Source organism: Oryctolagus cuniculus, chromosome 3 (genome assembly GCF_964237555.1).
Source record: "Oryctolagus cuniculus chromosome 3, mOryCun1.1, whole genome shotgun sequence".
Classification (NCBI taxonomy): domain Eukaryota; kingdom Metazoa; phylum Chordata; class Mammalia; order Lagomorpha; family Leporidae; genus Oryctolagus; species Oryctolagus cuniculus.
Genome location: NC_091434.1, coordinates 12,166,048 through 12,310,226, shown reverse-complemented (window position 1 = coordinate 12,310,226; position 144,179 = coordinate 12,166,048). Strand labels below are relative to the sequence as shown.

Genomic DNA, 144,179 nt, shown 5'->3' with positions numbered 1-144,179 from the left:
TATTAAATATCACTGTAAGAAGAATCAGCTGGACATTTAACCCACATTTTTATCTCAAACCACAGTGCTTAGGTTCAATTCATAGCTCTTGCTCCTGACTCATTTCCCTCCAGTGCAGACCTTGGCTGGCAGCAGTGGTACCTCAAGCAGGTAGGTTACTGCCACCCACATGGGAGAACTAGATTGAATTCCTGGCTTCCAACTTTGGCCCTCACTGTTGCATGCATTTTGGGAGTGAATGAGTGGATGGGAATTCTATTTATGTGTCTTTCCTTTTCTGTCTCTCTGCCTCTCAAATAACTAAAAAATAAAAAGATATTGAGTAGATATTCAAGTATTATATTTTTTAAATCATAATTTTAAAATTACAAATGAGAATTCTGTTCATTTATTTACCTCTGCTTTAACATGCAAAATTTTTTTAAAAATCAAAGTGTACATGTCCATTCTACACAAAGGCATGTGTAGAATGCCTACTCCTTCCTGATACCCAAAGTGCCATTTTCCCATTGTCATTTTGCACTGAATGACAGTAAAATGCTTAATAAAAAGAAGAGAGAGAGGAGAATTACAGAAGAGAAAAACTTTAGAGGAAGGAAGTGGGAAGTGACTTAGGTTTCAACTTAAGTGTCCCTGGAGGAAAGAACTCAACAAGAGGTAAGTAAATCCCCCCGCACCCCTTTCAAGAACCTTAGGGAAAGCTCAGAGATCAGAGCCCTTGTGCTTCTGAGTCTGCACTACAATATTCCTTCTCCACACTCATCTTTCAGCCATAAGGCCTCATAGCTACATCTCACGCATCACAGGAGAGGGGTTGTAGGAAGGATGGCTATGCAGCCTGCTGTGCCCAAGGAGGGATTCCTATTGCTTGAGAGTCTGTTCAGTTTAGCATCTGTTAATTCCCTAAAGCACTTTCTCCTTAAAGCTGAAAAAAAATACAGCTATTGTATTGGGATGCAATGAGTCCCCTGCAAGACACCCAGCTGGAATCTCAGGATGTGTAAGGGTTTTTGCAGAAGATAAGGATTTCAATGAGATCAACCTGCATTAGGAGGAATCCTAACTCCAATAAGGAGAGCCCTTATCAAAGACAAAGAAGACAGAGACTATGGATAAAGCCATGGAAAGACAAAGGCAGAGACTGGTGATTATGCTGCCACTAACCTAGGAATGCCACCTGAAGCTAGGAGAGAGACACGGGATGAGTTTTCCCTCAGATCTTCCAGAAGGAAACAACCTGGCCAACATCCTGATTAGAATGAACTCTGGGAGCATCAATTTCTAATGCTTTAGGTCCACCACATTGTGATACTTTACCCTAGGCAGCTAGCAGGGTGCAGTCACCTGATTTGGAGAGACTATTCCAGGAGCTTGTGTGAATGAGGCAATTTCCTGAATACAGGAGGATTGAACGACAGAGCACACAGTGTCATCAGCCTCCTCCTCCCCTGAGCTTCCTACTTCAGTCTCCATGTTTATGCATCCAGCCCTCCCCAACTCAAGCCCGAGATTGGAAAACACTGCTCAAGAGACGCTCTAGCCAGGGTCTCTATTCAACACTCTCCTGAGAGATCAACAAACTCTGCCTATGCTCACCCATCTTCCCTTCACCTTTCTGCGAAGCACTCTTAACAGACAGACTCCAGGTAATTGCAAAACAAAACAAATTGGGAGAATCAAGAGAAAGGTGTGCACAGCAATTGACAAACCACTGGAGCACCACCTTCTCCAGGAATCTGTCCCTCCTCACACCACAAACCTGTTTTCCTCTGAATCCTAAGGATGATTGAGCTGCCTTGGTCCTATGGCATTTATTTAAAAAAATGTGTACTTATTGCACCCTCTCTTTCAAATGAGAATTATTTTCCCCTTATACATAAAAATGTACAGAGAAAGCATCCTTTTAAATTCTAAATACAAATCACTCTTTTTGAAGGGAGTAAAGACAGCAACCAAAACAATGTCAGCTGATATTGTAACTATCATATTTGTGACAAACCTTAAGATATTTAATCAAATATTTAATTATCACATTTATTTCCAAGTTTCTTATTTTACTCTAAGTATAAACACGTGTCTGCACTGTTGGATTCTTTGCTGAACATTAACGAATGGAATAAACTTTTTAGAGCTATCACAACATATATTTTGTCTTTACACACCTCCAGAAATAAACTTATGAAGTCTCTAAGATCAAGACAGGTTGCAGAAAGTGCTGATCACTACCTGTTAAAGAAATTAATTTATGCAGCACCGTAGGTGTCATAGGTGAGATACTGCTTATCAGTGAATAGTTTCTACAATCAAACTTGCTAAGAAAATGCACTTACAGCCCAATAAGCTGTAAGTGTTATTTGCTTTGTAAGGACTTCTTTGTCTCTCGTGTTTGTAGAGGGAGGCAGAGCTGGCAGGCTGTAAGACCCTCCACAGGAGTGAACATTTCCCAGAAAGAGGGATTCTGTAGGTCTGCATGAGGCTGGGATCTTTCTGCTCACTTAACACAATTGCTCTCTTTCTGTATTGTATCACTAGCCTGCCTTTTGACTGCTCTATATTAACTGTTAGGGCTCAAAACTGTCAATGTCTGCGAAAGAGATGGTCTTCTCTTCTCTCTCGGGACAGCAGCATGGACCAGTGCTCTGAAAGGGGAGCCCAGCTCTACCAGCTACCCGTTGTGTGATATAGTGCAAGCCATTTAATCTCCTTAACCTTGGCGGGGACCACTTGAAACTGGGAATCTTGTGTCCCTCATGCGATCTTCTCTGTGATTGCCTGTCTGACTCCCCAAATGATGTGTCTGACCTCACTAAAATCTGACCAGGCAGAACATCCTGTTCAGACATGCTCAGTTCTGTTGTAAAGTGGACCCATGCCCTCTGAGACTAAGCGATGTTTCAATCTGAAACTTCCTCTGCTGGGTGCTTTGTAGGCTGTTTGGGGTTCTGCTCCTAGGATATCCTGAATATAACTGTCAGGAATGGGCCTCCTGCACCTGTTGGCTTCTGTTCCCAGAAGATTCCTCCACAGCTGGGACACCCTGATTTGCTTAGTTGTGCGTCAGGCACCTGACCACTGTAACCTATAACTGCTGGGGGCACAAATCTCCCTGACATTAGACCTAACTCAGAGAGTATCCCAAATCCCAACCCTTGGAGAAGGTTGAAGCTTCCATCAAAGTTCCCCCTCCCTAAAATTCCCCTCACAAATCATATTCTAATTTCTACATTCTTGACCCTTTCATAGCCATCATTTGGTGAGAGTCATTGGAGTAAGATATCTAAGAGATATAAAATTGGTTCTAGAATATATCTTTTGAACATGTGCCTATAGCATCTTTTTCAAAACTTAAATTCATAAGCCACAAAATTAGCCTGCCTCAAATCTACAATTCAATGGATTCTAGTCTATTCATGAGATTGTAAAGCTATTAGTTCTCCCTAACTCCAGAACATTACCTCACCCTCAAAAGAAACTCCAAACCGGCTGGCATTGTGGTATACCAGGTAAAGCCTCCACCTGCAATGCCAACAGGACCGCACTGCCTTGTAAATAAAATAAATAAATCTTTTTAATAAAAGAAGTCACAAGAGCCGGCATTGTTGTTTAGTAAGTAAAGCTGTCAGCTGCAGATGCCAGCATCCCATATGGGCACCAATTCGTGTCCTGGCTACTCCACTTCCAGACTAGCTCCCTGCTAATGGCCTGGAAAAAGCAGCGGAAGATGGCACAAGTGCTTGAGCCCTGTCACCATGTGGGAAACCCAGAAGAAGTTCCTGGCTCCTGGCTTCAGCCTCGCCCAGCCTGGTTGTTGTGGCCATCAGGAGAGTGAACCAGAAGATGGAAGATCTCTCTCTTTTTCTGTGTGTCTCTCTCTCTGTAACTCTTGACTTCCAAATAGATAAATAAATCTTTTAAAAAAAGAAATCAAGGGGCCATCGCTGTGGCGCAGTGGGTTAATGCCCTGGCCTGAAGCACTGGCATCCCATATGGGTGCCGGTTCGAGACCCGGCTGCTCCACTTCCTGTCCAGCTCTCTGCTATGGCCCGGGAAAGCAGTGGAGGATGGCCCAAATCCTTGGGCCCCTGCACCCACGTGGGAGACCCGGAAGAAGCTCCTGGCTCCTGGCTTCGAATCGGCACAGCTCCAGCTGTTGCGGCCATCTGGGGAGCGAACCATCGGATGGAAGACCTTTCTCTCTTTCTCTCTCTCTCTCCTCTCTCTGTGTAACTCTTTCAAATAAATAAATAAATCTTTTAAAAAAAGAAATCAAAATGCATAACTTTTAATACATTTGAGTTATTCTAATACTAATTTCTCTCTTTAAAGCAATCTTTACTGGGATGAATGCTCAGCTTAGTGATTAACTTGCTACTTGCCCATATTCCCTACCTTGGGTTTGAGTCCCGGTCCCACTCCCAATTCCAGCTTCCTGCTAATGCACATTCGGGGAAGTAGCAGACAATAGATCAAGTAGTTGGATCTCTGCCACCCACAGGAGAAACCCAGACTGAATTCCAAACTCCCAGCTTCAGCTTGCCTGGCCCTAGTTGTCACAGGCATTTGGGGAATGAATCAGCAGAGGAGAAATATCTGTCTTTCTTTCTGCCTGTTTGTCTCGGTCTTTCTGTCTCTCTGCTTCTCAAAAACAATTAAATAAGTAAATAAAAACTGTAAAAATAAAAGAAAATTGTAAGAAATGTTTACAATTGAAGGTGCTAGTGAGCCGCGGCACCGGCGGAAGGTGCTATTCTTTTTTTTTTTTTTTTTTTTTTTTTTTTTTTTGACAGGCAGCGTGGACAGTGAGAGAGAGAGACAGAGAGAAAGGTCTTCCTTTGCCGTTGGTTCACCCTCCAATGGCCGCCACAGCTGGCACGCTGCGGCCGGCGCACCGCGCTGATCCAATGGCAGGAGCCAGGTACTCCTCCTGGTCTCCCATGGGGTGCAGGGCCCAAGCACTTGGGCCATCCTCCACTGCACTCCCTGACCACAGCAGAGAGCTGGACTGGAAGAGAGGCAACCAGGACAGAATCCGGCACCCCGACCGGGACTAGAACCTGGTGTGCCAGCGCCGCAAGGCGGAGGATTAGCCTAGTGAGCCACGGCGCCGGCCCGGAAGGTGCTATTCTTATAGCCATAACCTACATTAGTCACATGTCAGCAAAATTATTTTTACTTAAAACTGTTTTTGCTGAAGTTTAGGCGTCTGACAAACAGGAACAAATTGGCAGTGTTCTGATCTCTTCTTAAGTGAGGTCTTAATGAAATGGAGTGTCAGAGAGTAGAGTAGGTGGTAGATTGCCAGCAAAATGCATTGCATTTGGGAACTCATGCAAGCACCAAAAACAAAAAAAGAAAAAAGAAAAGAAGTTTCTAACTCAGAGAGTGGAAGAAGGGAAGGAAAGTACCAGTGATGAAAACAACAAAAACAAACAATGCTTATGACAGCACCAGCTGAGACACGATGAAGGATGTGGTTTTGGAGTTAGACCTACATCTGCAGCTCAGTTCTACTACTAGCCAGTTCCATGAATTTCAGCAAGTTAACATCTGTAAGCCTGTTTCTTCCACTGTAAATTAGGTTTCCTGTTAGTGTCTGTCTTGTAGGATTGTTGTGAAAATCATGTGAGCTGATGCAGGTACAGCATCTAGCTCATCTCCCTGCTTATAGAGTGACCATTAAATGTTAGCTTCATTATTTATTATTATTCCAAAAATAAGAGAAACAGAAAGCTCTCACAGAGATCCCAAATTACTGACAGTTCTTGGCTTCAGGCCTTACATTCCCCTTCCTTGGAGTTAACATATGATGCATAACTTTAGGATAAGAACCCAAGCAAAACATTTCTGCATCCAGGTAAATTTGTGTTCTTTCAGTCTTCAGTTATGAATTGCTGGAATCTACTTCTACACTGGGAGAGAAAGAGCTTAGAAGGCCCATGGAGAAGTATTGCACAAGGAACACTGAAGGGGAACTGCCTAAGAAAAATGAGTGAGCCAAAATAGCTGGAAACAAATGATACAAGTGACAAATGAAGCTGTCAAGGAACCTATAGGAAAATGCAAGATGCCTGAGTTTCAACCCAACTCCTATAGCAGGCGAGTTAGACCAAAGAACTCTGGGATTCACTTGTCCCACTTGGCAAAGGGAAATTTGGATTTCATCAGATGAAAAGTCCTATGGTCACCACTCCAAAATGATTGGGACTTTTTATATATTTTCAATTTAATGCAACGCTGTGCGAGAAGCAACTTTGAAAGGATTATTGTTCACAGTGAGAGCATATCTAACCATATTAGCACAGGAATTTTTCATTTCTTTTTCAAGTTATCTATTTAATTGCCTAATAGGTAATTCATTTATAGAATTCAAATAAGAAAAATTACAAAAAGATTTACCATAAAAGCCTTCCTTCATTCTTCCACTTCCAACTCCTCCCTCGCCTCTAAAAAACTCATTCATGTTCAACAATCATTCTTTCATTTCCTTATGCCTCCAGATATTGTTTAGAAATTTATGTATGCAAGGCTACTTCCTATTTTTATATTATTCTTTTTTAGAGAATTATTTTTATTTATTTGAAAGGCAGAGTTACAGAGAGAGGTAGGGCCAGAGAGAGAGAGTGGTCTTCCATTCCACTGGTTCACTCCCCAAATGACCACAACGACCAGAGCTGAGCTGATCCGAAGCCAGGAGCCAGGAGGTTCTTCCAGGTCTCCCACGTGGGTGCAGGGGCCCAAGAACTTGGGCCATCTTGTACTGTTTTCCCAGGCGTTAGCAGAGAGCTGGGTTGGAAGAGGAGCAACTGGGATTCAAACTGGCGCCAATATGGGATGTTGGCACCACAGGCTGGGGCTTTAAGCAGCTGCTCCACAGCACCCGCCCTATATTATTCCTATGTTCCTGAAATAAACTCCAATCGGGCATGGTGAATTATCCTGTTAATGTGTTCTTGGAATATGTTACTATTTTATTTAGAATTTTTGCTTTGATACCCATATAATCCCATTCATGGCTTTCTCTTTGTGCTCCCTTTATTGGATTGTGATGTCAGTATTATCCTGCTCCTGAAAAAAAATTGTTGAGAAACTTCCCCCTTTTTCTGCTCTGACACAGTCTGAATAACATCAGCATTATCTGTTCTATAAAGGCTTGTGAGAATTTTGTAAAGCCATCTGAACTTGGGACTTTCCAAAGTTTCACTCTCACAAACTTTTGTATTTTGTTTAGAGCATTTGACCTGTTTTATTTTATTTTATTTTTGTTTTGTTTTTCAAACCTTGGAGACAGAAGGCTGGGTTTGGCATATGTGTTCCTCAGTTCATGGCAGAGTCTTCGTCATTTGTTTCACAAGACCTGCCCTTGGTTATCTTTGAGAAGTCTTTATTCCTTTTAACCCTCTCACTCTTTAAATATGTTTGGGGTGTGTGTGTGTGTATATACATATATATACATATATATTTATGTCTGTATATATATATATGTACATATATATATAAATGTATCCAGGCAAGCTGTATTGTGCATGCCTTCTTTTATTTCCAGAATTGGTATTGTGCTGTTTGTTTCATTTCATTTCTTACTTTTCCTCTGACCACTGTATTTTAACACTCATCCAGCTGCTCCTCTTTCGATCCAGCTCTCTACTATGGCCTGGGAAAGCAGTGGAAGATGGCCCAAATCCTTGGGCCCCTGCACCCGTGTGGGAGACCTGGAGGAAGCTCCTGGCTCCTGACTTCAGATCGGCACAGCCCCGGCCATTGTTGCCATCTGGGGAGTGAACCAGTGGATAGAAGACCTCTCTCTCCGTCTCTACCTCTCTCTGTAACTCTGTCTTTCAAATAAATAAAATAAATCTTTAAAAAAATAGGTCACTCCTTTTTTTATGACTAAATATTATTCCATTGTATGGATGTAACACAATTTGTTCATATATTCACCTGTTAATATTCCTAACAAAAGTCCTTTCAATTCTGGTTGCCAGCCCTCCCCCATAAGTCTTAGTGCTCAGAAGGAGGAGACATATGTCCTTGTCCTGTAAGCACTACTGTGTACAACTCCAGTGCCACAAGGACTATAAGGAATGCAGCGAATTTGGAAACTTGGGACTGTTTAGCTTTGAAGCCATAGATAGGAAGCTTGGAGCAAAGCCCAGAGTCCCAGAGCAACAGAGACAGTAACAGAGAGGGGATGCCAAGCAAGGAGCAGCAGAGCCCAGCGGGAAGAACTTGCTCGTGAGCAAATAGCTGATGTGTCCCTGCAGACTCGAGGGAGACCTGGGCAGAACCTTTGCAGGAAGCATAAGTCCTATGTGACTCAGTGGAGACACCGAGTCATAAACACTTGGATTAGTGTCACATGGCCCAGCTGACTCCCAGGCAAGAGCGGCCTGTGAACATATAGACTACATATATGAGATTAAAATATGACCCAAAGAGAAAGCATATATATATAAACATACATATGATTCATTTATTTATTCATCCATTCAAAAGGTAGAGTTACAGAGAGAGAAGGAGAGACAGAGAGAGAGAGAGAATCTTCCACCAGCTGGTTCACTCTCCAAATGGTTTCAATGTCCAGGGCTGGGCCGGGCCAAAGCTGGGAGCCAGGATCTTCATCTCACATGGGTGCAGGAGCCCAAGCACTCGGGCCATCCTCCCAAGTTGTGCGAGCAGGGAGCTGGATGTGAAGTGGAGCAGCTAGGACGCAAAGCCACACCCAAATGGGATGCTGGCGTCATAGGCAGCAGCTTAAACCGCTGCCCCACAGTGCTGGCCCCAGAAAGCATATATTTTAAGAAAAATAAGGAAATGTATATGAAGCACTTCCTGTAATAGACACAGATCTGTGCTTCTGTCTTTCAATAAGCAGCGGAAGAAAGCACCTCCTATTATAACCTTGCTCTGAATAGAACTTAAACTCGTCTTTGTTGTCTTTTTACCCTATGCTGAGCACACACACACTAACATGTACACACACATACACATGCTCACACATACACACACATACTCACGCACACACACACATGCACATGCCCACTCCCAAACACATAGACACATGCACATACCCACGTGCACACACACATGCACACAACCACCATCCCACCTTCCCGTGGTAGCCTCCAGTGTTCTGGGATTTCACACTTCACCTCCAACTGTCTAAACACCCTGAGCAAGGCCCAGGACAACAGTATCAACTTGTCACCAACTCTTCTGCTGCCTCGCCAGAGGCCAGTTCTTCCTCTTCAGGATTTTTGTTTCTAGCTCTCACGGAGCTAATCTCTTTCTGTCTCATATTATAGTTGTTTACGTGAACGGGACACCATGCCGAAGAGGAAAAAAGACTGCTGGCTTCAGAGTCAGATCCATCTGAGGCCGCATCCCAGGTCCATCCCTCACTAGGTGGGTGGCCTTGGGAAAATAACAACTCTTGGGAGCCTCCACTTTTTGTTTTGGCAAAATACAAAATTATACTCTCTCTCTCTTAATTGTTTAGAGGGTTGGAGATACTCTGCAAAAATACAGTGCTTGCTAAAGCATATTCAGGGGAAAAAAGTCAATCATTATTATCGCTATCTTCATTGCTATTTGTTATTTCTTATGTCTCCTACTAAAGTATTGCTCCTTTCAGTCAAAAGATACTTACTGAGGATAAGTTATGCCTGAAACCGCATGGAGAAAAAGACAAGAGAGTTTTAGGGCTAAAGGACGAAAATCAACAAATAAATGCCGAGGTGATCAGAGATGAAGATAGTGCAGTGAAGGAGCTAAAATAAGATTTGCAATCAAAAGTGATAGAGAAAGGGAGGTAATGAAGGCCTCTCCCGGAGAAGAGCATTCGGGTTGAGAGCAGGCTACGAGGGAAGCACCTGTGGGAAGTTCTATCATCAGAGCACTCAGTACAGGCAGGGCCTAGCTGTTCCTAATAAAAGTCCAGGGCGTGGCCGGCGCCGGGGCTCACTAGGCTAATCCTCCACCTGTGGCGCCAGCACCCTGGGTTCTAGTCCCGGTTGGTGCTCCGGATTCTGTCCCGGTTGCTCCTCTTCCAGTCCAGCTCTCTGCTGTCGCCCGGGAAGGCAGTGGAGGATGGCCCAAGTGCTTGGGCCCTGCACCTGCATGGGAGACCAGGAGGAAGCACCTGGCTCCTGGCTTCAAATCGGCGCAGCGTGCTGGCCGTAGTGGCCACTTGGGGGTGAACCAACGGAAAAGGAAGACCTTTCTCTGTCTGTCTCTCTCTCACTGTCTAACTCTGCCTGTCAAAAAAAAAAAAAAAAAGTCCAGGGGATTATTTCCAGCATGACTGGACACTTCCTTGAAGGCATGGTTTGCTGGGCTGTACTCAGTGATCCGTCTGTCTCCTGGAGAGATGTGCCCCACCAGTCAGCCCACACAGTAGAAAGGATGGACCAGAACGTAAGAGGAGAGGAGGGAGGGAGGGGATGCCACAGTAGACATCCAGACAGACGAATCAGATGGCTCTCCCCTTGTCAGCAACTCAAGTTCAGACTGAGGCTGGCCTTGGTGGGTGGGTAGAATTTCCATGCTCCTGTGAACATTTGGTGTCACACTGGTCTCTTTCCTCGGGTGGTCCCAGATGGTGGTGGGGGCTGGGGAGCTGGGAGGTCTTGCAGGAGAACAAGTCATCGCCGGCAGTTCTGTCTCTCAGGTCGCAGATAACAACTGTCAGATGGTCGTACTGTGAAGCAATAAGCTTCTCCCAATCAGGAGGTGGGCCAAGCTCCAGAGCAGCTGCAGTGTGGACAAAAGTCACGAGCCTGGAAGGAATTAAACGTCCATGTGCAACTGAACAAAGTGCCTCGGGGAAACGCAAGGGGTTAAACATAAGTGCACAGTGTCCCTGACACCTTTGAACACACAAGCAGAGGAACAATTACATAGCCTTGGTAAAGGGGAGAAAAAAAAAAGGAGCAAGAGAGAAGAAAGTTGGAGCTCCCATACGAGCAGCAAAAACAATGCTGTGAAAGCTCAGAAATGGAATGCAGGACAAATGAGAGGCAATTGGAGACGGTAAGAAATCAGATAGGAGGGAGGCATGGCAGGGCCTCGTCCAGCTGGCTCCACACACCTGGCTCCCGTGTCTGCAGGACAGCACTCCCTTCATGCGGGTAGCAGAACTTGGCTGGGCAGGGTCCCCAGCTCCTTCTATAAAGAAGCTTCCCATGGTGAAGGGAACCTAGACCAAAAATGAACGTGAGACAACAGCCTGCTTGGTAATACTTTTTCTATTAAAATGTTTGTCTTGGATATAAAAAGAATAGAACTCAAATCGGAACAGCCCCAGTGGTCCAATGGCACTGGGGTGTTTCTCAGGGACTAGCTTCTCAAAAAGAATGCTAGTGGTTCAGGGCAAAACAGCAGCAGTTGGAGGCGGCAGAATGTGAGTGTGAGACTTGAGGACCACGTACGAATCCAGCTTAAGGGGTACAAGCCTGCATGGGATGGCGGTTGCTAGTCATAGCTCATATCTTGGGGAAGCAATACAGTAGCTGGAGTTAAAGGTAGAAACTGCTGGCTTGTTCATTTTTCTCAACATCCAGTTTCCTTTTGGGGGCCAGTTTTGCACTCAGGAAGCTGTGGGAGTACATCTCTGAGAAGCCTGCCTTCCTTGATGCCAAAATCCCATCTACAGCTTTTCCTGACATTTCCTTCATCTTAGGCCCTTTTGACCACAAAGAAAGGAGGAGGACTTCCAGCAAGGAATTATTGCTTCTAAGTCATTTTAAATTTCACAGTTAGAAAAAGGTAGAGCAAATTGCTTTGGCATAAAGGAAGAGATTTTATCCAAAAGTTATAAAGATGTTTAGAATTAAAAATAGTATACAATGTCTACAATGTAGTGGGTGCCAAAAATGGATGAAGAAGTAGCCCCAAATGCTTTGTGTACATCAGGAGCACCGCTTCTGCTTACAAGATATCTGCAAAGTCTCATCATCCTCACATTACAGATTGGACAATTCCCGCTCTGAGAAGTTAAGCCATTATCCCATGGTCCCTCAGCTAGTTAACTGAGCTTCTAGGTCGGCCGGCAAGTGTCTAATTCCATGGCCAAAAAGCCCTTTTCTTGAATGAAAACTCATCTATTCGTGACCAATATAAAAATTAAATGGTAGAGTTCAATTTCATGGTCATCTTCGGTGAAAATCTCTGATAGTGAATGTGTTTTCATTGGCAGCTCAACATTTTTATGGGACATGCACACCATAGACAGTCCTTTTACTACAGTGTCTTGGAGAAGATGTTTTGAGTTTATAACCTCTGAAAAGTAACTCACTTTTTACATTTTTGGCTGAAGGTTTCTTTGTGTCACAAAAATCAACTCCATGGCTGGGGATACAGAAAAGTAAAAATAGATTTCCCATTAGTAGCAACAAGTAGGAGTTGTTAGCCAGCCAGAAGAAATTCTTTAGTTCTTTTCCTGCTTTTCCTGATTTAGTTATTTCTGCCAATATAATTAAGCAAGGTTCATCTTGGAGTAGATTAGAGCCAACTTTGTATACTAGTGGAGTAGTCCGTTATTTTCAAAGGATGGCTTCAGAGATATGAGAAAATGTGAGGGCACTCTCACCCCCAAAAATAACAAAGGACAGAAAAATTTATTTTTTATGAATCTACCCAGAACCAAGACTATTCAGAAAATCTAGAAAGAAGCAGTTTTCATTCTTAAAACATGCAAGGATTATGAACCATTTTCAAATTTCAAATTTTATGTTTAATTATATAGGACAATACAAATTCAAAAAGTTTGTGGAAAGTAGCATTAAAAGGTAAGTTTATTTAGATGCAAAAAATTTTGAAATCCAAGCATAATTTTTCTGTTATATTCATTTTTATGAACTTTCTGAAGCCTTCCTCATACAGGCAAAACGGAGTACCTGCTCACAGCCATTCTCAAGGCTCACTGCATATAAAGTGCTAAAGTGCCCACATTCATACCTGAGACAACTGGGCCATTTGTTAATGTGTTCTCTTTCCTCAGGGTAGGTTTTCCTTTTTAGGCAAATATCCTGGGAGCCACTGCATTATAATTATATCATTTCAAATACCTGTGGGAGAGGCAGTTTATTAGGTGTGTCATCTCCATTCTAGAAAGGCCCTGGGTCCCATGGAACTTTGGCAGGTAGGATATGGTCACCCTCAACCAACTCGTAGCATGAAGCAAGAAGGAAGCAGAGACAAACTTGGCTGACCCAATAGTTTTGCGCAAGGCCTATCGCTAATTCTATAAACAGTGCCAAGGCATCATAAAAGTCTAAGCGTTAAGATCTTAAGAAACCACTTCTCTGCAATCCCACAACCTTTAGTGAATCCACTGGAAGTTAGAGTCCTTTTTTCCCAGGAAGAAAAACTGCACACAGCCACACCCATGAAAATCATTGCATTCAGTTTAAGAGCATTGAAAAATTTCTGAAGTCCAGGTTAAGATCCAATAAACCTCCTATTTTATAAATCAGCAGGCAGAGGGCCAGAGAGAGAAGTGCTTTGCCTAAAGTCACATAGTCAGTTGGTGGCAAGAAAAAGATGAGAACTAAAGTTTTCACACGGTCATTAAAAGAGAGAGCCTCCCATCGGATCCCCATCTGTCAAACAGTTCAGCAAACAGAAATGAGAGTAGTACTCTATTCAGGAAGAAGTTTGTTTAGCTCAGCCAAATTTACTTTATTTTCCAGCAGATGAAGTAAACCAGATTCAAAACATTTTTTTCACATGCAGGGCATGGGACCCTGCTAAATAGAATAGTTAGTGTGTGGTAAGGATGAGAGGAGTAGGCAAAAATAAATGAAAAATGTGGATTTAAACCAGAAATACACTGCAGATGCAAAAAAAAAAAGGCCAATTTTAGATGTATCACTAACATTTCTTCCTTACATTGTATGTGTGCATGCATGGGTGGGTGTGTATGTATGTGCATTGGGGGAGGTATGTGTGGGAGGTGGTACGTGTATGGGAGGGATGGAGACTGGGGTGGGATGAGGCAGGGGTATGTGTGTGCGTTTTTCTTTTTTCCTCTAAGGAAAGCAAGTGGAAAGCTACATTTAACTTGGGTGGTGGTGGTGGGGCAACAGTATCTCATTAGGAATGGAGTGCCATGGCCAGTGTTGGGATGTGACAGATAAAGCAACTGTCTGCAATGCTGGCATCCATATGAATGTTGGTTCCTGTCCTGGCTGCTCCACTTCTGAACCAGCTCCCTGCTAATGGCCTGGGAAAGCAGTGGAAGACAGCCCAAGTTCTTGGGCTCCTGCACCCACGTGGGAGACCAAGATGTAGCTCCTGTCTCCTGGTTTTAGCCTAGTCCAGCCCTGGCCATTACAGCCATTTTGGGGAGTAAACTAGCAGATGAAACTTGTCTCGCTCTCTGTCTCTCCCTCTTTTTCTGTAACTCTGCTTTTCAAATAAGTACATAAATAAATAAATAAACTTAAACTTAAGAAAAAGGAACAGAATATCAAGAAGTTAGTAAACTTCCATTCTGACTTAACCAGAGTCTTAAAACACTAAAGGGGTGAGTGTTTAGCCTAGAGTTAAGACACTTGCATTCTATATCAAAGGGCCTGAGTTTAATTCTGGGCTCCTGCTTCCAATCCCAGTTTCCTGTAATGCAGACTCTAGTAGAGAGCAGTGATGGTTTCTGCCACCCACATAGAAGACCCGGATTGAGTTCCCACTTCTAGCTTCAGCCTGACCTCGTCCCAGCTGTTGCAGGCATTTGGATGGGTGAATCAGCAGATGGGAGTTCTCTCTGGCTCTCAAATAAGTAAATAAATTGTGTGTGTGTGTGTGTGTGTGTTTAAAAAATTGCACTAGACAAAGTAGTTGAACTTGAGTAGAGAAAGACCTGGTAGGGCATCCAAGTTGTGTCTAGACTACTGAAACTGCAAGTCAGTACATGCCAATGGCACTTCCTGACTATCTAGTATCATAAATGTATACTGGGGGGCTGGTGCTGTGGCATAACCTGTTAAGTTGCTGCCTACAGTACCGGCATCCCATGCGAGCACCGGTTCTAGTCCCGGCTGCTCCACTTCTGATGCAGCTCTTTGCTGTAGCCTGGGAAAGCAGTGGAAGAATGCCCAAGAGCTTGGGCCCCAAACCATGTGGGAGACCCAGAGAAAGCTCCTGGCTCCTGGCTTCAGACGGCTGCAGCTCTGGCCATTGTGGCCATCTGGGAGTGAACCAACAGATGGAAGACCTTTCTCTCTCTCTCTGCCTCTCTGTAACTCTACCTTTCAAATAAATAAATAAATAATCTTTAAAGGAAATGTATATCCATGTTTCAAAGAATATGGGTTTTTGAAATTTTAGTTTCCACATCTTTTGATTAGTAATGGAACTGAGTTGGAATCCCACTTACCAACTGGGTGACCATGGACAAGTTTCCTTCTAGACCGTAGCTTTTCACTAAGTAAAATGGTATTGTACTGTCTACAAACCTTTGGAATGTAGGGTTACATGGATACCACATGAGCTGATCCAAGGCCAGAGATGAGAATGTAGTGAATACTCCATAAATGTGACCCATGGGTGTTACTAGAGCTTCCACTATATCCAATCTAGGGGGACCAATGAACTCAAGGCTGAGAGTGTGGAGTCCCCAGTTTCTTGACCATACGTAAAAATAGGGAGTTGCATCAGAAGACCAAGGAAGAATTCCATTCAACAATTAGATTGTGATTGATGGTTCTGCCCTCTCGGCAAGTCCATTACAGGAGCCTCTTCCCACCTACCTGTGCTACTTCTCCTTGTTCTACATTTTTGTCCTTTTTGCTGTCTCCTTTGGTGTTATACCTGTCCTCTCTCTCTCTCTACCTGACTATGCAGGTGGACTTCAGCATCCTGCCAGGACATGATTTCTGAACTGTTGTGCGGTAGCTTCACACACACGACAAACTGGGCTCATGAGAATGCCCCAAAATTGACTGGGAGGGGGATATTAACACACTTTTGGAATATATTTTGATTAACCTGGTATAAATATGATTTTAAAATAAAGTCACGGGGCTGGCATTGTGGCTTAGTGGGTTAAGCTTATGCCTGCAACACTGGCATCCCACATCGGAGTGCTGGTTCTAGTTCTTGCTGTTTAACTCCAATTCAGCTCCATGCCAATATGCTGGGAAAGCAGTGGATAATGGCCTGAGTACTTGGATATCTGCCATCCATGGGGGAGACCAAGACGGAGTTCCAGGCTGCTGGCTTTGACCCAGTCCTGGCAATTGCAGCCATTTGGGAAGTGAATCAGCAGATGGAAGATTCTCTCTCTCTCTCTGCCTTTTAAATAAATATTTAAAAACAATACAGTAAATAAAATAAAGTCTTGCTCTCTATAGAACAAGTAGTCTAGACAACTTGAAATCTGAGATCATTTTCTGAACTAATATGGGAATTTCAAAGCAGCAGGGACTTTGTCTTATGCTATATCTCCCACCTAGTACATAGCAGTTTCTTGAGGATACTGAGAGAGAGATAAGTGAGTACTGAGATTTATGATTAAAAACACACTGAGGAATTACATTCCTAATTTATTTAACGAGTTAATTTAGAACAATGAGCCATTTTTTTCAATGCGATAATGCTCAAATATCTTATCAGCTTCATAGATCACAGGTAGTGCCTATTTGGTGCACACCTTCATTTTCGGCACTGTAGCTAATCATAAGTGAAGAGAATGGAGAAGAAAGGCCTGTTTATTGTCCATACTGTTCACTGAGATCCTGCTGTTATCAATACCACAACCTACTATGAAGTTTTTTGGATTTTCTTGAGGAGATGCAACACAACCTCTATTTGAAAAAGGCAACCCTTCACTGATTTCTACTTTTATTTTTTGTTTGGTTTTTAATCTAGAAAAACTGAGGTGCCAAGAAAATATCATCCTTGCTAAACTGTAAATCAGCTCACTTGCCTAACGGTGAACCAGTAATTTTGTGTTTGTGGATAAAATCATGTTAAAGAAGTCCTTTTAGTACTTCAGCAATAAGCTACACAGGCACTGAGAGATGTTCACAAGCTCTATCAACAGCACCCTCACCATGGAGCAGAGCTCCAGTACCCTGCAAGACAGCTTTGTCAGCAAGTCCTGGAAAATTTCAGAACCCAGGTACTTGGCCTTGGACACTACTAATCCAACCCCCTTAAAACATCTGGGGCAGTGGCCAGAAAACACGGAGTGTTTGTTGCAACCACTCAGCTGTGCTGGTGCAGGGCCGTCGGTAATGTGTGAACGAGCATGCACATTTATTTAGAAAAACAGGCAGCAGGTGACCAGCCTCTGATTAATTGCAAGATCCACTAAGATTCTCCCCTAACTCCCTTTTTTGTATATTTTGTTGTTTTCTTTCTCATTATAAAAATATATAATCATTGTGAGTACTTACAGAAAAATGGGGAAAAAATGTTCCCTACAATACTATCAGACACACCGCTTCTTCATATTTTTTGCAGTCTTCCATTTACACACATGCTCATATATAACAGAATCGGGATAACATTGTATTAATGCTCTGTATGCAAATTTACTAATATTCTTATCTTCAGACATGGCTAAATTTTACTAGTTTCTACTTTATAATCTGGTTTGTCTTTTCAGGAGCAGTGAGGAACTGCAGCTATAAAATTTCTTCTCTTACATGTACAATTCGGGGTTTTTGAAATTTGTAGCTTTGAAGCAACTACAGAGAGAGGAAAGCAGATAGGATATTGCCTAATGAAATCCAATACCATGTTTCTGCAAGATCAGAAGAGGAGTGTGTGTGTGTGTGTGTGTGTACGCGTGCTGGGGTACCAATCTGTTCTTAATAGAGTTTTCTGGGGGGTCAACTTTGTGTGGCAGCAGGTTTGCAATGTCAGCATTCCATATTAGAGCATCAGTTTGAGCTCGAGCTGCTCTGCTTCGGATCCAGCCCCCTGTTAATATATATGCCTGGGATGGCAGAACAAGCATGACTGAAATGCCTGGGCCCCTGCCATCCATGTGGGAGACCTGGGTGGAGCTCCAGGCTCCTGGCCTCAGTCTGGTCCAGCCCTGGCCAGGCAAGCCTTTTGCGAAGTTACTACAGAATGGAAGATTTCTTTCTCTGTCTCTCCTTGTCTGTCACGCTGCCTCTCAAATAAAGTCAGTCTTTTAAAAATTATAGTTTTCTGTAGTTCTTTGATAGCTCTCCATTGTTACAAGCCTTTCAGGAAATTTGTGAGCTTGGAGAAGCACTGTGTGTTGGACAGGGGATTCCTATGCTCTGGAGCACTTCCACTATGCACTCACTCCAGTGAGGACCGTTCTCCAATTCAAATCATACTCAGACATCTGCCTCCCACCTCTCCTACTGCCAATCTGGTAATTTCTCTAATTATCGGTAGTCCTAACAGGGACTATTAGAAGTCCAGATTTAAAAGGACTTCTAGGAAGAAATAGTAAAGCCCAATACTTGAAAAGTGCAGCTATTTGGATTTCATGGCTTTCACATTGACCCCACTATCCTTATGTGTTCTGAAGGTAAAGCCAGGTATTTCTATCTTGCTACTGCAAAGAGGTATACTTACTGAGAAAAACAACAGGGAACCAGAAAATGACCCTTGACACAAAGATACAGAACTACAATGAGTGCAATAAGGCCCTGTTACCTTGTGGAGTGTATGCTTAAGTTGGCCAGAGCCTTACTTCTAGATTCTGAAGACATCGTGTTTGTTCAGCAAATCCATAACACCCGGGAGTTGCAGTGATAATGTTTGTAATGTACACAACATAATTTGTTTTAAGTTCTTTGAAACCAGAGACTCAGTGTGAGCAGCTGAACCCATTTCTTAGCCTGTGAACACGGACGCATCCTTCCCCTACCTCTGAGTTGCTATAAATACTGGGGGCTAACTTAAAATGCATGCAGAATAAATGTTGCCATTGTTTATAATAGAATCGGTAATTACAAATTCTCCTCAGCTATTGATCCCCAAAGATCTTTTATTGTCAACATTTTATGTTATAATTCGTTTCTGCATATGTGTAAAGGTAACAAGATAATTATGCTTTGAATGACACCATTAATTCATTCCAACTAGTCTTCCCTCAAATTAATACTAAATAGTGATGGATATGTGTAATTTCAGTCAAGGCTACAGTCATGTTTGCTTTGCCATACCAATGGGAAGGGGAAAATCGGTGTCTTTTTTGAAAGTATAGGTGAAGCAAGCTAAAATAAAGTGAAGCTCAAATAATGACTTCAAGCATTATTGATGTCGTATTGTGAATGTCACTTACACTGCCGTGCAGAAGGAAGCTCCCTCTGGCCAGTGCACCAGAAAGGTAGGACAGTCTACCTTCATGCTCTCAGTGGGGCATCATGCTCATATAAATCAAATATAAAAACATTATTCTTGAGTCTGTTTCCCAAATGTTCAATTGCTGGAGTTTGCCCTGACAAGCATAGGGATACATCAGTCACCTTTTTAGAGTTGTAAAGCAAGAAAGTGCAAAGGCATAGGGGAAAGAGCTTGGCTGCTTCTCTTTTTAGCAACGTAGTTCACTCTTTTCAAAAACTGTAGGTGTTACTATCCGTTCTAGTGATGAACCCATCCTGAAAGCTCTGCTTGCACAGAAATCAGGGTTTCTCAAACATGCCAACCGGAGGAGTAGCCGGTTTTAGAATGCACATTTCCAGACCACTCCAGGGGACCAGAATTTCCAATAAGCAGTTACAGTCATCAGACAAGTTAGGGCAACCCATCCCAGCAGTGCTTCTCAACCCTGGCCACTTGTTAGCATCTCCTGGGGAGCATGAAAAGCAGCAACATCAACAACAACTGTTGTCTAAGCCTCACCCCGCACCAATTAAATCAGCATCTCTGGAGTTGGCCTGGCCATGGGTGTTGTTTTAAACGCTATCTAGACAATGCTAGTGTGCAGCCAGGGCTGAGAAACACCACTCCTTGGCATGGCTACATCAGTCACCGGGGACCAGCAGCGCTGGCCCCCCACTGTGAGCTGGTTAGAAATGCAGGACCCCAGGTCTAGCCCCCAGACCCCAGGAATGGCAGTCTGCCCTTCAATGAGCTCTTCAGGGGATCTGTGTGTGCATTTTAGTTGACAAGGCTGTTTGAGTGCACGTCAACGAAATGCAAATCTTTCCAGCCAGAAGTTGGATTTTTACCTCCACTGCTGCCCCAACCTTTGTGCCAGCAACAGCAAAAGCAGCTTAACATCTTTTTAGAGATCTCTCTTTATGCATTGGACTATTGAAAGCCAAAGGAAGAGGACAGGGTGAGGCACACTTGATTCCAAAGTCATTTACAAAAGTATGGTAACCCGTGTGTACTGCCTTCAATCAAACGCCCCAGAGAAATTTAATTGGCAGTTTCTGTTTCACGCCCTGCAATCAAAGACATTAAGCATCACTAACATTCATATCCGTGAATTCATTAGCTTTTTTTTTTTTTTTAATTAACGACGAAGACACTACAGTTCTAAGTACCAGACAGAATCAGGCGGAGAAAAAACTGAAAATAAGCATCACACTATAAAGAAAACTTGGAAAAGTGAAACATTTCTAAATAAAAATATAGACTTGGCCTGGTACCCATTACATATATACATAATACATATGTTATACACATATATACAATACATGTTTTGGTAGCAATACAGACCATGCATTGGTCTTTGTGTACACAGATGAAGTAGCACCATGAGCAGCACCACCATCTTCAAAGGAAAAATCAAACTGCACAGATACTAAATGAAAAGATCCATGGTTTTTATTTGGCCCACCCTGTAGCCAAGAAGGGTAAGGAAAGTACTTCGTGAGAAAAGTTGTTCTGGAACTACATTCTGAAGCCAATGGCAAAGACCTAAAAAAAATATGCTAAAGATGTCTACACAAACACTGACGAGTTTTCCTGCTTAGTGAATTTGTCCTATTATATCGCATGTTGGCTAACACTGAGGAAAGCAACAGCAGAAGCAAAGAGAGAAATTTAAGTGCCAGGTGAATGGCAAAATCCTAAAACACCAGATCTCTTGGTGTAAACATCACAAAAGCCAAGTCATCGACAAACTAGGAAAGGAAGATAACTCTCCATCTAAGTCCTATGTTTTCTAACCATATTAGCTAAAGGTAAGCTCTTTATTAATGATAAAATCCTTAAGAGTAGGTCCAAACACTTCTGATTATTCTACTTCCTCCCAGCACCTAATCTGACACTTTAGTAACAGACAGTGAGACACCCAACACACCACCTGACCCGCCCATTTCCTATCCACACCTTGAGACTGATTCCCAGAGCCATGGAAGAACCTCAGGCTTGGTTTAGAAATGACCAAAGGCACCAGTGGTTAAGCCTTGATGATCTACTGGTTATGAAAAGGCTGTTTTTGCTCTCCTTAACTAAGCTCACAGCCTGGATGGAGGTCCTTGTCTTAGTATTGGCAAGGCTGTAATTCCTCTCATCCCTGGGAAGAGCATGCTTCATCCTCTCAATAGCCTATACATGTACAGATAGAGCATCACCTAGTGCTAACACTCACTGCGTCCTCAGAACACAAACTGCCCCGTCACTCACTGCAAAGAAACAAATTCATTAGTGAGCTTCCACTCATTCTCCTTTGCAAGCCTTCCAAAGGGATCTCATCTATCCTTAATCAAGATCTGAATTCCCAGTGTCTGGTTTCAGGGCCTCCTCGTGTGATGGACCAACAGAGCTACCAAAGCAGCACGAGATCAAACATGGGATCGCTGTCACAGCAGTTAGGGGTGCTCCGCGTCCGCGCTACTTTTGAAAGGCTCTTGGTAACAGTGAGTGGCCCTTTCTCCCATCTTTAAACTGCTTGCAGCAGACATATTTACGAATCTGTGTGGCATATTGGATTCACAATGCAAGATGGAATAAAACGGGGCTGTGATATTGTAAAATCTCATTTCTCACAGTATGGTAACATTGTTTAACACTTTAAACAGGTCAGATTTAAATGACAGCTAGAAGACAAAAGCCAGTGGGGGAAAGGTTAGGTATTTCTACTTCTGGCTAAAAGATTTTAAGTAGATCCATTTTTTCAGCCACTAAATTAGTCAAGAGAATCCCTGACCTTTAAAAGTTGGCAAGAAATAGCCACTGCTGTAACATCGGTAGTGACTTGTCACTATCGACTCGGGTAGTTGTTCGTTAACAGAGTCTCTTCACTTCTAGCTGGGTCTAGGGCCATTCTTTGGCCCACAATGAAGACATCATCAAAGTCAGAAAACACGCTTGTTCTTTTCTCAAAGGAGAATTTTTAAACTCTGCCTATGTCTCTAAGAAAGAGCACTCTGAAAGGTTGGTCTCAGGAAGAAAAGGCCACGAACGTCTAGGTTAACCAGAGGCTATGAGAAGCCCCATTACTGTAAACCATTGGCTGCCCTACAAATACTTTGAAATGGATAAAAGCCAACTCTCTTCAATAAGAACTGCACACAGGAACATAGCAGCTGATGTTGCTCAAAGTAAACCTTTCGTGTAGCCAGGGCACGAGTTTTTGGCTTGAGTACCAGCAACTTCCAGTTTTAAGTCGATAAGGCTCGGTACCACCATCAAACCCAACTACGTGCCACCAGAAGCAGCTTAAAGAATTTCTACCTTTGTGCTATCCAGCTCCACAAAACGTCAGAGAAATAGAAATTAAGAGATGGATTTTTTCCAGTCTGTTTCTTTCTGTTCTCACCCAAAAATATGTCCATAATTCTACATGCAGAGGTATCTTGGTTAACACATATTCAAAGAATAGTTTCTTTGAGAAATACTAACCAGCTCTCTAGGAAAATGGTTGGGACTGACTGTGCTCACTGATTTCTCTTTAGTTAAGTACATAGTAGAAGACAGCAGGGTAGCTTGCTTCCTTCTTATACTGTAAGAAACGGTATGAATCAGAATACTTGAAAAATGATAAGCTAGTCTTTTTTTCTTTTTTTTACAAAGGTAAAAAAAAAAAACTTTCACATCAGATTTTCAAAACTGGTAGTGTTCCCTAGAATAGGAAATGATGTCATTCAGCAACTTTCTTGAAAACAATGTATTCTTATGACTATCGACCTATTTATCTCAGAAATTGATGAGCATGCAAATGATTAAAATCTGCAACAAGGAACATTGTACAACAATCTTTGAGGTACATGCCATCTCTTTGAATCAACAGTGACATGGGCCTCGGCAGTGTGTGGCTTCCATTATCTCTTCTCTTTCGAGGACAGCAAGGGACTGTAACCAGCTGATCAGGGCTCCAACCAAGGCCCCTTCCTTGTAGCCCCACCCAGGGAGCTCAACCCTTCAGAGAAATAAAACACTGCTCCTCCCAACTGCAGGGCTAGCAATTCCTAATATAGACTTCATATTGACTCAGAGGGAGCCTGATATTTGCACTAATTCACTTAGCCTTTAGGAAGTTTCCTGGCAAAAGATTAAAAATTCCATAGGTAACATCTTTGAAATGTGTTCACTGCCACATCTAATCTCACATGGAAAACTTCCAAGATGCATATATTTTGCAAACAAGAAGAGGATTAAGATTTTCACTGCTAGCTAGATGTTCCCATATCAGGTCTTCATGTTTGGATATGCTCTCTGTATACTGAGTGTTAATAACCAAACACTAATAGGCCAGTACTCATCAGGGCAAACAGGAGAATTACATTCAATTTCTACGAGAACACTGGGAGTTCTCAGAAAACACGAGATAAGGGTCTTAAGGAAAGTGAGATATAGCCCTGGTCATGATAAAAAACACTTTCTGGAATTTTAATTTCTGGTTAGCAAGCACTCACTTGTCTTTCCACTTTTCTCGAGATAATGCAGGAAATGAAATATTATAACTTGTGCAACAGAAAAAACACCCGATGGGAATAGAGAGGGAAGCTTATAGAAGTAGGGGGAGGGGGAGGGAGAGAAGAAAAGATCAACAGTATCTAGTTTATTATGAATAGAAAGACATTTCCAGAATTTACAAACACCCACATTGTTCATTCCAAAGAGAGCTTTTGATTTGAAGGGATCACTCTCGCCTCCTTCTCTTTACAATATATACAATGGAAGACTTGGATTTCCTTTTCTTGTAATTTTGCTTCCATTCAGTTGCCAATTTTAAGCCCACATTTGAAAACACCCAGTAGAATAAATCCTTCTTCAGTTTAATTAACATGGCCTATTGTCTTTCAGGAAAAATACAAAATTAATATTACTTCTTGTAAGGAACTCAGCTCAACATCAGGTCTATATTACAAGAGATAGTATCAGCAAATATAACTATACAATTGAGAACCATCTATGGCACTAGTATTCTTATTATATTATTTTTCTGAATTACAATCTTAAAACAAGGATCATACCCTATTCTACTCTTTTTAGCCTTGTTTTAAGCATTTGCTCCACTCTTTACAACAGAACATTGTATACCTCAGTTCCACATTCCAAAAAAAAAAAGATGTGCTGTAAGAAAAGTTACTTTTTCCTTTTAAAAATTACACATATAAATCAAAACCTATGTTAAATATTTAATACTCTCTCCACCCAACGTGAACAATTTCGTATGAAATAATTTACAACAATGCTTTGTCGCACACAGTTTCAGCAGCAGATGAAATGAATCTTGTCAATGCGATGAGAGGAAACCCATTCTCCGTGACGGCGTGTGGTGGGCATGTCAACTCATCACGGCCAGCTAAGTCCTTAAGGTTGAAGATGAAGTTTATGTAGAGTCATTGTCCTGGTGTCACAGTGCTTTTCTGCTTGGCACAATATAGAACGTGCAGTTCAGTCAACGAACTCCTGAGGATTGTATAAAGTAAACAAACTGAAATGGATGCATCGTACCATCTACTGAGGAGGAAGATGTGAGGTCCTAGTTGTGAATCATGAAATATTTAGAGTCTGGGTACCCATGAGTTAAAGGAGGATTTGCTGAGGTTGTTTAGGTCTTCATTCTGAAAAGGAAAATGAAAGAGTTCATCACCACAGGCATCTCAAAACACACATTCAATCACTATTTGAGCGTTCTGCTTTTAAAAGGGGCAGTATCAGATAAACTACAGTTATGGGCACAGAAAGTACTATGTACCTAAATTAAAACCAACAAACTGTATTTAACTTTTTTTTTTCCTCTCAAAACATGAGAGTCTAAAGCAATCACAAACTAAAAGTAGCCAATACTAAATCAGCAAACAAATCAATGGGATCTGGACATTTCAGAGGTTTAGCAACACAAAAATGCAAAATTATCTGGTGTGATAACCGAAGCAAACATGTACATCATAGCGTGTGCAACCACTACAAAATATAGTGAGCAGGTTATAGTGAGTCTGCACTACGTTCTGGGGCTAAATTGTACTGTGGATTTTAGACATGACATTTGACATCAAAGTTTTAAATGCAAAGGGAGAACCCAATAAAACAGACCTAATCATTAAATCAGGAAAGAAGTGTGTTCTGATTTAGGTGTAATAAAAATAAGTTACCAAGACAGAAATACTTCTTGTATCCTATTCAAGAAGGTAGATGTCAAGAGGGAACCTCACAAAGCATCTTTTGCTCCCAAATTACATTCGATAGTCTTGAAGAAGTTCAGGTTTTTCACGGATTGAATATGCACACACACACATATAAATAAAGAGAGATAACAGAGAAGAGAGAGAGAGAGAAAGCCTTGAATACTATGTGGCACACAGTAGATAGCTGCAAATTTTGCTTGAATGAGTAAACAGCTGCATTAAGTGCTACGGAAGATTCAAATTTGAATTCTGGTACAAGCCCTGCTTTCCAGAAATTCTAGAAAAGCAAGCTCCACTCATAAGAATGCAAAGTAGACAAGAGGGAACTTCATCCCAGATGCACAGATGGGGAAAGCTCTAGGCCACAGAAGAGGAAAACTCTTCCACTAGGAATAGAGGGAGGTGCCGCACGCACACGCGTGGCTTAGTTCAGAAGCACAGGAATAATCTGGGGAGGTAGAAATCGGGATTTTCACCTCTGTGCCTCAGTGTTACATACCCGGAGTTGTGCACAAGGCCTGACACACAGCATGCACTCAATAAATGTGAGCTAATGAGTGAGTGAGACAAAGCACACTTCACTTTGAAAACACAGGGAGGCAAGAGGGGAACCATGAAGGAGCCATGGGAGGACTGTGGCTTACAGGGACTGCAAGGTGTGTGAAGAGGAGGGAGGGAGTTAAGTGTAGAGACAGACGTTGGGCCACATGACGAAGAACACTGAGTGACAAGCCAAGATGTCTTTAATTATAGGGACAACAAGGACCTATTTTGTGATAGGATCAAGATGTAGCCATAATAATCCACGTCAGCTATGGGAAATCAATGTTTTCAGAAACTCACAAACATAAATGCTGACTAATAGAACTCTCTCCCTTCCCTCTCCTTTTGAAGGGGAGGGCTAAGGTACAGATGCCTCAGCATTCACTATTTGCACACTGGCTTTTTAGGTAAGTCTAGTTTTATGAGGAGGTTTCTGTTTATTTAAAAATACTAACTCTGCCTCTAAAAGGTAGGCAGAATATTTCTTTTGGTTTGGTTTGCTTTTACTTACTAATAAAGACTTGGTGTGGAGATGCCAATGGAGAAACATTCCAGGCTTATCCCTGTAATTGCCAAAGAAGGATTCCTTCCTAGAGTCTCTGCCAGCCCAAGGAAAGCCCATTGTCCTTTCTTCGAAACGCCCCACGCTGTGCGGTGCAACTCCCCAGACAATGAGCTCCAGACCTCTTATTTACTTTCCCGTTTCTTCTGAACTCCTATCTACCCCAATTTCTAGACACAGCTGAGCGGCTCACGCCTCTGAGCCCAACATTAGGCAGGAAGGCCACACTTTATTAAAGGACAAACAAAGAAACTGCTGCACATAAAATGGGTGAAAAACAAAGAGCAGGCGGTATGTTTTTCATTTCATAGCTGGCTGTCATCCAAGAGGGCTGGATGAACAGCTTAGTACAGGAACAAACTGTACCCGGTTTTATCATCACACGTGCCAACCTGCAAGGCTCCACAAGGGCACAGACTGGGGGCCCAGTGAGGAGAGAAAAAAATATGGCTTCACTGAGTACTGAAATCTATTGCTTTGGGCAACTCCCAAACCATCCCTGTAATTTTCCACAAAGAGCTGGAAATAAAAGGACGTATCTACTCCATCATAAACCTTCCTTTCAAACTTCTTACCTGCCTTTCAAAGTCTCAGCATATCATAAGTCCCTATCAACACAAGCCTGAGCCATAAATGCTACCTCTTGGGGCTATCAACTTAGGAGGTAAAGAAAAAATGAAAGCAAGAGGTAAAGAGAGAGGAACGGGACATGGGGTTTGGGAGGGGGATGGCAACAAAGGCCTGGCCAGATTCAAAGGGAAGTCTGGGGTTCACACTTGTCTGATTTCGCACAAGGGTATGTGCATGTGTGTATGTCATCAAGTGAAGCTACTGAGTAATGAAATGGATTTTTCACAGACATCTTCCAGTGAAAACTGTCCTGCACAATGACCACCTTGGTGGTGGTTGGGGGTAGGGGAGTTGCTGCATACTTATTCCAATCATGCAGCCATTGTTTGGAACATTTTTGGAATGCCTTCTCAAGTCCCCCCCCCCCCCTTTTTTTTTTTGCAACTGCCTTCTCAGCCTTGGGCATATTCTTTTGAATGGTCTCTATAGCAGCCAATCTTAGCCCTTTGAGGGCATATTTGATCTTTGGAGACAGCCAAAAAGCTTTGAGAGCCAAATATGGCAAATAAAAGACCTGATTAAGTAGGGTAATGGTTCCCAGTGAGGTATTATCTGAAGCCAAAGAGCCCTGAAGCTTAAGTTCCAGAGACACAGTTGTTCACAAGAGCTACGCAGATGAGCTCACTGGAAAGAAGTCTCAGAACTTTATAGACAGACCTCAACGCACGGGACTTGAGTTCATCTGCTCACAGCCCTGCCTCTCACACTTGCGAACAAAACAGGGTAAGCATGAATAAAGCAACTCATGTGAAGAAGGTAAATATGTATACAGATATACTTTTGCAACATAGGAATTTTTCTTTTAAAGAGCAATACCCATACTATGTTCCTGTAATCATTCAATTCAATAAATATCTGTTGAGTGACAAATACAAATATGATTGCAATGATAAATACCAAAGGAGATGACACAAGCATATTATGCATAATGTACTTATTTATGTATGAGAGTACCTCAAAAAGTTTGTGGAAAGTGAAATTAAAAAAAGGCTACTTGTTGCAAAAAAAAAAAACTTTTTGAAATTCATGTTTTCATAATGTGCATTTTCCATAAACTCTCTGAAGATCTCCCCTACATATACAACCTCAATTGGCTGACACCAACCATATGTAGCAAATATTACCAAAATGCTTCACAAATACAAAAACTCATTTGTAAAATTTATACACTGGAAACAAAAAAGCGAAACATTTCCCTAAGACACTGCAAATATCAAGTGGTGATCTTCCTGAGATACAATTTCTCGAGTTACATCATTGGGGAATAACTTCTGAACCCAGAAATACAATGCACCTGTCATGAGATTTAGTGGCAGGAAATTACATTTTGACAAAATTTCATCACCACATCAGTATCTACCATACCCTTCTGTGTGTATCTTCTTGTAAGATAAAACCCATCTAATCCTGTTGCCAGTAATGAAAAATGCAATTTTTAAAGCATTATCAAATAAGTGAACACTTGAGCAATGCTACTTGAGACCTATGGATTATTGCTTTATTGCATCCAGTAGGAATTTACATCTTCTGGACTCAACCCATTTAAACTATGCCTACTAGAGCTGAAAAACAAATAGGGTTTTGGCTCCCATTCACATTGTCGCAGCCCACTGATCAGTTTCCACTGTGAAAACAGCACACAAGGTCACGATATAAGTACAATGGAAGGATCTGCACCCTTTCAGCTATGCGTGTTTAATAAAAACCACTGACAAGTGCTGTTACTTCTCACCAACTTGTTGAGTCAAATGAAATACGGTAATAAGTATCTGGTCAGGCCATTACTAGCAGTCTCTACTTTTACTAAGGCTATAAAAGTAAAAGCAACTCTGAGTTTCTTGGCTATTATCATATACACTAAAAGAGGACCAGAAAGGAATTCTTCTTCATTGAATTTTGCTTTAAAAAACAAACCACAGTCAAAATTTTTCTTCAAGTGAGCTTGTTTTTTTAAATCTTATATTGCAGATTCAACTTAAAAATTCATAAAATCAAATCGCTGCATTTCAATAAATGCGTCAATTACAGTTTCCTGCTAATGTGCACCCTGGGAGGAAATGGTGATGGCTCAAGTATTTAAGTTCAATCTAAGGACTGAATCCCAACAACGGGCTGTGGCCTGGCTTAGCCTCAGCAATCGAGGACATGTGAAGGGTGAACCAACAGTGGGAGCTCTGTTTCTCTTTCGATGTCTCTGCTTCTCAAATAATTTTCTAAAAATAAATACATGAGGGGGGCGGCGCTGTGGTATAGTGGGTTAAGCCACCTCCTGCAGTGTCAGCATCCCACGTGGGTGCCAGTAGAGAGTCCCGGCTGCTCCACTTCTGACCCAGCTCCCTGCTAATGTGTCTGGGAAAACCCGTGGAAGAGGGTCCAAGGGCTTGGGCCCCTGCACCCATGTGGGAGACCCAGATGAAGCTTCTGGCTCCTTGCTTCAGTCTGGCCCAACCCTGGCCGTGTGGCCACTGGGGAGTGAACCAGCAGATGGAAGACTTCTCTCTCTCTCTCTCTGCCTCTCCTTCTCTGTAACTCTGCCTTTCAAATAAATAAATCTTAAAAAAAATAGGGAAAAGTATCTAAAGAGCATACTTTTATTTTAGTTAATATGAACAGCTTTTAAAAGAAAATGAAGCTGATTATCTTGATTATAATGCAAAAAATGTACAAAATATAAGAAAATGTAAAGCAGCAATAATTACTACTAGTAATCTCCACCATCCAGGGAAAACTACTCTTCAGCTCTCACTTTTAATTTCTGTATTTATCTAAAGGATATGAACTTTTAAAATTCTGCATTTAATGTCAAAAGGGGAAACAGTAAATGATTATAATCATATAATCATACATAAATCTTCCCCATTCTTAAAAGTCTGTAGTGAGAGAAAGTATCTGAAAGGTTACCCAATTTTTTAAATTTTCCCAGTGTTCTATCCTTTTCCAGTTCATTATATATGGGGACAGTAGAATAGTTTGGAAGTAGAAGCATTTCTAGTTTCTTGGTTTCAGCTTTCTGAGGTCTAAGTCTTTAAGGGGCTTTGCCCAGTATTTGGGAAACTCAGGAAGGGAGAAAGACTTCTTCCTTGACCGGGCTAGTGAGAGAAAAGATAGAAGAAATGTGAGCACATAGGAGTTGGTGGGTCACTCTATGCCTTGCAAGATGCCAACAATGATGCCCTGATCTCTTTCTCTCTATTCTGCCTTCCCAGGTTTGCTAATTTATCATCTCACACAATGACATTCAGTTGCATACCACTACTACAATTCATTTCATCAGCTACCTCGCTGAGGCTGACTCAATTAATTCTTGGCACACTTCATTTAAGTCACAGAGATCACATATTAAAACAGCACTGTGTGAAGCACTGAGAAAGTCCTCTGATTTTAACCATTCCTAAACCTGGCTAATGAGCCCAGTAAGTGTTTTGTCCATTTATTTGTTTCTATCATCAGTCTCCAGTCTCATCACAGTTCTGTGAGTAGTCCTGATTTTAACTTTCACATTGTAAAATCTAAGATGAATCAAAGAGACTTCTGATATATTTGATAGATTGTAGAACCCTCATTAAAGAAGCTTCCTAGTTTACAGCCTGGGATCTCCCATTTGAGTTAGATGGTAGCATGGAGGGATGAAGCAACATTACCACAGTCCAGAGCCTTATCTGCCAAAGCAATCATCCACATAAACAAGAAAGAAAGGCAAATCCAGAAAGTTTCAAAAGTTCAGGACAGGGGCCGGCACTGTGGTATAGAGGGTAAAGCTGCCGCCTGCGGTGCCGGCATCACATATGGGGCCGGGTTGAGTCTCACCAATTCCACTTCCGATCTAGCTCCCTGCTAATATGCCTGGGAAGGCAGAGGAAGATGGTCCAAGTTCTTGGGCCCCTTCACACAGGTGGCAGACCCGGAACAAGCTCCTGGCTCCTGGTTTTGGACCGGCTCAGCTCCGGCCGCTGTGGCCATTTGGGGAGTGAACCAGAGGATGGAAGATGTCTCTCTCTCTCTCTCTCTCTCTCTCTCTCTGTCTCTGTCTCTCTATAATGCTGCCTTTCAAATAATTAAACAAATCCTAAAAAAAAAAGTTGGGGACAAAGGAGACTCTGTCCTTTATGATGGACAACTGGGAAGTGCAGGAGCAAACTGAAGTTCTGGGAAGAGACAAAACTGAAAAGTCAAAAAGCTTTCTCGTTTTTAAAGCCTTCAGACCATAATCACCAGAAAGGAAAAAAAAAATCAAGTTAGAATTGAACTAAAGTTAGAATTAAGATCAAGATGACCCAGAAGTTTGCTACTTGACATTGAGAGATGAAAGCTGTTTTAGCTAAAGAAAAGAAACCAAATTCTTTTAAAACAGGCCAGGATTGAGCTGGAAAGACTTGGTTTCATGTTCTTCAATGGTGAAGGGTGACCGGCCAGCCAAACCAGGGCTTTAATGGAGCTGCTTAAATAGCACTTTTGCCTGGCGCAAGTCACATGGGACAGGGCTGGTGAAAATAACAAGGTTGCTGGCCAGCCCTTCCCCATGCATAGGGTTGCCAAGGAAAAACATTCAGGGAGAGTGGCCAACATGTGAGAGGCCATCTCGCTCCAGTTCCCCTTTTGTACCCGTGAAAACCTTCTGGCAGGGCGGGTGACTTCAGGCGGCCACCAAGGCAGAAAGGCACACGCAATATACGAAAGGGAGGGAGAACAGGAGTGGCCACGAATCCCGTCAGCTTCCGCTGTGTCTCCAAGGCAGGAGTAGGTTCTGGAAACTTTTCAGGATGGTTAGGGATGTATGGAGAAGATAGATTAAAATGACAACAACATATCGATCTCAAACATTAAAAGTGCAGTATTCTGTCAACAGTACATTAAGAAAATCTGAATAAATATGAGGAATTTTAAGCCAAAGAATACCCACTTCAGTTGTTTTCTATTCTTTTGTTAACAGGGAACAGACAGATTTGCAGATTCAGTAAATGGGGTCTATACCACAACAGAATGGGGGCTACACCATAACAGTCCCCTCATCTACCCAAAGCAAATTAAAATGTCTCCAGTCTCTCTCCTACTAATATTATAGTATGTCCCATTTACATGACAAAATCAAGATAGGATAATTCAGAAACAAACAAAAATCCCTCCATGTTCCAAGTCAGGCCACACATACAGCAGGGTAGGAAGCATTCATTTTAGCAGGGTTCAACCCGAATGAACCTGTTACACCAAGACATGAAACTAATAAAAAAATCTTTGCTACCTGAGTAAGAAAGCCATAAAAATCCATCTTTCTTCTGCTTTCACAGGAGCTATTTCTGTAGCACATTCTCCCTCCCAGGAATTACAGTCCAGTTCTTAGGTTTATTACTGTAATATCACATCAGTTTTGGGGTTTGGGTTTTGTTTTGTTTGTAACGGTCCCAATACAGGATGCAGGTTTTATAGGTCTGGCTTTACTACAAACCAAAAGGTTACAATTACAATCACAGCTTCCTTTACACTGCGGTATAGAGATAGTAACTTGTGTTTGCAATACTGTTTCTTTAATTAGACAAAAGGGAATCAGACAGATAATCTCAATGCCTTTACTGTTTTCTGTCAAACACTAAATAGATTTCTCAGTCTTTGCCCTCTCCCTGGAGTCAAGCTGCATCAAGAAAACAAGTGCTTGGTTTTGCATCTGAGTAACTGTCCAGCTACCCAATTGTTTCTCAATCATCATCACTTTTTCCATAACAGCACACGAACTGGGCACAGCACAAGTGTTCGCATGGACAGCCCTGGATCTGCAGAGAACTGAGGCAAGGATCATTAACACCACTGACATCACTCTTGGCAGCTGAAGACATGGGGAAACCTGTGTTTAATCTATTTCCTACTCACCACAAGTTTTAGCTGGAGTTCCTGATAATATGCGTTGTGGTTGACTTTATGGAAGAACTTGGTAATGCAAGAAAAATCCACTAAACTGAACAAGCAACTTTAATTGAAGGGACCACAAGGTATGTCAGCTGTGTGGACCCAACCCCCTATCCAGAGGTTCACTTGATCATTAGACAGGCCTTGCAGAGGAGAGTGTCACTACCAACAGTTCCTAATAAGGTCAAGCTCAGCAGAAAACTTTCCTTGGGACACACACAGAACTAACATCCCCAGGAAACCACCATCTTAAATAACAAGCAAAAAAAAGTTGGAGCCTTTGTCTTCATTTTTGCTTTGAGGAGAATACCAAGGGGGAAAATGCAGGGAGGAATTTGGTCTAGCATTCTTTGAAGTTAAGTGAACTATTCTTAAAAAAAAAAAAAAAAAAAAAGGCAATCCAATGAAAGAACACTCCCTCTCTGAAACCAATTGCAACTGGTCATAAATATATAAGTACATGGCAGCATATTTCAGATGCATTCAATCTACAGTCCTCATTTGTTTTAACTTAAGAAGTCTTGTTAAGGAAATACCAGTCATAAGGTTTCTGGGTTATGAGAGTGATTCTTAAACAAAAGCCAATGTTAAGGAGTGTAGAAAATGGTACCATCCATCTTAGACTACAGAAGGCAACAGGCAGGACTGGTATTAATTGGGTCACGTTAAGGATAACGTGCTTGCAATAAAGCAACAATGCAATAAATGTGTGTTTCCCTTGCAATGGCACTACCTGAGTGAGAAGGGAGTAAGCTGTTTGCAATTTTGAATTGTAGGATGTCATTTTGAAAGTCCACTCCCCCACCACCCAGAAACCTGATTTGGAAAGTGTCAATGGAGCTCACTACATGGCTGTCAGGCTTTTTTGAACACTGATGATTTTGTCCACCCAATGATGAACAAAGAAAATGTTGCAAATATACACGATGGAACATTATGAAGCCATAAAAAGGATAGAATCTTGTCACTTGCAACATGCCACGATGGTGGTCATTATGTTAAAAGAAATAAACCAGAACAGGAAAATGAGTAACAGGAAAATGAGTAACACAATCTCACTCATATGTGAGGCCTAGAAAACAGCTGACTGCAAAGAAGTCAAAAGTAGACTGGTGGTTGGTTATCAAAGGTTGGGGAGGAGAGAGGGGAGGCAGGGCTGGGGAGAGGTTGAAATTCTAGGGTTCTATCGTACAGAAGAATAACTAGATAATGTCAATGCACTGTATGTTTCTGTATTTAAAGAAAAACCTAGAAGATAGGATTTTAGATGTTTTCACCATCATATTAAGTGTTTGAGGAGACTGATATATTTACCATAATTGAACATTACTCAAAGCATGCATATATCAAAACATCATATGGTACCCATAAATATGGGTAGAAATATAGAATATAAAAATATATAAAAACCATTTTTCTACATATGTTGAAACTATTTTCAACTAAAAAAATTAGCAAAAAGACGGGTAATATTGCTTACCTCAAGATTTATTATTTTCAAGTTAGAGCTTAAAACGGAGACACTTTTTATTATCTCTTCTCACATGTTCTTTTCTCTGTGATTTCTGGCAAGTTACTTACCCTCCTAAAGCTCAAAGTTTTCATCCATAATGCAGGATGGCAATAATTCTACCAAAGGCTAGCATTAGAGTTATATGAGATAAAACACAGAAGTTCTTATCCATGTGCATGGTATATAATAAGTCCTTAATCATTAGCCCTTACTGTAACTACTTTCATTATAAAGTAGACACCTCTGTCTCTCACCTCTTTCTCCCGATACCCAAAAACACAAGCCATAAAGGCCCTGGTGAAACCAGAAAGCAAGAATATATCCACAGACCAAATGCCACAGACAAAGATGGAAGTTGAAGCCAAAATTAGGATGCATCTTGGGGAGAGAGACAGTTATTTCAGAGAGGGCATGGGAGAGGGGAATGCCAGAAACAAAACAAAGGGGAAAAGTAGCAGTAGCAAAGCTAGAAATATACCCTGTGATACGATTTTATACAAAGATGTGCCTCCTTGTACCAGGAACAGCACAAGTCAGGCATTAAGACAGTAGCACCACATATCTCTGAAAGGATCTTAAGGTCATGCTATCCACAGAAATACCACAGAGCAGCCAGTGCTATAGCTGGAAGCTAGTAGATGCCTGAAGCCCCACCACCCAACCCCCTCTTCTAAGTCTGCAAACGAAAAATCTTGAAATAAATACATGAAAGCATTTACAAGGAGATCACACGAATTGGCTTAAATGGTTATGTGCAGTGAGATTTTTTCATCACTATTTCCAGGTTCCAAAGCTTGTTTATAATTGGTAGGGGAAGCATTAGATGGCTTTTATTTCCAAAGCCTTTTCCCCCAATCTCATCTGAAGGAACTGAACAGGAGTGTGATCAGTCAATCAGCGCTGCCTGGGTAACCTGAAAAACTGAAAGTGCTGCCAGATGCATGTCTAATCATTGGCAGCTGGAAAAGGAGAAGGGGGCCGGCAGAACAAGGGGCATCGGAAATGTTCCTGAAATAACAGAATGCACACATTGATAATGCATGCGTTGCAGCTTGCAATTCTAAGGTCTTAAGGCAGACAATGATGCAGATTTCTTTCTCACTGAAAACACCTCTTGATTTTCTCAGAGAAAGAGGCAACATTCTCTCAGTGCACAGAGGGGTTGACCTTTCCCCCACTGACCCCAAAACTCTGTTTCTTTGCTTTCATCTTTCAAGTCTTACTTCCACTTTGCTCCTGTACCTCTCTCTATTCTCCACTATCTGACCTTCGGCCTTTTTTTTTTTTTCCTTTTTACTTACTTATTTGAAAGACAAAGCTAAAAGGAGAGGGAGAGACGCACTGGTTTACTTCTCAAATACTCAGGTCTAAGCCAGACCAAAGCTAGAAGCCTGGAACTCCCTCTGGGTCTCCCACACAGAGAACCAAGGGAACCAAGCACTTGGGCCCTCCTCTGCTGCTTTCCCAGGTGCTTTAGCAGGAAGCTGGATCAAAACAGAACAGCTGGGACTCAAATCAACTCTCCAGTATGGGATGCTGATATTACAAGTGGTGGCTTAACCAACTGCGCTGCAAGGTGGGCTGGGCCTGTTTCCTTTTTAATTTACAGTGTCATTTGCTTAAAAGCTCCTTAGCAGGGTGCTGAATGAAACTGCCCCATGTTACTGTGGTGCTGAGCTGGCTGCCTGGCTGAACTGGAAGAGCCCTGAGGACAGTGAAAAAGTGGGGACGATTCTTAAAGAAAGAACCATTGATCAGAAATATTTTTCAGTGACTGTTATGGACTGAACTTAATTGAGTTTCAAATGTTTTAATATCAAATCTTAAGAAGAATTTGAGATCTACAAATACTTCCTACAAAGATGTCTATGTGTTGATAACAGCTAAGCCATTATTTTGATATCATGTCTAGATATCCCCCCTCCACTGTTAAGCTATACAGAGAAAATAACTAAATTATGAAGACAGAGTAAAGCAGAGATTCTCAAACTTTAATATTTTTAGGATATCTTGGAGAAACTGTTACAATGCAGGCTCTGATTCATTAGGTTTGAGGTGGGGCCTGAAATCCTGCATTTCTAAACAGCTTCCAAGTGCCCCAGTGCTGCTGGTCTTAGGACCACACGGATAGCAAAGGAGTAAAGAACTAAAATGAAAGAGGAAACACGTCAGTCATTTAAATCATAGCCAACTGTAACCAGAAGGCTTAGCTGGAGGGCTAATAAGATGGGGTACACTGAAAGCCATCTGTCCTCCATCCTCAAAGGGTAAATGGGCTTAAACTGCAGAATTAAAATATGAAGAAACATTTCCAGGTGAAGAAGGTTCTAGAAGAGTTAACAAGAGAAGAATGAAAAACTTCTCTTCTCCCCTCCTCCATTCCTACCCCCACCCCCGCTGCCCCAGGCTCTTGAACAACACAGATCTGGATGACTGCAAAGGATAGGAAGGAAGACAACAATAGTTAGAATTCTTTAAAAGCCTCCATACTTGGTAATTTTTTTTGGTACCCTGTTTAGTGTCCCTGGTGAGGAGCCAGATCCAGAGACTGCAGCAGCTGCACTGGGGAAAGTGGGGAGGAGGGATGGTGAGAAGCGCTTCAGTGCTTTTCCCCATCGCTCTACAAAATGAATGCAGATTACTGTGACATCCCAGGGTCTCAGACAGGAGCTGAGATAGGACCATGTGCATTAGCTCCTAAGTGACAAGACCAAAAATAAACAGGCATTCCCCACAACTCAATGAAACACATAGGCCACATCCCACAGCCATCTTTCACCAAATAAAGCACAGGGCACAAGTCAAAGTGTAGTTCCCAACATCAAGTTTTTACTATTTAAGGAGATTGGCAGGTGGTAAAAGACACCAAACCGCTAGCTGAGATCTCCTCCTAAATAAATAAGTAAAATTGAGATAATTAAGTGACTATAGCAATCTACAACACCCTTATTCTTTTTTAAAGATTTTATTTATTTATTTGACAGGTAGAGTTACAGACCGAGAGGGAGAGACAGAGAAAAAGGTCTTCCTTCTGTTGGTTCACTTCCCAGATGGTTGCAATGGCCAGTCCGGTGCTGATCCGAAGCCAGGACCCAGGAGCTTCTCCCCGGTCTCCCATGTGGGTACAGGGGCCCAAGCACTTGGGCCATTTCTACTGCTTTCCCAGGCCACAGCAGAGAGCTTGGTTGGAAGAGGGGCAGCTGGGACTAGAACCGGTGCCCATATGGGATGCCAGCACTGCAGGTGGAGGATCAACCTACTGTGCCATGGAGCTGGAAGTACTTTAATTTTAAAGTACTGTTATCAAAATATGCTGCCATCTTCCACTGAGTAATTCATCCTCTACCATATTTATTTAAGAAGATGGATGACTCCTCCCACAAATCGCTCATCCCTCAGACTACTGATACTTGCAGACAGAAATCCAGAAGTAGCACACGTTCTAACATTAGGGGAAGCAGTAAAGCCATAATGACTCAAAGATACCAAAATTTGTAAAAGGGGATGGTATTGTGGCCCAGCTTACAACACTGGCATGCCATATGGGAGTGCCAGTTCCAATACTGGCTGCTCAGCTTCCAGTCCCTTGTTACCATGCCTAGAAGAGCAGCAGGTGGCCCAAGTGCTTGGAGACCGAGGTGGAGTTCCAGGCTCCTGGCTGTGGACTGGCCCAGCCGGGGCCATTGCAGCCAATGGGGGAGTAAACCTGAGGATGGAAGGTCTCTCTTTCTCCCGCACTGTCTCTCTCTCTCTAACTCTGCCTTTCAAATAAATAAATGAATCTTTTACAAATGAAATAAAATTTAGGAAAAGACTAAAAAATAAGCAAGAAAGGACTGTCTGTGTGTGCTAGTAACTTCCCCATTCAGAGAGCACACAGTGGCAAACTGGTCCCAACTTCCACAGGAAGGCAACAGGCACACCCTTTGATCTTATACATTAGAAAGTCAATCACAAAGCTTCTGCCTCCTAGCCAGGGATGTTTTACAGCAGTGACAGGCCTTAATGATCTGATGGCAGTTTCATTCCTTTGGCCGGATTCTGTGCTCAGATGCAAGATGCAGCTTTTCTGGTCTGGAAGAAAGCTGAGCAAGACAAGCATAAACTTCTAATGGCTTTAGGAAATGGGAGGAAAATGATGAGGTGGCCAGAGATACTCCACAAGAGCTCATTCCAAAGCCATTGCTGGACAGTGCAGTTGACATGCCATGTGATTCCCACGAGATGTTTTCCTGGCCAGTTGGGCCAGAGTGAGAACACATTTCACCAAGGGCTATAGGACACTCCAGGAATGTAAGCTGCCTGCCAAGCACTGAGTATCAGACCTATACGGCCGCAGCACAGTGCGGAGACCCCAGCTCCACTTACTGGTGTGGAACTTCAGGCACTTGATCATCCTCATTGAGGTTTGGTTTCCTGCTAATATCATGCTAAAAGTAAGAAGGTCTTTGGGCTGTTGTGAGAATTAAATGAATGGTGACCATAAGGTTTATGGTATAGACCCTGACAATTTAGCAGTGTTTAGAATGCTGTTTAGAATGGCAGCAAAAAGCTACCAGAAACCAGAATGGGGGCGGGGGGGGGGGGGGAGGGCATGGCAGAAAGAAGAACAGAAAGAGGGAAGACAAGTATTGGACACTGACATTCTGCCTCAGTAATTTCACATGTTCACAGAAAGGAGAACCTCAGAAAACCGTGTCATTGAAACCCAGACAATGACATTCATCACATGATGCCACAGGCCTTAAATAAGAATTCTGGCAAATCACCACTGTCTTATAGCTGGGATTGAAGGTACTTCCTATTTTGCTTTGAACGTATCACTGAAATCACTGACTCATTATTTGAAATGGATTATCCTTCCCTAAAAGGCCAGTTCTAAAACACCCTAACCTTCTGTAACCTGCACGTTTATACTTCATTAGCTAAAAGGTAAAATTATGTCTATACATGGTAGATTCATACTAGACTCCAAATATGCCATAAAATCTAATATTCTGACTCTGGGAATTAACTTACATTTGGTTAATACCCTCTACTAAATTATCCTTGAAGTTTATTATCTCCAACTCCCTACATGATTTATCATGATGCTTTTTCACCCATAATTGGCACTCAGTAATAAATGTTTACAGTGTCTATCGATGGCATCTATCAAAAAATTGTAGATACTCATAGACATATTCTAAGGTCCTCATGACTTAAGAGCAAGTGATTTCATTCAAAGCAAAGATTTTGGAAGTTTTGGTTGATGAGATCTTCACATTTGGCAGTGATTAAAGTAGGGACTTTGTTAGCCTCTTATTTTTTTATTTTTTTACAGGCAGAGTGGACAGTGAGAGAGAGAGAGAGAGAGAGAGAGAGAGAAAGGTCTTCCTTTTGCTGTTGGTTCACCCTCCAATGGCCGCCGCGGCCGGCACACTGTGGCCGGTGCACCGCGCTGATACGAAGGCAGGAGCCAGGTGCTTCTCCTGGTCTCCCATGGGGTGCAGGGCCCAAGGACTTGGGCCATCCTCCACTGCACTCCCTGGCCACAGCAGAGAGCTGGCCTGGAAGAGGGGCAACCGGGACAGAATCCGGCGCCCCGACCGGGACTAGAACCCGGTGTGCTGGCGCTGCAAGGCGGAGGATTAGCCTACTGAGCCGCAGCGCCAGCCCGTAGCCTCTTAAAAGTGTTATCTCCTTTAGATAATATAAAATATTTCAGCCCAATGTTATAAATTAATGCTGCAAATTAAATATGATGACTAAGAAAACAAAGCAATGTTAATACTGATGATAATTGCTTTCAAACTACAGTTCAATACTCCTCCCTCTCCAGGGAGTCAGGTGTGGAAACCAACCCAACTCAAGAACCCATACAGGGCCATGTAGAGTCTCTATCAGTGGCATAGCCCACATTTGCTATGTCAGGCATTATTATCTTAATATGCATTATTTCATTTAATCCTCATCACAATACTGAGATTATATAAAGGGGCTTCAAAAAGTTAATGGAAAATGAAATAAAAAACTAAGTCTATTTTGATGCAGAAAATTCTGAAATTTCATGTAGTTTTTTTTTTCATAATACACGTTGTCATGAACTTTTTGCAGACCCCTCATATTACTATGCCTGTTTTAAAAGACAAGGAAAATGAGGTTTAGAAAGGATGAGTAAATTCCTCAAAATCTCATCACCCAACTGGAATTCAAAATTCATGCTTTTACCCACAAATTTATAGACAATGCTATAAAAAGCATGGTGGAAGTACTGTCAAACCTTTCATCTAAATAGAGTTCACTGGAATATACAAAGTTATTTTTATAAAAGGAAACAGAGGGTAAGCTTTGTGTTTACAAAGGGTAATGAGAAATTACATACTGAAATGCCATTCTGATAATTCTAAACCAAATCAGCTAAAACAACATTTCACAGAAAAGGCACCTGGATATCAGTCTGTAAAAGAGATTGCCATCGTAGAAGCACACTTTTATCCCTTACTGTGTGTCCTGTAAAAATACTAACTATGAAATCTCTCATTTCTGCAAGAGTCTAGACAGTGGCAGACACAAGCAACTGAGTGTGACTAATAGATTCTGACAAACAAACACAAACAGGGCCAAAAGGTAAATCGCAAGGCCTGACATTTACTCACCCCCCCAAAAGAAAACCTTCTCACTCCCGGGACTCCAGAGCTAGCTCCCGTGCCCAGCTGCTTCCAGCAAGACCTGGTAGACACGAGGATATTTTTATCCAACTACTTTCCTACAGTCCTTTCGGCCTTTATTTAGAAAGGCAAAATAAAATCCAGAAGTATACTTATAAAGTCATAAGCCATGCACTATAATAGGTAAATAAAAGTCCTTCGAATGAGAAGCCACAAAAGAACAGAAGATTAAAAAGCAAATCATAAACAGCTGCATCTCCCCTCCCGATTGTTTACATTCTTAGACATCCACTTTTTAAAAATATTCCCTATGTAGATCAAAACATGCTGTACTTTGAGAAGGGGAAAACAATGACGCCAGCTTTAAAATATTATACAGTTTACATATAAACAGAGCTAAGTTGGTGCACACTATTCTAGCTGGCAGCAAGCGATCTGAGTGGCTCAACAGAGAGCTATAATTGTGTGTGTTAATTATCACCATCCCCAGAAAAATCTAAAACATATATATAACCTTTCAAATGGTCTCTTTTTTGAGTATATGCTTCCTACTATATATAGTCTAGGATATCAGTGGTTTAACAAATCAAAATAATCCAAAAATCTTTTTAAGCTGAACTTGGGCACTGAAGGCCTGGAGGACACTAGAAGAAATTCCTGGGGGCATTCTGCCGCTGCATCCCCTACTTCTCACATTCTTCTCCCCACAAGTGTTTTCTCTGTCCCTTACAACTTTCTCACATTTCACTAGCACTGTCCATAAACACTGCTCAGCTCATTCTTGATACTCAGGTTTAGGAAACTGAGGGGGCCCACTCCAACAACCATTTTTGTAAAAATTCCTTTATCAAAATACTGTTCCAACAAAAAACTACCCCTAAGAACATGGATCTCCCCCTCCCTGTATCTTGCATGTATGAGAGAAAGGAACAACGTGCTGGTTTGTTGCATATTCAAGCATCAGTAGTTGACAAAAAGGCTTCAAAACACAATGTCCATTCACAAACTTCATGTACTTACTTTCAGTTGTTCCCATGAAAGTGATTACTTCATCCTAAGAATGGTCTGTTTTAATATAAGACAAGCCAGCTTCCACCAGGAGCAGCCAATTAACAGCAATGGTAAGAGAGTCAATAAGTTCAGGCAGATAAAAATTTGGCAGACCTGAATTATCATTAAGAAACCATTTATCTTCTACCCACGTGTCTAAGGTACAAGGCAAGGTGAATCACCAGCTCATCTTAGTGAGAACGTTCTGATGTTAAAATCTGGTATCGCTGACCTCACTGAATCAAAACACATGCTCTATTGTAGGAGCGAAACATCCCTTTGTGGTGAATCACTGTCTCTCAAAACCTCCTGAAGATTATGTACACATAGGAGTCCTGCAACCACAAGGCAAAGTATTGACATGCAAAGAAGTGGCTCCAGTGTTAATGCATGCCCAAGATTTAATGAGGATGAATAAAAGGAAACAATCTAGTTTTTCCTGTAGAATACAAGTAGGGATAGGGTAGGCACTTGGCCTAGTAGTTGATGTCACCTGGGATGCCTGCACCACATATCACAGAGCCTGGGTTCAAATTCCAGCTCTGCTTCCAGCCCAGGTTCCTGCTATTGCGTACTCTGGGAAGCAGCAGGTGATGGCTCAAGTAGTTGGATTCCTGCCATCCATGTAAAGGACATGAATTGAGTTCCAGGCTTCTGGCTTTGGCCTCACTCAGTTACAGCTATTAAGGTCATTTGGGGAGTGCTCTGTCTCTTTCTGTTTCTCTCTGTTTCCATTTCAAATTTTAAAAATTTTAAAAGAATGCAAATAGGGAAGTTTTTTTTTAATCAAGTCATTTATAAATCAACTGTAGTATGTTTTCTCTTTTTTTTTTCCTTTTTTTAGATTGATTTATTTATTTGAAATAGTTATACAGAGAAAGAAGGAGGGGGAGAGAGAGAGTGAGAGAGAGAGGTCTTCCATCCACTGGTTCATTCCCCAAATGGCCACAACAGCCAGAGCTGTGCTTATCTGAAGCCAGGAGCCAGGAACTTTTTCCAGGTCTCCCACGTGGGTGCAGGGGCCCAAAGGCTTGGGCCATCTTTTACTGCTTTCTCAGGCCATAGCAGAGAGCTGGGTCAGAAGTGGAGCAGCCGGGACGCGAACCAGCACCCATATGGGATGCCGGTACTGCAGACAGCGGCTTTACCCACTACGCCACAGCGCCGGCCCCAAGTATGTTTTCTGATGTATTACAATAGCATATGAAGTCATACTCAGTGATGCAATCCACAACTGGAATAGAGTTATAAGGAAAAACAGATTTTTTTCTTTTATAATAGAATGAGAGCTTTGCTTAACATTACACAGATGGCCAAAGAGTTCTATATGTTTCTTTCAACAATGAAGTACAAGTGTACAAAACACAACATATTTGACTGCTTCTAAAGCACTGCAGTTAATGGGTTATGATACGACCCCACAGCACATAACATTTAGCAACACCTGCTCTGCTATAATACGGAGCAGAAAGCTTGAACTGCTAGAGGATTCTTGGTGGCACTGAGTTTGGGTCTTCTTACAGACCCAGTCCTGGGCATGCAGCACACTAGAAGCTCCAAAATGTCTTCTGTAGAACATGAGCTCCATGAGAAATAAGGTTTTGTGGCCAAACACATTTTAAAAATATCGCCCTTTTGACCTCTCCCATCTCATATTAGAGCCTTGGCTATTCGTCTCTTAAACTTATGGTCGGAAATAAGTACTTTTTATGTCATCCTAAGTACTCTAACATCCTTTGAAACACACTTTAGGAAATGCTTCATTAAAATTTGCCCTAAGGAAACATTTCCCCATGAACTTTGTGGTTCAAAACCAGGCTGGTAAAATATTAGACAAAATATATGTAGGCGTAAGTAAAAGAAATGTGTTTTAGGACAGAAATTGATAAAAGTTAACTGGACACAAAAATGCTTCATTTGAAAATGCCGTATTTAGTTTTTAAGATCTACTATAATTGTAGTCAATAAAAGATGCTAATGCATCAAGCATTTATGATTGGGCCTGATACTTATTTGTAAGAAGGATTCTCTGCTTCTCCAATTTTAAGTGAAATGAAAAGGGAGACAGGCAGAGGGAGCAGAGATCATTAAAAAGTAGACAGAGATCTTCCTTCCTAATAAACACAATTTGAACTCAGAAAAATCATACCTCACCTTTCAGGATTCATGTCTGAAAGCTGTTTCATTTCTACTTTCATAGCATTGGTAGATGAATGCCACATAAATGAAATGGCTTGTTACTATTCAAATATTTTAAAAAATACTTGAAGAACTAGAGACAGAAGAATAAATATTACAGTGCTAGAAAACTAACTCTACCATTAGTCTACCATCATGACCAAATACATATGGTGAGTGCTTATAAAAATTTTTAAAAAACACCATAAATGAAAACCCAATGCCATTTTTTCAAAATATAAAGCATAATGTTATATTACTTTTAAGCTTATCTACATTGGGAAAGTGTGAAGTTTGAACATCTAAATGTGAATATTTAGAGTTGGGTTGAAATTTCATCCTTGTTAAGGGGTTAAAATTTGATATGATACAGAAATAATTATAGTGAATCATATTGTTACTTTGATCCCTTCCTTGGTTTCCAAGAGGCTGTGATGATATATAATATTTTCAGAGACATCTTTATGTGCCTAAATTATATGCTGTCAGAATGTGAGAACGAAACATATAGGGCATCATGTTAATAAGAAGAAAGAAAAGGTGGCAATAGAAGGGTAAGGTTAAATGATCTTTTGTAAAATGTAACAATATCACAATTAGCCAGTTAAGACACAGCTCAATCTAAATTCCTAAAATGTCCAAGGAAGTGGAACCTGGGGACTCTACAGACAGATACAGCAATTGCCTTTGAAGATATTTTTGTGAATTCTTTAGCAAAGATGCTTATCAAACAAGGGAGGCTGTAGAATTCTATATTCGCTTCTGTTGGTGCTCAGAATACAGCTCAGTATGGCCAATGGAGGATAATGGAAAATAAAAGTCCCCATTTCTGGAGAGTTGGGGGGATTATACATGGCTCAAACACAAACAAAAGTTACAACTAGCATATAATATTCATTAGGTACCCATGTGGTTTTGAAAGACAATTCCAAAAGCTTATTTATGTAAATATGAGATATGGTTGCTAGATTTTTATAATGCCATGTTGCTATGTGGAAAAGTTCTTTCCACAAAGCAAAACATTTTGTCCAGAGAAAAATTTTATGGAGTTTTGTAGCAAACAAACTTCTAAACATAGTTCTTGCATTTAACAAAGGGCAAATAAGTGCTAAATCCCAGAGCCTGAAGTTTCAAGGGTTTTGACATAGCCCCAATGAACCATGGCAGCTGGCAAATGTCCTGAGCCATCAACCACCAAACAGCTGCTGAGGCAGTCACATTCCCAAACTCTGCAGAGCGTCCTATAATATAGCAAATACTAGTATGTAATGAACCTCACATCTTCACAAAAGCTACGTGAAGATCACGTCAGCAAAGAAGAGTTCTAACTAGCAACGTAGACAAATGTTTTGAAACATATTTTTACATAAATGAAAAACAACAAGAAACTTATTTTTTCAAAATCCATGCAAAGACAATAAACAACATTTTTTTTTTTAGAATTTTTTAAATGGCATTTCCCTTACAGTAGAGAAAACTCACGGGAATCACAAGTCACAATAAAATGCAAGTATGCCATGAACAAAGAAGTCATGAAACTACTTTGAAATGTTGTCTGCTAGCATTATCTTAGAAGAAGCATATACAGTTAAATGAGAAAGAAAAGTCATGTATAGAATAAGCCCACCCTCCAAATAGATCTTTTAATGTATGTGCATAAATTCATTTTTTGATCCCCTAAGATTACAAAATCAATTTTAAAATTAACAATCAATGACTTTACTAAAAGGCTACCTGAAATATTATTCCCATAAAGTCAGCATTAAGAATCTCCTTTCTACTTTTAGGAGAGGGTTGAAAACACCAAATTACTTTATAAAATGTCAACAGAAGGAGATCTCATGGATAGCAAATCTAAATGTGTCCTGTCCACACTTCCCTACAAATACTTGCAGCCGTACTTTTCTTTCCCTCTTAATCTGCTGTGGCTCCATTAGTAAGCCCCTAAAAATGTAACCTGGCATTTACACTCTTGTCCATCTGGAATGTCTCTACGTCAGAGGAAAGCCCTCGCCCCCGCAGAAGATGAACAAGTACACAGCTGATGGAAATCCAAGCACGTATGAGGGCAGCCACTTACATACACACACAGCTAAATGTTTAATCGCTGCACGACCCTCTTCTACTTATTTTCAGATGCTATTAGTGAGAATAAGTTTAAAAAAAACCTGAACTATGTACTATTATCAGACATCAAACAATTCACTGTTGAAAAAATACTGGAAGAACAAAACTTGACAACTTGCCATGGAAACTGTCTGAAGTCCAAGGTACTGTCACTAGAAGCCTTGGAACCATACACGCGTAATGCTAAGGCCCATCTTGTGAAAGTACCATTGTGAAACCTAATCTTACAACTCCGTCCTCGTTGGAGCAGCAGACTCACATATGTGCATTTCAGCAGGGATTGAGGAGTTGCTGAGGTTTTCCACGCTGCTTCCATGAAAACCAATACTTCTAGGTTTCACTGCTGGCTCATGATGCGAAGCTAAACTTAGAAATTGAGCTGGGTTCTGCATCAAGCTGCACCACCCAACTAGTTACGGACAGGAATGTGATTATATAGACAATTTCAACTCCTAACGATTGTTGAAACGATCAAAGCAGACCAATGAAAGTCAGCTCTCCAAATAATTTAACAACAACGTAATGGCTTTGGAATGCATTTTGGTATTAAATTGGGCTATTGGTGTGACTGAGGTTTTGATGGTACATTGACATGGGTACTATTTACACCAGTATGTATGAAAACAGTACCACCGAGTTGTGCCATGCACATCCCAGGTGACTGCAGGTTTAAGTCATTCATAGCAAATTTTCAAGAGTCCCATCTCAGGAGAAGCTGGAAAAGTATCCACTGTATTCCTTATACTTTTCCATGTAATTCTTGCAGCCACCTTCTCCACTCTGGCCAACTCTCACTCACTGTGAAGAAAGACCAGCCAAGGTTTCAAAAGGCTTTCAAAGAGCTTTCCTGTCCCCATAAAAAAATCCTCAATTGTAGATGATTCGGGTTCTTAAATTTGAACAGAACTAGGATTTTATAGGTATTTAATGATCTCAGAATTTCCCAAACCCCAAATCTGCCTAAGGAAGAGTTGTCTTAGTTATCTACAAACCATGAATTCTGAAATACTCATGACTGTTCTGTGAATGTAATTTGGAAATTTCAGCAGAGACTTAAGTATGGTCATGAATAGTGGGTATGAACAAATCAACACAGCCCTTGCACACCACTGAAGCACTCCAAAAACAAATGAGAAGGCACCCTAAGGTTCAGTTTTCCCCCCAACAAATGACTATCGTTATTTTCCAGAAAAATATACATATGAATTTGCTTTGATGTATGTTATTTAAAGCTTTGCTGTTAGTGAATATAAACACATTCTTTGACCAGTCAAATGTGGTACCTGACTTGGAATCATTGTCTAGAATTCTTTGGGAAGTCATTATATATACTTTATTGTACTGAAAATTCAAGGGATATAGCATATACTTTCTGAGAAATTACTATCTAAATGCATAAAAACATAAAAATGCAAAAAAAAGAAAGGCAAATAGAGCAAATCACTATATACTATAAACTTTACCTATCATGGCAATGTTACTGAAGCATCTATAGACATTACATTAAGAGTTTTAACTAGTGAAGAAGTCAGCAAATTTTTCCTATACAGGGCCACATAGTAAATATTTTTGGCTTTGTGGGCTACATATGCTCTCTGTTGCAACAACTCAACTCTGACATGATAGCTCAAAAGCAGCCATAGACAATACATAAAGAAATGATTCTCCAACAGACCTTGACAGAAACAAGTGGCAACTAGATGTAGCCCACAGACTCTGGGTTGCCAGTCCCTGATGTGTCGTGTAACATGAGCAAAACTACACATTACATACTAAATCAGGAAAACAGATCCACAAGGGGCTGCATATAAACATAAAATCAACACAAAGTAACAACCTACAGATACAAAATAACTTTCCCTTGAAAGGAATTAGGTAAATCAAACAACTGACAAATGATCTGCCAAAGTATAAGTAGGTGTGCATTTGTTTTTTTTTCCAAAATATTTTGACCACCCAGAAGAGAAGGAAAAAACTAACTTCAGAGCAGTTTGGGTCATAATCCTCTTTTAAATTATTTTATAAGAAACACTGCACAATACTCTTCTGAATGGAAACACAAAAGAGGGAAATAGACAAGACTATGCCTCCAAAACAAAGAGGGGAAGATGGCTGGAAGAACTGCAGGGAATGCATTGTGGAGAGCCTAATACACTGGAGGTCTTGTGAGTTTGAATTCATGGATCTCTCAACATTTCCCATACCGTCCTATTTTTGGATCCTTTTTATTCAAATTACTACATTTTTGGGGTTTTTCTTTTTATACCAAGTTGTGGTTTCTACAGTCCTAAAATTATGCAAGATTCTGAGAGTACTGTATTAAGGCTCTCTGGAAAGGCTCCTTTCCACATTTATGACAAGAATATTACAAACAAAAGCCACAAAAAGTGCCATAGATGCCACATCTCCAATCCCGGTGGTTATCCCCTTTGAATGCCAACAAGAAAATGAAATGGGTAACCCAGAGGGCTTGAATTTCAAGGGTATTTTTAAAAAGATACCATCTGCTTTTGTAAAGCAAAACAGAAGCAGAAATAGTTTTCTCCTTTGCTGGTACCAGCAACCCAAAATATTAGATCATCCAATGGCCAAGGTATCAGAATTTTTGTGGTCTTTCTTTTTGGTTTCTTTGCTATCAGCCAAGTTTTATTCCATCTGGAATTATTCACTATCCTTACAATAATTCCGAATCAACTGAAAGGACCCTACATAAATGCTTCATTCACAAAAATCTGGCTTTTGAATCAAACTTCTCTTTAGCAATATCCAAGCCATTCATTCCTTCATTATGATATCTATATCAAATCCCAGGGTATACCATATCCTGCCTAATATGATATACTTTGGGCCAATAACATAGTAGTCAGAGATTCAAACTTGTATCTGTACCATATGGCAGGGCCAGTGCTATGGCACAGTGGGTTAAAGGCCTGGGCTGAAGTGCCGGCATCCCATGTGGGTGCTGGTTCTAGTCCCTGCTACTCCTCTTCCAATCCAGCTCTCTGCTATGGCCTGGAATAGCAGTGGAAGATGGCCCAAATCCTGGATCCCTGCACCCGTGTGGGAGACCCGGAGGAAGCTCCTGGCTCCTGGCTCCTGGCTTCAGATCAGCGCAGCTCTGGCTGTGTGGCCATCTGGGGAGTGAACCAGCGGATGGAAGACCTCTCTCTCTGTCTATACCTCTCTCTGTAAATTCTGTCTTTCAAATAAATAAAATAAATCTTAAAAAAAAATATTGTATGGCAAGTGAACAAATCTCAATCAAATGAAAATCTCTACACACAACTCTGTAATTCCTGCCAAATGATGAAAACTGGTACATGGATAAACTTCACCATACTCCACGAACCATTTCCATTCAATCTGAGAATCAGGTTTTCTAAATAATACTTTGCTTTAGATTTTATTTCCCTAATAAATGTGTGTTCCTTTAGCAATACCAAAGGATCACTAAAGGGGTGGGTCAAAGAATTAGGATTTTGTAAATATGGATTTTTAAATTGCTGTGGGAAGTCTCCTGTAAGCCTGGAACAAATGTCATCGGTCTCAATGAAGACCAGGGAATAAAAGGAGAGGGAATGAATGATGATGACATTACTGATCCTAGAAAAGGAAGTTAAAGTCATCACAGTGATGGTGACCAATACAGCCTCTCTGTGAGGGAATCATAGTACAGTTTATCTCTGCATTGCAGCTGTCAACAGCTCAACTATTTGTGAGCAGATCAGAAGCTGCTGAGCTGCCTCGGTGGTTTTTCTACAATATCATGTACCATGAGACACTGATGATCTGGTCCCTAAGATATAACACTGTACTAAGATACAGCACTGAGGTAGTATTGATAGGAATGTTGTCAATACCGTACTTTGAATTCTATTGTGCAAACTTCTTTTCCTTGTTATTTCTCTTCAGAGTCAAGAAAATCTGCTTGCACTTCCATTGCCCTCCACCTGAATGACTGCTCTATCTTTCCCAATCTCACACTATAGCTTTACCCATTCATAGTTCTTTCTTGAGAAACAATCTGTTCAAACCTACCCCCTTAGGAAAAATACCATTTAGCTAACCAAGAATTTTAATTTTAGAATTAAATTTAATTTTAGAATTAAAGATAATGCCTTTAAATGATTACTGCCCAGAAAACAACAAACTCTTAATGAATTACTATTGTCAGCAACCTTCTGTGGAGGGTGCTGTCCGTGCAGACTCCTTCAGGACTAGTCCAATGCCAGTATAAGGGCCAGGGAGAATATCTACTGGGGCCCTATGGAGAACTAACAACTTATTTATGTTTTCTACAAATTGGCTAATGTCACTTTCTGTCCTACTGAGCGCCCATGAGCACAAATGGCTTTTCTTGGGCCCACCAGAGTGAAGTACATTGGCTTCACAATTTGTCTTACTCAACAACTGGCCTCGTAGCTTTGAAGCAACAAGAAACTACAGTTTTTACTTTGCAAAAATTTGTGAGGAAAAGGCAAGGCCTTCCATGACTCTCTTCTGTCACCTCTATAAGAGAAATTTGTGGGATGCTTTCCTCAGCTAGACATAACTGGAACCAGAAAGAGATCACTTTATAAAGAGAAACCGTTGAAAACATGAACACAATTTCTATACTAAAATGATATAACTGGGGGCCGGCACTGTGGCACAGTAGGTTAATCCTCCACCTACGGTGCCAGCATCCCATATGGGTGCTGGTTCTAGTCGCAGCTGTTCCTCTTTCGATCCAGCTCTCAGCTATGGCCTGGGAAAGCAGTAGAAGAAGGCCAAAGTGCTTGGGCCCCTGCACCCATGTGGGAGACCTAGAAGAAGCTCCTGGCTCCTGGCTTTGGATCAGCTCAGCTCTGGCCATTGTGGCCATTTGGGGAGTGAACCAGCAGATGGAAGACCTTTCTCTCTGTCTCTCCCTCTCATTGTCTATAACTCTACCTCTCAAATAAATAAAAATCTTTTTAAAAAATTATGTAACTGAAGTTTTATGCTGAAAAACAAGTGACATATGAAAAAGGCTATTTAACCTCATACTTTAAATTTAAATTTTAATTGCCTCTCTGGAAAAGTTTTAGGGTGAAGAACATATAATACGTTCAGTTTGGGGGATTATGTTTCCTTTATGCTCTATCTTTGACTTCTTGGTTTTCGCAGAACATTGTCAAAAGAATCATTTCTACAGAAATATCCGATGACTTTATCAATTTTCTCAAGGCCCCCCTCTTAGTCCTGTAAATTTTTATCATGCACTTTATAAGTATTACAATGCTATAAGTCATTTAGAAATACTATGTCATTATCTTTGTTTCTTCAAAAGTTGACTCATGTCATTCTGCTAGATCCTTGCTTTTGTTTTACTTGTGAAAGAAGCAGTTCTCCTCATGTCACTTTCATCAGCTTCATGAAATCCTGCATATTTTGCAAAATGTACATATCCAACACTGAATAAAACTAATGGAGGAACAGCCACTGGTATTAAGTACAGCAAGATAATAAGCAAGGAGAATATTCGGAAGTGGTTAGTTCACTACTGTTTTTATAACTCTTACTTCCCTACTAAATCCTCACAATTGCAGGAACTCAGATAATGATGATCACTCTCCCAAACCTCCCCCCACCAACACCACCATATGTTGGGATTTGATTTCGTCAATGCACTAGCATGCATGCCTCCATGAATGTGTTGAAGCCAGCTGTCCAGAGTAGTCCCAAACAAGAATGATCACAGAATTAACACCTATGAGCAAATGGCAGAATCAGAAACACTGTTAACGTTAATCCAGCCACTAAAATTTTCTAGGAAGCAAGTAAAAATAAAGTTTTAAAAAAGGCAATAAAAGTCAGAACAAACTCATTCTACCTGATTGGTGCCATATGGTTCCACTGTGGGTTTTAAATGTTACCCCAAAACACTCTGAAACGTAGGTGCAGAGCAGACTAGTATCTGGCATACAAGAAGATTAAAGGATTAAAATGAACTAATACTGTACTTCCTAAAACATACAGGCTTCCACACAGTGCGAGTCAACTGGCAGCCAAGTGTTATCAGCATGGCTAAATTTGGATCTCATAACCTAAAAACCACTTAAGATAAAAAAAGAGTTCTGTAATACATGCAAGTCACAATGAAGGCCAATAAGTTTACAGGTCATGTCAGGTGACTTGGTTTCCAAAACAAAAAGGACCAACTTAAGGGAGATAAAAACTAGGTTAAATTAAGTATAGGTAGAATGTTGGAGGTTTAAAGCAAAGATCCTACCTCTGAAGGATATGCCTTAGCTATTCTTTATGGAAGAATTGAGATTTGAACTTAAAGGAACCAGAGCCTGTCTTTTTGCAAGGAATATGTCAAGGATCATCACACGGGTGGCCAAGCATCTTGCCAGTCTGCAACTAGGAGTAAACTAATTGCAACACCCAAACAGCCTGATTTGGCCAAGTGGCGTCTCAGGAGTTAGGACAATACACTGCTGCAGCAAGACTAGTGAAACTTCCTTGAGGTACCCTTACAACATGCCTGGGTGATGCTGGATAAGAATCTATGAAAATCCAGGACAAAGGTGGCTTTAGTTACCATCGAAGAGGTCTCTGCTGACTGTATCTGCTGAAAGTGAAGGCATGAGGAGTAACAACTCAATGTCCCTCCAGTAAAAATCTTAGTAGGCTTCGTAGGTCATCCTGGCATCTATGTCAACCTTCTTAATGGGCTTCCAATCACACTTTGAATAAAGCTGAATGTAGTAAGCCCTCCAAGATCTGGCTTTTGCTTATTCTAATCACATCTCCAACTCAGGTCCCTGCTACTGCAGATGCACTAGAACACAAGCCAGAATTCCTCCAGGAAGCTGAAATAATTAGGTCCAAGGAAGAGCAGACAAAAGCAATGTAGGTACTCAATTCTTTATGTAACCATAGAGCCATCTCTGGTCCTGTCCATTCAACCAAACAGTCCATGGAAGGGAGACCCAGAAATGCAGATGTCACTTTAGCCTTCTTAAAGAGTTTCATGGGAGACTTAGAAACTTAAGTTCCATTCAAAAAGCAACAATTTATCAACCTATTATTATAACATTATAATAGTGCAACAAAGCTATCCTTTTTGGGAACAGGGCAGATAACGGAAAAGATTCCCTTAGTCATTATCTCTAGAAAACTTATTATCTATGACTCCAGGAAACAGAGTACATATAAAAAATGAGTCAGAGGCCAATGGAATGGCATCCTAAATTTGACTTTTCTGAATGAACCCAGACTATTCACTGATCATAAGCATACATTCATATGTTAATACATATCACCAATGAATTGCCTTATTACTATATAAGGTACGGCCTTTCAAGTCTTATAAAATGTGGCACCCCGGTTTTACTACTCTCCTGTGTGATAAGCAATTGAGGTGTTGAGAAATCTATTCCTCTCCCAGAAAGTAAATAGGAGTTTCAAAGAAAAAGAGGGGGGAGGGACACTAATAAAACCCTAATATTCATAAATGTCTTTTTTTTAAAAAAAGATTTATTTATTTATTTGAAAGGAAGAGTTACAGAGTGGCAGAGACAGAGAGAGAGAATCTTCCATCTGCTGGTTCACTCCCCAGATGGCCACAACAGCCGGAGCTGTGCCAGTCCGAAGCCAGGAGCCAGGAGCTTCCTCTGGGTCTCCCATGTGGGTGCAGGGGCCCAAGGACTTGGGCCATCTTCTACTGCTTTCCTAGGTCATAGCAGAAGTTGGATTGGAAGTAGAGCAGCTGGGACTCGAACAAGAGCCTATATGGGATGCCAGCACTGTAGGTGGTGGCTTTACTGACTACGCCACAGCACTAGCTCCTCATAAATGCCTTTTTAAAACTGTATGATTAGCATTGGTTAAGACATAGACACAGGCTGTTAATTATCAGTGTTCAGAAATCATTTTTGAGCAGGGCTAATAATCAAACATTCTACATATAAAAGAGGAAATTTCACTTAACAAGCTACCTTTTAAATCTTTTACTTATTCTTATAAATCATGACTTTTTCCTAAACTTTTTTTTGAAAATCTGAATGGCTTCTTGCCTGACAGAATTTTTCAAAACCAATTTCAATACCAATAAATTCAAACTAAATTTGAATGTGGTCTACTTAGCTTCTTTGATAAATTAACGGTCACGTATTTTGTGCATAAACTCCTGTCCCCTGCTTGAGTCTTCCTAAGAATACTTTACACTGTCTGAAATACCATCATCTGTTTATTGTTGGTGTCTCCCACTGCCACATGAGTTCTAGCAGGACAGAGTACAAGTCTTACCTCCAGCACCCAAAACACTGCCTGGGAATATAAATAACTGCAGTACAAATGGATGCATACCTAACTCCATGATACACTGTGGATGGATGGACATATATAAAGTAAATAAAGCATTAAAGACATGTACATATGTATGGCCTATATGATTGGAAAGCACTAAGCTGGAAGTAGAACATGAGAGTTTGGTTTTGGTTTTTGGGATTTTTTTTCTGATTCTACCATGAAACAGCTATATTGTCTTGAACAAGTTACTTAAACTTTCAGTTAATGAAGCCATTTACCTGTAGAAAGAACATTTTGAGTTTATTACCTTTCAGAACACTTGCAGCTCTAATAACAAGAAACACACACAACTTGTATAATCCTCTCTATGAGAAGAACAAAATCACAAAACAACTACAGTTCTAACTCCTGATCCCTGGGCAATTATAAACCATTAACTATGGTCAAGGGCTATCTGTAGAACTGTTCGACACATCCACCCCTTTTTAATCTACCCTTTGTTCTCTACCTTTTCTATTGCCGTTTTCTTTGAAGGGTGCAGTCAAATGTTCTTAGACAATTTTAGAATAGAAATGAGCCCAGTGAGCCATGGGGTAACTGGCTAACACCACTTACGTCATCACAGGAAAAGGGGACCCGAACTTCTCAGCATCTGTATTGTACCCTATCATTATTACCCCTCCCCAAAACCTTCTGATCTTGACAAACACAAGCTCAGACCAAAAAAATGAACTCACTCTTAAATGCCTGATCTGCCCCATGAAAGTAGGGTAACCTCTAACATCACAATGAGCACAGGCAACACTACCAAAGTTCTTCTATAACAGTGAGATGTTAGAAACACCAGGAGGAGAGTTAGCTCATTCTCTGTCTTCAAAGGTTTCTTTCATTGAGACAAGTAGTGTGCCTCATTTAGATTCTGTAACCAGCCTCAAAGAGCTGATCTAGTTTGTTTACTAAGTGAGCAAACAGGTGAGTCACACTGTTGGCTTTCATCAATCTCCCCATCTCTTCAAGATGGTTGTCCCTCTGCTTGGAACAGCATTGCCACAGAAGATTGAGAGTAAAAAAGTACAGATATTTATCAACAAGAATTTTGTAGAAGAAAACACTCAGTGCTACCCAGTAATACTTTCATTTTCCATATTTAGTGTATAATTAAATCCACAGGAACTATAAAATGCATGGGCACGCCTCCTTTAAAAAATTTAATAAATGTATTTCAGCCTTTAATCCTGATTTATACCTATGGCTTGTAAAATAATTTAGCCCACGTGTAGAACTTTGTTTTTCCTATGCCAAGTTAATAAATGCAACCCAGTTTCCTAGAATTTGACAGTACAACATGCTCATACTCCATGAACTAGAGTCAACATTGATGCATCTTTTCAGGCATTCAATCATAATACACTCTTGCAGCCAGGAAATGTAGGAAGGTGACTCAATTTGAAAAATATTTTTAATAAGGAAGGAACATAAACCAAAAGCACCCTTGTGCTCTAAGGGTGAAAGGAGAGTTGGTGGGATGTAACTCAACCCACTACAAACCCTAGGCTTGAAAGACAATTCAGTTTACAGCTGCACATTCCTATATGCTATCATTTGATCCTTATAAGACAGACTGGAGAAGCATGACTACTTCCCTCTGGTTTTATAAACCAGAACATGAAGTCAAAGAATGACAAGTCTCAGGAGGTGGCAGAAACAGGAATAAAAACTCACATCCCCTGTTTTCTTGTCCATTCTGTCATGGTTCTATTCTGCCATTAAACCCTTCACTGGACTGTCAACCAAGTCTCTTGCATTACAAAACTTACAGAATCAATACTACCTACACATAATAGATATAGCCAACGAATGAGTGAACTGTAGTGTACCATTTTTCTCTTCGCCACACAAATACTATGAGTAGTAGGAAATGAAAGGGTCTTATTGCCAAAGAAAAAAATGATGCTAGTGAATTTTCTACCCTCCCCCTGCCAACACCCCACCCCCTTTTTTATTCCCTAATCCTCTTAAAAGATGATTACAAGAAAAGAAATCTTGGGATCAGGAAAGCAGAACTGAAACCTAAAGCTTATCATACTGATAAGGATACTTAGGCAGGAAGCAATAAGTTACCACTGCTTCCTGTTTTAAGTATTCTTATCGGCAGGACACTAAATTGTTTTCACCACAGAACCTCACATTTAGGACACTTCCCAGAATAGCATCTTGTGATCTTCAGCTGTCAGCTGAAGTTGTTTCATAAATAGCCCAGCATATGTACGCTGAAGGGTTAGTGGCACTCAACTGTAAATATAGTCCAACAATACCAATCCCTCCTTGACTCTGCTGACAGTATGGAATGTGCACAATCAAGCGGTCACAGAAATTCAGTAGATGAAACCATAAATGTCTGTAGCTAATGACCTATAGAACTCTCCTTGGACTATTGCTGCAAACAGTGAAGTAAAGGCCATGAGCAGATACGCAAGTTTATTCCTATTTTTAGTATGCAGTTCACAAAGGAACATATGATTTGTTTGAGGTCAGTTAATATTTAAACAGTTTTGAAAGCAACCTTGATGCAGAGATTCATTTCGATGAAATGGATGTGTTTGCAGAAACTTCTGGGTTCTCTTTTCAAACAAGTTTTCTGGAAGCTTTCATAGTCAACAAGTACAGACAGCAAAACTGATTATAAGGGAACGTGTTTGAAAAATTACACATGTAACTCAAGGTGAGATATATAGAGAACACACACATACACAGGTAAAATGATGCCAAGCCATAATCTGTATGATCTAGTATGTCAGGAATTTTACTGCCAGAATTATACAACAAGCCAAGACAATTTCAGAGGGGAGAGAGAGAGAGATGTCTGCTTTTTTAAATAGAAAGAAGACATGCAATAGGACTAGAGAGAACTGATGGCTTAAATTTTACTGTTTTCTTTCATGTCCCAGGATTTGAACAAAACACATACATCTTTGTGGCCTGCTTTCCCTCCCAAAGCATATCTGAGCCAGGAGAAGTAGAGAAGGGGTTTTGCTTTGGTTCATGGCAGCAACCCCAGGAGGGTAGCCTTAAAGTTACCTAACAATTCCCTGCACCCCAGCAAGGAAAGCCCTGCCTCAAACTACAGATCCAAATGGGGATGAAGCTTGGGCCACCTTGTAGGAACCACTCTGTGCCCAGAGCAGGCAGGAGTGTTTGGCCAATGCCAGATTCCTGCTGGATGTCCAGAATAGATGATGACCAAGCTCAAAGGAACTTGATTAACTTGATTCCCTGAGGCCTGGGAGTCCATTTTGGTAGGAAAGAATGAGAATGCTATAAATATCTATACTAAGTCAAAAATTACAGCATATTTAAAAATTTTTCATTTATTTCTTTTCATATAAGGTATGAGAAACTGATACAGCTGAGAGAAACCTGCAGAGACATGGTAACTAAAGGTAATGTGGTATCCTGGATAGGACTCTAGACTAGGGGAGGGAGGACGTTAGGGGGAAACCGAGGGAGCCTGAATTAAGCATGGACTTTAGTTAATCATATTGTGTCATACTGGTTCATTAATCATGACACAGGTTCTACACTACTTCAAGATGTTAATAGTAGAAGAAAATGGGACTGAGTACAAGGTAACTCTCTGTACTGTCTTTGCATGGATACTGTAAATCTGACATTCTTCTAAAATAAAAAGTGCATTTTTAAAATGCTACTCAGTTAAAAATGAGTGATAAGATAAATTTAGGCAATAATATAAATATGTGTGTATTCTGCTTTCCAAGTGATTTTCAAAGATCTTTAAATTTCCTGGCCATTTAAAATATACAAATTGCACATTGTATTTAATGAATTATTATTTTAATAAGAGTTGGATGATATATAATTTATTTCAGAGGAAACTGACCCTATAATTAAATTTCAGCCAATGAATATATTTGAAACTCAGAAAGTCATATTTAGTTTAATTAGCACAGTCTGATAATTACAAATGTTTATAATTTGCTGCTTATATATAATTTCTTCTAGGAATTTCTGAAAATTCATTTTTAATTTTGTTTCCTCTTTTAGCAAACTGAATGTAACATACTGAGGTTGTTTGATTTGCCATTTTATCTCCTGCATATTTAAATGTGTTCCATGTCCTATTTTTGTTTTTAGAGCTTTATAGTACCTTATTACAGTAGATTTTTAATTTATTTATTTATTTTCAATTTTATTTAAAAGGGAGAAAGACAGAGATCTTCAATCCAGTGATTCACTCTCCTGAAATGCTTATAACAGCCAGGGTTCAGCGAAGCCAACGCCAAAAGCCTAGAACTCAATCTGGGTCTCGCACATGTAGTAGGCCACCCAAGCACTTGAGCCATCATTTGCTTCTCCCATAGCATGCATTAGCAGGAAGCTGTGTCAGAAGTGGAGCAGGGACTTGAATCTAGACACTCTGATATGGAATGTGGGTGTCCTAGGCCATGACTTAACTACCCCAATGCAGTAGTGTCATTTTTTCAAAAAAGGCTTGAGGACTATCAGTTGTCACCACTACTAAATTCACAATAAGGGAAATGTCCTCACCTTAGATCAAAGGATTTGTGTTAGCCATAGAGGAACTGCCTCACTGTAAATTTGTGGAATTTCTTCCTGTGATGTACACATTTAACAAGAATATGCCTGAAGATTCTTACTTGTGAAACACACAGTAACGTGAAAATAAAAGTTTGTATATAAGAACAGCTTCAAGATATTAATTTTGCCTTTCATTTTGTACAAGGAATAAGCATATTACTGAATACTTTCCTAACAAAATTTTCAAATATAATTCTTGGAAAGGATTACTTTATACACATTACTAGTTTTGCCTAATAGTCTTGAAAGAAGAACTCTTAATAATACCCAGCAAAAATGACTAATATCCAAAGCTGCAACATAAGCTACGGTTCATGATACCCACACATACATGGGCCAATGCATTTATGGTCACATTTGTGAACAGCCTTTTCAGGGATTCCAGGAGATACTCAATACTCCTAGCACCCTTTCTCCTACTCCTGGTGACCCCTGTTCCCAATCCTGACTTTCACATAAGATAATCTCTCCCAAGCAGACCACGTCAACTTCAACTCTTACTTCCTTTTCTTTTACATTTTGACCTATTATATCAGAAATACCTGACTTTGCTTCATTTGTGAGTCACAAGGTAGCTTTAGTCATGACTAATAAAGCCACAAGGAGTGCCAGTGATGAACTTTCATCCAAACAGGAGGAGATCATGCATTTTTTAGTAAACTCAGACATATACATCACTGCTGGCAACCTTTAAGTCCACAAAGTGGGCAAGGAGTCCTTGCTACTTCACTCAGTGGTTCTCATTTGTTCCCTGACAAAGCTGGTTCTTTATAGTCTTCCCACTTAACCAAACCTCAAGAAAGGAAGTTCTAAGTGGTGTTGAATTTTTATCTGTTTTCTTTTTACTTGCAACTCAAGAATTTGAGAATATACCTGGTATTCAGTAGAAACTCACTAGCTCCCTGTAGCATTAACTAATCATAGCATTCCTGTCTGATCTACAAACATTTTAGATTCAGAATTTGCTACCATGATCTTCATAACCAGTTATGATTCTTCCAACCTCCACATTCAGCAATTAAAACAATTCAATGGTGTGATGAATGGGAAAAACTGAGATACTATTCAATACCTACCAAGTATCACACAGTCACACAGTGCTAATATACTTTATCACGGTTCTGGTCTGTGGTAAATGAAGTGCTGGTACATTTCCCATACTGTACTTTAAGAACATATGGCCCAGGAGTGAGCCCTGTGGTAAGCAGGTTAAGCCACCACTTAAGACACCCAAATTGCAAGTAAGAGTGCCTGGGATTGACTCGCTTCCAGTTCCTAATCATCCTCCTGCTAATACATATGGTAGGCAACAGATGATGGCCCAAGTACTTGGGTTCCTGCCAGCCACATGGGAGACCTGGATAAACTTCTTAGCTCCTGGCTTTGACTTGGCCCAAGGGTGGCTATTGTGGGCATTTGGGGAGTGAACCAGCAGATGGAAGATACATCTCTCTCTCTCTCCTCTCCGGGTCACTCTGCCTTTCAAAAACAAATAAAACTAAACATATGGCCCAAGTGTTTTTCTATATGTAAAACCACTTGGGGGGCCGGTCGCTGTGGCATAGTGGGTAAAGCCATTGCCTGCAGTGCCAGCATCCCATATGGGCGCCAGTTCAAGTCCTGGCTGCTCCACTTTTGTCCAGCTCTCTGCTACAGCCTGTGAAAGCAGTAGAAGATGGCCCAAATCCTTGGGGCCCTGCACCCACATGGGAAGACCCGGATGAGGCTCCTGGCTCCTGGCTTCAGATTGGTGCAGCTCCAGCTATTGTGGCCATCTGGGGAGTGAACCAACAGTTGGAAGACCTCTCTATCTGCCTCTCCTCTCTCTGTGTAACTCTGACTTTCAAATAAATAAATAAATCTTAAAAAAAAAAAATACTTGGATCCTAACTTTTAGTTTAATATTGAAATGTCAAGAATAGCTCTACTATCTGACAAATGCACTTTCTATTATTTGGTCATCCCTCTGGCCCAGCCTCAATCAAGCCTGTAAAATAAAGTCAGAGAAGGCAGGAGAAAAATCTGAACTTTTAGCAATAGACCAAGGTACCATTTTAGCAGAGTACCAATAAGTACCACACTGGCAAAACTGGCTCATTTAAATTTAATTCCTTTTCCAGACTTTTCCCATATACTTTAGTAGAAGGGCTAATTAGCAACAAAATACCCAAGAGGAGAAAAAGGAATGAGCAGAGAGACATTCTGGTGGGGAGGTCTATGAATCACAAACTTAATAACTGGCCTCTTTTTAAAAATAGAGGTAACTATGATATAATAGTTATTTTTCAAATAATTTTCTCATTGCTTTTGATATCTTAAACCTCAGTGAAAATGCTGTGCTATGACCTAGATCAGTAAGCTACAATTAACATCAGAAGAACTACATTAATAGAGTAAAAGTTGATGAGCTACTGTTGAAAGCAAAGAAATAAATCTTGTCAAAACAAAGCAACGTTCCTGTCAATCTTCAAAAGAATGGTTTAGGGGAACAGAGGGAGTATCCAAGACTTTAAGGTATGCTGGGATTTCAGACACACAAATGATGAAGTTGTCATTAATTTTATCCAAGTTTTTGTATCTAGTCATACAAGATTACAGGACTTGTGTAATCATGTTTGACTACTTTTAATATATCTGACATTATTAAGTATGACTTTAACTTTTAAAATATTTGATGAAGAAAATGATAAGAGGTCCTCAAAATGTATCCCCAGTATTGTTTATGTTTGGGATTTTCCTAAAGTCATCCTTGATTCAAGGACTCTGCCATGAACTGTTGATAAACATGTTTTCAATTTGGCAAGTGTTTCTTGAACACCAACTGGGATAATGGCTCACAAGTTTTTGGGAGAGTGGGCCATGAAACCTGCACCTATGGGGAGGACAGGGGTTTCCATCCTCCTTAAGGAAAGGGTAAACCTTCTGAAAGATAGGCCGGATCCTAGATAAACTGCAGCCCAGCTAATAAAATACTTCAGGTGTTGTCCTTGGCAGTTTTCATCTCCGTATTTTACATTGTAAATATAATTTTACTTATGTATGCTGGAAATTCATTCAGAACCCTTTTAGAGCTGAGAGCTCCTCTTAATTACCTTCTGTCACTATTTTCAAAAATAGCATTCTCCATGCCACAAAAAAGAAGAGGGGGAAAAATCCCCCGAAAATTCTTATCTAGTGAGCAGCAGTAAATCCTATCAGTAGGGGTGGGGAGGGAATAGGGGCCTCTTCTTAGAGAAGACATTAATTAAAAATCCACCTAAAAGGAGCCAGTGAATTAGATCGAATTGGGTGGCATGGGTTTTTGTTGTGTACTTGATAATGCAAAGACGCTTTCCAAGAGCCCATCTAATACAGCCTGGTGGGAAGCAGGCTTTGAAGGCACAATAACATTCTTCAGGCGACTTTCAAGCTGGAGGCTAAAAGCACCAGCCATTCATTTTTCCGTCTTGAGACACATTCTTCACTCAGTTCAAAGGCTCAGAAACAACAAGCCCGCACACTTTCTGAAGGTTGTCCCTTGTAGGGACTTGTGAGGGACCAAAGGCTTAGGCTGCAAAACATTTTTAAAGGCCTAGTTTTAGGAATGTAACCTTTCTTTTTATTGGACTGTAGTTTCCACCCCCTAACCCTCCTCCCTAGCACCAAACACACACACACAGTATTCTCATAAGGGAAAATTTAGGCAAAACAGAAAAGTTTTCACTATACCCTCAATAAGTTTCAGGGTATCCTATGAGTGGAAGTAAAAGTACTTCAGAAATTAACTCATTACCCATTCTTAAAAAAAAGTGTAATATGTATATTCCTTAATCTAACCAGAGGGAATGGGATCAGCTTTGAAAGGAAGTTATTGTTTAGCTGTGGTTCAAAGAGTGAGCTGGAATTGGGAAGGGGGGCAGATGGGTGAGTGAGGGGTGGGAAAGAGGACCGCATGCAACTGCCGAGATCAAACATCAACACCACTGCTCAACTCACTTTGTATAAAACTTCGGGGCTCTCCTTCCCTACCTCTCCCCATCTTTCATACAGTGTCCCATTTTGTTTTATGCTGTAACCACAAGAACATTTAAAGCATTTGACATTCTGGGAAAAGAAAAGTGTAATGGGGCCAGCACTGTGGAGCAGTAGGTTAAACTGCTGCTTGTGAAAATGGCAAGAAAAGAAAAGAAAAGAAACTATCAACTCCCAACTTGACTCTCACTGGGATTAAACATGACAATAGGTCTGATCTGATTTCATCATCATAAAAAAAAATCATCTATTATTTTTCACTTTATGTTTCTGTGTGGGAGCAAACTGTTGAAATCCTTACTTAATGTATACTAAGCTGATCTTCTGTATATTAAGATAATCGAAAATGAATCTTGATGTGAATGGAAGGGGAGAGGGAGTGGGAAAGGGGAGGGATGTGGGTGGGACGGTATGGGGGGGAAGCCATAGTAATCCATTATTCGTACTTTGGAAACGTATATTCATTAAATAAAAGTTAAAAAAAAAAAAAAAAAAAAAAAAAGAAAATGGCATCCCAAACCCTAATGCTGGTTCAAGTCCTGGCTGCTCTGCTTCTGATCCAGCTCCCTACTAACGTGCCTAGGAAGGGAGCTCAAGCACTTGGGCCCCTGCCACACATGTGGGAGACCCAGATGGAGCCCCTGGTTCCTGGCTTCAGCCTGGGTCAGTGCTGGCCGTTTGCAATCATTTGGGGAGTGAATCAGAGGATGGGAGATCTTTCTTTCTCTGTCTCTCCCTCTCTGTCTCTGTCACTCTGCCTTTCAAATAAATAAATAAATCTTTTTTTTTTTTTAATGTAAATACTGGCTGAGAGAGCTGCATAAAGAGCTAACAAGAGAACTGCCTGTTTTTGATTTGAATTGGATGTTGCAAACCAGTGGTGTTTATTTCCAATAATTAGCAACTGGGTGGAAAAAAGTTTCACTGGTGAAGTGCTGATGAGAAGGTGTGGCCTGGCTCTGGGTTCCCCTCCATATCTCCCCTGGTCCCAGCCCTATGTAAGGCCAAGGATGGTTGAAGAGTGTAATCCTGTGGTCCAGGACACAGCAGAAGTCTCAGCCAACAACAATGGCACTAAAAATAAAGACAACCTTGGCTGCTACTACCAGCCTCAATAGTCATCGCTTCATGTTTTACCTCAAGGTGGGCTTCACTCATCCAATAAGAGGCATTCTCAAGAGGGAAATCTAACTCTTAAAAAGACATCTTCCCAAGACCTGAGTGGGTCCACAGTGCACAAAACATGGGATATAAAATTATTTGTCTTCCTTTTATAAATCTGAATGATAGAATTACATTATTTACTATTTTCTCAAACTTTCTGCCTCTAGCCTTAAAGTGGTTCCCATTATTTCACATCATAAGACCTTGCTCTTCTTTTTCCTCCTACCATGTTTTGCAATAATATGATTTCTTGCTCATGCTTTCCTCCCTTACAAAGTGACATAAAGACAAAAACACTTTGATTTCAGTCTCCACAGCCTGGCTCACACAATATGAACTCCAAGAGATTTATTTAAGGGAATATTAGTGTCCATGTTTTTCAAAAAAAAAAAAAAAAAACTAAAATGGAAGAAATGATAGTATCCCAATTTGAAGGCAATCACTGTATTTCACCCAAAACTAGGACTATTAATTATAAACATCTAAGAATGATTTTTTTAACATGCAACTGACAAATGTTTGGTAATGACAAAAATAACTGCATTTATAAATGCATTTATATATTGCAGTAAATCAGAAAAAGTGTTTTTATCCCACCAAGATTGGTATCTATTTTTTACTCCTTGAAATGGACACAGCTATGTGAATCATTTTAAGCAGTGAGATATCTGCAAATGTGATGTAAGTAGAGATTCAAAAAGCAAAACTTTTGCACTCACTGCTTCCTCTCTCTTGTTGCTGAAACTCATCCAAAACCATGTGAAAGGTGGTCTAGCCTGCTGGGAACATATGGCTCAGTCAATAACAAGTTCTAACTGGCAGGTAGCATCATCCACTAGCTGTGTGAGGAAAGGCATCCTAGACAACCTGTCTCCAGCTAACCCTACAGCTGACTATAATCAGATAAATTTTCTCAGATAAAACAAGCAGAAGAACCACCCAACTGAACACAACCCAAATCCACTCAGCCATAGAATTATAATTTAATACATGCTGGATGCTGTAAAGCACTTAGTTTGGGGTTGGTATTTTACACTTCAAAAATTAATAGATAAACCTCAGAACCTAGATACTGCAGCTCATATATAAAATGCTTTTTTAAAAAAATTCCTTTACATTGAGGGTTTTTGTTCCTCCTTACTCTAGATGATTTGGAGGAAAATCAATACTACAGATATTAGCATACTCTTATTGTCAAGTCACCAAAAATAAGCAAACACTGGTCATTCTAATTTAAATGTTTATGTTATGGTTCTTGAAACTTTCTGTTTTAGAGGAAACACTACCCTAGTCCATTTGTACTCTTCCTGGAACACACTCAGCAAGAAAATAGAGCATCAGTCATGAATGTAGCTGGCCATTAAAAATGTCCCTCTTTGTTTCAAAACAGAAATTGCCCCATCAATACACCCATTTCCTAAGGAAACATGATAGATTCTCTAAATTCTACTATTGTATAGTGTCAGTAATTTTGGAGAAAATGGGTGACATTATGGAATTTCCTTATTTATATACAAACTTTTGTCTAAAATAAACTACTAGCAGTATTTGAAATGGAGAAAGATTATTCCAGTTAAAAACTAAATCCTGGGCCGGGTGCCGTGGCTCACTTGGCTAATCCTCCGCCTACAGCGCTGGCATCCCCTATGGGTGCCGGGTTCTAGTCCCGGTTGCTCCTCTTCCAGTCCAGCTCTCTGCTGTGGCCCAGGAAGGCAGTGGAGGATGGCCCAAGTGCTTGGGCCCTGCACCCGCGTGGCTCCTGGTTCAGATCAGCACAGCACTGGCCGTAGCGGCCACTTGGGGGGTGAACCAATGGAAGGAAGACCTTTCTCTCTCTCTCTTTCTCTCTCTCTCTCTCTCTGTAACTCTACCTGTCAAAAAAATAAATTAAAAAAAAAAAAAACTAATTCCTTTGAGCACACAAAAATAAAAGATCTTACTGCCCAGAGAGTCTTCAAACAGAGACTTTACCTATTTTTTTTTTTAATTTATGTAATCCTACTACATTAAATTAAGAACTAGTCAGTCAGCTGGGGCTGGGGGAAAGGCCTGAGTACTACCATGAAAGTGAACAGAAGAAGATAGTGAAGATTTAGAATGGTATTGTTTGAAACTTTTAATAAGCTTCTCTTCTTAATTTGCACAAATACTTGGAAGTTGAAAATATAGATAATTTCTCAACCAATGTTTTCCCCCTTCACTAGATTAATCACTGGAAACTTTTAAAACCTGAGGATTTGAAAGAGGAATAGAACTTTAAGTGAAAAAGCACTGTCTGTTGTACAATGTATTTTGTCTGCTCTGCTACTTCAGTTCTGAAATTTGGGATCTGAGTATATTATTCCATAGAAGACTGTGAATAGTTGAGCCTTTAACCAACTTTCTATTACTAAACTTCAAAATTTATGAGCAGCCCATTTCTGGAAAGATAAACAATAACCCACTAATGATGATGGGCTATGAGAAGAGAGACTAAAGGATAACAATAGGAAATCCCCTATTTTTCACTCAATCTCTTTGTGTCTTTATAAACACTTGAAAATTATATCATGTGCATACATTGCCTATATCAAAAAAATAAAGAAAAAAACAACATAGACACAGCCAGAAAGCTCTAATAAAACCTGGTGGTCTAAACAAAGGCTGCTTTTAATATTTTGAAAAAAGTCTATTATACACTTAAAAACCACTACAACTGCACATCAGTTAATATATATATAGAGAGAGAGAACTTAAGAGGGGCAATGACAAAAATCTCCTTTAAGAATCATACTTCAACCCAGAGGCAAGTACAGTTCAAAAGGTTAAAGCCTTTCATGACTAAAAATAAAAACTGAAACTGGTGACTGGTGCAGCAGTTAAGACACCACTTGGGATGCCAATACCCCATATGTGACAGTCAAGGTTCAAACTGGGGCTCCACTCCCAATTCCAGCTTCCTGGGAGGCAGCAGTTGATAACTCAGATAATTGGGTCCCTGCCACACATGTGGGAGACCTGGATTGAGTTCTTGGTTCCTGGCTTCCACAGCACCAGCTGTTATGAGCATTTGGGAGTGAACTAGTGAATGCAATTCTCTCTCTCTAGTCTTTCAAATAAACAAACCACTCACCCAAAAGGGGAAAATGGGACCCTTGAATAATAAACCTAAACCCAAAAGAAACGATTTCAAAATTTCTTTTGGAGACCCCACTCTCATCCTACTTTTTCTAATACTGATGAACCCATAATAATTTCACATTCAATCCCCATTCCTCTTCTAGCTGCTTCACTTGAACTAAAGATCAAAAGCAAAGATATCTTCTTCTTGCTTCTTGCCAATGTTATGTTTGCTAGTTTAATATCTGGAAATGGGTCTTTCTTCTAAATGATATTTTCAAAAAAACCTATCAATAATTGGTATGCTGGTGTTGTCATGCAAGATGTCTTCGTTAAAATGAGTAAGAAAAGCACAAAATCTTAAGATAGCTTGGCACTTTTGCCCTATACTTTTGTAGAAAACTCCAACTTTCATATATGTTTCAGATCTTGATTTTTATCTTTTTCTCAGATAGATTGTGTCATAAGAAACTTGACAAATACTTGGTGATGTTCCCATACTCCCATTTTTTTCCTTTATTTCCATGTATCTACTCATTCTCTTTCAACAAAACATATACTACTTGGAACATAATATGTGATCAAATATGTTTCCTGAGGTAAAGGGGGGGTGAGGAAAAATACAATAGTGGTTCCGAGGGTAGACAATTCATGTTGGGTTTGGGAGCTGGGTAATCTCTAATACTGCACTGGAGTCACTAATCTTCTGATTATTTCAACAACCCCTAAAGTTCAAGGGTAAATATGATTATTTTATGAGCCTTGCAAACAGTTTTAAGGGACCACAGAAGTGATCAAAGAAGATCACTGAATGACAGCAGACTACATAGGAACAAAATATTCTAGACTTTCAAGTAAGTACTAACTGTAAATTTTTTAAAACTATTTAAATTTTGCCTGTCTCATTTAGATACTATCCTTTCTAAAAGCAAGAATCATGATTTTCTGTGCAAAGTATACTTTGTTGGCCACACTATATACACTTGAAAAAATAATGCTACTTTGAGCATTTCCATAAACATAATACAACTATGAACTTCTCAAAATTATGTGATCCTGTTCAGCAACATGACCTAAATATGTCAGGGAGGATCAGAGAATTCACATCAAAGTACTTTTTGGTCAACAGAAAAAAGGATAGAATTCATATGTAACATGTAATAAAACAAACAACACGCATAGAAGGGCAAAAGAAACTCAGTGAATGCAACTCAGCTTACTCAGTAAAGCATTTAGGGCAAGGTAATAAAACCCCCACATCTCCTCTCTGTTTAAACAAATACAACCAAAACTGCAGTCTGACCCACATATTCAACTCCATTACCACCATGAATGAAAACGCAGAAAAGGGGTTGAAAAAAGAAAAGTAGCCTTTTCAACATAAACACATCACTTTTAAAAGCTCTGTTATTCAAAGAGCACTGACTCATTCAGGAAGCACAAATAACATTTATCCAGCCAAATGTATTTCAACCAATAGATTATAGCAGAGCCTGCAGCAAGAATGTTATTAAAACAGAGAATGTTCTTTTCACCATGGATGACAGTATCTTACATTTACCTAATCCATCTTCCTCCTTTCTCTGTGAATTAAAAATGGGAGAGATACTGCCATTTCCATAAGGTAAAGATAAGAATAGAAGCCAACAGATAATACTTACTAGCCTATCATTTATACATCCCTTACAATAACTCTTAGTAACTATTTCATATTAGTTTGAAATTAGTATATTATGACTATACCATACCAATATTAAAACATAATTCTGTTTAATTAAAATTCAATATGATTACCATTCTGACCATGTTTTAATAACATTTTTAAAGCCTTTTAAAGTCTGTCACATAGCTATACACTCACAAGGTAATGAAATAATAAATCAACTACATAATTATAAACCTTACATGCAAAAAAGCATTAGGATAACAAAAGTAATGAAATTCACAAGGAGATACACATATTTTCCTTGAATACAATTTCCAGTAACTCTCTAACATGAGGAAATAATTGAGGAAATGGCTTTCTTTAAAACCAGACCAAACCTTAAGATTGCGAAGCATTCCATTATACTCAATTACTAACCCACCAAATAAAAGGAACTCTTTATATGCTATTCAGCTAAGAAATCTGACTATACTAGGCAGACTGGAAAAGAGAAAGTCAGTGGAGTTCTGAATGAAAAAGTTCACACACTTTTCTAATGATGTATGAAATTCACACAGAGGTGGGAAAAGTGTGAAGCTTCTGAATACACTGGCAATTCAACAGCCAAAGTGACACTGAAGCAAAACAGCTCAAGGAACCAATCAAAAATCCTAAAGCACAAAAAGCTGTACAACACTAAGTTTGCCAGCAAGTGATATATGAAGCTACTTCACCCATCTAGTAGGGAAAAATAAAACTAAACCAAAAATCATGTAAGACATCCTCTAGTCCCTAGTTGGCTTCTCAGATTTCCTTTCCATTAAGCAGATACCTCACTGGAGAATTCTGGCCTTACAAATGAGAGACATTATCCATTCACAGACCACCCACATGAAGGAGTGAATTCTAATACAGTAAACATAGAAGAGTGTCAGGGACATGCACTGGTTAAAGCTTCATCTATTCTGCGGTTTTGGGATGCTTCTGACGGTGGCCCATGGGATGCTGGAATGAGCAGGTGACTTGCATTCCCACATACCTTTTATTTTTAAAAAGTGAGGAATAGAGAGTGAGTCTAGATGTTTCCAAAAACAGATAGGTGAAGTCAGGAAGGTTTGTCTTCGGGTCTGTTAAAACTAAAGTCCCCTCCAAATAGGAAAGTTTGAAATCATGCTTGAACCAAACAGACCATTTCCCTACCAGACCCCAGTCTGGCCATGAACAGTGTCTGATCCAACGGCTAGAACAGGACAAAACAGGATATTCCAATGCAGTTTTACTAAGCCCTGTCAAGAGCTTCTTCAGAAAGAATCCTCATTACAACTGACCCATTAAAGAATATCTGTCATGTTCTCCAAAACATTCCTAAGTTTAGAGCTGCAAAGGAGGTTAGAACAATTGAGAACAAAGCTCTCAAGTTACTGATGAGGAAATAGGTCCAGGGAAATTAAGTGACTCACCCAAGGTCACTGAGCTGGGGAAGGGCACAGGCTGTGTTAGAACCCAAGCTCTCTGGCTCCCAGGCCTTGCCTTTTCCATTGCATCATTCAAGATAGCACAAAGCTATTTTCCAGGAATTTTGATAAACACCCATCCCCACCCCCCGCCCAGAGACTTCAAGGCCCTTCCTTTAACGCAATACTGGAGAGAGTATGTATTTAGGGGGCACCCAGATAAATGATTACAGTAGCAGGACTGTATATTTTAAACATAAAAAGCTACCTAAACAGTGGTAGAAATTTGAAAGATGGTTCGAAGCTCTGAATTTTCTGGACCAACACAGAAGCCAGGAGGCTCTCTCTGGCATCAACACTGGAGCAGTGCTGGTTCAGTTCCGTTTTCACCGAGGATGTTCCAATGGGTACCCGGGTGGGAGAAAGCGCAGGCCGGTGAGGACAATGCCTCCGTGGCCTCTACGCCATGCGGCTGGTGAGCAAGGCTTCTTCCCATGGATGAGGTGCAGGGAATGCTTCCTGAGCAGGCCAGCTCTGAACACATTTGCCACCCCACCTAGGAGTATTCCCCACCTAACTTTGGTGACCGGAGGGTGAACCCCAGAAACCCAGGGAGCTTTCAACAGCAGCTGGGCCACCACTGGTCAAAGATCAAACGCCTGTTTGGAAATCTAAGCAGTGTTTCCTGCAAACCTCTCCGGACCCCTGGTCATGGACATGTTGGGTCTCTCGTCCTGGCAAACCCTGGGTGTCCCCACAGCCTGCGAGTGTCCCTTCCGCCGGTGCTCACCAGGCTCAAGCGCTCTGCAAACAGCGGGTCTCAGGGTTGTGCTCAGAGCCTGGGGCACCTGTAGGCCAAGTTCTTTTCCCCCCTCGAATGACCCCAAAAAGCAAGCTCGTGGCTACAGCACTTGTGTCTTCTCCCCGCCCCTCGCCGGGGTACAACCACGTGCTGTGGCGGATTCCAAAGCAGGAAGATAAAGAGACGTGGGTTCATAGTAAACCATAGTAAAGCCAAGAGGGAGACAAAATGGGGCCCGTCACATGGTCACGGCCTGGGTTTTTCTCAATTAGAAAGCAGAGGAAGTATGTGTTTCCGGCCTCTGTCAGAGGGCTGGTTGGACTTTCTCATTCTTGGGATTCTGCTCTAGATGCACGAATGAGGCTGAGTGCACAACATCCTGCCGGGGGGCCGGGCGGCGGGGAGGACCTGGCTCAGCTCCGCCGGCTCCGCAGGGACTCCGGGTGCAGGCGGCGCTCTCCGCCCCGCCCTCAGCCCGACCCCGGGACCCAGGCCCCCGCCCCGCGCCCGCCGCGGCTCGGCCATTCCTCGCGCTGATTGGTCCTGGCGGAGGCCAATCACGGCCCGGCCGCCCCGCCCGCCAGGGGCTCGTGGCCACCCCGCCGCCGCCGCCTACTACCCTGCGGCCCGGGAAGGGGCCCGGCCGCCCCGGACGACCCGAGGCGGGCGGGGGCTGGAGACAAGCGGGCGGCCTCGCTGCAGAGCCCCCGCCCCGGGCCAGAGGGGGCTTAGGAGGAAGGACGGGGAAGGCGAGAGCCAGATAGAGAGGGAGGAATGCAGGAAGCGGAGGTGACCCGGGAAGAGGGAAGGTGCCAGGGCCGAGAGAGGGACTGCAAAGGCCACACAGCGAGGGGGCGGGTGGGAGGTGGTCGTGGAGATCTGGAATCCTTGGAGCCACAGGAAGGGGGCAGAGACACAGGAAAAGACAAGGCCAAATTCTTCTTGTTTTTAAGAGGGGAGGGCGCTGACAAAAGCCGAAAAAAACAAAACCCGAACGGGATGGCTCGGGTCTGCGGCTCCGCCGGAGCCTGCTCCATGTGCCCGGCCGCCGTCTCAGAACTGAAAGGTGAACGCTGGCGTCCGCTCCGGCCCAGAGGCCCCCTCTCGGCGCGCCCTCCTCGGACTCTCCGCAGTTTCCTCCTGGGCAGAGGGCGGGTCACGGGGGCTGCACGCTGGGAAACCCCGAAAAGCAGCAGGAGAGAAGAGGCAGGAAACAAAGGGGCCAGGCGCTGGGCGGGGAGAGGAGCCGGGAAGGGTCCGGCCCCTCCGCGCGAAGCTGGACGGGCCGCGGAGGGGAGGACCGCAGATGGCTGCAGGCCAGGGTGATGCGGCCAGGCCGGGCACCCGAGCTCCACGCAGGCGGAGGCTGTGAAGTCCGGGGGCTTCAAGGGAGAGGCCGGGAGAAAGGGACCCCCTCCCCACACCTCGTGCCTCTCGCCCTGTGTCGGGCCTCATGGGCAAGGGCGGCTGTTGGCCGAGGAAAGTCACACACGCGCACTGAGCGGAAGCTGTTTGCCAGTCTGATCTCTGTTTCCGATGAGAACTATCAAATAACATCTTTAAACTCAACAGGGCAAAGACCAGCGGGCAGAACTGGGGACGTGAACGTGCCAGGTGGCATTTGGTGCCCCGCTTCTCTCTCTTTCTCTCTCTCACACACACACACTTTACATCTTACAACTACACATTGTGTTTTTCTGGCATGGAGCAGTCAAAGCATGGCCCATTGAGACTCCAGGATTATTAGGGATGTGATTATATGGTCACTCCAGAATACAAAGTTTCCCTAAGAAAGCTAAGGATAGAAGGCTGGAGATCTGGGGTGTAGGGGAGGATCTGTTTTGTTTTTTAATGTATACTCTACATAAGGAGGCATTACTTCAAACCTTTTTACGAAGATAATCCTATCTGGTCGTCAGTTTTCTTCAGAGCCAACATTATTCTACTCTACAAAAGAAACCTATGCAGATTTTAAAAGCCAGGTGAGAAATACTTATTATTTCTTAGCTGCTTCTTTCATCTCTTTTCAAACCACAATCTTGGTTATGCTAGGTTTGTTTCCTTCAGATTCTCATTACTTTATAAACGAAGCACTTTACAATGCAAATGGTTGGTGTCACAAAGATCCAGAATCCCCAAAAAATCATTGAGAATAACCAAAATCTTTACTATTGATGTTGACATACATAATTAAATCTTTTCTAGTGAATTATGAAAACAAATATTGAAATAAATACTGATCAAATAAATGCATTTTAGAACATATCACCTAAAATCTTAGTTTGAAAGATAAACCTATAATTTATTCTACAAAAAGAAAATGATAGATGTCAAATAGTAGATACAGAATCAAGCAGACTGTGACCAAATAAACAAATGCCTATTGATAGGAACCCAAGGCACAAATTAATTTCTTATGAATGGACACATAGTAAGAAGAATAAATGCTATTTTAAACTCATTCTGCAAAGTATTTATAAAATTCACAAGATAATCAGTTTGTCAGAATAAAGTATTTCCAAATGCTGGAAACTTCCACATTGCCAACTCATCACATTATTTGCAAACTATACTCCTCTCTTCTTCCCACAATTATGACCACCAGAAGAAAGGCTCAACAGAATGATGTGCAGGCTGATGTCCTGTTACAAGTGTTTTTCATTTTCAATACAGCCTGAACCACAGAAGACCTAACGCCAACTCTTGACATTCACTGAGGCCGCTGCTCTTGAACTTAAAGGAGTAGACATCCTAAAAGTGAAGAGGGCACGGCTTAGCCCCTACATTCAGTTCAAAACAAAACCACCTCCATTTCCCTGACTTAATGTGCTTTCTCTTCAACACAAAAAATGCTAAGTACTTTTACAGAAGATATACAGCAGCCCCCAAATGCAGGATGTCGCAGTGTAAGGAGGGAGACAACAGTAAGAGACACGATGGGATGAACTTCCCTAACTCAACTCCTAACGGGTCCCAGGTGCATGCAGCTTACTGTATATCCCGGAGAAAAGCAGCCATGCCTATGAGATGGTGGACCCTAAGTCCTGCTCCAGGAACAAAAAGAAAACATCACCCATAATCAGTTTCTCAAGAGATCACAGGTAAGTCTTTCTCTCTAAATACATAAGCCTAGAAAGTTCTTATTCTTGAACCTTTCAATGAAGAGATCAAGGATTTTATATAGGAACTTTGCCAACCTCAGAAGTGGTATTACAGAATGTAAGTTTTTGAAATACCACCAGCAGTACCACACTTGGGAATTCTCAACTGAAAAAACCCTCCTGTGGCTGTGCCGACACATTTGATTGACTATCTTGCCAGGTGTCACAGCAAGGTGAGCATCTGTGTCCCCCCTGGTCCCCCTCCACCCTTGCCCCTCCCCGCCTCCTGAAAGGGCATTTTCTACCAAGGAAATGGTGGGAAGAAACAGGAAAGAGCAGAGGCAAAGAGCGGAATTCAGGCACAAGGCTCCAAGCAGTTTGTCTTCTGACTCTGACACCCTGAAACGCACCTGCTGTGATGTCCAGTTGAGCTACTGGCGGTCCTCTGGTTGCTTCTGGAAACTGATGCTGGCATAGGCGCTTAAATCCTCACTGGAGCGGCTGGTGGAGCTGCTCTCACCGCTGCCCAGGGGCTGATGAGGATGAGGGGGCACAGGCTGGGGAGGCTGCGGCTGAGGGGGGCGCTCCTGAGGGCGCTGTTTGAAGTCCTTGACCAAATCCAGGTCTATGTAGTTAAGACCATTCTCCAAACCCCCAGCAGCCCCACACACTTGGGCTGTCTCCTTGGGGGCTCCCACCAGCTCCCCGGGCCTCAGCCACACATTCTCAAAGGAAGCAGAGCTGTGGCGTTTCACATCCTCACTGCCGCTGCCACCGCTGCCCCCTCCTGAAGCGCCCCCTCCGAAAGACACCGTGTTGCCCGCCCGGGTGGCACTGGGTGTAGAGGAGAAGGTCTCTGAGCTATGCCTCCTCCGGCACCCTTGTGGGTCTGCACGGATCACTTTGGCACTCTGGTTGCGGTTCGGACTGAGGGTCACCCGGGTGAAGGCACTCATGCCCCCGGGGCCTTGTGGCCCTCCCAGCAGGGAGGAGCGAGTAGCCAGTTCAGCTGCACCTTGAGGCTCAGTGGGGGAAGAGGAGGCTGCTGAGGATGAGGAAGGAGCAGCCGCTGTGGCCCGGGGCAGGCTGGCCTCCTCGGCAGCAATGCCTGCCCGCATGTCAGCATAGCAGACAGGGGCCACTGGGGAGGTATCCACGTAGCTCTGGCGGGAACAACCCATCTGCATGGTCATGTAGTCGCCTCGGCTGCTGGGCACTGCCCGGGTGGGCCTGCAAACGCTAGCTGCCCCAGGAGGTGCAGGGCCCACTCTGCCCAAGTCAGCCCCTGTGTTCTCCTGCCAGGTTGCCCTCCGGCCAGGTCCCAGGTCCATGTTCATGTACTCCTCGGTGCCAGTCTCTTCCTCTCGGGGAGCTGGCTGGAGCTGGGGTGGACACCTGATAGAGGGAGAGCTGTGGGAAGCCACAGGGCCAGACAGGTAGCCAGGTTGATCACTCCCAAATTCAATATTCACATACTCCCCTGGGCTCTTGGGCTCCGGAGGGTGCGGCAGGGACTGCTGCTGCTGCTGCTGCTCTCGAACCCGAGGCAAGGTACTGGCCTTGGGATCCCCCAGGGACAGCCTCGTGGGCCGAGCCAGGCGGCTGTTGGTCTGAGCAGCTGTGTCCACCTTTCGAGGCAGGTGGGGCTGTAGGACATGATGGTGGGGATGCGGGAGGCCAGGCTCTGGCCTAGCCCCACAGTATCCACCACCCAGGCTGTCGCTGCTGGTGGAAGAAGAAGAATCTTCAGCTGTCGCAGCATAGAGAAGGCGACCAGAGCTAGAGGAGAGGCGGAGGTGCTGGTGCCGGGCACCTTCCTCCAGCTCCCCCGGCCGCTGGGTGTGCTTAAAGGACCTTGGCAGTGAGTAGTAGGAGAGGACTGGCTTGTGCTGGGGGTCCTCAGGGCCATAGTAGCAGTCTGAGGGGCTGCTGGTGTTGGAGTCCCCCACTGGCGACATGTTCATGTATTCACCTGTGCAAGGCAAGAGCTTGCCACCACTGCTCTCCGCAGGGGGTTTGGGGTGAGGCAGGGCATGAGAGTGGTGGCCCCCTACCCCATTGGTCCACAGCTTGCCGTAGCTGCTCCCGGAAGGGGCGGCGCTGACGCCGCTGCTGCCACTGCTGCTGCTGGGCCCACCGCCAATGTCAGGGGAGCAGCTGCCACTGGGGGACATCATCATGTAGCCATTGGGGTCCACTCTCTGGGGGTGGCGTCTGATGGGGTTGATGATCTGTTGAGGGGCAGATACACTCTTGGGGCTCATGGGCATGTAGTCCCCACTGCCCTTGCGGCTGCTCCCTGGCACCGGGGCCACCCCCGGGGACATGGGCATGTAGCCATCGTCAGTGTGGAGAGTGGAGGAGTCTGGCCGGTGGTGGCCCCCGCGGCGCTCCAAGGGGTGCATCTCCAGACCCTCCTCGGGGTAAGAGTGGGTGGGCACGAAGGCGGAGTGCCTGTAGCCGGGCAGTCGGCCTCCACTGCCACCTCCCGGTGGGTAGGCAGGCATCATCTCTGTGTACTCCACCGAGGACTGCGATGGGGTCTTCTGGTGCGAAATGGTAGGGGAGGTGCCCGCCGAGTGAGTTCGCTTCCGGAAGCGATTTTCCAGGTCGGCGGCGCTGGCTGCATCCTCCGCAGCCAGGGCGGGGCTCACGCCCAGGCCCGCCCCGGGGATGTAGCGGTGGCCATTGCCTCCGCGAGCCAAAATGTAGTGACCGTTGGGGGCGGCCAGGGTGGAGGCCCCTTTGCCGCCCATGCAGATGTAGTTACTGAGCTCCTCCTCACCGCGGGCTGGCGGGGTGTGGCCCAGGGAATCGGGAGTGACACTGCGGAAGGAACTTCGAAAGTCGCAAGGACTCGAGCCATACTCGTCGGAGGAGATGAAGCCACCATCGCTGGGGGAGCCGGACACAGAGGCGCTCGACCGCCGCGGGAAGAGACAGTCCGAGGTGGAGCCGTGGCCACTGGTGCTGCTGGACGACAAACTGACGGGGCTGGTGGCCGACGGCGAGCAGCGAGAAGAAGGCATGGGTATGGAGCGGCTGTGGTTGAGCGGCGGGTGCAGCCGGGAGCTGCCCCGATGCCGGTGGGCGTGGGTCCTGTTGGTGCTGGGGCTCACCGGGCTGCCGTCCACCGAGGCTGGGCGCGACATGGTGCCTTCGCCGTCGCTGGAGGCGCGGACCCGGAAGGAACCTGGCTTCCCGCCCACCATGCTGGCCGGGGAGGTGGCGGTGATGCTCTCGGTGCGCGAGCGGCGCGTCAGCCCCACCTGGCTGGGCGGCGGGTTGTTGAGATGGTGCCGGCGCAGGGGGACGCTGATGGGGTTGGAGCAGTTGGAGGAGGACTGGCTCTTGCTGCGAGGGCGGAACTCGTCGCTCATGGCCCGCATGGCCTCCAAGATGGTCTCGTGCATGTTCTGGGCCACCACGGAGTCATCCACCTGCATCCAGAACTCGCCGGGGCCCGTCACGGCGGAGCGGCCCACCTCGATGAAGAAGAAGTTCTCGGAGTGGCCGCAGCGCCTGATGTTCATCAGCTGCAGCACCACGGCCGCGGCCTCCGAGTTCAGCTTCACGAAGCTGATGGTCTTGCTGGTCAGGCACAGGCGGTAGATGCCGATCAAATTCTTTGTCTGCCCCAGGCCTTTGGGTTTCAAGATCACCTGCCAGACCTCCTTGAAGGCGGGTCCTGGGGGCATGTCCCCGTAGCTCAAGTCCTCTCCAGCCTCGCCCAGGCCAGAGCTGCCGCTGCAGCTGCCCCCAGCGCCTCCCGCCCCGGTGGCCGAGGCCCCATCGTGGTGGCCCTTGGCGCGGTTGTGCAGCTGCAGGAGAGCCTGGTACCAGCTGTCCTGCTCGGCCTCGCTGTCTGCCGCAATGGCAAAGTGTTCGTCCCGGGTGTAGAGAGCCACCAGGTGCTTGTTCTTGGAGTCAGCCCGCTTGTTGATGTTGAAGCAGCTCTCCAGGGGGATCGAGCGTTTGGGGGCGCTCGACTTGTGCCGCCACTTCTTCTCGTTCTCGTAGTACTCGAGGCGCGCCGGGCCCCCCGCCTCGCTGGCGGCCCGCAGCACGAAAAAGCGCTTGTGCATGCTCTTGGGTTTGCGCAGGTAGCCCACCTTGCGCACGTCCGAGAAGCCTTCGGTCTCCGGAGGGCTCGCCATGCTGCCGCCGCCGCCGCCGCCGCCGAGCAGAGGCAGGAGCGGAAAAACAACTGGGTGGGGGGCGGAGGCTCCTCGCCGCGGCCCCGCACATGCAAACAGGGCTGGACGCAGCTGAAACCCCCCGACTCTGAAATCCACGCCGCCCCCCGAGCCGGGGAGGTGCAGCCGAGGAAAGACGCAGGGGCTGCGCCAAGGAGAGAGCCGGGCCGGAGTTTATGGGCGCAGGGGTGAGGCGGTGAGTCCGGGGTGAGCGCAGCCCCGATTCCTCCGAGATCCGAGAGTCCGCGCAGCTGCCGCGGCCGAGGAGCAGCAGCCGAGATGCATCGCTTGCGGGCCCGGCTGAAGTCGGGCGCAGCGAGGCAGCCGCGGCCAGGGGTCCCCGCGTTGCCCCTGCAGGCGCGCGCGCGCCTTCCCTCCTGAGTTCCCCTCTGGAAGTAGCGATTCCCGAGGCAAATTAAATATCCTTGGGCAGGGGGAGGCGGGCTGCCAAGTCCCAACGTTGCACGGGGCTCTTCCCTCCTCCTTCGCCTCCTCCTCCGCCTCCTCTCACCCCCCCTCCACCGTCCCCGCCGCCACCAGTTCCCAAATACCAGCTCAGTCGCGGAGACCGCGGCGCTGCGGCTGCTGCTGCTGGTGCTGCTGCTGCTGCTGCCGCCGCCCGCGGACGCGTCCTCCGCAGCCCGCACGCGAGCCCATCCCGGCGGGCGGAGAAAGTGGCTTTTCCACGCGAGGCGCTACCGGGCAGCCGGGGTGGCCGGGGACGGTGCCCCCGCGCTCCACTGCAGGGGAGGCGGCGAGGGGGGCGACTGGGGACGGATTCGGGGAAGACGCCCGCTCCCTGCGAGGCGCTGCCGCCGCAGCTCGCCCCTCCCTCCTTCTCCTCCTCCTCCGAGAGTTGCCGAGCGCCCCAACCAAAACAAGCGGCGGCGTCTGGCTCTGCGCGCCGGCCCCCTCCGACCGCGCCGCCGTCTCCCTCGGAGGAGAAAAACACGTGACGGAGCCTCCGCGCTCGGCAGCCGGACCGCCGCCGCCGCCGCCGGGAGGCTCCCGCCTGGGTCTCTCCAGTCCGGGCCGAGCCCGCCCCGCGCCCGCCCCTCCCCGCCCCCGGGCCGTGCCGCAGCGGCGCCCGCGCCGGCCTCTGCACCGCGCCGCCGCAGCGCCCCTGCGCGGCCGGCCGCCCCGGCGCAGCGCCTCCGCGCCCGCGCGCCACGCAGGGCGCCCCCGGCCCGCAGGGATCCCCGCGGCGGGCGCGGGCGGGGGTGTTTGGGTGGCTACCCGGGCGCGCGAGGGGAGTCTGGGAAAACGGGAGGGGGGCGAGCTCGGGAAGACGCAGGAGTGAGGGTGGGGGGTGGCGGGGGGGTGGGGTGGGCACTGCGGCTCCGGGGCCCCGCGTGGGAGGGCCTGGGAGAGGGGGGCTGGGGCTGGGCTGGATGTTACCCACAGGTAAGATGGACCCCGAGTGTGTGCGTGTGTGTGCGCGTGTGTGTGTGTTTGGGGAAGGATGTTTTCCACGCAGGGGCATAGAAAAATCTGGATTTCGGGGTGCTAGGCCCTGGCGAGGACATTCTGGGAGGTTGGCCGGGGGACTTGGGGGCCAGTCTCGGAATCCCCGGATTTGCCTCCCGGCAGGACCTCAAAGAAACGGAGGGTCGCCCAAGGGCAGCGAGTGGGGGGCTTATGGTCCCTCCAGGGGGAGAACGGGGTGCCCAGGAGGCACCTCAATTGGAGAGGAAAATGTAAAACGCCACAGTGTCTTCCTCCCGGTTGCCCACAGTAGGGGATGTGTCCACACCTAGGGGTGAGGGCGTGGAGGCTGTGGGATGCCCCCCGTCATCCTCTGCAGTGTATTTGCGATTTTTAAAAGGTGTTGCACAGGGCTCCTAAGGCCAAAACCCTCCCGGGCCCGCCCTGTTGGCTGGCATGTTTGTTTCACGCAATCTTCCACACCCATGGAACCAACCACCCCGTACATTTTTCACCTTGACCACAAGGACAATCGGGAGACAACAAGCATGGAGCCAGCTCGAGTGTGCAGGAAAATGGGTCGCCCCCGAGAAGCGGGAGCGCCCCTCGCTCGGTTAACCTTGTGCGGGCTCCCTCTCCACGGAGTTCCGTGTGCGCGCGCCTGTGCGTCTTGACCTGACCCGTAAACAAGCAGTCGGTCCTCAGCCCCACAAACAGGACGCCTGTCACTCCGTTTAGCTCCATCTCATTTGCCCACCCCACCTCTGGCCCCTGGGGGTTCCTAGCCCCTTCCACGCCCGGGACCCTCCGCAGCCTCCGGGTGTCCCGCACTGCGGGATGCACGTAGAGGAAACGCAGCGGTCGGGGCGGGGGTGGTGGGGAGCGGCCATGCTCAATGGCCAGGACCCACTGGGCAGCCGGGCAGCGCGCCTCGGCCTAATACGGGGTGGGGGGCGGGGCGAGTTTCCTGGGGCAACCTGCTGATTGGCGGGGCTGCCTGTCTCTCAAGACTTGCACTGCAGCGCGGGTGGGGAGAGAGAGAGTGAGGGTACCAAGGTAGGTTGCAAGGCGTAGTAAAAAAAAAAAAAAAAAAAAGGAGAAAAAGAACCGTAGGCGCCATTCAGTCGCGTGCGGTACGTGAACTGGGGGGTCTCGCATCTGCCGAGGGGCCGCCCGCAGCGGAAGCCTGGGCGCCTCTCCCCTCGCCTCTCCCCTGCCCTGCAGGGGCGCAGCCCCTCTGCCCTGGTGGACGTATAATTTGAGGACAAGAGTTGAACGGACACCCTCCCTTCTCCGCCTGTGACGGCTGGGTGCTGTGGGCACACGTGCCCACTACAGCAGAGCTATAAATAGCAGCTACTGGGGAAGGGGAGCGAAGCCGCAGAGACCGAACTCCTGAGAGTAGCGAGTGCTTCGTAGGGGGCAGAAGTTGATGGGAAAGTGTGCAGTTGACCCTAGGCAGAGAAGAGACAAATCGGTTGTTTATTGCTAACAGTGTAGTCTAGAAGAGGCCAGAGGCGCTTTGCAGGTTTGATGTTTAGCGCAGGATGGGCGGGGGAAGGGGAGGAGGATCCCATTTTGTAGCGAAACAGTTCGAATGCACAGACTCTGGCTTTTCAAGGGACCCCCTCCTTATTCTCAAAAAAACTAAATGAAAGAAACGTTCCTCCATGGGATGCAAGGTACTCTTTCCTGTAGGGAGGTAGACTGGAAAGCCAGTTTAATTTGCAGGTATTTTACAATGATCTTCACAAAAAAGATCGGGATTTCGAGCTCCAGAACTGATTTTTATTGCAAAAGCTCTTACAAATAGGTCTCTCGGTGTCTCAAAAACACAACCTAGGTGACTAAAATACTCTGCAGAAATCATGGAATAAGCCGCATTGCTGTGACAAGTTCTATCCAGTACAAGGTTTCCTCTGAAAAATAATCACTGATTTTAGGATGTTGTTGCCTCCACCCCTTTTGGTAGTTGCTAGAGATTTATTATCAATGTTAACTGTGGTTAATATTTATTATAATTATAGTAAGTTCTCTGCTTTTTTCTGTTAATGGGTTGAGATCGCTGGAAATGAAAATTCACGTTTGATTCATATATTACATGGAATGGAGAGAAGCCTTTCTGGAATCTAGGTGAGGAAACATTGATCAGATACAAGTATTATTAGCTTGTGGTGCATGAAATACAACTCAGGGGCCGGCGCAGTGGCTTAGCAAGGAAAGCCCCTGCCTTCAGTGCAGGCATCCCTTATAGGCGCTGGTTCAAGTCTGGCTGCTCCACTTCTGTGCCAGCTCTCTGCTGTGGCCTGGGATAGCAGTAGAAGATGGCCCAAGTGCTTAGGACCCCGCACCCCGGGAGACCTGGAAGGAGCTCCTGGCTCCTGGCTCCTGGCTTTGGATCGTCGTAGCTCCGGAGTTTTGGCCAGGCCATTTGGGGAGTGAACCAGCAGATGGAAGATCTCTCTCTCTCTCTCTCTTTCTCTCTCTCTCTCTCTGCCTCTGTCTCTCTGTAACTCTGCCTTTCAAATAAATAAATAAATAAATCTTTTTTTTATAAAAAAAAGAAAGAAGTACACCATATGAAAAATTCACTCCTAACTCAAAATTCACAGGAACAGAAAAACAGCCTAGTACCAAAATATGTTGCTCAATGCTGCCATCTATAGGACAGTCGGAGATGAATCGTGTAATACCCGAAAGTGCGTTTTAAGAGGACTGAAATGATTTATCAAAATCTTGCAACAGCTGTGTTGATACCGCAAAAAAGTCATGATTCAAGAAGTTAAAACCCTACATTCCATGCGTTGTTTTGCGCAGTGCATCTAAAATTGGCTTTAAAATGGAAATGTTGGCCTATGTATGCCAACTATAGGAAAATCACACAAAATTTATAAATTACTATATATTCCCAAAGTGTTTGGGTTGGATAAAGGTGCAACTAACCATTTGAAAATTATATGTAAATAAAAAATAAAATTGTAAAGTATTTCCTGTATCAAGCTATGCTTTCCTTAAATGAATGGGTATAATCACAGGAGCTGTTTTAATATTGGCATCTCAGAATTAACTTTGATAATTTAGAACAATTCTTGAAAGAAAATAAAAATGTGACTTTTCTCATTTTAAGATATATTTCTTTTTGAATGTAGCTCAAAACTAATAGCAAATATTTGAACGTCTCTTCTGAAAGGCAATACAAAATGTATAAAAAGCATCTTACAGCTTGGATCAGGTAATAAGAGAGATGTAAAATAAAGATAGTTGACAGTCAGTATCATTGGTGTATTTGTTTACAACATGTAGAGACCATGGTGGATGCAATAACTAAAGAAATAATTATGAGAAGAGGAGCCTTTAGCTTGAATTTGAAGGGTGGCTACAACTCAGTTAAGTGATTGTCAGATTCTGTTTCTCATTCAAGATTTTTTTGAGCACTACTTGTGTATTAGGCACTAGGCTAGACCGTGAGATTTAGATAGCAAAAACATGATCTTGCTCACAGGAAGCATACAGTGAAGATGGGAGACAAATGAACACAATTACAAAGCATTCTGATCTCTTTCGTGAGAAAGTAGGCACAGATCAAATGAGATCATGTAACAACCAGTTGAGCTAAGCCACCACTTGCAATGCTCCCTGCTAATGCACCTGGGAAAGTAGCTGAAGATGGCCCAAACACTTAGTCCCCTGCCACCCACATGGGAGACCCAGATGGAGTTCCTGGCTTCTGCCTGGCCCAATCCCACCCATTGCAACCATTTGGAGAGTGAACTAGAAGATGGAAGATTTCTTTCTCTTTCTACCACTCTGCCTTTTAAAGAAGTAAAATAAAATCTTTAAAAACGATAAAAACAACCAGTTTCCTCATGGCTTAAAAGTCATCAGTCACATATAGTATCCGTTTAGAAATCTAGAAGGTGCCCCCCTCCTCTTAATAATTTGTTTTCTCTTATAATTAAAGTCTTTAATCCTATTGGATTAAAAACATTGAGTATTAGAATTAAAAGTGACTGGAAAGTCACGATTGATATGCGAATCTGCCAGAGCAGGGCTTCTCAACTCTGAGTATCTTGCGACCTCCTTGTTCTGACTCAGAGGAGAAAGAGTGGCTGGAGAGCAGGCTGAGGCACTGCTTTCCAACGCACTGCAGATGATGCTGGCTAAGCTGGCAGCACCAGCCCCTCAGCTGCCCGGCTCTAATCACTGGTGATTAATTGAAGGCACATAATGTAGTGCTATGAAATGAAAGCAGACTATTCTGTGTTAGTATTGCATGTGTACAAGGAGGCTACAAAAAGTTCATGAAAAATTCACGCTATCTTCATTCCATTTCCCATGAAGTTTTTGAAGCCCCATCGTACAAACTGAACATCAGCAATAGAAGTTCTACTTAACAGAGGCGTCTCTGCATTTTGGGGCTTCTCTCCTTTCAGTCTTTCTGGCAAGTGTGTAAAGTTACTGCCTCTTAAATATTTGTGTCAGAGATTTCCAACGTGTGAATAAGTATGCAGATTTCTGACCTCATCCCTGACCTATTGGCTCAAAATCTCTTAGAGAAGGAGGAGCCCTCAGTGCCTGCATTTAGGAAGCAAGGGGTTCTTATTGACACTAAAATTTAAGAATCATTGGCTTAAGTGCTAAGGACTTAAAAAAAAAAAAACCAGAATAAACTAGTAAACCAAAGTCTCTACCTGTGGGTTGCTTACTGCAGCTGGGTGGGGCAATGACCCAAGCATGGGTTAGTCTCAGGGCAGTTGAAACCGGTTGTGGTGTCCCTCATGAAAACTCACCTCTTTTCTCATCTTGAGTTCATCACGCATCCCTGAAAGCTTGGGAAAAATTAACGAACTGAAAAGTAACACCAGACTTCAGAAAGACAGTAATATCTTCAAAACATTTGCTGTTTTTGTTATGAATAAAGCATGAAATAAACAGAAGGATGACGTTGGAGAGAGGGAGGAGGTGAAAACTTCCATTTCACTATCTCAATTTTCCCATTTCAGAAATTCTGCTGACTAAAGTCATTTTGTGTGTATAAACCTACAACAGACATTTGTATAAAATACTTGTTTTTTTAAAAATTGTCTTGATTTTCGTAACTATTCTCATTTTCTTCTACTGTCTTCTTAGATAAAAAATGTGGGGTTTGTCAGTCATTTTGTTATCTTAGATACTGTCACTCATTCATTTGGTCATTTAATCAAGAGGAAAAACCCCCTGCTGTTTCTTGTATTCAAAGATACCAATGTTTTATCTCCATAAGCACACGCCCAGGGGGATTTGCAGAGTACAATACCTCTTGCTGTTTCTGCTTCATTCTTAAAGTTGTCTTTCAGCACAATATACTCCTAAAATTTGATAACCAAAAATATTTTTCAACTAATTCTTCAACTTCACTTGTTTGTTTGTTTGTTTATTTATTGTAAGAATTTCAGTAATGGTGAATGTCCCATGCTCACTCTTCAGTGTTTAGGATGGTGGTAAACCTAGTTGGTTTTCTGTACTAACAAAGAATCACAAGGTCACTCACTGCAGCTCATCTTTCTCACATCCCCTCCTCAATTACAAACTTAACCATCATATCTTTCTTTTTCTTCTTTTAAAAAATAGTTTCTCAAAGTCAGGCTCACCACTCTGAAGATCTCCATTTAAAAAAAATCTGATTAGAAGCTTAAGAATATTAGCTTTGTGTGGATTGAGAAGATAAAGTTAATTTGAACTCAAGAAATTGGTAACTGCTTCTCTACCTGCAGTGTTGTATGGTGCAATTCCACACGTTGGTGGAGAGTCACTCTCATCAGAATTATCTGGGAATTTGCTTAAAATCAAAGTTTTCTTTCAGATCCTACTAAGCCCAATCTTGTGAAGGTCAGTAGGCACATCTCCCATTTCCCATCCCTACTCCTGTGAGTTTATGTATGCTACAATTTGAAAACCACTGATTGGCCTATCTCTCAAACCATGTATTATAAATGAGGATATTTTGAAATATTTGAGGAATTGGTCTCTGGCAATGATTGCAATCTGGTCAATAATTTCATACTGCAGGGTTCTATTGCAATACTGAAACTTTCGATTGTAATAGAAAAATATTTACAAAAACATTGCACAGTAAGCACTGCACACCCCTTACACACAACTTACACTTACTGACTACAATGCATTTGGATCCTTCTGTTCTTTCTTTCTCCTCTTTCCATCCATACTCTTTTCACTTTGGTTTTTGGTGCTTGCTAAGACCCACCAAATTAGTTTGCAGCACACTGGGGTGCCATAGCCCACAGGTTGAAAACCTTTTCTCACTCAATGACTATTACTGAATTCAAAAGCAAAGCAGTGATTTGTTCTTTGGTTGTGCCTTCTACAGAATCTTCTAAGGAAATGCACAATACAGCCAATGGATTATTTAAAAATAGTGGTGTTTTTTTTTTTTTTGACATGAACTAAGATAATTTTTCCAACTGATCTGTACCTACCATGTGATGAAACATGATGCACTTAAAATTTTCCATGCACTTTTACAAAGGAAATCTGAAATTATGCAAAATGGAAAATTACTTATTTGCCCTTATTATCACTTTATGATCACTTCCTAACATTATTTTATTGTAATACTGAGCTAATATCATTTACTTCACCATATAAAGTATTTGGGAAGGGCCAGCACTGTGGCACACTGGGCTAAGCCTCTTCCTATGGCACTGACAGCCCACGTGGCCTCCAGTTGGTGTCCTGGCTGCTCCTTTTCCAATCAAGCTTTCTACTATGACCTGAGAAAGCAGTAGAAGATGGTCTAAGTGCTTGGGCCCTTGCACCCACGTGAGAGATTGGGAAGAAGCCCGGTAGCTGCCTTGAAATCTGGTATTGTGATGCCTCTGGCTTTGTTTATGTTGTACAAGATAGCTTTAGCTATTCAAGTTCTCCTGTGCCTCCATATGAATTTCAGCATCATTTTTTATCTGAGAGGAATGTCTTTGGTATTTTGATTGGTATCATATTGAATCTGTAAATTCCTTTTGGAAGAATAGACATTTTGATGATATTGATTTTTCCAATCCATGAACATGGAAGATTTTTCCATTTTTTTGGTATCGTCTTCTATTTCTTTCTTTAAGGTTTTGTAATTTTCATCGTAGAGATCTTTAACGTCCTTGGTTAAGGTTATTCCAAGATATTTGATTTTTTGTAGCTATTGTGAATAGGATTAATCTTAGAAGTTCTTTCTCAGACATGGCATTGTCTGTGTATACAAAGGCTGTGGATTTTTGTGCATTGATTTTTATATCCTGCTACTTTGCCAAACTCTTCTATGAGTTCCAATAGTCTCTTAGTAGAGTTCTTTGGATCCCCTAAATAAAGAATCATATCATCTGTAAAGAGGGATAGTTTGCCTACTTCCTTCCCAATTTGTATCCCTTTAATTTCTTTTTCTTGACTAATGGCTCTGGCTAAAACTTCCAGAACTATATTGAATAGCAGTGGTGAGAGTGGGCATCCCTGTCTGGTACTGGATTTAGTGGAAATGCTTCCAGCTTTTCCCTATTCAATAGGATGCTGGCCATGGGTTTGTCATAAATTGTCTTGAGGAATGTTTTTTCTATACCCAGTTTGCTTAGGGTTTTCATCATGAAAGGGTGTTGTATTTTATCAAATGCTTTCTCTGCCTCTATTGAGATAATCATATGGTTTTTCTTCTGCAGTTTGTTAATGTGGTGTATCACATTGATTGATTTGCAAATGTTGAACCATCCCTGCATACCAGGGATAAATCCCACTTGGTCTGGGTGGAAGATCTTTCTGATGTATGTTGGATTCTATTGGCTAGAATTTTATTTAGGATTTTTGCATCTGTGTTCACCAGGGAAATTGGTCTGTAATTCTTTTTCTCTGTTGCATCTTTTTCATTCATTCAACAAATATTTATTGAGCATTTGCTATGTGTCAACACTGTTTCTGGTGATTGAGATACAGTAGAAAGAAGATCGGTACCTGCTCTCATGGAGTTTACATTCTAGTAAATGGAGATAAACAAGGATAAAACTAAACACCTTACATTATTAGAATATCTAATATGTTAGAAGATGATAAGTGTTAAAGAAGAAAATAAACATTAAACTAAGATAAGCAGGCTTGTTATGCAGGGTTGTAATTACAAAGAGGTGGTCCAGGTAAATCTCATTCAAGATAGTGACACATAAGCAAACTGGCCAATTGGAAACAGTGAAGAGCATTCTATGCAAAGGAGATAGCCAAAAGCCCAATGTAGGAGCATGCTCTACACATTCAAGGGGCAATAAGGAGGCAAGTGTGAGGAAGTAGAATGGAAGAGGAGACAATAGGAGGAAGGGAGTTTAGTGAAATAACAGTGGATAAAATTGTGAAGGATTACGTGAAGCACACAGGGCACTGAATGGGACAGGAAACCATTGGATGCTGTTTAACAGAGCAGTGATATAACATGTCATAGGTTAAAGTCTCATTCTGGCTGCTCCGTTGGGAACCAACTGTTGAAGAAGAAGGGCAAGGATAACAGCAGAAGCAGGCTGATATGTTAAAAGGCTATTGTAGAAATACAGCCAAGAGATAATGGCCATCAGCTGGGATGGTGAGAAGTGGTCAAATTCTAAGCACATTTTGAATGTGACCAGCAAAATCTGCAGGTAGTTTGAATGTAACATGGAAGAAAAAGAGTGAAGAGTGAAGACTGACTCCATGGTTTATACCTGAACAACTGGAAATATAGTCTCCATCGCCAAGATGGTATGCCAGTTTTCTATTGCTGCGTTGAGTAACTACTTCCAAAGAAGTATGGTAGACATAAACTGTTTCCTTATGATCTAGGATTCCACAGGGCAGTGTGGGGAGACTTTGTCTCTTCTCCATGGTGTTTGGGGCCATGGCTGAAGGTGGCTTGAGTGTCTTCAGCCAGGAATAATTTAGAGATTTCTTCCCTCTTCTGTCTGGCACATGGGCCAGGCTGCCTGAAGGCTGGATCAACCAAAGTGCTCACAACTGGTTTCACTTTCCTCCCCCTCCTTTTGTTTCTGGGCCTTTCACAGCATGTGGACTAGATTTTTAAGGAGAGTGTCTATGAAGAGGATCCCAAGGAGGAGCTCTGGAGTATTTCAATAAAACTAGGCAGAAAATATATAGTGTTACATGCTTTTACTTTTGAAGTCATTGTGTTCTACTATATGTACTCTATTGGTCAAAACAACCACGGGCCAGTCAGATTAAATACAAGGGAACCTAGAAAAGGGCTCTTAATTAGAGTAGAATCAAAGGATTTGTATTCTGTTTTTAAACTACCACAGAATGGAAAGCTGTGGATGAGGAGGGAAAGTAGTAGAGGATGAATAGCTCAGCACTGATCATGTTGACTTTAGGTGCTGATTGAAACACCAGGTGAAAATGTCAAGAAGACATTTGTGTGTATGAGATTGGAGTTCTGAAGTAAAGATATAAATGTAAAATTTGTAGCACAGGCATGGGATTTAGAGCTTATGATACAGGATAAAACCATCAAGGGACAGAAAATAGAGAAAAAACAAAGATACCAGCAAAGGACACTGACAAGAGCAACCAGTAAACTTGCTCTGTTTTAAGCAATGGGAAGACACCATATCAGATAAGAGAGTGAAGGACTGAGTCAGTTGCTGCAGAGGTCCAATCTGAGGAAGGCTTGGAATTGGCTTAGGCTGTAGCGTCATTGCATTTGTGCTATGTGTAAGAGACATTAACATTGGTCTCCCAGGAATACCACATGTTTAGGACATGATTGGATTCCTCAGTGAAATGAGAAGAGTTTAACAAATTCCTCAGATGTATACAGTAAATCTGTAGTGTTTGTATGGATAATTATGGCAATATTTCATAATATATAACTTTATGAATGAAGCTGAAAAATTGACACAAGAATAGGGATACTGAGGTATGTTGAATGTTAATTTCAGTTAATTGTCTCAATGCACTCCTATCTTCTTGCCTCTGAAATAAGACTTTTAAATATTTTGTAACAACTGCTTTTTTTGCCAAGTCTTTTGAAATATTTTTGGTGAAATTTATTTCTAGAAATCTACTTCTAAATTTATTATAGTTTACTGATTTGAAAATTTCCTAAACAAAAGCTTTCACTTTCATTTTGAATTACTCTTAAAGATTAATGTGACTGTACTCAAAGGAAAAATATCAATACCAATACCTAGTATTAAATTGGAAAATGTGAATTAGAACATTTTTCAAAATAAATCATATCCCCCAGTATAATAATGTAAAATAAAAGCTACTGTATCATTGAAGGAGCACACAATTTACTAAAATGTAAAAACCATCACTTTTGGGATCTTCATAGAACTAGAAAATATACTTAAAGACAATCTTGTGCAGTGTGAAATTTACATTACTATTGCTTTAGTTTTGCAATTTGTCATTATCATATGAAAGCAAAAATAAAGCTAATCCATGTGTGGTCTGTTATATATCAGCTAAGAGTTGTAGAAGGCCCTTCCCGGCCGGCGCCACGGCTCAATAGGCTAATTCTCTGCCTTGCGGCACTGGCACAACGGGTTCTAGTCCTGGTCAGGGCACCAGATTCTGTCCTGGTTGCCCCTCTTCCAGTCCAGCTCTCCACTGTGGCCCAGGAGGGCAGTGGAGGATGGCCCAAGTTCTTGGCCCTTGCACCCGCATGGGAGACCAGGAGGAGCACCTGGCTCCTGGCTTTGGATCGGCGTGGGGCGTCGGCCACAGCACGCTGTCTGCGGCAGCCATTGGAGGGTGAACCAACGGTAAAAGGAAGACCTTTCTCTCTATCTCTCTCTCTCTCACTGTCTACTCTGCCTGTAAAAAAAAAAAAAAGAAGGCTCTTCCCACTTCTTCCCTGTGACAGTCCGCAGCCTCGCACTCCCAGGTGACTTTACTTGCCCAAGTGGACATTTGCTCAAATTAGCAATTCCTCCCACGTAATTGCTTGCTCACTTTCTTGCTAACTGAGAGCATTTAAAGCAGGAGGGGGTGGTTCAGGACCACGGAGAGCATGAGGAAGGGACACTACTAAAATATTTTATTCATGTAAATGGGAGAAGACCTGATCCTGCAATTGCTTCTGGATGCCTTTTGTTTAAAGAACAATGAAATTCTGACTCCTTGAAATTTGGGGGAATCATCTACCTAGACATTCTGCCAGTACCTTCTAATCTTCTCCATTGAATTCTACCTAATGACAGATGAGGGGATAAGGAAAGTAGGAGTAACCACCACTTTCCAGTGCAAAATGTCTTTTCAATGTTCCTGTTTTTAATTAGCAACCTTTTTAAAAATTTCATATTTTCTGACAATGAGATATACCAGTCCATCATAGAAAAGAATTAATTAATTCAAAGACAGCAGAATTTGGGATAGACGAGAGAGGGAGTATGAACAGGCTCCTATCTGCAAGATAACTAGAACCTTCTTGGGACCTGCAGCTCATCTTTCAGTTCTGTGAACTACCCAGAAGCCCTTCTATAATGATCTCCCACTACTGCCACCACATTTTAATTTTCCTTATACTAGTTTCATCTGACTTTTGTTGCTTGCAATTAATATGTCCTACTAATGCTGATAGGGAGATGTTAACAAAGGAGGAAGAGAATTCTGGGCCAGGGGTACAACAAGATTCTGGGTGAAGAAACAGTTACATGGCATGGGGTTTTCTGGGACAGTGAGGAAACTGGCTTAGAAAACTTAGAAGTTTGTAAGGAATGTATTTAAATAAATTCTCTTTATTACCACAGAGTAAGAGTACCAATTCTCTCAGCCTCTTCAGAGGTAGTTGAAGCAGAGCTAAGAACTTTCAAATGCATGTGCCACCTGACCCAGAAATTCCATTTCTAGAAATGAATTCTGCAGTAATCCTTATACAAAAATATTCATTGATATGTCATTTTGTCATAGAAAATGAATTCAGACATACATTTCCATCAGAAGAGAATTTAGTAGAAGCCAGCATTGAGGCGTAGCAGGTAAAGCTGCTGCCTGCAATGCTGGCATCCCATACGGGTGCTGGTTCAAGTTCCAGCTGCTCTACTTTCAAACCAGCTCCCTGCTAATGGCCTGGGAACAGCTCATGGGAGACCCTGAAGGAGCTCCTAGCTCCTGGCTTCAGCCTGGCACTACCCCAGCAGTTGCACAGTTGCAGCCATCTGGCGAGTGAACCAGAAGATAGAATATTCTCTCTCTCTCTCTGTCTCTCCTCCCTTTCTCTGTATAACTCTTTCAAATAAATATTTTTTTAAAAAAACTTAGTAAATAATTTGTGCTTCATGTACATACTGAAGTATTGCATAGACATTAGAGATGACTCAGCAGATCACAATGTGCTGTTACAAAACAATCCCCACATAAAAAAGTGAAAAGTGGGGTGAGAACTCTATAAAAATACTCTTATATTTTTCAAAATCATACATATTCTCTGAGAGGGGAGGACTTATCCACCCCTCCCCCATATTCTCTTACATTGCTTTTTTTTTTTGAACCACATTCATGCCTTATTACTTGACTTAAACACTGTAACTAAATATGATTACAGTGTAGAACAATTAAAACTTTAATTTTAATTTAATTTTATTTTTTTTTAATTTAATTTTTTTTTTATTTTTATTTTTGACAGGCAGAGTGGACAGTGAGAGAGAGAGACAGAGAGAGAAAGGTCTTCCTTTGCCGTTGGTTCACCCTCCAATGGCCGCCGCTGCAGCCGGCGCACCGCGCTGATCCGATGGCAGGAGCCAGGATCCAGGTGCTTTTCCTGGTCTCCCATGGGGTGCAGGGCCCAAGCACCTGGGCCATCCTCCACTGCACTCCCTGGCCATAGCAGAGAGCTGGCCTGGAAGAGGGGCAACCGGGACAGAATCCGGCGCCCCAACCGGGACTAGAACCCGGTGTGCCGGCACCGCAAGGTGGAGGATTAGCCTATTGAGCCACGGCGCCGGCCTCAATTAAAACTTTAAAGATGCATACATAATTATCACCACTTGAAAACTGCTATATAGGTTTTTCTCAGATGGAACACCAAATGTCAGTTGAATGAACCCAGAATCAGGGTTCCGGGTCCCTCAGAACTGGAGGCTGCAGTGGCTTATGTGGAGGATTGGGGAATTCATCAGAGTGTTGCGTCTCTCTTGGAGGCTCAGGTTGGGGGACAGAAGGCCAGGCCACAGAGCACATGGAGACAAGGCCAAGGGCAAGGAATGGCTCCCTGTCATCAAGTTGGGCTGCCTGGTCAGACATGGAGATCAGGTCCCTGGAAATGTGTCTCTTCTCCCTGCTGATCAAGGACTCAATGAGTTCATTGTCTTTTTACTGGGGACATCACTCAAGCATGAGATCCTGAAGATTAGGCGAGTGCAAAGGTAGACATATGCTGGCTGGCTGACCAGATTCAAGGCATTTGTTGCCATGGAGGACTACAATGGCAATGTCAGCCTGGGTGTGAAGTGCTCTTAAGAAGTAGCCACATGTGACGGCGCTCGGTAGACGGCGGATGGCGAGGACATGGCGGCTGTGCTGTTCGCGCTGCTGGCGCTCGCGCTGCTGCGCGCCGGGGGCGCCTCTGCGGCAGCGGGCACCGTGACGACTTCTGTGCAGAGCGGGGATTCCTGGGTGCAGCTCACCTGTACCTTGAACACCAGCGCCGCGGGCGTCACTGGGCACCGCTGGCTGAAAGGGGACGAAGTGGTGAAGGAGGACCAGCTGCAGGGCCTGCACACCGAGCACAACGTGACCGGGGACGACAGGTTTGGCGAGTACTCCTGCCTCTTCCTCCCTGAGGACACGGGCAAGGCCACGCTGACCGTGGACGGGCCCCCCAGAATTAAGGCTGCGAAGAAGTCGGAGCACGCCAACGAGGGCGACTCGGTCACCCTGCTGTGCAAGTCGGAGTCCTTCCCCTCCGTGACCGCCTGGGTCTGGTACAAGGTGGCCGACTCCGGGGACCAGGTCATCCAGAACTGCTCCCAGAGCAGGTTCTTCATCAGCCACTCGGAGGCCCGGTCGGAGCTGCACATCACGGACCTGGACCTGGCCTCCGACCCCGGCGAGTACGCCTGCAACGGCACCAGCCTGCAGGGCACGGACGCGGTGGTGGTCACCCTGCGCTTGCGCAGCCGCCTGGCCGCCCTCTGGCCCTTCCTGGGCATCGTGGCCGAGGTGCTGGTGCTGGTCACCGTCATCTTCATCTACGAGAAGCGGCGGAAGCCGGATGAGGTGCTGGACGACTAGGACGCCGGTGCCGCGCCACTGAAAAGCAGCGGGCACCACGTGAATGACGACAAGGGCAAGAATGTCTGGCAGAGGAACGCCAGCTGAGCCGGCCGCTCCGGGTTGGGGTGCAGCTGCGAGGAGCTGAGCCCTGCCCACCAAGGCTCCGCCCAGGGCTGGAGGCCACACCCCTACACCTGCCTGCTCCAAGGCTCCGCCCAGGGCTGAAGGCCACACCCTTACACCTGCCCTCCAAGGCCCCTTGTCGCCCTGGGTCCCCCCCCCCCGGGGGGGGGCCCTGCCCTTTGAGGAAGGTCACAGGAGGCCCGGCCTCCAGCCTGTCTGGCCACGCCCTGTGCTTCCATTTTTATTCCTGGCTTCTGAGGGCACAGGACAGCTGTGGGGCCTCAGCTGCCTGCAGGGTGACAGCCTCGTCCCCCAATAAAGACTGACCCCACCCGTAAAAAAAAAAAAAAAAAAAAAAAAAGAAGTAGCCACATGTACCAATGCCATCTCACTAGTTAAAGTGATCAGTTTCAGTTCACAACTGAATGATAGGATTAATAGTCAAAGGGATCACATAAACAAGACTAGTGTCTGCTAATACTAACTGATAGAATTAAAAAGGAGAGAAAGATCCAACATGGGAAGCGGGATACACAGCAGACTCATAGAATGGCAGATGTCCTAAACAGCACTCTGGCCTCAGAATCAGCCCTTAAGGCATGCAGATCTGGCTGACTGAAGAGCCCATGAGAGTATTTTAGGCATGGAAAGCCAAGACACTCTGGGAAAAAAATGACCTAAATGAAAGATCTCTGTGAGTGAGATCCCAGTGGAAAGAATGGACCATCAAAGAAGGAGGTACCTTTCTTTGAAGGGAGGAGAGGACTTCCACTTTGACTATGACCTTGTCTAAATATGATCAGAGGTGGCGAACTCAAAAGGCTTCCATAGCCTTGGAAACTCATGACAAGAGCCTAGGGTGATTACTGACACCATAAACAAGAGTGTCAATTGTTAAGTCAACAACAGGGTCACTGTGCACTTACTCCTCATGTAGGATCTCTGTCCTTAATGTGTTGCTCAATGTGAATTAATGCTATAACTAGTACTCAAACAGTACTTTACACTTGTGTTTCTGTGTGGGTGCAAACTGTTGAAATCTTTACTTAATATATGCTAAACTGATCTGTATATAAAGAGAATTGAAAATGAATCTTGATGTGAATGGAATGGGAGAGGGAGCGGGAGTTGGGAGGGTTGAGGGTGGGAGGGAAGTTATGGGGGGGAAAAGGCACTGTTATTCAAAAGCTGTACTTTGGAAATTTATATTTATTAAATAAAAGTTAAAAAAAAAGAGAAGTAGCCACCACTGACCAAGGGGACATCACCTGCCAAGCTCCCCATTGTGCCTGTGCAGAGAGGCTACTGGAGAAACAGTATCAGGAAACCCCACGCCGAGTCTTGCCAGGTGACAGGAATATGGCTCTGCAAAGCTGTTCCTCATCTCCACCCCTAGATGTACCAACAACCTCTCAACCTCTGCACCCAAGAAACTGCCACTAATGGCTGGTACTGATGACAGCTACACCTCAGCCAGGGGCTGTGCTGCCACTCTGGGCAACTTTTTCAAGGTCACATTTGATACCATCTCCAAGACCTGATCCTTGAGCACTGACCCCTGACCTCTGTAAAGAGTGTGTGTTCACCAAGTCTCGCTATCGGGAATTCATTGACTATCTTATAAAGTCCCATCCCAGAGCCTCTGTACAAAGGGCCCTGGCTAGAGTTGTAGATACAACATAAGGTTTTTACATAAGAAAAATAAAGTGAATTAAGCCTGTTTTCTTAAAGAAAAGAAATTGCTGCATAAATATTGCTTTAGGTCCTCTCCGTATATCATCTCATTAACTTCTCACAGGAACTTTAAAAGGAGATGTTATCCTCCAATTGCAAACTAGGCTGCAGCAGATGAGACTGCTGAATCTCGAAGAGCAAGGATGCTCTAATTCCAAAATCTGGCTCAAAGCCTTAGTGTTTAACCATTCTTGCTTTTGCATCCCTGAGCAGAACTGACTTTGCTGTAATGCTCCTCAGGAGGATTTCTGTGGATAAAAACTAAATTTCCTTGCAGTCAGTCTATCAGTGATTCCAACGAAGGATACTTCGTATACTGTCTAGTAAAGCAAATCACTAAATAAACTCTTCCTTTTGTACCAGGTACTTAGATTTGGCGTAGCAGTTTCTTTAAACTGAATGTTAGAGCAACCACCACCCCATAAATTTCATTAGAGCATAGTATATAACAGTAGGTTCCCTCTCCAGTAGTGGGAGCCACTGAATCATGACAGTAACACTCTTGGATATTCTTACTATATAGATCATCCTTGTTGATCTGGAGGCTGGATTTTGAAGAGAGGAGGTTGGAGTCTATGAAGTTATTGGCATGCAATTTGTTGGATGTCTACCCAGCATTTGTTTTTTTCCCTACCTTTTTCTGTGAGTAACCTGATATCCTGTAAATCAACTCTAGGATGGCAATTAGTTTAGGCCTTAGATCTGGACAGCCTTAGATCTGGACGGCCTTGGTTTGGTTTGCCCTAACACTTACATAATTATAAATGTAGATGACTTATTTAACCTCTTTCATGTCTCCAACACCAATTTCATGGGCATAATAAACTATTATTATATAAATTTAATAGATCATTGTGGGATTATATTAATGGGGGAATGATGAGAGTACCTTGCTGAACTGCTATGAGATTTTAAGCAGATAATATTTATATTAGCAGTGCTAAATAAAAATTAGCCATCAGCATCATTATTGTTGTCCTCGACCATGTGTTTTAGAATAAGATTAGTCCCATCATTCCTCATTTTTCCAAGTCCTCATTCCGTTATTTTACTGCAGGATAGGACCTGGCATATACAGGTAAAGATCATGAACAATTTCACAGAAACTGCATTTTTAAGGAAGGGGCAAAGTTTTCCAATTTGTCTCACCCATTGACCTACTTTGGGTTTTTGTATGTGTGTGTCAGCATATAATCAGATATGTTTTATACTTATTTGTTCTTTGAGAGTACAGAATTTGTCTGATACTTCTTTGCTGTCTTTTGGTGAACATTGAATATATATTAAAGGGGGGCTCAATAAAGCATTTGGGGCATTAACAAAGCTATGAAAGTCAAGAAAAGAAAGAGAAAACAGGTATCCCATGTAGGCTGGTATAATGGGAACATGAGGTTGTATCTATAAATAGGATCAGATCTTTAAAACCTTCAGTGCTTAGTAACCATCATGGTAGACATTGCAAGTAGTGGAAACCATAGGGTCTTAGAGGAGAAGCTGGGAATTCCCTACAGATGTGTTCAGAGAATATAGTACCATATTTAGTATTTCCAGGCACACAGGATGGTACTATAGAATTGAACATTATTAAATAACCATGAGGGCCTACATAGATGACTTTGAATACAGATAAAAATTCTGGACTTAACTTTATCAATAAAGAGAAGCCTTTGGAATGATCAACAGGGGAGGTAACATAAACTAGTGTGGGAAATGGAATAAAACAGAAGCATTGGCAGGGTGAAGTTTGTTAGGATTGTGCTTCAATAGACCAAATGAGATCATGAGTGTATCCCTCAGGCTTAAGGTGGTGGAAATAAAAGGAAAGAAACATGCAGAGGGGAAAAGGTGAAAAGAAGAGACACTAAGCTTGAAACCAGATATGATGCTTGGGACAATCATAAGAGAAAAATCAGGCCGGCACCACGGCTCAATAGGCTAATCCTCCACCTGTGGTGCCAGCACACCGGGTTCTAGTCCCGGTTAGGGTGCCGGATTCTGTCCCGGTCGCTCCTCTTCCAGTCCAGCTCTCTGCTGTGGCCCACAGTGCAGTGGACGATGGCCCAAGTGGTTGGGCCCTGCACCCGCATGGGAGACCAGGGGAAGTACCTGGCTCCTGGCTTCAGATCAGTGTGGTGGCGCTGCCAGCCATTGGGGGGTGAACCAACGGAGAAGGAAGACCTTTCTCTCTCTCTCTCTCTCTCTCTCTCACTGTCTACTCTGGCTGTCAAAAAAAGAAAGAAAGAAAGGAAGGAAGGAAGGAAGGAAGGAAGGAAGGAAGGAAGGAAGGAAGAAAAGAAAATAAAAGAAAAGAAAAGAGAAAAGAAAAGAAAAGAAAGAAAAATCAGAGATGACTAGGATTTTAGTCTAGTTTAGTCTAGATTTCTGGGGTTTTAGATCATGTCCCTTTTTTACACAGCTAACGATAAAGATTTTATTTTGTACAGGGAACTCAGTGGCTGGAAATCAACATGGTCGGACCAATTCCATAACTGCTGAGATCCAAAACAGTGATGCAGGAGGCACAAATGGATACTACAGACATAGTGAACAGTAAGTAGTATAGGAAAGGACTTGGTACCTGAGGTCCAACAAATAGCAAACATTGCAGCAAGCAATGAACAAGCCACCCCCAACTCTGCTATTCCCTGAGGAGTAGGCAGTTCCCAAATATCATGCTGTCACACCATGGCCTCTTTAGGTGCTTCTTTAGTGACCAATACAGCAGCTACTCAGTACTGGGAGGTCGATCAGCCTATATTCTGGTTACCCAGCAATTATTTTCAGAGATTGACACTCCTGCCAACTCCATTATTATAAAGTTCATGCATCTGATCACTTTTCAGGTATAAATGGTTTGAATTTGCTTTCTTTACCCAGACCTAACCTAATGATTTTTTTCTTCTCATATTCCCTAGTTTTGAATTCTAGTCATTTGCAACTTTGAACATATTGATTGTCTTAATGTAATTTCCCCTCAGAAGTTACATGACAATTTAAGAAATGAGTATAGTTAACATTATTTTTCTAATATCTAAAATACATAGGCTCCAATGAATTAACAATGAGGATGTTAATACCTCACTTTCATTAATGGACAGGTCAACTAAACAAAAACTCAACAAAGAAATGGCAGAGCTAGTCTACACCATGGATCAAATGGGCTTAATTTATATCTACAAAACATTTCATCCCACAGCTGCTGAATACACATTTTTATATCAGGGCATGGAACCTTCTCTAGAATAGACCATATGCTAGGCTATAAAGTAAGTCTCAGAAAATTTTAAAAAGTGAAATCATATCTTATATCTTTTCTGACCACAATATAATGCAGCTGGAAATTAGCAACTTAAGAAACTACAGAAAATATACAAACAAATGCAGACTAAACAACATGTTCCTGAATGAACAATGGGTCACACAAGAAATCAGATATCAGATGGGAAGCAAAAAATCCCTAGAAACAAATGAATATGACAAAACAGCATATCAAAATTTACTGGATGTGGCTGGCACTGCGGCGCAGCAGGTTAACACCCTGGCCTGAAGTGCCGACATCCTATATGGGCGCTGGTTCAGGACCCAGCTGCTCCACTTTCGATCCAGCTCTCTGCTATGGCCTGGGAAAGCAGTAGAAGGTGGCCCAAGTACTTGGGCCCCCGCACCTGCGTGGGAGACCTGGAGGAATCTCCTGGCTCCTGGCTTCAGATCGGCGCAGCTCTGGCCATTGTGGCCAGTTGGGGAGTGAATCATCTGATGGAAGACTCTCTCTCTCTCTCTCTCTCTCTCTCTGCCTCTGCTCTCTCTGTGTAACTCTGACTTTCAAATAAATAAATCATTGAAAAAAAATCATTTGATACTGCATAAGCAATGTTAAAACGCTGTTTTTTAGCAATCAGTGCCTACATCAAGAAATATAAAAAGCATCAAATAAATGATCTAACAAGGCATATCAAGGACCTAGAAAAAGAACAAAATAAACCCCAAATTAGTAGAAGGAAAAGATAATTAAAATTAGAGAATAACTAAACAAAATTGAAATAGAAAATAGAAAAGATCAGTGAAATAAAGAGCTTTTAAAAAAAATAAAGAAAACTGGCACATCATTGGCCCAACTAACCCATTAAAGGGTGGTGGGGGTGGGGAGAGAAGACCCAAATTAATGAAATTAGAGATGAAAAACTGAGATGTTACAGTAGATATCACAGAAATAAAAGGAATCATCAGGAATTACTACAAACAGCTTTGTGCTAACAAACTGGAAATTCTAGAAGAAATGAAGATTTCTGGATACATGTAATCTACCAAAATTGAGTCATGAAGACATAGAAAAACTAAATAGACCAATAACTGAGATGGTTATACAATATAAATTAGTTATACATCAGTAATAAAGACCCTCCCGATAAGGAAAAGCCCTGGATAAGATGGCTTCACTGCTGAATTCTACCAAGCTTTTAAAGAAGAACTAATTCCAATTCTTCCTAAACTATTCAAAACAGATGAAAGGAAGGGAATCTTTCCCAATTACTTTTATGAGGCCAGCATCATCTATATTCCAAAATCAGAAAAAGATACAACAAAGAAATAGAACTGTAGGGCAACATTCGTGATAAACATTCACACAAAAATCCTTGGTAAAATACAAGCCAATCGAATCCAACAATACATAAGAAAGATTCACCCAAATCAAGTAAGACTTATCCCTGGTATGCAGGGATGGTTCAACATACACAAATCAATAAAAGTGATACATCACACTAACAAATTTAAGAATAAAAACCATATGATTATCTGAATAGAGGAAGAGAAAGCATTTGATTACATACAACATCACTTCACAATAAAAACATTAAGAAAATTAGATAAAGAAGTAACTTTCCTCAACATGATCAAGGCAATATGAGACAAACCCACAGCCAGCATCATGTTGAATAATAAAAAGTTGGCAGCATTTCCAATAAGATATGGAACCATTCAAGGATGTCACTCCCACCATTGCTATTCAATTTAGTCCTAGAAATTTTAGCCAGAGCCATTAGGCAAGAAAAAGAAATCAAAGGGATAAAAATTGGAAAAGAGAAAATCAAATTATCCCTATTTGCAGATGACATGGTCCTATACATAAGGGAACCAAAAGACTCCACTAAGAGAATATTGGATCTCAGAATAGAATTTGGCAAAGTTGCGAGATATAAAATCAACACACAAAAATCAGTAGTCTTTCTATACACAGACAATACTGTGGCTGAGATAGAACTTGTAAGATCAGCACCACTCACACTAGCTACAAAAAATCGAATACCTTGAAATAAATTTAACCAAAGAAGTGAAAGTTCTCTACAATGAAAATAACGAAACATTAAAGAAAGAAATAGAAGAAGACACACACAAGAAATGGAAAAATCTTCCATGTTTGTGGTTTGGAAGAATTAATATCATCAAAATGTCCATACTACCCAAAGCAATTTATAGATTCAATGTGACCCCAATTAAAAGACCAATGACAATCTTCTCAGATCAAGAAAAACAATGCTAAAATCATATATAAACACAAGAGACCCCAAAAAACTAAAGCAATCTTAAACAACAAAAACAAAACCAGAGGAATCACAATACCAGGGCAGTTATAATCAAAATAGCCTGGTACTATCACAAAAATAGACATGTAGACCAATGGAACAGAGTAGAAAACCCGGGAATTTTTTTTTATTAGGTATGTAATGCTTTGTTTTATTTTTTTCCCAAAGAAACCATTTATTTCATGAGTAAAAATTCCATAAGTACAACTTTAGGAATATAGTGATACTCCCCATCTACCTGCCATCCTACCCCACCTCCTCCTTCCCCTCCCATCCCCAGTCCCATTCTCCAATAAGAAAAGAGAAGAGAAGAGAAGAGAAGAGAAGAGAAGAGAAGAGAAGAGAAGAGAAGAGAAGAGAAGAGAAGAGAAGAGAGGAGAAGAGGACGAGACCTGTTCCTCAACAGTCAAGACAAGGGCTATTCAAGTCATTGCTTTTAAAAGTGTCAATTTCACTTCTACAGATTTCCTTTTAGGTGATCTATTAGTTCTCATAGATCAGGGAGAACATATGGTATTTGTCCCTTTGGGACTGGCTTATTTATCTAAGTATGATGTTTTCCAGATTCATCCATTTTGTTGCAAATGACTGGATTTCATTTTTTAACCTCTGTGTAGTATTCCATAGAGTACATGTCCCATAATTTCTTTATCCAGTCTTCAGTCAACAGGCATTTAGGTTGGTTCTGCATCTTAGCTATTGTAAATTGTGCTGCAATAAACATGTTTGTTTTGTTGTGGAATTTTTTGATCTCTTTATATGTTCTGGTTATTAATCCTTTATCAGTTGCATAGTTTGCAAATAATTTCTCCCATTCTATCAGTTGCCTCTTAACTTCCCTGAGTGTTACTTTTGTAGTACAGAAGCTTGATGTAATCCCATATGTTGATGTAATTCCATATGTTGATTTTGGCTTTGATTCTCTGTGGCTCTGGGGTCTTTTCCAAGAACTCTTTTCCTGTGCCAATGTCTTGCAGGGTTTCCCCAGTGCTCTCTAGTAATTTGATGGCATCATGTCATAGATTTAGGTCTTTAATCCATTTTGAATGGATTTTCATGTAAGGTGTAAGTTACAGGTCCTGCTTCTTACTCCTGCATGTGGAAATCCAGTTTTCCCAGCACCATTTGTTGAAGAGACTGTCTTTGCTCCAGGGACTGATTTTGGTTCTTTGTCAAATATAAGTTGGTTGTAGATACTTGGATTGATTTCTGGTGTTTCTATTCTGTTCCATTGGTCTATCCATCTGTTTTTGTACCAGTACCAGGCTGTTTTGATTATAACTGACTTGTAGTATGTCTTGAAATCTGGTATTGTGATGCTTCCAGCTTTGTTTTTGTTTTATAAGATTGCTTTAGCTATTCGATGTCTCCTGTGTTTTGATATGAACTTCAGCATCATTTTTTCTAGATCTGAGAAGAATGTATTTGGTATTTTGATTGGTATCGCACTGAATCTGTAGATGGCTTTTGGAAGAATGGACATTTTGATTATATTGATTCTTCCAATCCATGAACATGGAAGATTTTTCCATTTTTTGGTATCTTCTTCTTTTTCTTTCTTTAATGTTCTGTAATTCTCATCATAGAGATATTTGACATTCTTGGTCAAATTTATTCCAAGATATTTGATTTTTTTGGTAACTATTGTGAATGGGATCATTCTTAGAAGTTCTTTTTCAATGTTGGCATTGTCTGTGTATACAAAGGCTTTTGATTTTTGTGTATTGATTTTATTTCTTGCTACTTTACCAAATATGTCTATGAGTTCCATTAGTCTCTTGGTGGAGTCTTTTGGATCCTTTATATATAGAATTATGTCATCTGCAAATAGGGATAGTTTGACTTCCTCATTCCCAATTTTTATCCTTTTTCATTTCTTTTTCTTGTCTAATGGCTCTGGCTAAAATTTCCAGGACTATATTAAATAGCAATGAAGCCCTGGAAATTAAGCAATGCCAGTACAATCAACTGATCTATGAAAAAAGAGTTAAAATCAATCCCTGGAGAAAGTACATTCTCTTCAACAAATGGTGTTTGGAAAATTGTTATCTGTGCATGCAGAATTATGGAACAAGATGTCAACCTTATACCTTATACAAAAATAAACTCACAATGGATCAAGGATCTAAATCTATGACCAGTTATCATCAAATTATTAGAGAAGGGGCCCGTTCTGTGGCATAGCAGGTAAAGCTGCCACCTGCAGTGCCAGCATCCCATATGAGTCTCTGCAGCTCCACTTCCGATCCAGCTCTCTGCTATGGCCTGGGAAAACAGAGGAGGATGGCCCAAGTCCTTGGGCCCCTGCATCAACGTGGGAGACACGGAGGAAGCTCCTGGCTTCAGATTGGTGCAGCACTGGCCATTGTGGTCAATTGGGGAGTGAATCATTTGAGAGAGGTCTTCGCCTCTCTTCTCTCTGTGTAACTCTTTCAAAAAATAAATAAATAAATCTTTAAAAAAATAATTACTATTAAAAAACATCAGAGAAACTCTGTAAGACATTAGCATAGGTAAAGACTTACTGGAAAAGACCCCAGAAGCACAGGCATTAAAAGCAAAAATAGATAAATGGGATCACCATAAGCTGAGAAGCTCCTGAACTGCAAAGGAAACACTCAACAAAGTGAAAAGGCAACAAGCAGATTGGGAGAAAATACTTGCAAACTATGAATTTTATGAAGGATTAACATCCAGGTTCTATAAAGAGTGCAAAGAATTCAATAAGAAAACAAATATTCAGTTAAGAAATGGGCAAAGGAAATAAACAGGCATTTTTCAAAGGGTAAAATACAAATGGCTAACAGACACATGAAAAAAGGCTCAGTATCTCTAGCCATTAGGGAAATGAAATCAGAACTATAATAAGGATTCATTTGAACGATCATCTAAAAATCAACAAAATAATAAATGCCAGTGCAGATGTGGGGAAAATGTATCCTAACATACTGCTGGTAGGAATGTAAACTAGTACAACCATTATGGAAGACAATATGAAGATTTCTAAGAAATCTAAAAATAGATCTACCATAAGACCCAGCCATCCAATTTCTACTAATTTACCCAAATGAAATCAGCATATGAAAGTGTTATTTGTAGCCCCATATTTACTGCAGCTCACTTCATAAAAGCTGAGATATGGAGTCAATCCAGATGTCCATCAACTGATGGCTGGATAAAGAAAATGCAGTAAATGTATTCTATGGAATACTATGCAGTCATAAAAAATAATGACATCTTGCCTTTTGCAACAAAATGGATGCACCTTGGAACCATTATGCTTAGTGAAATGAACCAGTCCACAAAAGACAAATATCACATATTTTCTCTGATATGTAGTAGTTAATATAGAACAGAAAATGAGATTTTATTGTTGTTTTTAGCCCTTGTTTATGCTCCTGTGAAGCTATGATCTTTTTATTTCTTGAATATTACAGTAAGTGGTCCATTGAGCCTGTGATTATAGAGTGGAAAGAAGCTGTGTTTTTGCAAAAAATAAAGAAAAAAGAAAGGAAAGATGGAAGGAGATTGAGGGAGGATGAAGTATGTTTATCTTCTTAGAATTGTACCTATGAAATACATGCAATCTGTTCTCTTTACATTAATAAAATGACAACGTACTATTTTGTCATGAATGTTTTCCTTGAATCTGCTTCTGGAATCTCACTTTGCATCCAGTTCGGGTATTCTGCTTTCTAAAATAAGGATGAGCACATAAGATAATAACTATTCAACATTTCATCCCAACCTTAAAAATGCATTGAATATTTTCATTCTTAATTCCACTATGAGACAAAGAAGTCTTCTGGAATTGTTCCATTGTATTAATTGAAGCATAACAAGGTTGATGGTCTTCTAAATACCGTGAATTCATATCTAAAAAAGTGAAGGCAAAACCAAAGATTAAAACTTACAATTTCTATTCCATCCAATTAATTCTAGCTTAAGCTATTCCTTTTAAGTGTGTACTGTGAAGGAGAAAGTTTATTTGAAGAGTTGTCACTATATTTGCTCCTAACTAAAGTCTTTCATTCCAGTTCCTCAACCAATGGAAAACTGAATTTTCCAAAGATTCTTTAAAATACAATTTTTAGGAAGATGCAGACTCTCAAAGCTTATCATGCATCTTTTTCTGAGTTGTAACATGTTTATGGATCCTTTAGATGTTAAAATAAAGGCCAACAATTTGTAATCGGGAAGTAGAAAATGGAAATCCATTTATAGCTTGTTTAAAAAATGTATTTGTTTATTTGAGAGAGAGAGAGGTAAAGAGAGAGAGAGAGAGAGAGAGAGAGAATCTTCCATCCATTGGTTGATTCCTCAGATGACTGCAATGGTTAGGGCTGGGCCAGGCATAAGCCAGGAGCTTCTTTTGGGTCTCTCACATGGGTGCAGGGGCACAAACACGTGGGCCATCTTCTGCTGCTTTCCCAGGTGCATTAGCAGGGAGTTGGATCTCAAGTGGAGCAGCTGGGACTTGAACCATTGTCTATATAGGATGCTAGCATTGCAGGTGGTGGCATAACCCACTATGCCACAACCCCAGCCTTCATTTATAGCTTTAATTCTTTTTACAATGAATTTTCCCTTGCCCCTGTGTCTCTAGTTGATGACATGATGGTGACAGCACATCTATTAGTGTGCAAGTGGGGCAGTCTTTGTCACAGCTGCTGGCTTCTCTTTGGAGCTGGATTCAACATTATGCTGACTCGCAGGACTCGCAGGCTAAAAGCCTCTGATTACAGGTCATCACATCTGGTGCCTGATTTGATATCAGTAGCTGACCTTCTTTTCACCTTCTTCCCCATGGACTTCTTAACTTAGTATTTCTAAGGATATTATACTGTGCCATTTTGCTGACAGATTTAATGTTGCAGTGACAAATTTAATGTTACTTCACCTCTGCTAGGGCAAATGCAAGACATCACTGTGTCCAAAACTCATACATGAATATTCTGAGCAGTAAGCCACATTGTATGTAAATGGCAAAAAAAGCAAGCTGTGTAAGACATTGTCAGTTCATCATCTGGAGAAGGTTACCTCAGAGGTCATAATTTCCTTTATTTAAAGATGCTCGGAATGGTTTAAGAAGTAGCCTGTTTATGGTCTAGGAAAAGACGTGAATGATCTCTGACACTGTGTCCTACATCCTAGAGTCTCTTGTTTATAAGGTATGAACACAAGATAGGAAACTCGGGTTTAATGCTTTCTCCTGATTTTGGTATTTTTAAAGGATAATCTATATTTTTGGTTTATTTTTCACTGAAGCAAAATAACAAGTTGAATTTCAATTGTGGTTTTCTCCCAAGACATATTAAACTACATAGTTCTTTAAACATGTCAGTCTATCAGCATTTTCTATAGCTAATGTTTCCAGTCTCTAAAATTGTGTTATTACTATACATTATCCATGATATTATTCTTGCCTTGTGTAAGATTACATAAAGAGCTGTATATTCCTAATAAATGCTTACTTCATGAATAGTAGAGCAATCAAGGTCAGAAGTTAAATTAGTTATTTGGGGATGGGTTCATTCAATTTTGTCAAATAATTTTCTGAGAGCTAAAAATTCATCCACTTATTGGCTTAATTCAAATGCCTGATGAGTTAAAGTAAATGAATGTTCTGTTCAGTCACAGACAGTTGATCTGCTAGGCCTAGTTGAGGTGTTCTAATTAACACATTATAATAGTTAATCAAAAATTACTGGGCACTGATCATGTATATTACACTGATACTCAGTGGGGATCCAAGAGGAAATAACCCACTAAGGCATTAGCTAAATTAAGACATATAAACTGGAACCATAAACTGGAAGCTAATGAGATAGGCATTTGTCATCATGAAGTATCAACCTGTACCAATGTAACTTAATGACCTAAATGCATAGATGTATTCTGGATCACCCAACCAAGCAGGGGTCCAAAAGGATCCAAAACTCACCTTTAAATTGGGGCTGTCTTTTGCCTGGAAGCGTAAGGAAAATATGAAAGTAAAGACAGGCAGCTAAATGACAAGATAGCCTATATATTCTCAAAGGGAGAAACTCTATATTGATATTTTGTTACAATCATCTAGGGGCTGGGGGCATGTCGCTCCCCGTCTTCGTGGAGGAACGACACAGGACCCTGCGTTGTTCTTTTGTCTGCTCGGCCCTCCCCGGGTTTGCTGCTGGTTCTTCCCGGGTTGGCTACCGTCCCTTCCACCTCCGTGGAAGGGCGGTTCCCCCTGCCACTTTCCCCACTTCCGCGGGGGAGCAGCACACCGCCAGCCGGCTCTCTCCGGGGCTGCTCAGGTGTTCCTTCAGATGTTCCTGGTGCATGTTGTCTGTCTCCTCCTCGCTGCTCTCCTCCAATCAGGAGCAGGATCAGCTCCTGCAGGTCATCACTCAAGTTGGCGAGAGGCAGCTGCGTAGAAGTTGTTACTCCCTTCTCAGCACCATATTGTGGGAGAGCAGATGCATAGAATAAGTCTTAATTCCAGTAACAGTCTAGTCCGAGTTGCTCCCCACAGGGGCATGTGTACAAAGTTTGATTCCTAGAACCCACCTGAGACCTAATAAAAGCAAAGTTGGCATGCACCTTTTTAATAAGTTCTTCAATCAATTCTTTTTTTTTTTTTTTTTTTTTTTTTTTTGACAGGCAGAGTGGACAGTGAGAGAGAGAGAGAGAGAGAAAGGTCTTCCTTTGCCGTTGGTTCACCCTCCAATGGCCGCCGCTGCAGCCGGCGCACCACGCTGATCCGATGGCAGGAGCCAGGATCCAGGTGCTTTTCCTGGTCTCCCATGGGGTGCAGGGCCCAAGCACCTGGGCCATCCTCCACTGCACTCCCGGGCCATAGCAGAGAGCTGGCCTGGAAGAGGGGCAACCGGGACAGAATCCGGCGCCCCAACCGGGACTAGAACCCGGTGTGCCGGCGCCGTAAGGTGGAGGATTAGCCTATTGAGCCACGGCGCCGGCCCCAATCAATTCTTAACTAAGCGGTGTAGAGCTTACACATTGATACATACATTCTGTTTGTTAGGTAAAGTATTACCTAAGTATATTTTTTAAGATTACATACAGAATACTTAAGGGGTAAAATAATTCAAAATGATGAAGATGATTTTAGGCATCATTTTTGTTTTTCTTATTGTCTTATTTCCCTAAATTGGAAGTAGCAAAATGATGATCTGTTGTCCAGATGACATTAGTCCATGAACTATCTCTTTAATTGACCCAAACATTTATTTTTAAAAATTAAATACCTACATTAAACAGAAAATAATATATAAAAATCTGAAATTCTGCTTTCCCTCTTAAAATCAGATGATTTGAAAGCAATGGGCCCTGGATTTCACATGGCCTAAGTCAGCTAAAATGGAAAAGCAGTTGCCCCTTTGAACAACCAGTTTACTATAATCCCATGATTCTGCATCATATCTCCGATACCATGGCCAAGTGTCAGGTGCCATTAGTCACCACGATGTTTCTGATGCTTTCTTCTACCTGGCTCACTTGACTCATTTATATCACCTGCCTCAATCCTCCAGGCACTTGAGTTTATGACCCCTGTCTTAAGGGTACTTCAAAACCAATTGTTTTTGAACAGTACTTGATGATGAAGACAGATAGTCCACATTCAGCCTTGTTTTACTGCATTCCCCTGGGATGCTCATACTCTGCTCCTGGGCAGAATCTGAGCTAATTCGTTTAAAGGAAGCCCATTAATCAAAAGAAGGCACAATCTCACTCAAGTCTTTCAAAAAGGCTACACAATTTGCCACTCTACTTGATGTGCATATTTTATTTTGTGAGTATTTTCTACAGCAAATGGAAGGGTATTGCTTAGAGACTGTTTCTGTGTTTTACAGAAAATATAGTTGTTTACAGTATTTTACAAAAAATAATCATTTTTAAGACTACTTTAGGGGCCAATATAGTCATGTAGTGGGTAAACCCACCACCTGCAATGCTGGCATCCCATATGGGTTCTGATTTGAGGGCTGGCTGCTCCATTTCCGATGTAGTTCTCTGCTGATGTGCCTGGGAAAGCAGTGGAAGATGGCTCAAGTACTTGGACGGCTGCACCACATGGGGCACCAGAAGAAGCTACTGACTCCTGGCTTTGGACCTCTCTCTCTCTCTCTCTCTCTCTCTCTCTCTCTTTCTGTGTGTGTTTGTGTGTGTGTGTGTGTGTGTGTCCCTCTCTCTGTAACTCTGCCTTTTAAGCAAACAAACAAATAAATACATGTCTTAAAAAATACTTTAAAGGATTCATCCTTGGGTAATTATGGTATATCTGGGTAGGTTCTTCAATGATTTAAATGTTCCCGGTGGTGGGGATGTTGATAAAGCAGGATGCTAGGCATTTGAGGGGATAGGAACTATATGGAGAATCTCTACACCTTACTCTTAGTTTTTTATGGAACTAAATCTGCCCCCAAAAGAATAAAGCTTTAAAAATGTTATGTTATATCAATCACATGTGTTTAATAGTCCAAGCATATTCGATGTACAGAATGTTCTATGTTTTTTTCATTCCATAAAAGTATTTCTCAGCAAAGCCTTGGGAATTAAACATGTTGCTTTTTCGAAGATCAGCTATAAACAGGCACCAGAAAAATAAGCCTTTCTCTTCATTGTTTTTCCTTCCTTGATTATGTACACTGAAAAGAAGTCTTGAAAAAACTCAAGGTAAAAACCTGTAAACAAAATGTTAAGTCAAGGTGTAAGTTTGCAAACCACATGTTACAAAATTGTTTTTCTCCTGCATTTCAAGTCTCCTTTTCAGTGAGGGCAGCCGGAGATCTGTGGATGAATTCACAATGATTTAGGTTTAGATTTCAGGTCTCTCACATTTTAGCTGTGTGGATCTGAACTAGACACTCTGTTTCTGACCTCCCATTGGTAAAATGGGATAATAATTTTAACCCATAGACACATTAAAGGATACATGTAGTTTGGCAAATGGAATACATGGCACAGATTCGGTGAATGATTCTCTTTGTTTTGATTGGTGAGGGAAAATTTTTTTCTTTACTGACTAAACAGTATTTTCATAGGGCTTAAGAAAAAGTCTTTTAAAAAGAAAGTAGTGTTCTCTTCTTTCAATTTTTGTTTTAGGTGGCTTTATTCACCCAGAAAGGATAGGCCAATGAGTTTCTCCTCCAGGACAGAGCATTGTTGGGGCTAACAGCTAGTCTCCACTTTTACTGGAGACTCCATCTCACTCAGCCTTAGCTATGTCTTGTGCATAATCTAAAGAATTTATAGAAAAGTAACTGATTTGTTTATGTGCTAGTTTTTACTTTTGAAAGGAAAGTTAGCAGGTGTGTCAAAGAATAGTGTTGAAAAATGGGGCCTTTAATTGGTCCAGAAAGGTCAGCAACCAGCATCCCTGGCATCCACTGGCATCCAATGGCTCTTGCCATTTTGAGATCCAATTATTGTTTATATTCCTTGTCTATACTCCTGAGGAACAGTGGTTTTTCTACTTAATACTTGCTGATATTTTTCATTTAGTAGAAAGTTGGGCTTGTAATTATAAAGTAAATTGAAAAGTATGTCATCAAAAAAATAAAAGAAAAATAAGAAAAGAAGGAAGAGGAAGGATGTGAATGAGGAAGGGTGGGAGGGTAGGGTGGGAAGTATAATTATGTCCTTAAAACTGTATATTTGAAATACATGAAATCTGCTCCCTCTATACAAATTTTAAATTTAAAAAATTATTTATTTACTTGAAAGGTAGAGTTACAGACAAGGAGAGGGGGAGACAGAGAAAAAGATCTTCCATCTGCTGGTTCACTTCCCAAATGACCTCAATAGCCAGAGCTGGGATGACCTGAAGCCAGGAGCTAGGAGTTTCTTCTGGATCTCCCATGCAGGTGCAGGGCCATCTTCAAGCACTTGGGCCTTCTTCTATTGCTTTCTCAGGCCATTAGCAGAGAGCTGGATTGGAAGAGGAGCAGCCAGGACAAGAACTGATGCCCATATGGGATGCCAGTGCTGAAAGCAGAGGCTTAGCCTGCCACACCACAGTGCTAGCCCTAAAAAATATTTTAAATAACTAGCTTGTTCTTTGCTTGAGATGGTTTCATAGTTGTTAACTTTGGTTTTACTTTTTCCTTTTCTTTTTTCCTCTGACTTACTGGGTCTCAATAGGTAGAAATGTTTTAAACATTTGACATAAATTGTCAAATTCTATGGTAATGGTATTTTTATGGTAATGAAGTATTCTATAATTTTTTGTTCAGAGTTATGTTTACCTCTCATTGACATCATAACACAAGACATATTTATTAAGTAATTATGTTTTATTTAGTTTACTCACTACTTCTTGGTTCTATTTTCTTCATCCAAAAATATAGCAAAGCCATATATTTTATTCTTTCTATTTTTCTACACTATTAAACCTTTAATAAAATCTATATGAGTTTTTAAGGGCAAAAAATATAATTTCTTATCTGTGCTTTAAAATTTTACCTTTACATGGGCTCAGCAACTCTCATTTCTCATCACATCTTAATATCTTAATCTTTGATTTTCTAATATGCTATTCACTTTTTCTTATAAATCTTAGAATCTAAAAATATTTAAGTTAGAAGAGACTTCAGAAATAAGCTCATGTTACTGCATCATCTTCAGGGGTTTTGAATGGCTTACTCAAGGCCACAGAGCTAGTGATCAAGCTGAAAAATACACTTTCCACTACCCAATTTTCGGGGCATTCTTGCTAAAATTATTAGGAACAAAAACTTTTATTAGACCCACAATAGTTTATAGCTTTGTGTAGCTATAAGTTCTATCATAGCCTATTAGATCCATACATCTCTTTCACCTCATTCTATAACTTGTTTTCTTTTGGCTCATAGTATATTCACTCAATCAACTAATTTGAAGGCTCTGGGCTGTTATTTAGCTAGATGACTTTAATTCTGTTGTGATGCTGGTTATTTTGTACACACAAAGAAAGACATGTTTAAGAGCCATGTGGTGATTCAACTCAAAACATCTGCTTTGATCTGAATGTCTGTGACCTTCCAAAGCTGCTCTGTTGAAATCTAGTTCCCAACACACTGGTGTCAAGAGTGAGGCCTTTGAGAGAGGACTGGATCATGAGTGGATCCCTGTAGGTGGGATTACAGCCCATATAGCACAGCTCCAGAGGAACTCCTCTGGACCTTTCTACCCTTCTGCCATAGGAAGACACAGCAGGAAGACACCAGATATGGAGCAGAAAGCCCACACTTGGCATTGAATCTACTGGCATCTTCATCTTAGGCTTCCCAGCTCCTAGATCCATGAGCAATAAATTCCTGTTGTTAAATTACCCAGTCCAAGATATTTTTATAGCCGGTTAAACAAACTAAGACACGGTTATTTTGTGTTTTGTTTTTTAAAAATACAATTTGCGTTCTATTTAATATTTTAATGTGTTTTGTAATAGCTGTCAACATTTACACTACTGCTCACCATGACACACAGACACTGGCAATGTAAAATGGATAAAATAGATTAATACTTTTTTCTAAAAATATAAAATCCTTGTTCTTTCCTAGGAAATACTTGCACATGCTGAAGTAAAGGGGGGCATCATGTCTGCAATATAACTTAAGACAATTCAGAGAGAAAGAGTGTGTGGGTATATCCACAGGGGAAATTCAAAAAGTTCATGGGCATGTGTATTTTTCACAAACTCTGAAGACTGCTTGTGTAGTTAACTCTCATATAACAGATCCCTTAGGAAAATGAATGCTTTTGTCAGAAGTCAAGTATATTAAATTAAAATAGAAAGATCTAGATTATGAGAAGTGGAATTATCTGTGATTACAGCAACATCAAAAATTTCCCCACCTCTGCTCTACCCCATGCTTCTATTTTTATTAGCTCTGTCATAGAAATTTGGGTAAAATCTGAGTAAAGTTCAGAAAATTTTTGAACTGTGTCTTTTGTCCCAGGCTCTCTCCACCCATGATCCTTTGCCTCTAATTCCTACCAGTCATAACTCCTGGCTATTTTTTGTCTGGGGACCCACTGACCTTGAACTGAAATGCATTCCTTCTCAAGCATTTCCTCAAACGACCTACATTTTAAACATCACATTAGATGTAAATGTGAATGGAAAGGTCTTTTTGAAAGGGCATTCGTTATTAGCAACAGTGGCAGAGATATGGCTATGTGGATGCGCTCAGACATGCTTAGAGCACATCGTAAACTCACTCTCAGATCACATGCACACCAGAGAGCTAAGCCCAAATACATGAGAATTAAGCACTGTGGCCATCACCACAGCCCAATTTCCTACAGTTTAATGTGAGCTCCTTTTTTGAGCATCTTTTCCTAGCTAAAACATTCATGGCTCTTCTTTTTCTAAGAATTCATTACCTAAATTAGATTTTCGTAAAACACATACATAGTACTCATGAAACATGTTGCCAGATTTTACAAGATGTGGTTTAGGAAGGTTTCTATGAGCTCTCAAATGAGACATAGAAAACATGATTTGGCAGTTGGAATAAAATGATTCAGTGTGATAATAAAAGCATTAGAATTTTAGTTGATATAGAATAGAAATGGCCATTGCAGATGTAAAAACATTTTGAAGGAGTGATTACTAAAATAAAATGCCTATTTAGAATTTATTATTTAGAAGAAATAGGAACTCTCAAACAATATTCTACTATTATCTTGTAAACATAAGAACAATGGGACATCTGTACCAATTTAATTTTTAGATAATAATCATAAAGTTTTAAAAAAAGATGAAGGAAGATTTACCCAAAACATTCAGTAAGAAAGAAAAAACTTCCTAAAATAGAAAAAAATGTAGAAAATTGAAACACATTATTCAAAATAATTCCAAAATGGGTAGTGGATAGTTGTTATTTTGAGTTTTTAAAGCTTACATCATTAATGAAACAATGAAGGCCGGTGCCGCGGCTCAATAGGCTAATCCTCTGCCTAGTGGTGCCAGCACACTGGGTTCTAGTCCCGGTCAGGGCACCGGATTCTGTCCTGGTTGCCACTCTTCCAGGCCAGCTCTCTGCTGTGGCCTGGGAGTGCAGTGGAGGATGGCCCAAGTCCTTGGCCCCTGTACCTGCATCAGAGACCAGGAGAAGCACCTGGCTCCTGGCTTCGAATCAGCGCGATGCGCCGGCCGCAGCACGCAGGCTGGAGCGGCCATTGGAGGGTGAACCAATGGCAAAAGGAAGACCTTTCTCTCTGTCTCTCTCTCTCTGTCCACTCTGCCTGTCAAAAAAATTTAAAAAAAATGAAAACTTTATGCAACTATGCACATGAATGAAAACAAAATTAGCTCTTACATGGATGATGCTGCACCCACTGATACTCAGTACTAGACATCTAATATTCAGAAGTAGAAATACTTTACTAGGAGATAAGTTTAAATCCTTAATCCCTCTGCCCATTGGCTCTGTGAGATTCGGCAAATTACTTAGACTCTCTGACCCTCTGTCTCCTTATCTGCAAAATGGGAATGAAGTGCCTGCCATGCAATAGACAATCAATGGTCACTAATGACAGTTACAGTAATAGTTAACATGTATTGGATGTTTATTGTGTGCAGGTGCATTGCTAACAGCTCTGCAAGAATGATCTTACTTCTGGTACAGACCATACTGGTGGTGATAGTGAGATCTTGCAGGATATCAAATAGACAGTGATAAAGTAATTTTAAAATCTACTAAAATAACCTTGAATGGTAAGAAAAGAAGAACTAAATCTTAAGATCTTAGTAGGCAAAAAGAGTCAAGGGTTGTGGCCAAGTTCAAAGTACCCTGAGAGGTCCAAGCTAATGCCCTTCCCTTCCCTGGCTGCTCTCCCTTCGACAGACTGCCTCTTCCAGTGCTGTGGTGACTGTGACCATTAATCTCCTCCACATCCTCCCCGAAATCCAAGTCTTGAGGGAGAGCCTTTGACTCATAGATTCCCACATTATATTCTTGCTCCCTGGTGATGCCAGGGCAGAGTAAAGGAAGACCTAGCTACTTTATGTTCCTATGGCAGGAGGAGACTATTCTTTTTAAAAGACTTTGGATGACGCATGAGGAGAGAATGAGGTTTCAATGGTTTAATGCCACAATATAGGAAATAAAGTTTATTTATTATATTTATATATAATATAAATTTATTTATATTATAAATAAATATTTATTATATTCCTATATATTATATATGATCTAGGGGCAAGGTTTTAAACATTAACTTTTATGTATTAAAGCATCTACAAAGTCATACAAATTATTATATTGTTATCACAGCTTTTCTCAGCTTCCTTAGATTGAGAGTTAATTAGTGAAAATTAATATGCAATTATAACAATGTCAATAATCATGTTGAGATAATTGACCATGGTAGATCTACTTGTAAAATGCTACTATATTGGTAGTTTTGGTAATATCTGAATACAAATGGGAAGTTCTTTCATTTACTATAGAATGAACACAGTCATGATAGATTCGTAATTCTACATTATTCTTTTAAATGTATGTATTTATTTATTTGAGGAAGACAGGTAGACAGAAACAGACAGACAGAGCAACCTCCCATCTGCTGGTTTGTTCCCCAAATGTTCACAATGGCTGGGGCTGTACCAGGGCAAAGACAAGAGCCAGGAACTCAGCCCAAGTCTCCCCATAGGTAAGAAGAGACCCAATCACTTGAGCCGTCACCTACTGCCTATCAGGGTAAACACTGACAGAAAACTTGAATCAAAAGCATAACTGGGACTCAAACCTGAGCACGCCAAGGTGGGTTGCCCATGTACAAACAAGCATCTTCACTACTAAGCCAAATGTCCATCCCTCTTCTTTTACACCAATAAAAAATAATTTGAGATCTAAAGCACTGGTTCACTCTCCAAATGGCTGCAATGGTGGAGCTGGGCCAATCTGAAGCTAGGAGCCAGGAGCTTCTTCCAGGTCTCCCACGTGGGTGCCGGGGCCCAAGGACTCGAGCCATCTTCCACTGCTTTCCCAGGCCACAGCAGAGAGCTGGATCAGAAGTGGAGCAGCCGGGACTTGAAGCAGCATTCATATGGGATGCTGGCTCTGCAGGTAGCAGCTTTACCCACTATAATACAGCACTAGCCCCAAGAAATTTGTTTTTTAAGCCATTCAACTTAGGGTATTTTTGTTACAGCAGCCCAAAGGGACTAAAAGAGAAGAACATGTGGTTTTCATTCTTTATTCTGTTAATAGGATTTTTTTTTTTACATTCCCTTTTTGATATAAGACCAATCGTACATTTACAGTGTGGAATCCAGTCTCCCTGCTGGGTTTGGTTAGCTAACACACTGTTGGGGACTTTTGTATGTTCATAAGTGATATTCTGTGGCTTTTTTTTCTTTGTCATGCCTTTATTCAGATTTAGTATCAGGGTAATAGCATTTGCACAGAGTATTTGATAACTGTTCTGTTTTGTGTATGATTGTATTATTTCTTCATTATGTATCTGATTGAATTCACCAGTGAATCCATCTGGGCTTGGGCTTTTCTTTGTGGGAAGATCTTCAAGAATTAATTCATTTGTTACAGGTCTGTTATGGATTGACTCGTGTTACCCAGAACAACATGTTGAAGTTCTAATTGCCCAATACTTCAGAATGTGTTATTTTTTAGAAGTAGGGTCATTGCAGATGTAATTTATTAAATTGAGGTCATATTGGAGTAGGCTGGCTCTTCACCCTCTGTGATTGGTGTCCTTAACAGATGAGATACATGGGGCAAGAACAGCATGTCGTAACAGAGGCAGAGAGCTAAGTGCAGCAGCTGAAAGCCAAGGGACACTGAGGAAAGCCAGGGTTTGCTGGAAAACCACCAGAAGCTAGAGTAGGCAAGGACAGATTCTGCCCTGCGGGCTTCAGAAAAAGCATGGCTCTGCCAATACCTTGATCTCCAACTTGAAGTCTGTGGATCTGTGAGACAATAAATTTCTGTTTTATGCCACCTAGGGGATAGGACCTTTGGACTTGGAATCCTAGATTTAAGTCTTATCAAATTTTTCTGTTTTCTTGGGTCAGTTTTGGCAATTTGTTTCTAAAATTGTGTCCTGGGAATTTCTCCAATTTATCTGCATTGTCTCATTGGTTGATATAAAGTTGTTTATAGTGCCTTATAATCGTTTGAATTTGGTAGGGTGAATACTGATGTATCTGCTTTCACTCCTGATTTTGGTCATTTGTGTATTTAGGGGGTTTAGTGTAATAAAAGTTTGTCAATTTTATTGATCTTTTCTTTTTTTATTTAGTAAATATAAATTTCCAAAGTACAGTTTATGGATTAAAATGGCTTCCCCCCCCCCATAATTTCCCTCTCACTCGCACCCCTCCCATCTCCCGCTCCCTCTCCCATTCCGTTCACATCAAGATTCATTTTCAATTATCTTTATATACAGAAGATTCATTTAGTATATATTAAGTAAACATTTCATCAGTTTGCACCCACACAGAAACACGAAGTGTAAAATACTGTTTCAGTACTAGTTATAGCATTAATTCACACTGGACAATACATTAAGGACAGATCCCACATGAGAAGTAAGTACACAGTGACTCCTGTTGTTGACTTAACAATTTGACACTCTTGTTTATGGCATCAGAAATCTCCCTAGGCTCTAATCATGAGTAGCCAAGGCTACGGAAGCCTTTTGAGTTCGCCGACTTCGATCTTATTCCGACAGGGTCATATTAAAAGTGGAAAGGAGGAGAGAATTTTATTGATCTTTTCAAAAACCAACTTTTAATTTTCACTTGCTTTCTCTATTTTTCTATTAACTGCCATGATTTCCAATATGATCATTATTTACTCTCTTTTCCTTGCTATGGACTTAAGTTGCTTCTCCTTTTTCTAGTTTTTAAGGTGGAAACCTAGATTAATGAAACCCCGTTTCCTTTGAAACACAGCTGTGTAAATCAGCACATATCCTTCAGATCAGTTTCAGCTGCAATTCATGTCTTTCAATGTTTTCATTTCATTCAGTTTCAAATACTTTCTAATTTCTTGTTACTTCTTTGGCCCATGAGTAATTCAGTTTAATTTCCAAATATTTTGGGAGTTTTTCAAATGTCCTTGATTCCTAATTCAATCATCTAGATGCTAGCGAACATACTTTGTGTGATCCCGGCCTTTTTAAAATTATCCAGACCTTTCTCTGGCATATGGGCTATACTGGAGAATATACTTCTTAAAAGAATTTAAATTTTGTCATTAAGTGCAATGATCTATACATATTAGTTGGGTTGATACTGTTCTTCAAAGCTTCCATAAGTGATTTTATATTTAGTTCTATCCATTATTAGGCATAGTGTATTTCAATAAATATCAAGCTATTATTGTCTATTTATTCATTTAATTCCATCAACTTTTGCATCATGAATTTAGGGTTATGTTGGGTGCATACAGTTACAATTGTTGTATCTTTTTGATATATTCATTCTCATCACTACAAAATGTTCCTTTGTCTCTAGAAAGATCCCCTAGAGTCTATTTTTAGTCTGTTATTAGTATAGCCACTACAAGTCTGGTGATCATCATTTGCATGGCCTTTCACTGTTTAATATTGTTGGCATCATCATCACCAAGCACAGTGCTGTTCTGCACTTTACTAGTTCTTAAATTATTCTCAAATTAATTTTCAAGCTTTTCCATAACAAGAAACAAATTCTTTGATCAGCTTTACATATCTTTTGGTGCAGATTTGAATATAACACTAAATACTTAATATATTAAAACAATTAGAGAGCAGAGCAAGCTCCACCCTTAGAAAAGCTAATCAAGTGTATTTATTGCTTGGTGGTGTTGCCTGATGTACTCTCACTCTATTTTAGGAACACTCATTTAAGCCAAGTCGCTAAATCCTAGGTATTATTGCCTTCCTGGAAGCCCTGGATAAAATCAGAATATTTATTTTAGATCATTAAATATGCCTAATGTATTCCACACAATGTGCACAGTTGCCATGCTTTGTGTTTTCTCATGATAAAGATACACATTTTTGAGCTTTTTGGGAAGCATTATTGTTTTTCTTTTAACTTTTATTTAATGAATATAAATTTCCAAAGTACAGCTTATGGATTACAATGGCTTTCCTCCCCCATAACTTCCCTCCCACCCGCAACCCTCCCATCTCCCGCTCCCTCTCCCCTTTCATTCCCATCAAGATTCATTTTCAATTCTCTTTATATACAGAAGACCTGTTTAGTATATATTAAGTAAAGATTTCATCAGTTTGCACCCACATAGAAACACAAAGTGAAAAATACTGTTTGAGTACTAGTTATAGCATTAAATCACAATGTACAGCACATTAAGGACAGAGATCCTACATGAGGAGTAAGTGCACAGTGACTCCTGTTGTTGACTTAACAAATTGACACTCCTGTTTATGGCATCAGTAATCACCCTAGGCTCTTGTCATGAGTTGCCAAGGCTATGGAAGCCTTTTGAGTTCATCGACTCTTATCTTATTTAGACAAGGTCATAGTCAAAGTGGAAGTTCTCTCCTCCCTTCAGAGTAAGGTACCTCCTTCTTTGAAGACCTGTTCTTTCCACTGGGCTCTCACTCAGGGATATCTTTCATTTAGGTTTTTTTTTTTTTTTTTTTTTTTTTTTTTTTTTTTTTTTTTTGACAGAGTGTTTTGGCTTTCCATGCCTGAAATACTCTCATGGGCCTTTCAGCCAGATCGGAATGCCATTAGGGCTGATTCTGAGGCCAGAGTGCTGTTTAGGACATCTGCCATTCTATGAGTCTGCTGTGCATCCCACTTCCCATGTTGGATCGTTCTCTCCCTTTTTTGTTCTATCAGTATTTTCAGACACTAGTCTTGATTATGTGATCTCTCTGATTCTTAGTCCTATCATTATGATCAATTGTGAACTGAAATTGATCACTGGAACTAGTGAGATGGCATTGGTACATGCCACCTTGATGGGATTGAATTGGAATCCCCTGGTATGTTTCTAACTCTACCGTTTGGGGCAAGTCAGCTTGAGCATGTCCCGAATTGCACATCTCTTCCCTCTCTTATTTCCACTCTTATATTTAACAGGGATCACTTTTCAGTTAAGTTTCAACACTTAAGAATAACTGTGTATTAATTACAGAACTAAACCAATAGTATTAAGTAGAACAGACAAAAAAAAAAAAATACCAAGAGGGATAACGTATTAAGTTGTTCATCAACAGTCAGGGCAATGGCTGATCAAGTCACCAGGAAACATTATTTTAAAAAGGCAATGAGTATGTAATTATCAAGCTTTCTTTGATATTTTTAAGCCTTATTTGGTGAAAGGATGCTGCTGACTGCCCTGAATGTTAAAGATATGTAGTTACTGTTTAAGTTATGATTATCAATTTAAATGGGACTTGAGTATTATACAACATGCTCATTTCAACAGGAATTTTAAAAAAATTCCAGTCTGCTCAATAAATCGTACAGGACAATAGAGAAGGTCATTTTTAAAAAGGTGCATACCTTTTCTGTCTTCTTAAATGCCTATGAAATTTTCAACTAATAATATTTGAATCAGGATTATCTAAGTATATTCTTAATTATTACATATAATTAAATTTTTATGATTACTGTATTGTGGCTTCTTGATTTGTGGCTTCCTTTAAATTACCTCTGTATTTGATGTCTTCTGATAAAGGCAAGAAAAATGATGCAATTATAAAAAGGTGTCCTCAATGATGGAGAATTGAAGATAGGATTAGTACGAATTCAATGCCTGCATATGATGAGAAGGATAAATGGAGACTCCCTTCCTTTTTGAGAAGTTACATTTATTTTTTCCTAGAGAAATATATAAAATACTTTTACAGGCAATTTACTTTTCCCCTTATTCTTCTGACTTTTAAGAATGCAGTTTCTCATTGTCAGCCAAGCTCTCAGATCAGTGTATTGTTTTGAAATGAAAAGAATCATTTACAAGGTTCAAGAACACATACTGTTAGTAAAATGGTGCCGTCTCAGGCTCTGGCCCCCATCACCACCTTGCATAGCAAGCTTCAATCCTAAACCTAGCCTGGCCCACTAGATGTCAGGTGACTAAAAGGCCCAACTCCAAGCGTCAGCTCCACCCCCACCCTAACAGGAGTGGTTGCTCTTTCACGCACAAGTTCTACCCTTCTCTCTCTCTCTCCCTCTCCCCCTCCTCTCACTCCCCTCCTCGGGGTTCCTGTCAATAAGCCCTTTCTCTTACTCAGGTGTTTGGTGTGTTTCTTGGTGGCCTTAAACATAGTTGCGATTCTCTAAGAGTCTTGCCACCTGAAAGCTTGTGATACTTTATATATCCTGTGTATCTACGTATAGACTGGCATATCCCGTACAGTAACCAAATCGTTACTTAAATTTAAAATTCCAAAAATACACTGACAAGAGATAAGCAATCCTAGCATCCCATACGGACGCCGGTTCAAGTCCCTGCTGGTCCACTTCCCATCCAGCTCCCTGTTAATGGCCCGGGAAAGCAGCGGAAGATGGTCCAAGTGTTTGGGCCCCTGTACCCACATGGGAAGACCTGGAAGAAGCTCCTGGCTTCTGGTTTCTGCCTGGTCCAGCTCCAGCCCTTGGGAGTCATTTGGAGAGTGAACCAGCGTATGGAAGACCCCTCTCTCTGCCCCCTCCCCAACTCTTTCAAATAAATCTTTAAAAAGATAAGCTCTTCTGCTTTAGCCAGTTTTTGTTTCGGTGGACATTAGGACATTCCACCCCAAACAGCAGGACCGTCTTCCCCTTATATGAAATAAACACAGCACCGCGATGCTGGACTCCCACCGCTGAACATAAACCTGGTTCCAGAATCAAGCGGGAGGCAATTCAAGTGGCAAATAAGTTGGCAACACTTAACCCAAACACCCTTCGAGTGGGCAGATCAGAACCAGGGCTCCGGGGGCGCGGCCCGGGCCCACGCCCTCGTTTGGCCGCAGGTGGGGGTCTGTCCCACGCTCCACCTGACGGGCGGCACAGGGCTGCTCCATCCGGTAGCCCAGGGGCTTGCGGCTGCGCCGGGGCCCCGAAGGGCAGTTTTTCGGCGGTAACTCGCCTGGCAAAGGCACCTGCCTTGCCGGCTTCTCCCCCTCCACCGTCTCCCCTAATGCACGCCGCAGTCACGCAAGCCACCGAGGAACACCGGCCACGTCTCCCAAGGCGTTTGGAAGGTACAAGCGCTGCTTCCAGAGCCCGGGAGAAGTCCTGGCCCCCGCGCCGCAGCCAGGCCTTCTGCTTCGCAGGCCTCGCAGTCCCCAACCCCGGCCGCGAGCCGCCTCGTCCGGCTGCCCACGCCTCCTCCCGCGGCCCTGCCGGCGTCGCGGAGCGGCAGCGTCCGGGATGGGGCGTCCGTGCGTGATGACGTACGTGCGCACGGAGACGTGGGGACGCAGGCGGGCCGTAGAGAGCGTGAGTGTCTGCGTCTGTTTGGCCGCGTTTGTGTCGTCTTTTCGCGCTTCCAGGTGTGGGCGCCGGCGGCTGGGCTGCGGGGCTGTCGGGGGGCCGTCGGCGCCTCCTGGGGTCCCGGGCCCGGGCAGGGGTGGGGGCGCGGCCGCCCCGTTTCTGGGCGCTAGCGCGGGTCTGGGAGCCGCGAGGGCGTTTCCGGAGGACCCGGGTGGTCCTCGCCCGGCCTCTGCTTCACCCCAGAGGTGGTGGGAGGCGCCCGCGCCTGGGGTCGGCGCTGGGGCCGCTGTGAAGGCTTGCTGCGGAAAGCAGAAGTTTTAAAGGCGCGTTGCGCACTCGCGGTTTCAGGCGCTCGCGGGACAGTAACTTCGCTCCCTGTGACCCGGTGCGTGGCGGTTTTCCCCTTACAGGGGGTCAGGAAGTCCACCCAACCGCATTTAACCCTTTCTGCGCAGCCTTAAAAGCCTCTGGATAGAATTTTTCCAAAACACGGATCGTATGAGTGGTTTTCCCCCAAGTCTTGACGATTTAGGGTTACTCCAAAAATGAATTATTGCAAAGCTATAATTTCGTTAGCAAAGTGTGTGGGTCCTTTCAGTATAGTCGATGACACCCAGACCCCCACCCCCACTTTTGTTTTAGTTCTTTGAAATTGCTATTTAAAAAAATATATATTTGGCTGATTTCGCAAATGTATATGTGTTTTAGTTTGATTCTAATAAACTTTAAAGGCTTCTAGTTTACTGTTGACTGGCATGGTTTGGGAAAGCAATGCATTGATTCTTAAGTTGTCCTCGAACTAGTAGCCATCAGCATCATCTGGGAACTTGTTGGAAATGCAGATTTTTGAGTCTCACGCCAGACCTGGTGAATTGGAAATCTGTGTTAGACGGATGCCAATGCAGTTAGTCCCAGAGCAGCTATGCGCTTCAGTTTGAGAACTATTGGCCTAGTGCTAAAAAACACCCATTGAGGTGTCACAGATAATGGAATTTGCAAGGAAGTACTTTTAGTTGTAGAACCATGGACAAGTTACTTAAATGTTACTTCATAGGTCTAAGTAGTATTCCATGTAGAAGTGCAGGACAAGTTTTTAACACTAGCTCACATAGAAACAAAGATCAGATACTATTAAATAACTTGTTACTACTGCCTGAAGTAAGGACATAGATTGCACTGGAAGCATTCCTTATTGGGTTAGGGTTGTTGTGCATGGATATTTTGACCACTACTTTGAGGGCATTTTATCTTTTGACTTCTGGATTCTCAGAAAGGTGGTCGGATGCAGGATATCCAATTAAAATTTACAACAGTAGGCCGGATACCAGTGCCATTGTGGCTGTAGTATTTTTAGGAATAGCATCGGTGATGGTTTAAAGAGTGTTTTTATTCCTTTGGGCTTCTGGTTTCTTCATCTTAGTTATACCCCTTCTAATGCAGAATTGGGTAAAGACCAGAAGTAAGCACTTGCCTTAGATTAAGAAGAATTACGGAACAGTGCCGTGCAAGCCCAGGCTGAAGATGTTTTTGTTCTTATCTTTGTTTCCCATATGTGACACAGCTCCATGACAGCAAAGCAGGCTTCCTGTCCACTCTCAAAACTCTCATTTGCGGGGAGCATTATGGGAGTTAAGTCAGACTGCTCTCAACTTGTAGTTTTCTGAGCTTGTCAGATATAGTGTTATCTTACAACTTTTCCTTTCCCTTTTCTGGCTGGGCTGGGAGGACGCTGTTGGAGGAGAAAGAAATTCTCAGGGTTTGAAAGCAGCTGCTGTGAAAGCCTAGGCTCATGGCAGTGTTGAGAAGGGTCAGTGCCTAACCGTGGCCTATGCAGCATTGTCATTTTCATGGACCACGGTGCTCCCCAGGCCATGCCGTGGCTCCCGGATATTGTGGGTTGGAGAGTCTGCAGATGAACATCAGTCACTTTGGGCTTCAACTTCTATAAGTAGTTAGAGCTACCACCAAAGTCATACTGACCCATCATGAGATACTTGTGTTTGAAGAACACTGAATATTTTCTTGTTCTGTGTATCAGAGAGGCAGGTCTGCAACAGTGGTTTTGCATCAGGCAAACCCTGTTTTGTTTCCACTATGTACTGGTGGTGTACTTTGGATAAATTAACATCCTCCCAGTTTTAATGTCTTTTGTAAAGTAGGAGTCACACCATTGAATTAAATGCAAGATTGCATAGTCTACATATAGAGTATAAGGCTGGAGACTCAACAGATGTTCATGTTGCGTGGTGGGGGTGGGGGAAGAGTATCAACTCAAGCCTAACTGTATCCCATTCATAACTCCTAATAATTTTGGAAATGAGATAATTGTACTAATAGCATAGCTTTTCTTTTTAAGCAAAAGATGCTGAAGTGCAGAGGTAAAGCCTTCACATTATTGTGAATGAGAGAAAGCAAATGGAGAAAACAGAGACTCTGAGCAGCACCGATCTCATTTTGTGTAGGAACAACTTCCGTAAGTTGTTTAGGGAGTTTCCCAGAAGGCCAAGATCAGGCAATGACTAGTATTTCAGTATCTTCAGTTAGTTAATGGGGACCATCAGCTATAAAAGGGACACTGTGGTAGGGGAGACTTCACTGAAAATATACACCGAAAAATAAGAAAGTATTCTTAGGCCTGAACACTCATAGTTAATATTTTTCAATATGAATACTTAATGGTAGCAAAGTGAGAAAGAAGCTTTATGTTTTATTTTTTAAAAAATGATAAAAGAATCTTGTGTATCTTTATGTAGGTGTATATTGCCTAGGAATATACGAGCAAGTACTTGAAAGGATTTGTACTAGGTCATACTTTGTTTACGTGACAATGTATTGTGATATGGTGATGCGTGAAAAGAAATAGTGTATTCAGTTATGTCAGATTAGACGTGCATATATGGATATTTTTAAATAAACTTAAAAGGATAGAAGTGATTCCTTAAAAAATAGGTTTCCTTAAATGCTGGTTATATTAATCAAAGCATTGGTCCTCAGGTGTTTTTAGCAGGGAGTGTCCTTAAATGAAAATCTTACCTTTAAATCTCAGGAGCTGAGAAACGTTAGAAGCTGTGCAGTTGAAGAACATAAACTCTTGATTCTGAGTTACACCTACCTAAAAGTAATATCATAAAGAATTCTGGTGAGTGGGATTTGCCAACATGTTCTAAAGACAATTCCCAGGGTTTTCTACAGTGTCAACATATGCATGGCTTTTTGTACATGGGAGTAAGTTATTACTTAAAAAAATCCAGCCCTCAGTCTGACCCATATTTTACAAAAATAGGATTCTGTGCACATTATGAGAAATCCATCTTCCTAAAAAATCCTAAGTTGTGACAGCTGTGTGACTATTAAAAGCTATTTAGTATTTTAACTGACTATTGTTTAGCATTGCAAATGACTCAGGGAAAAAGAAAAAAGGAGTCAAAGGAAATATACAGTATTACTTGTGTTTATCATCCCACGTTTTCTGTTGTATAAAAGCAGCTGGCCTGCATTTATATGGTAAAGTGTCTTTTTTAAAGACCCAATTTTTAGTTAATAGTGAGCTTTCATAGCAAAATAATTTCAAGCACTAAGCATTTGTTAGATTGTTATTAATAATGGTAGTAGTAATATTACATAGTCTTTTTCACACATTGAGAAGGGTTTCCTGGTGACAGCTGGAGTGTGGGGGAGGGGAAGTCACTTTCAATCAACCAGCTGCTCTGTGCAAAATCATGATGGTGATATGTCAAAGCCCATGGATAATTTTGGCTGTATTGAGAAAAGCAAAGGTATCAGGTTTCTGGGACACAATAGATAGTGTGCAAGAGCCCTTAGGGATCTAGATGATAGCCTACTGACAATGTGTGCATTCAGGTTTGCATGTTGGTGTTATTTACCATCTAGTTTTTTGGACACTGTTACATGCACATCATAATTACAAAGCAATCAAATCTAGTTCCTTGGGGAGGGCACAGGGATGGAGGTTCATTATGTTTTGGAGAGGAAAAGAGAATGAAAAGCAACCTTTAGTGATATGCTGCATGCTTTCATGTAACCTGCTATTTGATTTATTGTTCAACAATGACTCCAGGAGATAAGGAGAATTTTTTCCAACTATGGATTGAAAAAAGCTCAGCAGAGTTGATTGTATGATTTGCTCAAGCCACGTACTTAGAAGTGATGGCATTCGTATTTGACCCTAAGTCTTCTCACTTCTACTCTAGGAATGTTGTCATTACACCAACAGCAGTTTCTCCATGCTGTTAACTTGTTATGCATTTTTTATCCAAAGTCATGATATGGTGATAGTAATGAAATTTATATACATATTACAATGAATTCCATTTTATGTAGATAATACAGAGGGGTATGTGGGGGTGAGGTCACCTATGTATAACTTGTGTTTTTGTTTTCCCTTGGAGAAAAGTCTCTTGAGCCACATAATGAAAGAGATTTTACCACTATCTTTTGTTACAAGTACCAGCATTTTGCAATTATATATGTTGTAAAGAATCAGTTACATCTAAATTTGAACAAATGTGGAAGTAGATATTGTGTGTACTCCCATGTAGTCCATTTCTTAATGTTTACTTACTAAAGGAGAATTCCTTTTTTTTTTTTTTCCTTCAGGGCATGTTAATTTTGTATTGTAAAGGAACTTTTAGCTTTCTAAATTTCCACCTTCTAAATTTCTACATGTTCACCAAATGATGACTTATAAATAATCTCTCTCTTTTTTTTTTTTTGAGAGGCAGAGAGGAGAGAGAGGGGTTGGGGGAGAGTGATATCTCATCTGCTTGTTCACTCCCCAAATATGTGTAACAAGCTCAATCACTTGAGCTGTCATGGCTACCTCCCAGAATCTGCTTTAGCAGGAAACTGGATTCAGGAGTCAGAGGCAGGACTCGAACCTAGATACTCCAATGCTGGATGCAGGCATCTTAACCACTAGCCCAAATGCTTGTCCTGGTTCCACTGATTTTGAGGATATATTTTTAAGGGTCATTTAATCTTCCTTCTAATTTCTTGCAGGAGAATAGCCACCCTATGTGTTCCTTTTCTATCTGTTTCTTTCTCTATATCCCATATACCACTTTAAAACTTTTGGCTGTTTTCTGCACACTTCATGCACCTTTATATTCAGTCCTACTACAGTTCTTCACATGGTGATGTTGCTCTTTGTGTGTTTTTGCTGCTCTTTCTAGGCTAGGGTTTCCTGAAAGGACACCACCTGTCCCATGGTAGATGCTCACATGTTTACTAAATGAAGAAGTATAGGGAGATCTAAAAATCACATGCTTAATGCTTGTTGCTAGAGTTTCACATTTATTGCTTTATTTTCTGGGCTCATACTGGAGAAATGTGATGATGTATGTTCATGAACAGTGTGTTGGCAACAGAGTGAGGGGGGGGAATCTCACTGCAGAGAAGCTTGCAGAACGTTTTTCTTGTTGCCAACAATAAACAATTGGGATTTTAAAACCATCCTTATCATCTGATACTTATTTTTTTGTGTTAATGTGGGGTTAATACAGAGAGAACAGATCCAATGTGGTTCATAGATACAATTTTAATAATGATATTCCCTCCCTTTTTCCCCTCTTTTTTCTTTGTTGCTCCCTCCCTCTCTCCTTGTCCCCCCTCCATCTTCTACCTGGCTGCTTGCTTGCTCCCTTCCTTCCTTTTTTTTCTCTTTCTTCACTTTCATATTCCTTTCTAAATGCTACGAGCTTGAAGAAGCCTCTGATTCCATTGTTTTTCTTTTTAAATGGATGAATCAAGGTGATTCATTGTTTCTAAAGTTCTAGGCAGAAGCATTTATTTCATGATTTCATGTGTAGACTAATCTTATTTTCAATGAAGAACAGGCAGGGAGCTACAATGTGTAGAAAATCACTTCAATAATTAGAAGTTGTCTTCATAAACATTAGCTTTACACAAATAGAAGACAAATTTTAGACTAGATGGTTTTTCCTTTTGAATTAACATTCCTTATCCATTGTCCAAGTTTATACACTAAGTATATGAGTTTGAGAGGACTTTGCCTGATTTATGCAGAAGGTTGCTCATACTGCTGGCTTTAGGAAGAACAGACTATTGAAATACAGCCTATATAACCACTATTTTTGGGTTCAGCAGCTAGCTGCACTCTTTTTTTTTTTTAACTTTTATTTAATGAATATAAATTTCCAAAGTACGGCTTTATGGATTACAATGGCTTCCCCCCCATATCGTCTCTCCCACCCGCATCCCTCCCCTTTCCCACTCCTTCTCCCCTTCCATTCACATGAGGATTCATTTTCGATTCTCTTTATATACATAAGATCAGTTTAGCATACATTAAGTAAAGATTTCAACAGTTTGCTCCCACACAAACATAAAGTGAAAAATAATAGATGATTTTTTAAATGATGATGAAATCAGATCAGACCTATTGTCATGTTTAATCCCAGTGAGAGTCAAATTGGGAATTGATAATTTCTTCTTTTTTTTTTTTTTTTTTTCACAGATCAGTTTAGTGTACATTAAGTAAAGATTTCAACAGTTTGCACCCCCATAGAAACACAAAGCGAAATATACTGTTTGAGTACTCATTATAGCATTAAGTCTCAATGCACAGCACATTAAGGAGAGAGATCCTACATGAGGAGTAAGTCCACAGTGACTCCTGTTGTTGACTTAACAAATTGACACTCCTGTTTATGGCATCAGTAATCTCCCTATGCTCCAGTCATGAGTTTCCAAGGCTATGGAAGCCTTTTGAGTTCACCGACTCTTATCTTGTTTAGACAAGGTCATAGTCAAAGTGGAGGTTCTCTCCTCCCTTCAGAGAAAGGTACCTCCTTCTTTGAAGACCTGTTCTTTCCACTGGGATCTCACAGAGATCTTTCATTTAGGGTTTGTTGTTTGTTTGTTTGTTTGTTTGTTTTTTTGCCAGAGTGTCTTGGCTTTCCATGCCTGAAATACTCTCATGGGCTTTTCAGCCAGATCGGAATGCCTTTAGGGCTGATTCTGAGGCCAGAGTGCTGTTTAGGACATCCACCATTCTATGAGTCTGCTGAGTATCTCGCTTCCCATGTTAGATCACTCTCCCCTTTATTTATTCTATCAGTTAGTATTAGCAAGTACTAGACTAGTTTATGTGCTTCCTTTGACTCTTAGTCCTTTCATTATGATCAATTGTGAACTGAAATTGATCACTTGGACTGGTGAGATGGCATTGGTACATGCCACCTTGATGGGATTAAATTGGAGTCCCCTGGTATGTTTCTAACTCTACTATTTGGGGCAAGTCAGCTTGAGCATGTCCCAAATTGTACATCTAGAGTACAGCTAGCTGCACTCTCCTTTTTTTTTTTTTTTTTTTTTTTTTTTTTTTTTTTTTTTGACAGAGTTATAGACAGAGAGAGAGAGAAAGGTCTTCCTTCCGTTGGTTCACTCCCAAAATGGCCTCCACAGCTGGTGCTGCGCAGATCCGAAGCCAGGAGCCAGGTGCTTCTTCCTGGTCTCCCATGTGGGTGCTTGGGCCATCCTCCACTGCACTCCCGGGCCACACCAGAGAGCTGGACTGGAAGAGGAGCAACCGGGACTAGAACCTGGCACCCATATGGGATGCCGGCTCTGCAGGCAGAGGATTAACCAAGTGAGCCACGGTGCTGGCCCCTTAGCTGCACTCTTGAAGATTAGGTGGACTTGATAGATCAGGAAAGCTCAAGGTAATGCTCAATTACCTCGAAAAGTTATTGGTTGTGGTGTTTCTGTACATGTTTTAAATTCTGAGGAGAGAGTTGTTATTCCAACTTTGGTCACTCTCACTTTTGAGTCAGTTTCAGAAAGGGCACTTTTGATTGATAGGGCTTCTTCACCTTCCACACCCCTCCCCCCCTCCCCCACTGCCCCCACCTTATCAATGGGAGTGGAAGGCAGATTCCCGTTACTCACAGAATGAGGTGTTAGTAGCAGGCAGGCAGGTAAAAAAACACTAAGCTGTCCCTTATCACCTGGTAATTTGTGGAAGTCTCATGTGCTTTGTGGGAACATGACATACCTTTAAAGTCTGCTATGCTTTCCTGCCTCTTGACTAGTTCTTGTTCAGGGGGGATTTCAGTTGCATAAATAATTCACAATCAAGTCTTACACCAGATTAATTTAAATGGGTGGTGGTGGTGGCTATCACTTTTTCATGGGCTTTAGGTAGACAAATCTGGTGTGGAACAAGCAAACATGAGGATAGAATTACTTAAATCCTCTTGAAGGGAGTGATCGTGGGGTGTTGGCAGTACTGCTCTCTGTGTGTCTCCTGGTTTAAAAACCTAGGTCTGAAGGGCTGTCAGTTGGAGGACCTTAATGAGCCCTCATTACACTAAAACTGGTGGTCTGTGAGAGAAGGAACTGGCTTATGATTGATACTGGAAATCATACGTGATGATGGGTCAGAATTGGAATTGGCACTAATTCACTTAGCTGTGGAGCAAAATTCAAGATTATATACAAAATCTAGTTGTTTCATTTTCTTAGTCATTAATTTTCATGTGTAAATATAGGCTAATTTCTGTTAAGACTGTAACACTTTAAAAAAGAAGAGGGAAGTCAAAATTTTACCAGCTGACATATTAACGGTTTTTCCCCCTGAAATGAGGACTCATTAAATCCTCCAATCATTAAACACTCTTGAGATTTTACTGTACAATTTATTGTAGTTGTAAAAATAATTTGATTTTAATTTTCTTACAGAAACCCCTGTATATAGTTTTTTTTAAAAAATATAATGCTTAAAAAACAAAGGATCATAGGAGATCCTAGAAAATGCTAATTGATTACTGCATTGTAAAACATTTTAAAACTCTAAGAAATTTTAATCAAAAACCTTAATTATTTGTTTATATGGATAAAACACTGTCATTTCACAACTTTTGATTTTATATATATACTTAATTTCATTTAATCCTAACAAAATCAAATAGGCCTGCATCATCTCCTTTTACAAATGAGATGCTGATGGTTAGCTTCCTGAGGTCACTGGCTGGTGTGTTGTGGAGCTTTTAGCAAGAACCAAGCCCTGCACTACTGTGCTTTACTGTGTATGTTAATATTGCTAACCCTGTATAGAATTTGGACGAAAAGCTGTGGGGTATTTCTCTTCCCAGAGCCTATCTGTTTACTGGCAGTTCCCTGACAACCTCTTTATGTTCTGAAACTACTAAAATGTGTTGTACTATCCATCATCTGTGCTTCTGTTGTTGTGAATGTGACAACAGCTCCTGTATTGCAGCACTGTGCCCGGGGAAGCCTTTTGTCCTTTATGTTTTAGAGCAGCCTGACAGCCTTTCATGTTGAATTCAGCAAGATTGCTTTTCATTGAACAGAGCTGAATGTTGCTTTCTAGGTGAAAAATAATTAAATGCTTTTAAAGATGTATTTGATTAACAGGAAGCCGATCTGTGTAAATTAATTATAACTGTAATGATGTCATAGCCCTGTCTTTTGTTATTAACCAGGTAATTGACCGGAAGTTTAGAAGCTTATTGTGACTGACAGTTAAGAGTTTGACCTTGCATGCTGTCTAGGAGTGAAACATGCACAATGAATGTAAATGCAGTTTGTTCACTGAGCTGCATATGTTGTCAGAGCATCTGATCTTCGTTTTTTATTTTTGTGCTTCCATTGCTTTGTGGAAATTGGCGCTCAGGATTAGATACTCAGACCAAATGTTATAGTTACTTCTCTTACTAAAAGCATCTGCTTTTAGTTGTCTGTGTCCTTGAATAACTATAATCAGACAGGATACCTTGACGCATTTAGGACATACAGTCAAATAAACAAATGTCAAAATCAGAAGAATCCTTTTTTTTTTTTCAAGTCAGTATGAAGGAAATAAAAACAACTCTTCAGACAGAAGTCACAAAGAGGGAAAAATAGGGGAATATTTGAAAGATTGAGGGAGACTTTATCCTCTCTGGGTTCATTTGTCTGAGAAAGTTAAGTGTATCGAGTGTGTTGAATAGTTGAGTGTTGAGAGCCTTTAACTTTGCTAAGTATGGTGTAAGAATGGGGAGTGTGAGAGTGTGACCTAGAACAGAGGTGAGATAATCGTGATTAATAGCAGAAGTTCCCAGATACCAGGCCAGCCTTCTTCCCAAACATGTTATACTGAGTGCAGCCGACAAGCCCCGCTGGAACGTTTCATGTGTTCCTGAAAATCACCATACTACAGAGTCACTCTGTAGTAAAGACCAGAGAGCTTTTGGACAAATATTGTGAGAAGCACAACAGTAAAAAACCTTTTGTCAGTGGTACATATTTTTTTTTAAATATGAACCACATAATGTGGCACAGCTTTACACATGTGAAATGGTTAAGAAGTGCACGAGTACTACACTAAAAATGGCACATTACCTTCAGAAAGTTAAGACCTTCTTTTAGGAAGGTGGCTGTCAGAAGGATTGCAGTTTGTAAATTACGGTCAAGTGGTGGAAGAAGGTTTATCTGAAATTGGACAGGAGGATACTATAGCAAATGTGGGTGGGTGAAGCTCATATCACAGGCTGTGAACTGAGGTTGCTGGTAGCTATTGAGGTGTGTACAAGTGCGAATTTCTATGATGTGTGCTTCAGTTTTCTGCATGCATCTGATGTGTAATTTGTGTTATGCTCAAATTGTTCCCTAACACATAGGTTGGACAAATTTGCTTGTTTCAAAAACAGCATTCTAGCAACACTGCCCAGACTAAACAGACTTACCTCAACAACATTGTGCTTTATGTCTCAATGCTAACAGCACACACATCTGTTTCCTCTCTATAAAATACCTTTTCTTTTATCCATTTTTTTTCTTTGACAGGCAGAGTTAGACAGTGAGAGAGAAAGAGACAGAGAGAAAGGTCTTGCTTTTTCCATTGGTTCACCCCACAAGTGGCCGCCACGGCTGGTGCGTGGTGGCTGGTGCACTGTGCCAATCCAAAGCCAGGAGCCAGGTGCTTCCTCCTGGTCTCCCATGCGGGTGCAGGGCCCAAGCACTTGAGCCATCCTCCACTGCATTCCCGGGCCACAGCAGGGAGCTGGACTGGAAGAGGGGGACAGAATCCGGCGCCCCAACCAGGACTAGAACCTGGGGTGCTGGTGCCACAGGCGGAGGATTAGCCTAGTGAGCTGTGGCACCGGCCTTCTTTTATCCATTTTTAATCTTTTCTTTTCAAAGATTTATTTATTTATTTATTTGAAAGACAGAGTTACACAGAGAGAGGAGAAGCAGAGAGAGAGAAAGAGAGGTCTTCCATCCCATGTTTCTCTCCCTAATTGGCCGCAATGATTGGAGCTATGCCAATCTAAAGCCAGGAGCTAGGAGCTTCTTCTGGGTCCCCCATGTGAATGCAGGAGCCCAAGGACTTGGGCCATCTTCCACTGCTGTCCCAGGCCACAGCAAAGAGTTGGATCGGAAGTGCAGCAGCTGGGTCCTGAACTGGCACCCACATGGGATGCCAGCACCCTAGGCGAGAATGTTAACCCACTGTGCCACAGCACCGGCCCCCATTTTTAATCTTTCAAAGCCTGGTTTGGGTGATGAAATTTTCCTAAGGTCTTTTCTGAATTGGTTTGACTTCATATTTTCCATATTGACACATATTTCTACATCATTTACCCATTTCTAAAAACCATTTTACATGATATAAAACACAACTTGTAGTGGGAAAAAACACAAACCCAAATGACTGAATAGCTTGAGGCAGAAGAAAGCACTTCATTTATTAAGCATTATGAAGCTCTGATGAGATTTACACAAACAGTAAGTCTGAACGGTGCTCTACAACAGCATGCAGATGACTGGATAATACCTATGTCAAGACCTCTGGCAAAATAAGATGCATTTCTGCTGAGGTCATTCCTCAAAAGCAAGGAAGTTAGAACTGACTGTGTGGCTTTTGGTGGTCTGGCAAAACACAGGGATGAAAGTTTGGATAGTAATCCTTTATATCAGTAATTCTTTTTTTTTTTTTTTTTTAAGATTTATTTATTTATTTGAAACAGTTACTGAGAGAAGGAGAGGCAGAGAGAGAGAGAAAGGTCTTCCATCCACTGGTTCACTCCCCAATTGGCCGCAACTGCCGGAGCTGTGCTGATCTGAAGCCAGGAGCCAGGAGCTTCTTCTGGGTCTCCCACAGGGGTGCAGGGGCCCAAGGACTTGGGCCATCTTCAACTGCTTTCCCAGGCCATAGCAGAGAGTGGGATCGGAAGTGGAGCAAACAAGACTAGAACTGGAGCCCATATGGGATGCCGGCACTGTAGGCCTGGGCTTTAACCCATTGTGTCATAGTGCTGGCCCTGGCTGCTTTCTTTTATATTGAGATCATGCCTGTCCTAATAATTTGGAGACTTGAATTGTCCTGTCTCTTTCTGGAAGACAATGGGTTACCTTTCAGTTGCAGATCTAATAGGTAAAGAGCTTAGAAGTCACCATCCCCTTCCTTACAACATCAAAAAATAGCTAAACACACTGAACATCAGCTGTTTTTTTTTATATCTGGCAGGTCATTGAGGTCACAGGTCAAACTGCCACCATGGACTAGGGAAAGAAAGGTTCACATAGAGAATCACAGTCAAGAATCCCTTACCTTGAATTGAAGCCACTGGAGGCAGTAAATGGTTGCAACATTTAAATGAGAGTTTTGACAAATGGCTAGAGTTTGTGTTGGTTAGATTGAAAGTTAGGAACACTCTTCCGGTTGGGATACCTACATTCCATATTGGAAGTATGTGGTTTTCAATCCTGGCTTTGCTCCCAATTCTGGCTTCCAGTCAGTGTGGACCCTGGGAGGCAGTGGCTGATAGCTCAAATAGTTGGATCCCTATCATTTACGTGAGGGATCTAGATTGAGTTTTGGGCTCGTGGCTTCAGCCTGGCTGAGTCCTGGCTGTTGTAGACATTTGGGGAGTGAATCAATGGATGGGAGCACCCTCTCTCCTTCCTTCTTCCTCTCCAGCACCACAAATTCCTCTCTCTCATTCACTCACTCTCTCTCTTCTTCCCTCCCTCACTCCCTCCCTTTCACATAAATAAATAAATAAAAATTTAAGAATTCTTTATTTTCCTGGAAACTGAACCACAGTTAAATTTGAGAACAGAGACTCTAGATCCAGGTCATTTTGGTTATAAATCTATGCTCATCTATAAAATTGTACACTTACACATTTAAGAGCAGCACAACAAAGTGTTAACTAAGAATGTGGGTATGTAACTTTGATTTGACTTTTTAAAATCTGTACTTTTAAAAAATATATTTATTTATTTGAAAGGCAGAGCTACAGAAAGAGATGAAGAGACAGACAAAAATTTCATCTGTTTGTTTACTCACCAAATTGTTTCAATATCCAGGGCTGGGCGAGGCTGAAGCCATGAGCCAGGAATTGCATTCAGGTCTCCCATATGTGTGCCAGGGGCTCAAGTACTTGGGCCATCCTCTGCTGCCTTCCGAAGTGCATTAGCAGGAAGCTGGATCAGAAGCAGAGCAGTTGTGTGTATCCTATATGGGATACCAGTGTCACCACAAGTAGCAGATTCACCTGTTGAGCTACAACCCCAGCATCTTGATATTTTAGAATAGCTAAAGACTGGTAATAAAATGAATATTTCTTTTTCAGTAATTAAAACAACACATGTGGTTTAATCATTTACTGTGTGATGGCATTATTCTAAGCACTTTGTTGTCTTAAGCCAGCAGTGGGGAACATTTGGCCTGTGGGCTGTATAAGGCCTGTGAAATCATTTGATCTAGCACTGCTAAGGCAAGCAGGGGTGGAACCTGGAATTCAATATATCTATAGCAGGCTAATTTTTAAGTTGACAATTTAGTATGGCCAAGAATGGTGTTGTAAATATCTAAATGACCTTTGGTAGAAAAAAGATTGCTCACCCCTGTAAGCCATTTAGTATTTCCAAGAATTCTAGGATCAGGTTTCACTATTATTACTTCATTTTATATAGAGGGCAACTGAGGCTTAGGTTAAGTGACTTGCACAGAGACATACAGCTTTTAATGGGATCAATTTAGGCTCCAGAGTTTTGCTTTCAAACCCTAAGGTGTAGACAGGATAAAAATCCTCTGGTGATATCTGATTGGCACTGCTGGAATGTGCATTGCTGAAAGCATTTGCAAGATGAGTCGGTGTTGACATTAAGAAGCAGGGCAGGAGCTAGCTTTGAAGATTGGGAAGCAATTGGATAGTTGAGAGGACTGTAAAGGAGTATGTCTTAGGACAGGAAATGATGGTAGTGGTACCATCAGGGGCCTGTTCATGCCCCTTGCTTTTGATGTGTTCCCATAGTTTCTCACCTGCAACCCTTGCAGTTCTTTTATTTTCAAGTACTTTCTCTGGCCCTGATGCCCCTTCATCTCCTTAGGCAACACACAAGTAACAGGGAGTTAGCCCATTGCAGGGATATCACGGAAGCATATATATGTATATATGTTTATCATCTGATATATATGTATACACACACACACACATATATATATATATCAGCTCCCAGAGTTCCCCAGTGAGATTAAATTCCAGGTACCCAGAGTGACAGCTGTCTTGATAATACATATGCTTTTTTCTGCATTGCCTTCCCTGTCTTACTTCCCTCCTCCTCTGCCAGTGTATTGATCATCTCCCAGATGAATGACATCCACAGAGACCTTTGTCTCAGAGTCTGGTTATGGGGGAAGCCTAAGCTAAAACAGTAATGCACAACAGTAATACTAGCAGCAAAGAACTATGTTCATTAAGAGAATGCTAGTTGAATTTTTGTACCGACTTATTTCATAGATTGGAAAACAGACATGGTTTGAAGAGGTAATTTTCCCAAGGTAGCTAAAACAACTTACATACTGGCCAAATGGGTTTGCATTAAAGAGTGATTTGATCTGGGCCTGGCATTGTAGCATAGTGGGTAAAGCTGCCGCCTGCCATCCTGGCATCCCATATGAATACTGGTTTGAGTCCCAGTTGCTTCACTTCCAATCCAGCTCCTTGTTGATGGCCTGTGAACAACAGCAGAAGATGGCCCAAATGCTTGGGCCCCTGCTACCCATGTGGGAGACCTGGAAGAAGCTCTTGTCTCCTGGTTTCAGCCTGGCCCAGCCCTGGCCATTGTGTCCATCTGAGGAATGAACCAGCAGATGGAAGTTCTCTCCCTCTCCCTTTCCCCTACCCCCTCCCTCTCCCTCTCTCTTCCTTCCCTCTCTGTAACTCTTTCAAATCAATAAATAAATCTGAAAAAAGTGAGTTGATCTAATCCAGTCTTCTTAACCATCACTTGGCACTGAGCACACATCTAAAGGCAGATATGATGCCTAATGAGGCACCAGGTATAAGGTGGGTAACAGAAACTAAGATTAGGTACTCAATGTTTCAGTTTCTGGGGCTTCAAAGATGCCTTTGAGCAAGGGTACCCTGTTTTGCCATCACAAAACTGCCAACCAGTTTCTTTTTTTAGCAGTTGGTTGGATTGGATTTATGGAATCAGAATGTCTCCATCTATTCTGGACTTTAGAACATCAGGAAATTGCAGAGAAGAGCAAGCCCTGGCCCCACTTTCAAGGCGATGCCATCCTCGCCTCTCAGGTGGATGTGTGTAACTCTGGGTGGGTTTTATAGGATAGAGGACCTTTACACTGTCCTCCCTCCTGATGTTCTAATCCCTAGGAAATCCAAGACAAAGTTACTGAATTGGTCCTGTGCCAGCATATGATTTTCTGAGGGCCCTCCCTGATCAACAAGCTTATGTGAAATCCACCCAGGAAATGGGAAACAGTAATTGAATAAAAGTATCTATGTGCATAAAAGATCTGCTCTTTGCTGCAGAGTCTTCTGTCAGACTGCTTTGGTGGCCATGGCAGAAGGAAAGTGGGGGTAGTTCTGTATTATTTTAATTGTGTTTTTCTAAATCTGCATCCTTAGTTTCCATGGGAGTGAAGCATTGTTGCCTCTGATTATGTGCAGGAAATAAAGCCACTTCTTAATCCCTTTGAAACAAGGAACATCAGTGTACCCTTTTAATTTTTCTCCAAGCCTAATAATATTGCCTCACTTGTGAAAGATGGTCAGTGTGCTATTTGTTGATTGATCTTGGGGATGACCTCTTCATGGCAGGAAGAAGGCAAACTTTGTTCTCCCAGAATGAATTGATAGATTTCTCTCTCTGTGTCTCTGTCTCTATCTCTGTCTTTGTGTTTGGGTGCATGGCCATTCTAGTCTCCTCCTTAGTGGCAAGGCAAGGACAATCACTAAAGCCTTCTAGTTAACCTTTGTGCTTTCTACCCTACCATCTTTCTTTTCAGGTGAAATTGAGCTAAACTTTCCAAACGCACCCTGAGTCAATCTTACTGCTTCTTGCATTTTGTTGAATCTATAGGATAGAAGTAGCTGATTATCTAGTCCTGACTTGACAGTTTTTTTGGTGATTTCATTGGTTGCCTTGGCCATGCATTTCCGTGACTTCGAATTGATGACTATATCTTTTGAAGCCACTTTTCCATATTTAATTTAGACTTCCTTTTTCATAGTTAGCACCTTGGTTTTACCTCAGTAATATTTCTGTTTTAAAGATAAATTTTATAAAAATGTCTACATGCAATGGAGGGAATTCTTTGGATTCCAGAATATCTAATGTGATGATATTAAGAAGTAGGGGGGGGCTGTTTGGGAGATGATTAGGACATAAGGGTAGAGCCTCTTGCTGTCATTCCATCTTGTAAGGATATAACAACAGTGACAGAGACAGAGTCTGCAACCATAAGAGGGCCCTCACCAGAACCTGACCATCCTGGGAACCTGTTTCCAGACTGCCAATCTCCAGAGCTGTGAAAATATAAAATTCTGTTGTTTATCAGCCACTCAATCTATGATACCTTGTTATGGCAGCCAGACTGAGACAATTACCAAAAGTAATATTTGTTAAAATTTATTGCTGTAACTTTTCTCTTTTGGTATTTCTTTTAGTAAGTTTTTTTTTTTTTTTAAGATTTATTTGTTTATTTGAAAGAGTTAGCAAGATAAGAGAGGAGAGAGAGAGAGACCATCCATCTGCTGGTTCATTCCCCAGATGGCCACAATGACCTGGGCCAAGACAGGTAGAAGCCAGGAGTCTCTTCTGGGTCATCCTCTGCTGCTTTTCCAGGCACAGTATCATGGAGCTAGATCGGAAGTGGAGCAGCCCCACTGCCCATATGGGATGCTGGCACTGTAGATTGCAGCTTTAACCTACTGTGCCACAGTGCCGCCCCCTCTTTTAGTAAGATTTTACTTTCATAAAAAGAAGCCTTTTTCTAAATTGTGTCAAAATTTTTCACTTTTTTAATGCTTAAATAATACTTCAGTTCATCAAAAGATGTATACAAAATTCCAACTTTTATATGAGATAAAAATCAATGTTTTGGCTAAGTTTATATGTTACATTTTTATAATGTGATTACTTGCATGACTGTAGTAATGCTATTGACAGCTATAAGATCAGAATAGGTTTTTAAAAAAACACTAAAAACATAAGAATACTTAGCCCCATTATTTCACCTGTAGAACATGTTCATTTATGCTCAAAGTTCAGCATTAACTATATCGTCATTGCTTTCATCTTAAAAGTCATCCAAAGGATGGTAAAGCCATCTGTGAATTGCCACAGCTGTTTATTTCTATTTGTGAAAATGTGTTTAATTTGTTAATGTAGGAAGCAGATTTCAGCTCTGATTGCTCTGCAGAAGAACAGAATCTGCTTTGCAATGAACTTCAGAGTTCAACTGCGTACAGCCAACATGCTATATAGCAAAAAATTACTAAGTGAACTACCAGCGTTAAATGCTGAAAGAGCCAACAGTTTATTAATTTATTTTATTTAATGAAGTTTATAGCCATCAGCAATTGCAGTGTAATTTTGAGTACAGTTGGGAATTGGGGAATCCCGGTGGAGCTGTTAGTGTAGCAAACCTTATAGGTAAAATACATGCATACTTTTGATAGCGTGTGTGAAGAAATCTCCATAAAACTGACCTCATTGGTTTTGTTTTCAGCGAACTGACCAGACCACTTGGCATTTAATTGTTCCTGATGTTCGTGCATAGTTCTCTTTTTACGATAAATTCATGACCATCAGGAGATATCAAGCTGGCATAGATGGCATCAGAACCTTCACAGTCACCGTAGGTTTTCTCCTCTCCCTGCATTATGTTCTCGTGGAATTCTGTTCTGGGTCGACAGCAACTTCAGTAGTTTCCCCGGTGGGTTCCCGGGATATTAGGAATTACATCTGTCAGGTCACAGCTGCTTCTTGAGATGTGCAGATCAGTGAAACTTTCACTTGTTTAATCCCTGTTTTTCTCACTCATTAAGTTGGGCCTTTAAAAAATATGTATTTTATTTAGTTGAAAGACAAAGGTTTATATTTGTATCTATATTTATATGTAAATATATAAATAAACATTGATATATTTATAATATATATATGTATACAGAGAGAGAGAGAGAGAGAGAGATCTTTTACCCACTGATTCTTTCCCCAAATGGACAAAATGGCCAGGGCTGGGCCAGACAGAAGCCAGGAGCCAGGAACTCCATCTGGGTCTCCCACATGGGTAGCAAGGACTCTAATGCTTGATCCATCTTTCACTGCTGTCCCAGGCACATTAGTAGGGAGCTAGATTGGAGATGGAGCAGTGGGAACTCAAACTGGTGCTCTGTTATGGGATACCAGTGTTACAGGTAGCAATTTAGCCAACTGTGCCACAGTACTAGGCCCACTCATGAAGCTGTAACTGAAATTTATACTGTATATTATGAATAGAAATCCTTAATATGAATAGCAGTTGAGTTAAAATGAAACATTATTTTTATCCCTTTTTGTACTTTAAAAAAGTTCTCACAAACTTCAGTTTATCTTTCAAGAGGCATTTATATGAAATAAAAGTAGCTGACATCTTTTTAAATAATTCCTAGTCTCATGACTTAAGCTTTAAAATATTAGTTATGAAACAGAACATTGAACTGTTTCCTGGCCTGCGTCTAGATCAAAGCCTAGAATCTGAAAGGCTTTTATATTTAACCACACATAAACACTTGAGGCATTTGTTACTTTCTGTAGAAAGGCAGAAGGTGGATTTGGCTTTCTTGAGTGAAGGGCTGGCTTGGCTGCTGGGGTCTCTTGCAGGCACAGTCAGTAGTTGTGAGATATGAAAGTGGAAGCACTAGACGGATGAGTAGCATTGTGGAGAGGGAGGAGCTGGGTTTGAGTCCAAATATAGGCATTGTCATCTTGTAAGAAAAATGGGTTTTCTGTCTTTCACAGTTTCACACAAAAATTTCTGAAAAGATTTTCACTAAATGAAGCACTTGTATTTGGAATAGTATACATAAAGAATAAGCTTAATGTATAAGCTATTGATGTGTGTGAAATTCACTTTGGTGACTTCTGGTGGTGAGAGAGCCAGTGTGATTGCCCATCTGTGGAGAGTGTCTTACGTGTTAAGGACCTTGGACAGAGAAGGCTAAGGCCTGGCATTTCACCATCCTCAGAAAGTCTCAAGGCCAGATACTCCATCAAGCTACTTCTCCTATAGGAAACTAGAACATGGTTCACAGTGAGTAGCTGGGTAGTTAAGGGGTTTTCTTGGCAACCACTGGGTAGACCAACTTGTAGATGAAATGGAACAAATTTTGATTGTGAGAATTAAGTGAATTGAAACAAATTATATGCAACTACTTTTTAACTATAATTATATAAATATTAGCTATTATTGAAAGTCAGGTACATGTAAGATCTTGATGCTTATGCTGAAGAGTTTGAGGTTGATCAGATGATGGCAATAAAGGTTTTTATTTTTTTTAAGATTTATTTATTCAAAAGTCAGAGTTACACAGAGAGAAGGATAGGCAGACAGAGAGAGAGAGAAAGAGAGAGAGAGAGAGAGAAGGGTCCTCCATCCGCTGATTCGGTCTCCAATTGGCCACAATGGCTGGAGCTGCACCAATCCAAAGCCAGGAGCCAGGAGCTTCTTCAGGTCTCCCACATGGGGCAAGGGTCCAAGATATTCTACATGTTCTACATAAGGCAGCTCTTGTTATTACTTAGTGTCTGTTTTATAAAGAGAAACTTAGGCACACATGATTTAAGAAGCCACCTAAGGTCATACAGTTCCTAACGAGTTAAGTCAGAATTTGACCCCAGACAAGTTTTTGACTTCAGAGTCTGTACTGTTAACCATGACACTATTCAGTCTTTTGATGACAAAGTATAGAAAGCCATTTGATGGATTTCAGGGAAAGGGGATAACATGATGAAATTGGATTTTAAGCAAATTGAATCAGGCATTGTATATACGTAGATTGGGATGGAGTATAAGGTGATAATGACCTGGCATTTGGTGATATCTGTCACCACATAATGCATGCCCTTATTGATGGTCTCTCCACTTGCCTGGAGCAGCCTTCTTATGTCTGTTTGGTTGCCATAAATCCTGGTTTCTCACAGTTCATGTTTCCTGCTTGCGTATGTCTTTTACATGGAGAACATTGCTACTTAAGGCAGGCTATTGTGAAAGACAGTTAGATATTGTCCTCTCCAATGGATGGAAAATTTTGTGTTTGTATTCATTTTGGGAGATGGTGGCATGAAGAAAATAAGGAATGAGGAAGTTAT

At 41.8% G+C, this 144,179-nt stretch overlaps 3 protein-coding genes and 1 pseudogene across 23 annotated transcripts in view; 2 read left to right on the top strand and 2 right to left on the bottom strand.

Moving 5' to 3' along the window:
* Positions 1 to 23,929: 23,929 nt before the first annotated feature.
* IRS1 (insulin receptor substrate 1) lies at positions 23,930 to 80,060 on the bottom strand. The gene is made up of 2 exons (XM_002712509.5): positions 75,252 to 80,060; positions 23,930 to 24,953 (listed from the first exon to the last, which is right to left on the bottom strand). Exon 1 carries the CDS (start codon positions 78,996 to 78,998, stop codon positions 75,273 to 75,275), a length of 3,726 nt encoding a protein of 1,241 aa, XP_002712555.1. The 5' UTR covers positions 78,999 to 80,060; the 3' UTR covers positions 23,930 to 24,953; positions 75,252 to 75,272.
* A 13,886-nt stretch (positions 80,061 to 93,946) lies between these two features.
* LOC138849150 (basigin-like) lies at positions 93,947 to 95,187 on the top strand. The gene has a single exon (XM_070071500.1). The coding sequence runs from the start codon at positions 93,990 to 93,992 to the stop codon at positions 94,713 to 94,715; it is 726 nt and encodes a 241-aa protein (XP_069927601.1). The 5' UTR covers positions 93,947 to 93,989; the 3' UTR covers positions 94,716 to 95,187.
* Positions 95,188 to 123,460: 28,273 nt separating this feature from the next.
* Positions 123,461 to 144,179, top strand: part of RHBDD1 (rhomboid domain containing 1) — a 230,045-nt gene continuing 209,326 nt past the window's right edge. For 11 of the 21 annotated variants that reach the window (XR_011387078.1, XR_011387077.1, XR_011387076.1 and 8 more), the window contains exon 1: positions 123,461 to 123,533. The gene's annotated coding sequence lies outside the window, so the exon portion shown is untranslated. Of the gene's footprint in view, positions 123,587 to 126,573; positions 126,667 to 144,179 lie in introns of all 21 variants that reach the window. The other 10 variants (XR_011387073.1, XM_008259251.4, XM_008259248.4 and 7 more) reach the window with 4 other exon arrangements.
* Positions 141,380 to 141,711, bottom strand: LOC108176942 (elongin-C pseudogene; annotated as a pseudogene).

Coding starts and splice junctions, on each gene's coding strand:
- IRS1 (XM_002712509.5), bottom strand. CDS start 78,998: ATGGCGAGCCCTCCGGAGACCGAAGGCTTCTCGGACGTGCGCAAGGTG.
- LOC138849150 (XM_070071500.1), top strand. CDS start 93,990: ATGGCGGCTGTGCTGTTCGCGCTGCTGGCGCTCGCGCTGCTGCGCGCC.